Source organism: Ascaphus truei, chromosome 20 (genome assembly GCF_040206685.1).
Source record: "Ascaphus truei isolate aAscTru1 chromosome 20, aAscTru1.hap1, whole genome shotgun sequence".
NCBI classification, from domain to species: Eukaryota; Metazoa; Chordata; class Amphibia; order Anura; family Ascaphidae; genus Ascaphus; species Ascaphus truei.
The window spans coordinates 29,115,056-29,233,265 of NC_134502.1; the positions used below are offsets into that span (position 1 = coordinate 29,115,056).

A 118,210-nucleotide genomic window follows, 5' to 3' on the forward strand; every position below is an offset into this window, starting at 1 on the left:
CTAGTGATGACCAATCTAGTTCTTTGAGCATTTCGCAGTGATGTGTGTTGTAGTTGCATTGGAGAACAAAACGACAAATTGAATTGTAGAGGGTGTCAGGTTTGCTAAGGTGGGTTTGAGGAGCCAAGCCATATACTATGTCTCCATAGTCAATAATTGGCATTAGCATCTGCTGTGCAATATGCTTTCTGACCAGGAGACTTAGGGAGGATTTGTTCCTGTAAAGTACCCCTAGTTTGGCATAGGTCTTGGTTGTCAGGGTATCAATGTGCATCCCGAATGTTAAGTGGGAGTCAAACCATAAGCCCAGGTATTTAAAACTAGTGACAGGTGTTAGGGTGGTGGTAGCGTTGGTTCTAATCAGGAGCTCAGTCACTGGAAGCTTTACAAATTTAGTCTTGGTCCCAAATACCATTGTTACAGTCTTGTCAGTGTTTAAAAACAGTTTGTTTTGGGAAATCCAGTTTTCGAGTCTCAAAAAGTCAGACTGAAGTATGTGTTGAAGGTCAGAGAGGCTATGGCTGTGTGCATATAGGATTGTGTCATCTGCATACATGTGTATTGAGGCTTCCTTACAAGCTGTGGGAAGATCATTAATGAACACTGAGAAGAGTAGGGGCCCCAGAACAGAGCCTTGCGGGACACCACAGGTGATATCCAGGGGGTTGCAGTTAGAGCCTGAGATGGACACATGTTGGGATCTTCCTGATAGGTAGGACTGAAACCAGTTTAAAGCATGTTTCCCTATTCCAGAGCTCTGGAGTTTGTTAAGCAGGATAACATGATCAACTGTGTCAAAAGCCTTTGCAAAATCTAGGAATACTGCACCAGTGAGTTGTCCCCGTTCCATTCCACACTGGATTTCATTGCAAACTTTTAGCAGGGTAGTTACGGTGGAGTGTTTGGGACGAAACCCAGACTGGAATTGTCTAGGGAAATTTGTCTTGGTGTAGAAATCGCTTAATTGGGAGTGGACACATTTTTCCATAACTTTGGATAGAATTGGGAGAAGTGAGATTGGCCTGTAGTTTGAGACAGTGTTTTTGTCCCCACTTTTGAAGATTGGGACAACTCTGGCAGTTTTCCAGGTCTTAGGGATATGGCCTGCAGACAGGATAGAGTTGACTATGGAAGCAATTGGTTTGGCAATGGCTGGGGCACCAAGTCGTAGGAACCTAGATTGTAGTAAGTCGGGTCCACATTGGCTGCTTAGTTTTAGTTTGAGGAGCGCTTGTGTAATCTCCTCTTCAGATACTGGGCTAAATTGAAAATTGTGGGCAGTGTTGGGAGGGGGTGGGACTGTAGGGATACTCCCAGGATGAGATTCATGTTTGGGGTTTGTGCTGCGTTTCGCTAATAAGTTAGTGGCACACCCCACAAAGTAATCATTGAATGCATTTGCAATGTCAGTGGGGTTTGTCAGAGTAGTATCCCCCTTAGTGATATTACTTGGTTGTTGATGGTTAGGAGGCTGGAATATATTGTTGATAACCTTCCAGAAGTTAGCTGGGTTTGATGTATTTTGGTGGAGATTGTCAGAGTAATATTGTGCTTTTGCATACCTTGTTTGCCTTGTGCACACGTTCCGCAGGCATCTGTAGTGATTGAGATCCTTGGTAGTGCCAGTTACTTTGTAGCTTTTCCACAAGGCATCCCTGAACTGGTAGAGTGCTATAAGGTCAGGTGTAACCCATGGAAGGTGGGCACCCCGTACCCTTATTCTGCGTAGTGGAGCACGGGTATCGCAGAGTTTTAAGAACTCGGATTGGAAATAGTCGAGCGCAGAATCAGGGTCGGGAATTAAATCGATTCTGTGCCATGGGCAGTTGGTAAGGTCATCCAGAAACTGTTGTGGGTTAAAGTTTTTAAATGTTCTAGTGAGGAGAACTTTAGGGTTTGAATGGGGCGGTTTAATTTTCCTTACACAGTACACTATTGCATGGTCACTGAAAATATCAGGAAGGATGCCAGAGGATTGGATTCTGCTGGGGTTTGAGGAGAGAATCCAGTCTAGCAAGGAATGGTTATGCGATTTCAGGTTTATCCATGTGGGTTGGGAAATGAGTTGTGATAGGTTAAGTGACTTGAGTTGTATCTGGATTTTGTGGTTTTTAGGGTCAAGCCAATTGAAGTTGAAATCCCCTAGAACTAGCAGCTCACTCTTCTCATTCAGAGAGGAAATGGAGCCAAGAAATTGGGTGATATCAGTCAAGGATTGTAGAGGGGCTTTAGGGGGGCGGTAGATGCCAGCAAGCAAGATGGGCTTAGAAAAGGGGAGGCAGATTTTGCCAACTAGAGTTTCAAAAGAGGGTGGACTTGGTGGGCAATGTAACAGTTTAAATTGTAAGGTGTCTGCAATATAAAATAACACCCCTCCTCCTCTCTTTGACCTATCTCTCCTAAAAATGGAGTATCCCTGAATGGCGATATTTGCATCAGGGGTTTTAGAGGATAGCCATGTTTCTGTAAGAACGATGGCTTTGGGTTTATGCATAAGGCACCATGCCCTTAGTTCATCCAGTTTGGGCAGCAGGCTCCGGATGTTTATATGGGTGACAGATAGCCCTTTTTGGAATTTAAAGGTGGAATTCTCAGGGACATGGGACAGAGCTGAAATGGGAGGACCTGGGTTAGTTTCAACATCACCTGCTAGAGAGAGTAATAGTATGAGTAGAAATTTGGGTAGTTGTTTGCAAGTTGTAAATTTGTGGTGTTTCCATTTGAGTGTGCGGTGGTTGGTGTGCTGGTTTTTAGAGTTCTCCACCAACATTCAGTAGATAGTGCAAGGCTTTTGAGTAGTCCAGGGTGTATGGTGATGTTGGGTGTGGGCCAGGATGGAGGAGTTTGTAGTGGATAGAGGGAGTAACATCTCCATGAGGCCAGGAGAAAGAAAAAAGTTAGAAGACATAGCAGGTTCATGATGCCAGAGGTAGGCAGTGCTGCAAGGAGCTGTTGTGAGCAGAGTGAGTGTGTGCAGACTAAACAGCAGGGGTGGGCCTGTACCTTGTCAAGTGTTTTGCTGCATTGCAATGCTAGGGTCAATTCAGGGTTTCTGTGTTTTGTGCAGTCAGTTTTGGGAGAGGCTGCAGTGAAAGAAGATGTAAAGGGGTGGGGGGTTAAACTATGCAGGCTAACAAGCATGCAATCCCCGGCCTCAAACGATTACCGCAGACGTACTTTACCAATTCCCCCTAATTGAATGATGAGACCACATTATGCAATGTTGCGATCTGGCGTCTTTCCCTGACTGCAGACCACTTAACCAATTTAACTGGCGGCTAAGGCTTTCCTGGCTTCTCTGCGGATACACAGTGATACAGTGTTGTAATGCCGGGTGTGACCACATAACCACAGACACGCTTATTCAATTAACCCTTTAAACAGTGCTAGAGGCCCCTTATTCCTAGCGGGCTCATTTTAGACATATTCTCACATATTAATTGAACTGCAGCCAGTCCTGGGCTGCAGAACTGACACTTTACAGACACTTTACAGACACTTCATTTGACTCAGGGGAACCCAGCCGAGCAAAATGCCTTTATTTAATGGCCTGGGTACCCCTTCACCGTCACAACTCTCCACCTCAAAGTGTAGGTGCTGTCACAGCTGCCCCAGCCAGGGGGCTGTCACAGCTGCATATACATATAAAATATACCCCCATTATCATCTCATCCTGGCTTCCCATCATCATGATCTCATCTCCCCAGGCTGCCCCTCATCATCATCTTATTACCATCCCCCCAAATATCATTATCACCTTATTTCCCCCCATCATCATCTCATCTCTTCTCCTCATCATCTCATCTCACCATCATCAACCCCTCCCCCGCCCCCCACCCCATATTGTGTCCTTACCTTATTTCCTGCAGGAGTAGACATCACAGGACTTGTCTCTGGGCTGCTGGGGAGTGGACTCCGCCCTTGCTGTACTCCAATTGGCTGTCCACTCCTCCAGTCAGGACATGACTCACGAGTCCTCCAGTAATTAATGAGTTCTCACAACACAAATTATAATTAAGAGATACTATGGACATATTGAACATTTTAAACAAAACAAAGTGGGAGGAACACAACATAATGGCTAGTTGTGTTGTAGCGTCACTTTATACATCCATACAGCATACAAAGGGATGTGCTGCCATTAAGCAAGTACTACAAGGTGACAGGGATCTACCATAACTTCCGGCAGAGTTTATCACACATAGTATTGGTTTCATCTTAAGTCATAACTACTTTTGGTACGGTGAGATGACTATGTCACGGGGACGCGCTTAATAACACATTTATATTTCGTGGGTCCTGATTGAGCAGAACAGGTTGAGCAAAATAAACTGAGATTTATTCCCTTGATAGGCAAACACACGACAACTGCAGAATAACTTAATAATTACACTCACGGGTAGAGAAACAGAGGATAATGTCCAGAAAGGTGCCAAGCACCAGAAGATTGTCCTTTAAAATGTAGTCAATATGCAAATTGCCAAATAAATAGCCAGTCCAATCATTCTGTGAATGGGCAAAGTCTTTTCTGGTTCTCTGGGATTTGCTGGAATCCCCAGGGCTAACGAAATTTTGAAGCAGGGCAAGTTTCCTTGTTGCGATGTTTTTAACCCCTTGCATTCTGGAATCGTAGCCGCTGTACTTAGGTCTTATCCGCTTGAAGAAATCAGGTAACAGCAACAGCAAAAACACAGGCAACCCAGGAATGAGGGGTACAGGCCTTTTTAAGGACAAGGGCCTGTGAAGGGATACATTAGCCTCATCCCATTGGCAAGGAATTATCTTCCTCCTATCAGAACCTGCCAGGTCACAGGGGCAAAACTTACAGCCAGCTCAGGTAACTCTGAGCATGCTCAGTGAGCAGCTTGGTAGCACTGCTAAGTAAAAAGGGGCCACTCATTTCTGGGGACGCAATGTCTGGAGTTTGGTCCCAAGGTGTGAAATAGCCAGGATGAGTAACAGGACCTGCTACTCAGAAACATCCTGATTAAGTGACACTTTATGAATCTGGGGTCTTTTGATATGCAACTTCCAGAGAGACTTACAGCTGTGGGCCTAGCAGGCTAGCTTTGAAGCTTGCATAGGCAAGTAACCCAGCTCATAGGTGTAAAAACATTTGGTTCTGGTATGCAAAACAAAGGCAGGCAGAAAAAAACAGCATCCTAAATTAGCAGTCTTAAAAGGGGAACATCATATAAAATTAACCCCTTCATCCCCAATACGAAATAGGGGTAACCAGCCGAGCCCACTGCCTTTATTAATGCGCTGATTACCCCCATTTTCACCACAGACTATTTACAAAATTATGGAATGGTAATGGGGACTAGGTTTGCACCGAGCTTTGCCAATCTGTTTATGGCAGTCTGGGAAAGCGAATATATCTGGTCTGAGACATTCTGGATCCACCGATTGGGGAGCCTTACACTGCTGCAGGGAGCCTGGGGTGTATTCTGGAACGATCTTGGTCAGCGCCTCCACCTGTAACGGATCCTACTATGTGGATTTGCCCATTACAGGACCCATATACATATATAGGCATACACGATTACACAGTAACCACACTGAGTGTAACATAAAAGAACAGTTTACTAAAGCAACATACGTTGTGACTATTGGTTACAGCTACCCTCATGCCTACAACGTCCATAACCACCCACCAATGTTCCCCCACTCTTGTACACAGTCCTCACAGTACCGTATGAGGCCTTTGGGCACTCTACCACCTAAGTGTCCACAAGATATAGACCCCACCCTCTATATGTGGTTAGCGATGCCACCGTACTGTGTGTTGATGCACTTGATGAAGGTACCTGCCAGGTGCTCCATTACTTGGTGCGGCCGTCCATTACTTGGTGCGGCTGACTTATCAATTAGGATCCGTCTGATCCAACGACGTGGGCATCAGCGAGGAGTCCACCACCGCGTGGGGTGGTATCCCGCTGGAATGTCAACCTTTGTAATGTCTCTTGGCTTGGCAGGGTGATCTGGTCCCAGATCACCATTCCTCAGTTCTGCGCAGTGTTTCAGCAGAGTCCCTAATATAAACAGCGATTAGGGCAGTGTCGCTACCTAAGGGCCTGTCCCTGTAGCTGCTACAACCTTGTCAGGGGAGTCGGGGCCTAGCTGGGGCCTAGGGGGGATCTTGCCTAGTGCAGAGTGTCACGGACCCCTGCACACAAACTTCCTACCCCTATCCAGCTGCCATGGCTCTCCTAGTGCGCCAAATGTATCTCTTGTATGCCGAGATCCTCTCCTTCCTATTGGCTTTGCTTGGCCACATGTACGCTTACCCTTGTGCAGGCTGGGGGCTGTAGTCCCTGAGGAGCCTATCCCTATCAGCCCCCTCGTGCGCCTAGCGTACTGAGCATGTGCGACAGGGTAATGTCCGCTGGAGCTTGTCTTGCATTTGTGCGAACCTCCACTTGTGCGCACGCACTCCAACATGGCGGCGCCCGTCAGAGGAGCCGCAGGCGAGCCCGCCGCCACCCGCACGTCCCAGCGACCGCGGTGGTAAGGGGGGAAGAAACGGGAGACCGGGGGACTAGGGCTACATAAGCATTTAAAGTTCTCTATATTTTTATTATGCAATATACTACACACACACACCCGCGCACTATTAATAAAAATGCCATTAATGCAGTTTCATTACCATAGCGGATAGCCGTTGATGTAATTAATTATTTTTTATTGATATGTGTGTTTTGAGACTAGTGTAGTGCAGGCAGAAGGTCTCGCCACCAGGTACTCGCCATGTTTGGAAATGTTGCTCTCACAGGTATTCGGGCCTTCCTGCATACCGTGAGAGTAAACCCAACAAAAACATGGCGAGTTCAAACCCCTGCCGAAAGTGCTTTTTCACTGCTTACTGCATAGACCCCTAAGTCAGATGCCAGGTCCAAGTTCTCATAGTAAAACGTTGAGGTCGCGGTTGGGTATTCTCCCCGAAAAGAGTAGCGCAAAGCGAGGGACGAGGTCCCGGTCAGGGTAAGCCTTCCGAAGCAGGTGCCCTGCACCTATTTGAGGCTAGATTTCACCCCCAGACCCCCAGTAAGTGTGTATTCCTCCTTTATTTTGTGTATTCATTGTGTGTCTGCTGGATTTCACCAGAAATAAAACTCATTTTATTCCACTACCTTGTTTTGTCCAGTGAGGGATCCCGGTAAAGGTTAAAAAGGTGTTATAAGTGCTGGTCTCCTGTAGCGAGAACAGGGGTAATCAGGCCTAAATAAAGGTATTATACCCGGCTGATCAACCCCAACTCGCATTGGGAAGGAAGGGGTTAAAAGTATTTACACTGCACTGCTGTATTTGCCCTGTCCCAGCCTTCTTAACCCCCATTTGCAGGCTGTTCTCTGCCTGCTGTAACAGAAGTGAATGTAATGCCTGCTATATTCTATTGAGACACAAGATGGAGTAGTGAGCACCAAAGCCAGCGCTGATTGAAGAAGCGTGCCTGCGGTTAGCGATCTATTTGAAGTGGATTTCCAATAAAATGTATCCGTACCTTGTTAGCCCCGTAACTTGAAAGGCAGAAAGTCTATTGCCGTGGGAAGTGGGTGAACTTGACTCCCTACAAGCAAGCCCTTTCAATTTAGAGAGCTAACTCACGAACGGAGGCACCTAGTACCCTGGTTTTTGGTGTGCAAGCATAAATAAATAAAACACAAACATACATGTATAAATTACAGTCGTGGTACACCGGGAACATGAAGTTTTAATAAACTGTATAAAACTGTTTTTAAAATGTACAGGCTGGAACAGTTTTTTTCTGTAAGCCCGGGAAAATTCCTCTGACATGTAAATGAGCTGAGGGTATTTTCTTTCCTGTACTTCAAAGATGTCCCGCTAAGCTGGAGACCTTTAGTATAGCGAAGTGACAGGGATGAAAAGCCTCAGAGACCCAAAGTGTAAACATGGCCGGAATCCTGATAAGTGCCATGTCCCGGGTCCTTGACACCTTGGGGCCAAACACCAGACTAAGGTTTACCAAGAACAGGGTGTATACCAGGCATGCTAAGTTGCATGGGTGTCAAGCCGACACATGCGCTATGCAAACCGGAATGCCTTTTTGCCTGGTTTTGGAAACTGCGGGCAACGCATCCATTGGTGGGTGAAATATTCACACGGAGGGGATTGGGTGCACATGTTAAGGATAGCCTGCAACAGCCTATAACTGTGGCCACCAGACTATCCCCCAGTATGTTCCAGATGTGATCAATATACCATTCATGATGTAACTACGCTTCACGCAGGACTACGTTCAAGCACAGCGGTGCGGATCCCATACTCGAGGGGTTAATACCATAGAAACAAAGAATTTACCCTAAACTTTGGAATTCGTTAGCCCTGGGGACTCCCGAACGAATTCCTATGAACTACAACGACATTCTTTGATTTGGCCAAGTTATTAGATCGTCAACTTGCGAACTAGCCAACGGGACTTTTACATCAGAGACTGCATTTCTTGCGCTTTCTCACAAAGGACAATTTATTTCATTTCCCCATCCCAGTAAGTGTTGTATTAAGTGTATTCTGAGGTTGTCGTGTGTTTGTCTAGTAAGGAAATAAATCACAATGTATTCGGCTCCTTGTTGTGTTCAATTGAGTACCCAGAAATATAAAAAGTGTTAATAAGTTTGTGTGACATCTCCAGTGACAGGCACTATAAATTCACATGGTATATAATCACTCAGAACAAAAAACTAATATGACAAATGTGTGAAGGGCAGGGTGCAATGCTTAAGTTTAAAATAGGGGTTTTTAAACTATAATTTTCTAACTTCCATTTCATATTTTATTTGAATATAAATTAAAAGTTATATTTTAATATTGTTAAGTCCCTTGAGTGCAAATAGAGGATACTGGTCTATAAATATATATGCTCCTTACACTTATTCTTAACAGCGTATATACTGGACATTTAAATCTCTCACTGCAAAGCAGGACACAATATGTTGCTGCCTCTCATTGCTAGGGCTGTCACACTGACACTGCTGTCATTTGTCCCCTGTGGGAATGGTGGAGCAGGAAAATAGAGACATGAGTCTTTGGAATAAGCACTGATTCCCAGGGTGCTGTCAAATTCTTGATAAGATAATTAATGAGAGATGGTGTAATTAAAATCTGCATTCCCAGGACATCAATACAACTTATAAAAACTGGCTTAAGGAGTCCATCCCTGTCTGCATGACGCTGATAGACTAAGGGGACACTATGTGTGTGACACTGACAGACTGAGGGAGCCCCTCTCCTGTGTGTGACAGTCACAGACTAAGGGAGACCCTCTACCTATGTGTGTGACACTAACAGATTGAGGGTCCCCTCTCCCTGTGTGTGTGACACTGACAGACTGAGGGAGCCCCTCTCCCTGTGTGTGTGTGACAGTGACAGACTGAGGGAGCCCCTCTCCCTGTGTGTGTGACACTGACAGACTGAGGGTCCCCTCTCCCTGTGTGTGTGACACTGACAGACTGAGGGTCCCCTCTCCCTGTGTGTGTGACACTGACAGACTGAGGGAGCCCCTCTCCCTGTGTGTGTGACAGTGACAGACTGAGGGTCCCCTCTCCCTGTGTGTGTGACAGTGACAGACTGAGGGTCCCCTCTCCCTGTGAGTTACAGATGAATCACAGACACAGACAGAGCTGCTGTTTATACAGAATTGGAAGATTGCTCCCAGTTATAATGTGGGGGTTATACACATTAGCTGTGGAAGTGTGTATGTGCTGGGGGTCAGGGAGAGGATGCAACCTGTCTGGTGGAAATATGAATGAATATCTGAGCGGGGCTGGAGATGTTATTATAGGGGGGACTTGTCTAGTTCATGTGGGCATAAGCTACAGCGAAAACCTTTTCACAAGCAAACCTGCCGATCTTAAATGTCAGAAGTAAGTTTTAATTGAATATTACTAACTTTTATGCAATCGGAGTGAACACTCTGTGTGTGAAACTGACAGACTGGCGGAGCCCCCCTCCCTGTGTGTGTGTGACACTGACAGACTGAGGGAATCCCTCTCCCTGTGTGTGTGTGTGTGTGTGACAGACTGAGGGAGCCCCTCTCCCTGTGTGTGTGACACTGACAGACTGAGGGAGCCCCTATCCCTGTGTGTGTGTGACACTGACAGACTGAGGGAGCCTCTCTCCTGTGTGTGTGACACTGACATACTGAGGGAGCCCCTCTCCCTGTGTGTGTGATAGTGACCGACTGAGGGAGCCCCTCTCCGTGTGTGTGTGTGTGTGTGTGTGTGTGTGTGTGTGTGTGTGTGTGTGTGTGTGTGTGTGTGTGTGTGTGACACTGACAGACTGAGGGAGCCCCTCTCCTGTATGTGTGGCACTGACAGACTGAGGGAGCCCCTCTCCCTGTGTTTGTGTGACAGTGACAGACTGAGGGAGCCCCTCTCCCGTGTGTGATACTGACAGACTGAGGGAGCCCCTCTCCCTGTGTGTGTGACACTGACAGACTGAGGGAGCCCCTCTCCCTGTGTGTGTGTGTGACACTGACAGACTGAGAGTCCCCTCTCCCTGTGTGTGTGACACTGACAGACTGAGGGAGCCCCTGTCCCTGTGTGTTTGACACAGACAGACTGAGGGAGCCCCTCTCCCTGTGTGTGTGTGACCCTGACAGACTGAGGGAGCAAGTGTGTGTGTGTGTGTGTGTGTGTGTGTGTGTGTGTGTGTGTGTGTGTGTGTGTGTGTGTGTGTGTGTGTGTGTGTGTGTGTGTGTGTGTGTGTGTGTGTGTGTGTGTGTGTGTGTGTGTGTGTGATTGTGTGTGTGTGTGACACTCACAGACTGAGTGAGCCCCTCTCTCTGTTTGTGTGACACAGCCAGATACTCCACCCACAAGCTTTTATTGTATTGTATGTCTTTTTTTATATAGCGCCATAATGTACATAGCGCTTCACAGCAGTAATACATGCAGTAATCATATAAATAAAAATAGTATAAATAACACGCATTGGGAATAAGTGCTTCAGACATTAAAGTAACATTAAGGAAGAGGAGTCCCTGCCCCAAGGAGCTTACAGTCTAATTGGTAGGTAGGGAGAACGTACAGAGACAGTAGGAGGGAGTTCTGGTAAGTGCGTCTGCAGGGGGGCAAGCTTTATGTATCATGTGTCCAGTATAATCCATAGTGCTATTCATATGCTTGTTTAAGCAGGTGTGTCTTAAAGGTGGATATAGAGGGTGCTAGTCGGTTATTGAGGGTAAGGGCATTCCAGAGGTTCGGGACAGCTTCCTTTAGCACTTCCATGCTATCTTCGTTCTGTGCATTAGTGTAGGGGACAGGATGGTCTTTTTCCTATGTTAGCAGACTTGAGCTTAGTCAAGATAATTGTGTTGCCGAAGTCTTTATCTTTAGTGATTGTCCATCGTCTATTGTCTATTGCGCAATTACTGAAAGTTGCTGACGCTATATTTGTCGGCATCTTGACAATATGTTTTGGTTATCTTCTTCAAACTAACCATATTCTGCATTATAACATTATTATTACACAGTCTCTTTACTGTGATAGTCTCTTTGTTGGGTCATACAGTCCAAAGTCCACCAGTTTGTGTGTGGGACACTAACACTGTCTGTGACATTTCCACCTAACCCTCTAGGTTTGTATTCCAGTATTATCAAAACATGCAAGCGATGATATTTGCTATAGAAGAGATTAACTCAAACCCCGACCTCCTCCCCAACATCTCTCTGGGCTTCCAGATATTTGACTCCTGCATTTCCATGAGACGGGCAGCAGAGGGGACATTCTGGCTGCTGTCGGGAGGACAAGAACAAGGAAGCATCCCCAATTACCGGTGTCACAAAGGGTCACCTCTAGCAGGTGTGATTGGAGATGCAGTGTCCAGACTCTCCATCCTAATGGCCCACATGTTGGGACTGTACAGATACCCCCAGGTAAGGGAGATACGAGTGTGTTATAAATAGACTTGAAATAAGAGGGCACATGAGCATCGGTTTCAGATCCCCAGGAAGTCTCTTCTTCACGGGTACGGAGGAACCACTTAGTGGCATATTTTGATCAAAAAAATGATTCAAGGCTGTTAACCCCTTTAAGGTAAACTTCAGTTTTGCATATACCTATACTATACTCATTACGAAACATTTCTTATTGTACTATGGACTAAACTTTGTAAAATATGTGACAGTGCCCAGAGGGTTAAATGAATGAAGCATAAAGCTGCCTGTGATTTAGTGCAATTAATAACAGGCAGAATACAGTAACAAGGTTCCTTTAGCATCGTGACGGGAAACGGTGAGTGCGCAGGTTCCTAAGTGAAACCTACTAATAAAGTACACATATTTCTCTTAAAAATACCATTAAATGGCCCCTTTGTTAATAGACTTAAGTAGAAATTATACCAGTAAATTGTAGCCAGTTTGGGGGGAGCGCAGATTGTGGGTGTGTGTTTTGTATAAATGCGGGGCCAATCTTATTCCTAGCTACATACTCTATGTGGGGACAGGCTGATAGTGTTACTGCTACATTCTGATATAGGGGTAAATCTCAGCTCACCTGGTTCTGTTCCGTTACACTGCTATTTGGAGGGGCACCTTCGAGATTGCGGTATGAAAACTAAATACACAAATCCTGCTTTTATCAGGGACGTTGTGTACATTGGGTTGAGTAGCAGGTTTCAGGCCTGTGTGAAACAGGACAATGTGATCACGAGGGATATTTTTATTGGCTACATTTTGATCCTCAGTCTAATAACAAAAGGAGCCGTTTAGTTGTATTTTTGAGAGAAATGTGTGTGTTATGTTAATATGTATCACTAAGGAACCTGCGCGCTCACTGTTTCCCGTCACGATGCTACTTGTTACCTTGTTAATGACTTATGTCTGCACTAAATCACAGGTAGCATTATGCTTCATTCATTTATCTCTTTAGACACTATCACACGTTTAGCACATAGGACAATAAGAAATGCAATTTATTGATTACAGGCACCTGCTAAACTGGAGGTTACCCTGGCAGGCTTCATCATCTTTGGATCAAAAGATGCCATTAAATGGCTCTTCTCGTATGAGATTTAGGATCAAAATGTAGAAATCTCATGAATAAATTGTAGCCAATTTGGGAGGGGCGCAGGGATTGTGTATGTGTTTTCCATATATGTGGGGCCAATCTTTTTCCTACATTCATATTCCATAAAGGGAGCGTGTTTTTGTTCTTCAAGTGTACAGATCTTTCCAAACCACACAGGTCTCTTTTTCAACTGTAAACCCTGGTTAGCAATGAAAAAGACAGCGCAAAATGTTACTTTGTAGACGTTCTTTTCATTCTCATTTGTAATTTTTTTCGACAGATCAGTTATTATTCAACCAGCCCTCTCCTCAGTGACCGGAATCTGTTCCCGTCCTTCTTCCGGACCATCCCCAGTGATGAGTTTCAGTCCAAAGGTCTGCCCCAGCTGGTGTCTCACTTTGGATGGACTTGGATTGGTCTCCTTGCCACTGACAATGACTATGGTCAATTTGGGATTCAGGTGGTACAGCAGGAGATAGTCAAGGTCGGGGCTTGCGTGGCCTTTGTTGAGAACATTTTGACCGGACAACATAACAGTAATGCTCCCCACCTCGTCCGTGTCATTAGGGAGTCAACGGCCAATGTAGTTGTGGTGTTGTCTTACGATATTGCGTTTCTGCCGGTGGTGGAAGAACTGGTGAGGCATAATGTGACTGGGAAAATTTGGGTGGCCAGTGAAGCTTGGTCAACCTCTGTTCTCCTTTCCAAGAAGAAGTTCCATAGGGTCCTGGTGGGCACCATAGGTTTTGCCATCCATTCTGGTCAGATGCCAGGTATCTTTGAGTATTTCCACTCCTCCAACTCCTCCAAATCCACAAATGATATATTCATAAGGGAGTTTTGGGAAAAGACTTTCTCTTGTAAGTGGTGGGACCAGAAGAATTTAGATGACTGGATAAGTAACGCCACAATTCCACAATGTACAGGAAGAGAGAAGCTGGACAGCGACATGGCTGAAGCAGATCTGAGAATAAGTTTCAATGTGTACACATCAGTTTACGCCTTTGCATGGGCCTTACAAAGCCTGCTCCACTGTAAGCCCGGAAGAGGACCATTCCATCATGGTGCCTGTGCCAACATCTCATCGTTTCGACCTTGGCAAGTAAGGCTAAATATCTCATGAGACTTGTTCTGGCCCTCTTGCCCCTTGTAACTAAGAGGTAGGGTAAGGCAGGTTAACTCACTTCCCTTAGATGCACACTGGCAGATACAATATACATCTTAAAAAAAGATTGGGCATCTTTTCAGAAAGGAAAGGTGTACCGGGATATACCAAATGTTTCCTGGGTTTTTTTTCCCTTCCTCTTTATCAATATACTGTAAATACAAATATAAAATACGTATCTGTCATGTTCATTTAACACAGGTTGAACGTGATGGACATCTATGTCTTTTCTACCTCATCGACTATTTAATAGTTACAACAATAGTATGTCCCAAATGTAGGTGTGCTGATGAAGGTTCGATGTGACAATTTGCCTCCCAGATCTGCTCTAACCAATGAGTTCCTGATTTTGTTCACTTTTTTATGGGTTGTTTGCTCCTACATTGGACTGACCCTTTAACCCATTAAAGTCGTCGCTATCATTAGGTCACGTTGCTTCTACGTGGGACTGACAATTTAATTCACTGGTTAAATGTCTGACATCCTCTTCTTCTTCCAGCTTCTCCATTACATTAAGGGTGTAAACTTTGAGACCAAAGACAGGACCCGGATGTTTTTCGATACTAAAGGGAACCCCCCAGCCCTCTACGATATCGTGAACTGGCATCTGAGCGCCACAGGCTCCTTGGAGCAGGTGAAAGTGGGAAGTTATGACTCAAGCGCCCCCGATGGAAAGATCTTAAGAGTAGACAGTGCGGCAATTATTTGGGCCAGTGGGGACACACAGGTATGTCTGAGCAACCCTTATACTATGAACTAATACATGGAGTAGGTTGGATGAATGGCTTTTCAACCCAGGGAACCTTTTTATATCCACAAACTCAGCTTGCTGATAAAGCAGTGGGAGACAGAGAGAAAACAGAGTGACATATGGTGTTATAAACAGTTTGTGTGAGGGAGAAGGAGAGAGAGAAATATACTGTAGAAATAGATAGAGAGAGGAGATAGATAGATAGATAGATAGATAGATAGATAGATAGATAGATAGATAGATAGATAGATAGATAGATAGATAGATAGATAGATAGATAGATAGATAGATAGACTGGCGACACACTTTATTCGAGCTCGGCTAGTCCCACGAATTCGGGTATACCCGGGTGTATTGAGGTTTGTGACTGTTTTCTGCCCGAGTGCATTGGGTTATTTTCCAGGCAGGGATTGAAGCATTTTATTCCCGCTGGCTGCAATACTGCACAGTATATATATATACTGCATTACAATTCATGAATTTATGCCATCTGGTAGACACGCGAAGCAATGCAGCCTATTAAATCCTAATCATTATCATTTAACAGATCAGCCGCCCGTCAGCCAGGCATGAACCCAGGCTGGGAAGGCAAACGCAACGGGGCTTGTCAGAGGTGAGGAGCGGCGCATTCCAGGTATCTGCCAGGTACATACTGGGTATTTGCTCGAATAAAGTGTGTCGGTGCAGTAGATAGATAGATAGATAGATAGATAGGTAGGTAGATAGATAGATAGATAGATAGATAGATAGATAGATAGATAGATAGACATGTAGAATTTTAAACTTATTTTATCTATTGAATCTCCCATAGGTTCCTCTCTCGGTCTGTAGCCCAAGTTGTCCCTCGGGGTTTAGGAAGATGGCCATACCAGGAAAAGCTGCCTGTTGTTTTGAGTGCGTCCCATGTCCCCAAGGAGAGATTTCCAACCAAACAGGTAAGAAGGTCACAGATGTTTTAGGAAAACTCATACAATTCCTGACAAACGTTGACCTCAGTGTCCCCTTCCAGATGCTGTGGAGTGTCACAGATGTTCCTGGGACATGTGGCCTAGTCTTCAACATGACAGGTGCCTCCCAAAGACCATACAGTTCCTCTCTTACCAAGAACCACTTGGTATCAGCATAGCAGCCATTTCCTTCTCTTCTTCAATGATCCCAATTGGCATTCTTGGAGTTTTCATCTGCCACAGGACAACGCCCATTGTCCGTGCCAACAACTGGTTCCTCAGTTGTCTACTCCTGGTGTCCCTGTCCCTCTGCTTCCTCTGCTCTTTGGCTTTCATCGGCTACCCGCAGCCTGAGAAATGTCTTCTGCGGCAGGTGACATTTGGCATAATCTTTGCCCTCTGTGTCTCCTGCGTTTTGGCCAAAACCATTACAGTTGTCATCGCCTTCAAGGCCACCAAGCCAGGCAGCACATTAAGAAAGTGGACAAGGACAAAGGTGTCCTACTTTGTCATCGGTCCAAGCATTTTCATTCAGCTTTGCGTGTGCGTGATGTGGTTGTCCATTTCCCCTCCCTTCCAAGAACACGACATTCAAACCCAACCCGGGGTAATCATCTTTGGGTGTAACGAGGGCTCCTCCATGGCATTCTGGTGCATGCTGGGATATCTCGGCCTCTTGGCCACCATCAGCTTCATTGTTGCCTTCCTGGCCAGGCGGCTCCCTGACAGTTTCAACGAGGCCAAGTTCATCACCTTCAGCATGCTGGCCTTCCTCAGTGTCTGGGTGTCCTATATCCCAGCCTCCCTCAGTGCACGTGGCAAGTACACCGTGGCCATGGAGGTCTTTGCCATCCTGTCCTCCAGCTGGGCTCTGGTGGTCTGTATCTTTGTGCCCAAGTGCTATATTATAATTTTCAGACCCCAGGTGAACACGAAGAAGCATCTGCTAAGGACCCATGCCAGTAAAGACAAAGAGTAGACTGTTTATTCAGGAAGTCCACAATTAAATGGAGGTCGCAAATGGATAGAGAATAAGTCTTGGAGATTGTCTCTTCACTCAGTACTGACCTACAGCCTACTCTCTATTCCTGCGTACACACAGCCCTGTCACTGCAACTCCATCCTTCTCTAAGGTGCCCTCTGCTATTCATGTGTACACATATCTCTGTCACTGCACCTCCATCCTTCTCTGCAGTCTCCTCTGCTATCACTGTGTACAAACAGCTCTGTCACTGCACCTCTATCCTTCTCTGCAGCCTCCTCTGCTATTCCTGCATACACACAGCTCTGTCACTGCATCCCCATCCTTTTCTGCAGTCTCTGCTACTTTTCCTGTGTACACACAGCTCTGTCACTGCACCTCCATCCCTCTCAGCAGCCTCCAATGTTATTCCTGTTCTGACCCACAAACAGTAATTGTATCATGTTTGTATATATGACAATGTAAAACACAGACATGCTTGTGTGTGTGTGTACTGTATCTGTATGTATGTATCCTTTACACAACTCTTTAATAAATACCTCACAATAACTCTACAAAGTGTGAGAAGAGACACCTGTGTTACAACACACACAGGGAGAGAGAGGGTGTGAGGAAGAAAGTGAGAGGTTAATAAAGAGAGCGAGTTGGAAGGCAGGGCGAGAGGGGGAGAGAAAGAGGTATATAGTTACATACTCGTCACAAAGATGAGATTTAAAAAAAGATGTGTCCATCAAGTTCAACCTATGCTAAATTTAGACGACCGATACTTTATCCTATATCAATACTTACTTATTAATCCAGAGGAAGGCAAACGAAAAACCCCAGTGACTTTTCATCCAATGATATCTGTCACGGGAGACCAGTGCTTACCTTATGAAAATATACCTGGATCCTTTGATTGACAAAACGGGAGATAAAATAAATTGTATTTATTCACATGAGAAACACGCACATCATAATTTACAAGATAACACAAAATAACACTTACTGGAATGGGGTCAAACGAAATAATTGGTTTCCAGAACGAAAGTCCACGAAATGCAGTCTCTAGGTATTAATTCCCAGGAGCGGGGTTAATAAGCGAACAAGAGACGCAGAACTGTCTTTGGTTAGGGGCGCTGCTTGCAGCCCCTATTTCTCCACCGAAAGAAGTATCTTCGTTCTGCACTTGCAGAATTAGTTCCCAACTCAATCCTGGGCTGCGATGAAACGTCTTTGTACCGCACGCTGTCGTTTCCGATGACACACAGATACACGATGTAGAACACACACCCGATAGGCTTGGGAGGGTATTATAAGCCTGTGGAAGCCATCTGGGTAATACACAGCCAATCTTGGCGTGGGAATTAAATTCCCACCCAATGGCAAGATTGCCAGTAGTTCCTGTAACCGGGCAAAGGGCTTCACGGTATGCTGAGGGTCATGCGCTAACTTCACACTTAACCTGCTTAGCATACCTGACCAAGCCCCCCTGCACGGCGGCAGAAAGTCTACCTTTCCACAGGATGCCCGGACCTCTGCTAGGCAAACAGTTTACATACAGTTCCTGACGCTTAGAACTTGACCCCGGTCGGTGTCTTTTGAAGCCACAGACTTTTGCAGACACTCTGGAGCCTGCGCCACAGGGGGTCTCAGAAGTCCTGACTGACTTTATGCATGACTCATCCCTGACCACACGTTACAATGGTGACTGCTTAATGTATCCACTGTCCTGCCAGACTGAAATGCAAATGTCGTGGTTCCTATAACTTTAAAGTATTAAACTCCCAGCTATTTCCCATTTATACCTTTTAAATAAATATTACAGTTCTAATAACTATATTATATGATATGTCTACCTCCTAGCCCTCTGCACACCAAAAATTAGAAAGCTAGGATTTTCCTATCCAAAGTTAGCTGCTTAATTGGGTGAAGGGTATGATGTGGTCTGTGGTTAAAATTATCCCCGGTCTGCGGTTTGCGGTTGGGATGCAATGTTGCAATCCCCGGCCTCAATCGATTACCGCAGACGTACTTTACCAATTCCCCCTAATTGAATGACGAGACCACATTATACAATGTTGCGATCTGGCGTCTTTCCCTGACCGCAGACCACTTAACCAATTTAACTGGCGGCTAAGGCTTTCCTGGCTTCTCTGCGATTACACAGTGATACAGTGTTGTAATGCCTGGCGCGACCACATAACCACAGACACGTTTATTCAGTTAACCCTTTAAACAGCGCTAGAGGCCCCTTATTCCTAGCGGGCTCATTTTAGACATATTCTCACATATTAATAGAACTGCAGCCAGTCCTGGGCTGCAGAACTGACACTTTACAGACACTTTAAAGACACTTTATTTGACTCAGGGGAACCCAGCCGAGCAAAATGCCTTTATTTAATGGCCTGGGTACCCCTTCACCGTCACAACTCTCCACCTCAAAGTGTAGGTGCTGTCACAGCTGCCCCAGCCGGGGGGCTGTCACAGCTGCATTTACATATAAAATATACACCCATAATCATCTCATCCTGGCTTCCCATCATCATGATCTCATCTCCCCAGGCTGGCCCTCATCATCATCTTATTCCCATCCCCCCCAAATATCATTATCATCTTATTTCCCCCCATCATCATCTCATCTCCTCTCCTCGTCATCTCATCTCACCATCATCAACCCCTCCCCCGCCCCCCACCCCATATTGTGTCCTTACCTTATTTCCTGCAGGAGTAGACATCACAGGACTTGTCTCTGGGCTGCTGGGGAGTGGACTTCTTTTGGTACGGTGAGATGACTATTTACAAAATTATGGAACGGTAATGGGGACTAGGTTTGCACCGAGCTTTGCCAATCTGTTTATGGCAGTCTGGGAAAGCGAATACATCAGGTCTGGAGACGAGCTCGGTGAGGGCCTAGTCCTCTGGCATCCTTTCATTGACGATGTATTTTTAGCATGAAAGGGGACAGAGGAAGACCTTCAAAAGTTTTTGGAAAAAAATTCATGTGAACACAAGTTATCTAAAATTCACCACCCAGAGTAGTAGGGATCAGATACTTTTCCTTGACTTAACAGTTTATATACAGAACAATGAAATTAAAACTAAGACCTATTTCAAGGAGATTGATCAAAACAACTACATCCTAAGGTCCAGTTGCCATCTGCCTAGATAGATGGACAACGTTCCATTAGGACAATTCACTAGGATTAAGAGAAACTGCATGGATAGGGATCAATTTCTAACACAAGCAGATCTCATGCGTAATAGATTTTTGGGGAAGGAATATAGGAAGGAGACAATAGATAAAGCTTATATTGAAGCAGATGTACGAGAAAGGAGAGATTTATTACAGCCAAATACAAATAAAAAGAAGAATGTTGGGAAGTTTGATTTTGCATTTCTTACAGGTTATAACAAAGAGGCCAAAAAAATTATAAATATTGTTAACAAACACTGGGATATATTGAAAAATAACCCCGTTTTAGGGGCAGAAATCCCTGATAAACCGAATGTGTCATTTAGGAGAACGAGTAATCGAAAAAATAAATTGGCCCCCAGCGCATTGAGGCAAAAACAACTCAATAATTAACTGAACCATAGTAAGGGTTTTTTTGGTTGCAAGACGTGCCGGGCCTGTCAGTTCCAATCCCCTAATAGTAACAACTTCTGTTCCAATATCACGGGTGAAGTCTTTACTGTAAATACGTGTATAACTTGCAGGTCAGACCACGTAATATATATATTGGAATGTCCGTGTAAACTTCAATATGTGGGTAAAACGGTGAGACCAATTAGAACTAGAATCGTTGAACATCTGAGCAGCATGAAAAGGCAATTCATCACCCACAGTGTATCCAATCATTTTTTGGGGTTTCACAATAGGGATTCAGCTGGTTTAACTTTCATGGTGATAGAGCACGTCAACATTGGAGGGGGGGTGGAGACAGGGATCTTGAATTGCTGATGAGGGAGACATTCTGGATCCACCGATTGGGGAGCCTTGCAGGGAGCCTGGGGTGTATTCTGGAACGATCTTGGTCAGCGCCTCCACCTGTAACGGATCCTACTATGTGGATTTGCCCGTTACAGGACCCATATACATATAGGCATACACGATCACACAGTAACCACACTGAGTGTAACATAAAAGAAGAGTTTACTAAAGCAACATATGTTGTGCATATTGGTTACAGCTTCCCTCATGTCTATAGCGGCCGTAACCACCCACCAATGTACCCCCTCTCTTGTACACAGTCCCCACAGTACCGTATGAGGCCCTTGCGGACTCTACCAAATAAGTGTCCACAAGAAAAAGACCCCACCCTCTATATGTGATCAGCGATGCCACCGTACTGTGTGTGTTGGTGCACTTGATGAAGGTACATGACAGGTGCTCCATTACTTGGTGCGGCCGACTTATCAATTAGGATCCGTCTGATCCAATGACGTGGGCATCAGTGAGGAGTCCACCACCGCGTAGTGTGGTATCCCGCTGGAGTGTCCAACTTTGGAATGTCTCTTGGCTTGGCAGGGTGATCTGGTCCCAGATCACCATGCCTCAGTGCTGCGCAGTGTTTCAGCAGAGTCCCTAATATAAACAGCCAATGGGGCAGTATCCCTAACTAAGGGCCGGTCCCTGTAGCTGCCACAACCTTATCAGGGGAGTCGGGGCCTAGCTTGGGCCTAGGGGGAATCTGGCCTAGTGCATAGTGTCACGGACCCCTGCACACATACTTCCTACCCCTATCCTGTTATCCTGTCCCAGCACCAACTGCCATGGCTCTCCTAGCGCGCCAAATGTATCTCTTGCTTGCCGAGATCCTTGCCTTCCTATTGGCTTTGCTTGGCCACGTGTACGCTTACCCCTGTGCAGGCTGGAGGCTGTAGTCCCCTAGGAGCCTTTCCCTATCAGCCCCCTTGTGCGCCTAGCGTACTGTGCATGTGTGACAGGGTAATGTCCGCCGGAGCTTGTCTAGCGCTTGTGCGAACCTCCACTCGTGCGCGCGCACTCCAACATGGCGGCGCCCTGCAGAGGAGCCGCAGGCAAGCCCGCTGCCACCCGCACGTCCCCACGACTGTGGTGGTAAGGGGGGAAGAAACGGGAGACCAGGGGACCAGGGCCACATAAGCATTTCAAGTTCTCTATATTTTTATTATGCAATATACAACACACACACCTGCACACTATTAATAAAAATGCCATTAATGCAGGTTCATTACCATAGCTGATAGCCGCTATTGTAATGAATTATTTTTTATTGATATGTGTGTTTGGAGACTAGTGTAGTGCAGGCAGATGGTCTCGCCACCTGGTACTCCCCATGTTTTGAAATGTTGCTGTCGCAGGTATTCGGACCTTCCTGCATACCGTGAGAGTAAACCCACCAAAAACATGGCGAGTTCAAACCCCTGCCGAAAGTGCTTTTTCGCCGCTTACTGCATAGACCCCTAAGTCAGATGCCAGGTCCAAGTTCTCATAGTAGAACGTTGAGGTCGCAGTTGGGTATTCTCCCCGAAAAGAGGACCGCAAAGCCAAGAACGAGGTCCCAGTCAGGGTAAGCCTTCCGAAGCAGGTGCCCTGCACCTATTTGAGGCTAGATTTCGCCCCCAGACCCCCAGTAAGTGTGTATTCCTCCTTTATTTTGTATATTCATTGTGTGTCCGCGGGGTTTCACCAGAAATAAAACGCATTTTATTCCACTACCTTGTTTTGCCCAGTGAAGGATCACGGTTAAGTATAAAAAGGTGTTATAAGTGCTGGTCCCCTGTAGCGAGAGCAGGCGTAATCAGGCCTAAATAAAGGGATTATACCCCGCTGATTAACCCCAACTTGCATTTTTAAAGGAAGGGGTTAAAAGTATTTACACTGCACTGCTCTATTTGCCCTGTCCCAGCCTTCTTAACCCCCCATTTGCAGGCTGTTCTCTGCCTGCTGTAACAGAAGTGAATGTAATGCCTGCTATATTCTATTGAGACACAAGATGGAGTAGTGAGCACCAAAGCCAGCATTGATTGAAGAAGCGTGCCTGCGGTTAGTGGTCTGTTTGAAGTATGGGTATCCATTTCTATCTGTTCGACCCCGTAACCACAAGTCAATTGAATAATTGGCTTGTGGTTAGATTTGAAGTGGAATTCTCGATAAAATGTACTGTATCCGTACTTTGTTAGCCCCGTAACTTGAAAGGCAGAAAGTCTATTGCCGTGGGAAGTTGGTCAATTGCCGTGAGAAGTAGGTGAACTTGACACCCCACAAGTAAGCCCTCTTCAATTAAGGGGGCTAACTCGTGAACTGAGGCACCCAGCACCCTGGTTTTTGGTGTGCAAGCATAAATAAATAAAACACAAATATTCATGTATAAATAACAGTCGTGGTACACCGGGAGCATTAACTTTTAATAAAGTGTATAAAACTATGAATTTAAAATGTACAGGCAGGAACAGTTTTTTCTGTAAGCCCGGGAAAAATCCTCTGACATGCAAATATGCTGGAGGTGAATGAGATGAGGGTATTTTCTTTCCTGTACTTCAAAGAGGTCCCGCTAAGTCATAGAACCTCAGTCTAGCGAAGTGACAGGGATGAAAAACCTCAGAGCACCAAAGTGTAAACATGGCTGGAATCCTGATAAGTACCATGTCCCGGGTCATTGACACCTTGGGGCCAAACCCCAGACTAAGGGGCAGCAAGAAAAGGTGTATCCCAGGCGTGCTAAATTGCATGGGTGTCAAGCCGACACATGCACTTTGCAAACCGGAATGCCTTTTTTGCCCGGTTTTGTGGTCATTGGTGGGTGAAATATTCACACGGAAGGGATTGGGTGCACATGTTAAGGATAGCCTGGAACAGCCTATAACTGTGCCCGCCAGAATATCCCCCAGTGTGTTTCAGATGTGATCAATATACCATTCATGATGTAACTACGCTTCACGCAGGACTTCGTTCAAGCACAGAGGCAGCGGATCCCGTACACAAGGGGTTAAAACCATAGAAACCAATAATTTACCCTAAACGTTGGAATTCATTAGTCCTGGGGACTCCCGAACAAATCCCTATGAACAACAACGACATTCTTTGATTTGGCCAAGTTATTAGATCGTCAACTTGCGAACTAGCCAACGGGACTTTTAAATCAGAGACTGCATTTCGTGCGCTTTCTCGCAAAGGACAATTTATTTAGTTTCCCCATCCCAGTAAGTGTGGTATTAAGTGTATTCTGAGGTTGTCGTGTGATTGTCTAGTAAGGAAATAAATCGCAATGTATTCGGCTCCTTGTTGTGTTCAATTGAGTACCCAGAAATATAAAAAGTGTTGATAAGTTTGAGTCCAGCGTGACATCTCCTGTGACAGGCACAATAAATTCACATGATATATAATCACTCAGAACATATAACTAATATTACAAATGTGTGAAGGGCAGGGAGCAATGCTCAGGTTTATACTAGGGTTTTTTTAAACTATAATTTTCTAACTTCCATTTCATATTTTATTTGAATATAAATTAAAAGTTATATTGTAATATTGTTAAGTCCCTTGAGTGCAAATAGAGGATACTGGTCTATAAATATATATGCTCCCTACACTTATTCTTAACAGCGAATATACTGGACATTCAAATCTCTCACTGCAAAGCAGGACACAATATGTTGCTTACTCTCATTGCTAGGGCCGTCACACTGAGACTGCTGTCATGTGTCCCTCGTGGGAATGGTGGAGCAGGAAAATAGAGACATGAGTCTCTAGATATAGCACTGATTCCCAGGGTGCTGTCATTTCCTTGATAAGATAATTAATGAGAGATGTAATTAAAATCTGCATTCCCAGGACATCTACACAACTTATAAAAACTGGCTTAAGGTGTCCATCTCCTGTCTGTGTGACACTGATAGACTAAGGTGACACTATGTGTGTGACACTGACAGACTGAGGGAGCCCCTCTCCCTGTGTGTGTGTGACACTGATAGACTGAGGGACCCCTCTCCCTGTGTGTGTGTCAGTCACTGACTGAGAGAAACGCTCTCCCTGTGTGTGTGACACTGACAGACTGAGAGAGCCGCTTTCCCTTTATTTGTGTGTGATATTTACAGACTGAGTGAGCCCCTCTCCCTGTGTGTGTGACACTGACAGACTGAGGGAGCCCCTCTTCTTGTGTGTGTGACACTGACAGACTGAGGGAGCCCATCTTCCTGTGTGTGTGACACTGACAGACTGAGGGAGCCCTCTCCCTGTGTGTATGACAGTGACAGACTGAGGGTCCCCTCTCCCTGTGTGTGTGTGTGTGACAGACTGAGGGTCCCCTCTCCCTGTTTGTGTGTGTGTTACAGTGACAGACTGAGGGCCCCCTCTCCCTGTGAGTTAGAGATGAATCACAGACACAGACAGAGCTGCTGTTTATACAGAATTGGAAGATTGCTCCCCGTTATAATGTGGATGTTATACACATTAGCTGTGGAAGTATGTATGTGCTGGGGGTCAGGGCGAGGATGCAATCTGTCTGGTGTAAACATGAATGAATATCTGAGCGAGGCTGGAGACGTTATTATAGGGGGAGCTTTTCCAATTAACGTGGACAGAAGATTCAGCGAAAACCTTTTCACAAGCAAACCTGCAGATCTTAAATGTCAGACGTAAGTTTTAATTGAACATTACTAACTTTTTTGCAATCAGAGTGAATACTATGTGTGTGACACTGACAGACTGAGGGAACACTCTGTGTGACACTTGCAGACTGAGGGAGCCCCTCTGCCTGTGTGTGTGACACTGACAGACTGAGGGAGCCCATATCCCTGTGTGTGTAACACTGACAGACTGAGGGTCCCCTCTCCCTGTGTGTGTGACACTGACAGACTGAGGTAGCTCCTCTCCCTGTGTGTGTGTGACACTGACAGACTAAGGGAGCCCCTCTCCCTTTGTTTGTGACAGTGACAGACTGAGGGATCCCCTCTCCTGTGTGTGTGAAACTGACAGAATGAGGGAGTCCCTCTCCGTGTGTGTGTGTGTGTGTGTGTGTGTGTGTGTGTGTGTGTGTGTGTGTGTGTGTGTGTGTGTGTGTGTGTGTGTGTGTGTGTGTGTGTGTGTGTGTGTGTGTGTGTGTGTGTGTGTGTGTGTGTGTGTGTGTGTGTGTGTGTGTGTGACACTGACAGACTGAGGGAGCCCCTCTCCTGTGTGTGTGTGACACAGACAGACTGAGGGAGCCCCTCTCCTTTGTGTGTGTGACACTTACAGACTGAGGGAGCCCCTCTCCCTGTGTGTACGTGACAATGACAGACTGAGGGTCCCCTCTCCCTGTGTGTGTGACACTGACAGACTGAGGGAGACCCTCTCCCTGTGTGTGTGACACTGACAGATTGAGGGAGCCCCTCTCCCTGTGTGTGTGACAGTGACAGACTGAGGGAGCCCCTCTCCCTGTGTGTGTGATAGTGACAGACTGAGGGAGACCCTCTCCCTATGTGTGTGTGTGTGACAGTGACAGACTGATGGAGCCCCTCTCCCTGTGTATGTGACAGTGACAGACTGAGGGATCCCCTCTCCTGTGTGTGTGACACTAACAGACTGAGGGACCCCCTCTCCCTGTGTGTGTGACACTGACAGACTGAGGGAGCCCCTCTCCCTTTGTGTGTGTGTGACAGTGACAGACTGAGGGTCCCCTCTCCCTGTGTGTGTGACACTGACAGACTGAGGTAGCTCCTCTCCCTGTGTGTGTGTGTGTGTGTGACACTGACAGACTGAGGGAGCCCCTCTCCCTTTGTTTGTGACAGTGACAGACTGAGGGATCCCCTCGTGTGTGTGTGTGTGTGTGTGTGTGTGTGTGTGTGTGTGTGTGTGTGTGTGTGTGTGTGTGTGTGTGTGTGTGTGTGTGTGTGTGTGTGTGTGTGTGTGTGTGTGTGTGTGTGTGTGTGTGTGTGTGTGTGTGTGTGTGTGTGTGTGACACAGACAGAGTGAGGGAACCCCTCTCCTGTGTGTGTGTGACACTTACAGACTGAGGGAGCCCCTCTCCCTGTGTGTACGTGACAATGACAGACTGAGGGTCCCCTCTGCCTGTGTGTGTGACACTGACAGACTGAGGGAGACCCTCTCCCTGTGTGTGTGACACTGACAGATTGAGGGAGCCCCTCTCCCTGTGTGTGTGACACTGACAGTATGAGGGAACCCCTCTCCCTGTGTGTGTGACAGTGACAGACTGAGGGAGACCCTCTCCCTATGTGTGTGTGTGTGTGTGTGACAGTGACAGATTGATGGAGCCCCTCTCCCTGTGTATGTGACAGTGACAGACTGAGGGATCCCCTCTCCTGTGTGTGTGACACTGACAGATTGAGGGACCCCCTCTCCCTGTGTGTGTGACACTGACAGACTGAGGGAGCCCCTCTCCCTTTGTGTGTGTGTCACAGTGACAGACTGAGGGAACCCTCTCCCTGTGTGCGTGACAGTGTAAGACTGAGGAAGCCTCTCCCTGTGTGTGTGACAGTGACAGACAGAGGGAGCCCCGCTCGCTGTGTGTGTGACAGTAACACAGTGAGGGAGCCCCTCTCCTGTGTGTGTGATAGTGACAGACTGAGGGAGCACCTCTCCCTGTGTGTGTGACACTGACAGACTGAGGGAGTCCCTCTCCCTGTGTGTGTGACACTGACAGACTGAGGGAGCCCCTCTCCCTGTGTGTGACACTGACAGACTGAGGGAGCCCCTATCCCTGTGTGTGTGTGTGTGTGTGTGTGTGACAGTGACAGACTGAGGGTCCCCTCTCCTGAGTGTGTGACAGTGACAGACTGAGGGTCCCCTCTGTGTGTGTGTGTGTGTGTGTGTGTGTGTGTGTGTGTGTGTGTGTGTGTGTGTGTGTGTGTGTGTGTGTGTGTGTGTGTGTGTGTGTGTGTGTGTGTGTGACACTGACAGAGTGAGGGAACCCCTCTCCTGTGTGTGTGACAGTGACAGACTGAGGGTCCCCTCTCCCTGTGTGTGTGTGACACAGACAGACTGAGGGAGCCCCTCTCCTGTGTGTGTGTGACACTTACAGACTGAGGGAGCCCCTCTCCCTGTGTGTACGTGACAATGACAGACTGAGGGTCCCCTCTCCCTGTGTGTGTGACACTGACAGACTGAGGGAGACCCTCTCCCTGTGTGTGTGACACTGACAGATTGAGGGAGCCCCTCTCCCTGTGTGTGTGACACTGACAGACTGAGGGAGCCCCTCTCCCTGTGTGTGTGACAGTGACAGACTGAGGGAGACCCTCTCCCTATGTGTGTGTGTGTGTGTGTGACAGTGACAGACTGATGGAGCCCCTCTCCCTGTGTATGTGACAGTGACAGACTGAGGGATCCCCTCTCCTGTGTGTGTGACACTGACAGATTGAGGGACCCCCTCTCCCTGTGTGTGTGACACTGACAGACTGAGGGAGCCCCTCTCCCTTTGTGTGTGTGTGACAGTGACAGACTGAGGGAACCCTCTCCCTGTGTGCGTGACAGTGTAAGACTGAGGAAGCCTCTCCCTGTGTGTGTGACAGTGACAGACTGAGGGAGCCCCGCTCCCTGTGTGTGTGACAGTAACACACTGAGGGAGCCCCTCTCCTGTGTGTGTGATAGTGACAGACTGAGGGAGCACCTCTCCCTGTGTGTGTGACACTGACAGACTGAGGGTCACCTCTCCCTGTGTGTGCGACACTGACAGACTGAGGGTCCCCTCTCCCTGTGTGTGTGACAGTGACAGACTGAGGGAGCCCCTCTCCCTGTGTGTGTGACAGTGACAGGCTGAGGGAGCCCCTCTCCTGTGTGTGACAGTGACAGGCTAAGGGATTCCCCCTCCCTGTGTGTGTGACAGTGACAGACTGAGGGTCCCCTCTCCCTGTGTGTGTGACAGTGACAGGCTGAGGGTCCCCTCTCCCTGTGTGTGTGACAGTGATAGACTGAGGGAGCCTCTCTCCCTGTGTGTGTGACAGTGACAGACTGAGGGTCCCCTCTCCCTGTGAGTTAGAGATGAATCACAGACACAGACAGAGCTGCTGTTTATACAGAATTGGAAGATTGCTCCCCGTTATAATGTGGGGGTTATATACATTAGCTGTGGAAGTGTGTATGTGCTGGGGGTCAGGGAGAGGATGCAATCTGTCTGGTGTAAATATGAATGAATATCTGAGCGGGGCTGGAGACGTTATTATAGGGGGAACTTTTCCAATTCACGTGGGCAGAAGCTACAGCGAAAACCTTTTCACAAGCAAACCTGCAGATCTTATATGTCAGATGTAAGTTTTAATTGAACATTACTAACTATTTTACAATCAGAGTGAATACTATGTGTGTGACACTGACAGACTGAGGGATCCCCTCTCCCTGTGTGTGTGACAGTGACAGACTGAGGGAGCCCCTCTCCCTGTGTGTGTGACAGTGACAGACTGAGGTAGCCCCTCTCCTGTGTGTGTGACACTGACAGACTGAGGGATCCCCTCTCCCTGTGTGTGTGACAGTGACAGACTGAGGGAGCCCCTCTCCCTGTGTGTGTGTGACACTGACAGACTGAGGGAGCCCATCTCCCTGTGTGTGTGACAGTAACAGACTGAGGAAGCCACTCTCCCTGTGTGTGTGACACTGACAGACTGAGGAAGCCCCTCACCCTGTGTGTGTGTGACACAGACAGACTGAGGGAGCCCCTCTCCCTATGTGTGTGTGACACTGACAGACTGAGGGAGCTCCTCTCCCTGTGTGTGTGACACTGAAAGATGGAGGGAGCCCCTCTCCCTGTGTGTGTGTGACACTGACAGACTGGGGGACCCCCTCTCCCTGTGTGTGTGACACTGACAGACTGAGGGAGCCCCTCTCCTTTTGTGTGTGTGTGTGACAGTGACAGACTGAGGGAACCCTCTCCCTGTGTGCGTGACAGTGACAGACTGAGGAAGCCTCTCCCTGTGTGTGTGACAGTGACAGACTGAGGGAGCCCCGCTCCCTGTGTGTGTGACAGTAACACACTGAGGGAGCCGCTCTCCTGTGTGTGTGATAGTGACAGACTGAGGGAGCACCTCTCCCTGTGTGTGTGACACTAACAGACTGAGGGAGTCCCTCTCCATGTGTGTGTGACACTGACAGACTGAGGGTCCCCTCTCATTGTGTGTGTGTGTGTGTGTGTGTGTGTGTGTGTGTGTGTGTGTGTGTGTGTGTGTGTGTGTGTGTGTGTGTGTGTGTGTGTGTGTGTGTGTGTGTGTGTGTGTGTGTGTGTGTGTGTGTGTGTGTGTGTGTGTGTGTGTGTGACAATGACAGACTGAGGGAGCCCCTCTCCCTCTGTGTGTGACACTGACAGACTGAGGGTCCCCTCTCCCTGTGTGTGTGACAGTGACAGACTGAGGGAGCCCCTCTCCCTGTGAGTTAGAGATGAATCACAGACACAGACAGAGCTGCTGTTTATACAGAATTGGAAGATTGCTCCCCGTTATAATGTGGGGGTTATACACATTAGCTGTGGAAGTGTGTATGTGCTGGGGGTCAGGGAGAGGATGCAACCTGTCTGGTGGAAATATGAATGAATATCTGAGCGGGGCTGGAGACGTTATTATAGGGGGAACTTTTCCAATTCACGTGGGCAGAAGCTACAGCGAAAACCTTTTCACAAGCAAACCTGCAGATCTTATATGTCAGATGTAAGTTTTAATTGAACATTACTAACTATTTTGCAATCAGAGTGAATACTATGTGTGTGACACTGACAGACTGAGGGATCCCCTCTCCCTGTGTGTGTGACAGTGACAGACTGAAGGAGCCCCTCTCCCTGTGTGTGTGTGACACTGACAGACTGAGGGAGCCCATCTCCCTGTGTGTGTGACAGTAACAGACTGAGGAAGCCCCTCTCCCTGTGTGTGTGACACTGACAGACTGAGGAAGCCCCTCACCCTGTGTGTGTGTGTGACACAGACAGACTGAGGATCCCCCTCTCCCTGTGTGTGTGACACTGACAGACTGAGGGAGCCCCTCTCCCTGTGTGTGTGACACTGACAGACTGAGGGAGCCCCTCTCCCTATGTGTGTGTGACACTGACAGACTGAGGGAGCCCCTCTCCCTGTGTGTGTGACACTGACAGATGGAGGGAGCCCCTCTCCCTGTGTGTGTGACACTGACAGACTGAGGGTCCCCTCTCCCTGTGTGTGTGACACTGACAGACTGAAGGAGCCCCTCTCCCTGTATGTGTGTGACAGTGTCAGACTGAGGGAGCCCCTCTCCCTGTGTGTGTGACAGTGTCAGACTGAGTGTCCCCTCTCCTGTGTGTGTGACACTGACAGACTGAGGGAGCCCCTTTCCCTGTGTGTTTGACACTGACAGACTGAGGAAGCCACTCACCCTGTGTGTGTGTGACACAGACAGACTGAGGGTCCCCATCTCCCTGTGTGTGTGACACTGACAGACTGAGGGAGCACCTCTCCCTGTGTGTGTGACACTGACAGACTGAGGGAGCCCCTCTCCCTGTGTGTGTGTGACACTGACAGACTGAGGGAGCCCCTCTCCCTGTGTGTGTGACAGTGACAGACTGAGGGAGCCCCTCTCCCTGTGTGTGTGACACTGAGAGACTGAGGGAGCCCCTCTCCCTGTGTGTGTGACAGTGACAGACTGAGGGAGCCCCTCTCCCTGTGTGTGTGACACTGAGAGACTGAGGGAGCCCCTCTCCCTGTGTGTGTGACAGTGACAGACTGAGTGTCCCCTCTCCCTGTGTGTGTGACAGTGACAGACTGAGGGAGCCCCTCTCCCTGTATGTGTGACAGTGACAGACTGAGGGAGCCCCTCTCCTGTGTGTGTGACACTGACAGACTGAGGGAGCCCCTCTCCGTGTGTGTGTGTGTGTGTGTGTGTGTGTGTGTGTGTGTGTGTGTGTGTGTGTGTGTGTGTGTGTGTGTGTGTGTGTGTGTGTGTGTGTGTGTGTGTGTGTGTGTGTGTGTGTGTGTGTGTGTGTGTGACACTGACAGACTGAGGGTCCCCTCTCCCTGTGTGTGTGACACTGAGAGCCTGAGGGAGCCTGTCACCGTAGACCAGACCTAATTCACGCTGAATATATTGGACACTGATTGAACAGGACAAAATGATAAAATAAACTGAAGATGTGTTCCCTTTCGGGCAAACACAACACTTTAACACAAATAACACTTGAAAATAACACTTACGGGTAAATAACATGGTGAAGTATCCAAGTATAACTGGCTAGCAATTCTTCCTTGCTGGATCAGAGTCACGAATGCCACATTCCTTCCCGGAGTGTCTCTCTGCCTGTAGAATGCCACATTCCTTCCCGGAGTGTCTCTCTGCCTGTAGAACGCCACATTCCTTCCCGGAGTGTCTCTCTGCCTGTAGAACGCCACATTCCTTCCCGGAGTGTCTCTCTGCCTGTAGAACGCCACATTCCTTCCCGGAGTGTCTCTCTGCCTGTAGAACGCCACATTCCTTCCCGGAGTGTCTCTCTGTCTGTAGAACGCCACATTCCTTCCCGGAGTGTCTCTCTGCCTGTAGAACGCCACATTCCTTCCTGGAGTGTCTCTGCCTGTAGAATGCCACATTACTTCCCAGAGTGTCTCCCTGCCTGTAGAATGCCACATTCCTTCCCAGAGTGTCTCTCTGCCTGTAGAACGCCACATTCCTTCCCGGAGTGTCTCTCTGCCTGTAGAACGTCACATTCCTTCCCGGAGTGTCTCTCTGCCTGTAGAACGCCACATTCCTTCCCGGAGTGTCTCTCTGCCTGTAGAACGCCACATTCCTTCCCGGAGTGTCTCTCTGCCTGTAGAACGCCACATTCCTTCCCGGAGTGTCTTTCTGCCTGTAGAACGCCACATTCCTTCCCGGAGTGTCTCTGCCTGTAGAACACCACATTCCTTCCCAGAGTGTCTCTCTGCCTGTAGAACGCCACATTCCTTCCCGGAGTGTCTCTGCCTGTAGAACGCCACATTCCTTCCCGGAGTGTCTCTCTGCCTGTAGAACACCACATTCCTTCCTGGAGTGTCTCTCTGCCTGTAAAACGCCACATTCCTTCCAGGAGTGTCTCTCTGCCTGTAGAACGCCACATTCCTTCCCAGAGTGTCTCTCTGCCTGTAGAACGCCACATTCCTTCCCGGAGTGTCTCTCTGTCTGTAGAACGCCACATTCCTTCCCGGAGTGTCTCTCTGTCTGTAGAATGCCACATTCCTTCCCGGAGTGTCTCTCTGCCTGTAGAACGCCACATTCCTTCCCGGAGTGTCTCTGCCTGTAGAACACCACATTCCTTCCCGGAGTGTCTCTGCCTGTAGAACACCACATTCCTTCCCGGAGTGTCTCTCTGTCTGTAGAACACCACATTCCTTCCCGGAGTGTCTCTCTGCCTGTAGAACACCACATTCCTTCCCAGAGTGTCTCTCTGCCTGTAGAACGCCACATTCCTTCCCGGAGTGTCTCTCTGTCTGTAGAACGCCACATTCCTTCCCGGAGTGTCTCTCTGTCTGTAGAATGCCACATTCCTTCCCGGAGTGTCTCTCTGCCTGTAGAACGCCACATTCCTTCCCGGAGTGTCTCTGCCTGTAGAACACCACATTCCTTCCCGGAGTGTCTCTGCCTGTAGAACACCACATTCCTTCCCGGAGTGTCTCTCTGTCTGTAGAACACCACATTCCTTCCCGGAGTGTCTCTCTGCCTGTAGAACACCACATTCCTTCCCAGAGTGTCTCTCTGCCTGTAGAACGCCACATTCCTTCCCGGAGTGTCTCTCTGTCTGTAGAATGCCACATTCCTTCCCGGAGTGTCTCTCTGCCTGTAGAACGCCACATTCCTTCCCGGAGTGTCTCTGCCTGTAGAACACCACATTCCTTCCCGGAGTGTCTCTCTGCCTGTAGAACACCACATTCCTTCCCAGAGTGTCTCTCTGCCTGTAGAACGCCACATTCCTTCCCGGAGTGTCTCTCTGTCTGTAGAATGCCACATTCCTTCCCGGAGTGTCTCTCTGCCTGTAGAACGCCACATTCCTTCCCGGAGTGTCTCTGCCTGTAGAACACCACATTCCTTCCCGGAGTGTCTCTGCCTGTAGAACACCACATTACTTCCCGGAGTGTCTCTCTGTCTGTAGAACACCACATTCCTTCCCGGAGTGTCTCTCTGCCTGTAGAACACCACATTCCTTCCCGGAGAGTCTCTCTGCCTGTAGAACGCCACATTCCTTCCTGGAGTGTCTCTCTGCCTGTAGAACGCCACATTCCTTCCCGGAGTGTCTCTCTGCCTGTAGAACGCCACAGTCCTTCCCGGAGTGTTTCTCTGCCTGTAGAACACCACATTCCTCCCGGAGTGTCTCTCTGCCTGTTAGCATCTCTTGCTCTCAGAGGCTTCTGAAGGTAGAACTGATTCTCTGATCATTAGCACTCCTTTATATATCCCTCTGTGACTTTAATTTACATGGGAGGGGGCTGCTGGACATTGATTAAGTTTGGGCCACAACAGCCAGTGGGCATGAATAACCCATCCCTGATTAAATCAGTCTGGGCAATACAATACTGACTGGAGCGCCGGGTCACTGCATTTTTTGTAATATTGTCTGTAACTGGAGCGCCGGGTCACTGCATTTTTTGTAATATTGTCTGTAACTGGAGCGCCGGGTCACTGCATTTTTTGTAATATTGTCTGTAACTGGAGCGCCGGGTCACTGCATTTTTTTGTAATATTGTGCAATACAATGCGCTTACTCCCAGATCTGATCCGCAGCCTTTCACCTCCCCACAGGAGTCCCGACACCTCGTTGTCCATATTCTTATCAATTCTACAGAAATTTTCAACTAAGTGGCTTGCCTTCTCCATACAAATGACAGTAGGAATGGAATATCTCATTTGCTTTCTGGCAGGGCTGACACCCAAGCACATTTACAGAAGAATAGTGATTCACTAAACTGTGGGATTGTATTTACAGGTAATAACTAATACAGACTTTGAAATACATTCTTACAGATATGGAAATACATTTACACATTCCCTGTTCTTCCCCAGATGTTAAATACATTTGGCCATAATAAGCCTTACAAAGGTGGCCAAGTTACATAGATTTAGGGGTAGCTAGCTGGGCTTCATAAAAGTTTGTGATGCCAGCAACCCCTATCTTCACAGAGCCCCTCTCCTTGTGTATGTGACAGTGACAGACTGAGGGAGCCCCTCTCGTGTGTGTGTGTGTGTGTGTGTGTGTGTGTGTGTGTGTGTGTGTGTGTGTGTGTGTGTGTGTGTGTGTGTGTGTGTGTGTGTGTGTGTGTGTGTGTGTGTGTGTGTGTGTGTGTGTGTGTGTGTGTGTGTGTGTGTGACAGTGACAGACTGAGGGAGCCCCTCTCCCTGTGTGTGTGTGACAGTGACAGACTGAGTGAGCCCCTCTCCCTGTGTGTGTGACACTGACAGACTGAGGGAGCCCCTATCTCTGTTTTTGTGTGACACAGCCAGATCTACCACCCCCTAACATTTATCTTCCATTAGCACTTCTCTTCTATCTTCGTTCTGTGCATTAGTGTAGAGGACGGGATGGTCTTGTTCCTATGTTATCAGACTTGGGGTTAGTCAAGATAATTGTGTTGCCGAAGTCTTTATCTTTACTGATTGTCCATCGTCTAGTGTCCATTGCGCAGTTATTGAAAGTTTCTGACGCTATATTTGTCTGTATCTTGACCAGATGTTTTGTTTATCTTCTTCAAACTAAGCAGTACAATATGGTTCTCCAAAATCCAATGTGGTTCTGTCACATGAATATATAGTAATAAATGTCCAGATGCACATGTGGTGTCCACCAATAAATGCTGACCATTGCTGAGAGGGGTATGTGCCTAGTGATGTCCTCTTGACAACCACATAGACCCATTACCTGTTGGCTTGGTGGAACATCCACAGCATCTGTGGCATGCAGTCCGTCAGTGAGAGGAATCCAGAATTGTAGGTGTCACCTTGATGAAGTGCTTTTGCATGAAACGCGTAGGTACGTACATGTACTGTAGTCCTTGTATTGGCTGAAGCTTGCAATTAAAACGGATCTGCTAGTTTTGTAGTTTGCCCTAGGATTATTTTCTCTTTCTCCATTTAGAAAGTCATTAGCCTGTGCTCTGTTTGCTTACTACAATTCTGGATTGTTCAAACTAACCCTATTCTGCATTATAACATTAATATTACTCAGTCTCTCTACTATGGTGGTCTCGTCTGAGGGTCATACAGTCCAAAGTCCACTAGTTTGTGTGTGGGACACTAACACTGTCTGTGACATTTCCACATAACCCTCTAGGTTTGATCTCCAGCTGTATCAGGGCATGCAAGCGATGATATTTGCTACAGAAGAGATTAACTCAAACCCCGACCTCCTCCCCAACATCTCTCTGGGCTTCCAGATATTTGACTCCTGTGCTAGTATTAGACGGATAGTAAAGGGGACATTCTGGCTGCTGTCGGGAGAACAAGGAAGCATCCCCAATTACCGGTGTCACAAAGGGTCAACTCTAGCAGGTGTCATTGGAGACTCAGGATCCACACGCTCCATCCAATTGGCCCACATGTTGGGACTGTACAGATTCCCACAGGTAAGAGAGATACGAGTGTGTTAAAAATTGACGTACTTGAAATAAGAGGGAACGTGAGCATCGGTTTCAGATCCCCCGGAGATCACTTCTTCACGGGTACAGATGAGCCATTTTAGCTTTAAGTTTAACTCCAGTTTAGCAGGTACCTATAGTATACTCATTACAAAACATTTCTTATTGTACTATGGACTAACTTTGTAAAATATGTGACAGTGCCCAGAGGGTTAAATGAATGAAGCATAATGCTACCTGTGATTTAGCGCAATTAATAACAGGCAGAAGCCAGTAACAAGGTTCCCTTCGCATCGTGACGGGAAACGGTGGGCGTTGTAGTATGTATTTTTGAGAGAAATATGTGTATTGTGTTATTATGTATCATTTATTTATTTTTTTGTCCCTGAAGAAGCTCCTTTGCTAGGGAAACGCGCGTCGGACGTGCAATGTTGTCAGTCTCCTACTTGGAGCTGTTTTAATGTAGTTTTTGTAGGTTCCTGTGTCAGTCTGTTTAGATCACAGATCTAGGCTATTTCAGTCTGGTTTATGTAGGCAGCGAGTACTGTTTACATTCCCCCTACCTCTGTGTGTAGGTATTTTCACCTACTATATGCTGTATACTCACTAACACTGTGACTGTGAATGCCAGTTCTTGTATTCACAGGATTTGTATTTCACGTGACAGTTCACTATTGCAGAGTTGTTCAACTTTATGTTCATGTTATGAGGATTGGACATTCATTTATTATTTATCCGGTCTTGCTGACCTTTCAATATACTCACCATCTGGTCTAACAGCTGATACAGAGGGGTGTTCACCCTGACCTTTTGCATTCTATGCCTTCCATATCCCACCATCATTAGCTGGTTAATTGGGATATTATTACCATACACACTAGACGACATAGATGCGTCACACTTTTGATTTAATTCATTTTTATTCACGTTACTCCTATCTTTGGTAATATATGTTTTAAGTCAATTTATTAAAAGTTACTTTTTACACCCGGTGGTGTGCAGTTTAGTGAATTCTTTTAGGGGCACAATCACTTTGTGTTTCCGTTCCCCCTTTTTCTGATGTATTTTTGAGAGAAATGTGTGTGTTGTGTTATTATGTATCACTAAAAAACCTGCGCGCTCACCGTTTCCCGTCACAATGCTACTTGTTACCTTGTTGCTGACTTATGTCAGTCATTAATTGCATTAAACCACAGGTAGAATTCATTTAACCCTTTAGACACTATCACACGTTTAGCACACATTTAGGACAATAAGAAATGCAATTTGTTGATTACAGGCACCTGCAAAACTGGAATTTACCCTGGCAGGCTTGAATCATCTTTGGATCAAAATATGCCCCTAAATGGCTCTTCTCGTATGAGATTTAGGTTCAAAATGTAGAAATCTCATGAATAAATTGCAGCCAATTTGGAAGGGGCGCAGGGAGTATGTGTGTGGGTTTTCCATATATGTGGGGCCAATCTTTTTCCTAGATTCATATTCCATAAAGGGAGCGTGTTTTTGTTCTTCATGTGTACAGATCATTCCAAACCATGCAGGTCTCTCTTTCAACTGTAAGCCCTGGTTAATAATGAAATAGACAGCGCCAAATGTTACTTTGTAGAAGTTCTATTCATTCTCATTTGTAATTTTTATTCGACAGATCAGTTATTTTTCAACCCACCCTCTCCTCAGTGACCGGAATCTGTTCCCGTCCTTCTTCCGGACCATCCCCAGTGATGTGTTTCAGTCCCAAGGTCTGGCCCAGCTGGTGTCTCACTTTGGATGGACTTGGATTGGTCTCCTGGCCACTGACAATGATATTGGTCAATTTTGGATTCAGGTGGTCCAGCAGGAGATAGTCAAGGTCGGGGCTTGTGTGGCTTTTGTTGAGAATATTATGACCAGCCAATCCGACAGTAATGCTCCCCACATCGTCCGCATCATCAGGGAGTCAACAGCCAATGTAGTTGTGGTATTGTCTTCTGATGTTACATTTCTGCCAGTGGTGGAAGAGCTGGTGAGGCAGAATGTGACTGGGAAAATTTGGGTGGCCAGTGAATCTTGGTCAAATTCTGCTCTCCTTTCCAAGAAGAAGTTTAATAGGGTCCTGGTGGGCACCATAGGTTTCGCCATCCATTCTGGGCAGATGCCAGGGTTCTTTGAGTATTTCCAAACCCTCCACTCCTCCAAATCCCCAAATTATATATTCATAAGGGAGTTTTGGGAACAGACTTTCTCTTGTAAGTGGTGGGACCAGAATAATTTAGATGACTGGATAGGCAACATCACAATTCCACAATGTACAGGAAGAGAGAAGTTGGACAGCGACATGATTGAAGCAGATCTGAGAGTAAGCTTCAATGTGTACATATCAGTTTACGCCTTTGCATGGGCCTTACAAAGCCTGCTCCACTGTAAGCCCGGAAGTGGACCATTCCATCATGGTGCCTGTGCCAACATCTCATCGTTTCGACCTTGGCAAGTAAGGCTAAATATCTCATGAGACTTGTTCTGGCCCTCTAGCCCCTTGTAACTAAGATGTAGGGTCAGGCAGGTTAACTCACTTCCCATAGATGCACACTGAGTCCTTCTTTCTTTCTGTTATTTAATTGCAAAACAAACAATAACAACAGATGAGGGGAACTGTGGGGTGAGTGGCATATGTGGGGGAGAGGTACATTAAGAATGCCTGTATGGGAAAGGCAGAAAGATGTGTGTACTCACAGACTTCTGGATCCAAAAGGACATTTGCGAGTCTGAACACATAGGATATAGATGGACTACTCAAACAACCAGGGTTTCTGGGAGAAATTTACAGGGGTCTGTGCTGTAGTTGCTAGGCTACAGAAAACACAGCAAATGTATAATGCATGGTGCTAAAAACTGTATGCAGCTGTAGAAATAATGGTATAAAGATGATCATTCCTGTATAGATTCTGGAGTGTAATCTTGATTCTGGGAGGGTTCTGGGTGTGGTGTCCTAGTTGGTAGACCAGCGTGAGCGGCACTCAATATATCCAGGAACCCAAATGCTAATTTTCACCCCAAATGAATACCCTAGTCCCTTAATAGAACATATAGGCTACAGAAAAACCAGGGAGGGAAGGATACATATGTAGCAAAGTTACACTGGGCAGTGACAGGAATTACATAACAGGGAGAAATGCACAACTCCTTTTAGGGCAAGTGTGCTGGCATCCAGAGAGCAGGGAAAAACCCAATCCTGTTGCAGGACAAGACTGACCATTTAACCCATTAAAAAGGTCACTGTTATCAGGTCACATCTCTCCTACCAGGGACGTAGCATGTAACAGGTCATCGTCATTAGAAAAATAGTATGATCATCAGGGAAACTAGAACATACTGGCAACTTAAAAATTACTGTAAATGGAGATAAATTGGGGGATTCCTTGATGGAGAAGGATTTAGGAGTGCTTGTTGAAAGCAGGTTTAGGAATAGTGCCCAATGTCAGGCAGTAGCTGCAAAGGGACACAAGATGTTATCTTGCATTAAACGGGCAATGGATGGAAGGGAAGTAAACATAATTACGTGTCTCTATAAAGCATTAGTAAGACTACACTGAAGTCTTGGGCATCACTCCATAAAGAGAAATTATGGAACTATAGAAAGTCCAGAGAAGAGCCACAAAATTACAAAAGGGGGTGGACTATAGGACCTACGTTATGCTGAGAAGTTGGATTTGTTCACATTACTGTAGATAAAAGGTGTCTAAGAGGGAATTTTATAAGAATATATAAATACATTCAAGGTCAATACAAGGAGATTTCAAAAGAACTATTGGTTGGACATCTTCTTAGAAAGGAAAGATATACATGGATATACCAAATAAGTAAACATGGGAAGGATGTTTATCAAGGGAGACATCTGATTGCAATTATTGGATGTATTTTTTACCTTATTAGACACCATTTGACATGTGGGTTTTGTTTCCCTTCTTCTGGATCAATATTAGAGATTTTAGGATTATCTGCCCATATCTTTTTCCCGGATTATCTCACATTTCAATCACATTTCATCCCAAGGGCATTATGAAGGACACAGGGTCACCCCTTAAGGTTGAAGGAAAGGAGATTTCACCAGCAACACAGGGAAGGGTTCTTTACAGAAAGGACAGTTACAATGTGGGATTCATTACCCATGGAGACAGTGATGTCAGATACAATAGATATCTTCAAAAAAAGATTGGGCATCTTTTAGAAAGGAAAGGTGTACCGGGATGTACCAAATGTTTCCTGGGGTGTTATTTTTTTCCTTTCTCTTTATCAATATACTGTAAATACAAATATAAAATAAGTATCTGTCATGTTCATTTAACACAGGTCGAACGTGATGGATATCTATGTATTTTCTACCTCATCGACTACAGTATGTAACTGTTACAACAATAGTAAGCCCCAAGTTTAGGTGTGCTGTTGAAGGTTCGATGTGACAATTTGCTTCCCAGATCTGCTCTGACCAATGAGTTCTTGATTTTGTTCCCTTTTTTATGGTTTGTTTGCTCCTACATTGGACTGACCCTTTTACCCATTAAAGTCGTCACTATCATTAGGTCACATTGCTTCTACGTGGGACTGACCTTTTTAGTCACTGGTTAAATGTCTGACATCATCTACTTCTTCCAGCTTCTCCATTACATTAAGGGTGTAAACTTTGAGACCAAAGACAGGACCCAGATGTTTTTTGATGCTAAAGGGAACCCCCCAGCCCTCTACGATATCGTGAACTGGCATCTGAGCGCCACAGGCTCCTTGGAGCAGGTGAAAGTGGGAAGTTATCTCTCAAGCGCCCCCGATGGAAAGATCTTAAGAGTAGATAGTGCGGCTATTGTTTGGGCCAGTGGGGGGACACAGGTATGTCTGAGAAAACCTTATACTGTGAACTAATACATAGAGTAGGTTGGATGCATGGCTTTTCAATGCAGGACAACTGTTTAAATCCACAAACTCAGCTTGCTGATAAAGCAGTGGGAGACAGAGAGATAACAGAGTGAGAGAAGGAGTGAGAGATGGTGTTATAAACAGTTTGTGTGAGGGAGAAGGAGAGAGAGAAATATACTAGATCGATAGATGGATGGATGGATGGATGGATGGATGGATGGATGGATGGATGGATGGATGGATGGATGGATAGATAGATAGATAGATAGATAGATAGATAGATAGATAGATAGATAGATAGATAGATAGATAGATAGATAGATAGATAGATAGATAAACATGTAGAATTTTGGACTTATTTTATCTATTGAATCTCCCATAGGTTCCTCTCTCGCTCTGTAGCCCAAGTTGTACCTCGGGGTTTAGGAAGATGGCCATACCAGGAAAAGCTGCCTGTTGTTTTGAGTGTGTCCCATGTCCCCAAGGAGAGATTTCCAACCAAACAGGTAAGAAGGTCACAGATGTTTTAGGAAAACTCATACAATTCCTGACAAAAGTTGACCTCAGTGTCCCCTTCCAGATGCTGTGGAGTGTCACAGATGTTCCTGGGACATGTGGCCAAGTCTTCAACATGACAGGTGCCTCCCAAAGACCATACAGTTCCTCTCTTACCAAGAACCACTTGGTATTAGCATAGCAGCCATTTCCCTCTCCTCTTCAATGATCCCAATTGTCATTCTGGGAGTTTTCATCTGCCACAGGACAACGCCCATTGTCCGTGCCAACAACTGGTTCCTCAGTTGTCTACTCCTGGTGTCCCTGTGCCTCGGCTTTCTCTGCTCTTTGGCTTTCATCGGCTACCCACAGCCTGAGAAATGTCTTCTGAGGCAGGTGGCATTTGGCATAGTCTTTGCCCTCTGTGTCTCCTGCGTCTTGGCCAAAACAATTATAGTTGTCATCGCCTTTAAGGCCACCAAGCCAGGCAGCACATTAAGAAAGTGGACACGGACAAAGGTGTCCTACTTTGTCATCATTCCAAGTGTTTTTATTCAGCTTTGCATGTGTGTGACATGGTTATCCCTTTCCCCTCCCTTCCAAGAACCTGACATTCAATCCCAACCCGGGGTAATCATCTTTGGGTGTAACGAGGGCTCCTCCATTGCATTCTGGTGCATGCTGGGATATCTCGGCCTCCTGGCCACCATCAGCTTCATTGTTGCCTTCCTGGCACGGCGGCTCCCTGACAGTTTCAACGAGGCCAAGTTCATCACCTTCAGCATGCTGGCCTTCCTCAGTGTCTGGGTGTCCTATATCCCGGCCTCCCTCAGTGCCCGTGGCAAGTACACCGTGGCCATGGAGGTCTTCGCCATTCTGTCCTCCAGCTGGGCTCTGGTGGTCTGTATCTTTTTGCCCAAGTGCTATATCATCATTTTCAGACCCCAGGTGAACACGAAGAATCATCTGCTAAGGAACCATGCCAGTAAAGGCAAAGATTAGACTGTTTATTCAAAAGGTCCACCATTAAATCGAGGTCACAGATGGATAGAGAATAAGTTTTGGAGATTGTCTCTTCACTCAGTACTGACCTACAGCCTCCTCTGCAATTCCGGTGTACACACAACCCTGTCACTGCAACTCCATAATTCTCTGCAGTCTCCTCTACTAGTCCTGCGTACACACAGCTCTGTCACTAAACCTCCATCCTTCCCTGCAGTCTCCTCTGCTATTCCTGCGTACACAAAGCTCTGTTGCTGCACCTCTATCCTTCTCTGCATCCCCCTCTGCTATTCCTGCATACACACAGCTCTGTTACTGCACCTCTATCCTTCTCTGAGGTATTCTCTGCTATTCCTGCATACACACAGCTCTGTCACTGCACCTCTATCCTTCTCTGAGGTATTCTCTGCTATTCCTGCATACACACAGCTCTGTCACTGCACCTCCATCCTTCTCTGCAGTCTCCACTCCTATTCCTGCATACACACAGCTCTGTCACTGCACCTCGATCCTTCTCTGAGGTGTTCTCTGCTATTCCTGCATACACACAGCTCTGTCACTGCACCTCGATCCTTCTCTGAGGTGTTCTCTGGTATTCCTGTGTACACACAGCTCTGTCACTGCATCTCCATCCTTCTCTGCAGTCTCTACTGCTATTCCTACATACACACAGCTCTGTAACTGCACCTCCATCTCTCTCTGCAGCCTCCAATACTATTCCTGTACTGACCCACAAACAATAATTGTATCATGTTTGTATATATGACAATGTAAAACACAGACATGTTTGTGTGTGTGTGTACTGTATCTGTATGTATGTCCTTTACACAACTCTTTAATAAATGCCTCACAATAACACTACGACGTGTGAGAAGATACACCTGTGTTACTACACAAAAAGGGAGAGAGAGGGTGTGAGGAAGAAAGTGAGAGGTTAAGAAAGAGAGAGAGAGAGCGCGAGTTGGATGGCAGGGCGAGAGGGGGAGAGAAAGAGGTATATAGTTACATACTCGTCACATAGTAGTTTCTGGTTTCCTGTGTACTAGAAAAAAAGATACAATGAATACAAAAATCCAACGCAGCAAAATGTGTCCAAAGATGTGTGCACTCTCTTCAAAAAGCTACCAGGTTCAATTGGAGCACAAGGACAGCCCTTATTACATTGTAGATTGCACATACAAAAGGGGTATAGTGCTTGGTTACTGAATGTGAATGTTACAAAGACATACTATACTGTGTATACTGTATAGGGAGCTCTCCTATTGGTGATCTAGTATTTAGATCCCAATTGGTCATTTGATGTCAGGCAGCCTGTATTGGCTAGATTTTTACAGCTAGCAACGTGAGAGTACTTCAGACGCTGCTGTCTGACGCTACCCCTTTGAACACAGCACTACGTCATCACGTGGTGAAACGATCGAGGCCAGATCGTGCCAGGAATACTACTCAGGCTGGAAGCAGTAAGCTCGTCCCCTAAAAGGAAGGCGTTTTATACCATCGAGACGTGTACTATATGCTGTTTATCAGGAGAACCATGCAACATTTCTTCTACGGAGGAAATTCTTCTTCGTGGCAGGAATATATCCATCCTTCCCCCTTTTTAAATTATTTGTTCGCTATCGGGTTGCACTCACTTCTTTTTTCTTTTATATATATATATATATATATATATATATATATATATATATATATATATATATATATACAGTGTTCGACAAACCTATATATCTGCACGCCCCGGGCGAGTGGATTTAACATCGTGGCGAGCTCCTATTGGCCCAAGCAGCACTCGTGTGGTACTAGGTGGCGAGTAGATTTTTTTGTTCGGCGAGTAGATTTTTTGGTGATTTGTCGACCACTGTGTATATATATATATATATATTCATACAGACAGTTCATCAAATAAGATGCCGAATACAGAAAAACTAAAAGAAAGGGCAACAACAGTAAAATAATGTGATTCTTTATATTGAAAATAAACAGTTACAAAACTCAATACCTCAACGCGTTTCGCGTCATTTGACACTTCATCAGGGGTTTTGCTTCAGCAAAAGTGGCTCAATCAGTCCCGGCTTCATCACAGGTGGCTCAATTAGTCACTGTTTCAGCACAGGTGGCTCAATTAGTCCCTGTTTCAGCACAGGTGACTCTATCAGTCCCTGCTTCAGCACAGGTCTTTGACTGTGCCTCTGATTGAGCCACCTGCGCTAAAGCAGGGATATCCTGAAAATCTGAGCTGTTGGGGGGGAAGGGGTCTTGAGGACTGGGGATGAGCCCCCCTGTCCTATATGACAGGGGAAAGAAAAGGACACAACACAAAAAAAAGAGGAGAAGAGGAAGAAAAACTGTCCACCAGGCAATGTGCCAGATATAGTCCTACACCCTGTCCTGTCTGGCAATGTGCCAGATATAGTCCTACACCCTGTCCTGTCTGGCAATGTGCCAGATATAGTCCTACACCCTGTCCTGTCTGGGGAATGTGCCAGATATAGTCCTACACCCTGTCCTGTCTGGGGAATGTGCCAGATATAGTCCTACACCCTGTCCTGTCTCGGGAATGTGCCAGATATAGTCCTACACCCTGTCCTGTCTGGCAATGTGCCAGATATAGTCCTACACCCTGTCCTGTCTGGCAATGTGCCAGATATAGTCCTACACCCTGTCCTGTCTGGCAATGTAACAGATATAGTCCTACACCCTGTCCTGTCTGGCAATGTGCCAGATATAGTCCTACACCCTGTCCTGTCTGGCAATGTGCCAGATATAGTCCTACACCCTGTCCTGTCTGGCAATGTGCCAGATATAGTCCTACACCCTGTCCTGTCTGGGAATGTGCCAGATATAGTCCTACACCCTGTCCTGTCTGGGAATGTGCCAGATATAGTCCTACACCCTGTCCTGTCTGGGGAATGTACTCCACGCTGGGCTGTGAGAGCAGGGAGCATGAGGCGGCCACGCCAGCCTGAACTCCATCCTCTTCACATTGAGCCCACGGCGACAGTTAATAGCGCTACACCTGTATGTCCCCGCCCCATCTCTATTCCATGTCACGTCCGCCTGTCACTACGGATTGTAAACTCCCCGGGGATAGGATTTCCTTTCTTTTAATCAGATTTTGTCCATTGGCCTCTCTTTCCAGAGCAGCTACCGACTTTGGGACGTTAATTCCAGAGTGATTTCCCCATGCTGCTCCTGGACGTGCTGAGGGTGGCGTTCTTGCACTGGCAATATATTTGATTATTTATTATTGATAGGTCTGTTATACTTTTTCTTTTGTCAGGTGTGCGTTTTTGGCGCCCGATTAAGTTCTGAATGAACCTTCAACTTCATAATGTTATTCCTGTGTATCCCTCTCAACTCTCATCTCTCGCTCATCTCTCTCTCCCTGTCTGTTTCTGCCTCTCTCTCTGTCTCTCTGTCTTTCTGCCTCTCTGTCTCTCTTTCTCTCTGTCTCTCTGTCTCTCTGTCTCTCTGTCTCTCTGCCTCTCTGTCTCTCTGTCTCTCTGTCTCTCTGTCTCTCTGCCTGTCTTTTGCTAGCAGTCTCATACCATCCTCTTCTGTCACCTCGGTGAGTGTCTGACTGTCTCTGACGCCCCACTCACTGTCACTTGGGCTGTCTCTTTGTATGTCTCTCTCAGAAGGGCAGTTGGACTTTCTCTGTGTCCTTCATACTGACAGCCTGCTCCAACATTCCATCCAATCCCATCTCTCCTGTCATATGTTGCCAGGCAGACCAGGGACTGCGTCTCCCGTTCCCCATCGTACCATGTGATAGGTGGAGCAGACCAGCGTTGCATTGCTCACAGTATAAATGTAGGGGCTACATTTGTATTGTATTTTGTTAGCTATAAGAGCGGAGCCTGTCTGCTCTTTCCAATGTGTCCCCTGTCCCCAAGGACAGATGGCAAATCAAGCTGGTCAGTAGATCGTTAGAGAGCAAGTTACCCAATAAACGTTCTCAAGATCCTGCAGGGGATTTCCACCTGTATCCCATGAAGCCCCAGGTTGCCATTAGACCAGATCAGACCCTAATAAACCCATTGTTTTCTATTTCATTTAAATGAATCATTCAAAAAGGACATTGTAACCGGGTGGATTCCTGCTCGTAGACTGGGGCAGGGAAATCCCGTGCACACAGCCGGGTGCAGCACTGAGGAGGTTAATTCCCAAAGCGGGCTAGCTGGATTAATCTCCTCCGATGACCCGCCAGGGGCGTCAAAATCCACAGAGACCAACTACTGAGATCTCTCCGGCCAGGAAGGTTCTGGACCCTGAACCCTGGACCTTGGACCCTGAAACTTGGACCCTGAAACTTGGACCCTGAAACATGGACCTTGAAACTTGGACCCTGGACCCTGAACCTTGGACCCTGAACTCTGGACTCTGGACCCTTAAACCTGGACTCTGGACCCTGAACCCTGTATCTAGGACTCTGGACCCTGGACTGTGAACCCTGAACCTTGGACCCTGAACCCTAGACCCTGGACTCTGGACCCATGGAGCACTGTGGAGTGAAACCCTGCACACAGACACAGGACCCTACTGCAGCCAAAGGTAACTGTCCTCGACATACTGTATGAACCGTTTTTGTGAAGGGGCCTAGCCCTCCAGCCCATAGATAGGCAGTAGGGGTTGGCCTGGTCAGTGCTCCCTATGGGAGATAGGCCTGTTTTGTTTGTCTCCCATTAACCCTGTTTTTGCTGAAAGATAAGCTGTGTCTTTCTGGTTTAAACCCTCCGGCTAATAAAAGCCTAATTTTGATGTTTTGCCCTACAGTACCCGCTGGAGATGTTGTTGTGTGTTTTTTTACACGGGACATGCACAACTCCAGTCCCTGAGGGCCGCAAACAGGCACGGTTTTCAATGTTGCCCTGAAAACCTGCCCTGTTTGCTGCCCTCTAGGACTGAACTGGTGCAGGTCTGACTGACAGTGTTGCGCACCATCCCACTGTACTGTATACAGTACTGGGTTTCTTTAATAAAGGAGATGTTACTTAAAATGCTTCAACATTGTACAGTATTTGTAAATAAATGTTTTTGTACTGACTCCACCAATAAAAGAACATGTTGAATTGCCTCACATTGTTTCCATTTGCTCCTTTGCCAGTGTAACAAATGTAGATGCTTGCTGCACTGTTTTTTAACTGCCTGGTCGCGCAATTGGCGTAGGAACTACGGCAATTGGCGTGGGAACTACTGTAGGTCAATTGGCGTGGGAACTTCTGTTCTAGGGCACCTAGAAATAAAATTTTGCCCCTAGATGTTAGGAACCCCCTCACTTGACCCCAACAGGGTCCGAGCAGTAATGGCGGCGAGAAAGGGTCACGCCGGAGAGGAGGGTCCTACCATTGAGCGCAATGGCGGAGAAAGCTTTGAACCGGCTAAGTCAGAATGAGCAGAAACCTGGAACCCACAACTCCGGTTCTGTTAGACCTAGAGGGCTCAGATTCGGTGACCATGTAGTCCTAGTTGCGGCAGGATTGCATGGCAAATTGAGACCCTCTCGTGGCAACAGAACGGAGTCAGGGTGATGTTAAAGTTCAGGTTTCTGCCATTGACTTGCATGGCAGAAAAAAAGCCACTTTGGTAATGTGCTTTTAAACTGTCTTTTGGTACCGTTCGGTTCCGGGGGTCGTGCAAGGCTGATAATTTGCCATTATGGCAAGGGTCCTCCCGCATGAGGACCAGGTAAATTTCAACCCGCTCAGACTCACAGAACGGGTTATTTTACATTAAATTTGCGCAATTGGCGTGAGAACTACTTAGGGCCGCGGTCAAGTTCACGGGCAATTGGCATGGGAACTTCTGTTCTAGGGCACCTAGGAATAAAATTCTTTTTGCCCATAGATGTTAGGCACTGTATACCACTGTACAGTATACTGTGGAAGACACATAATGAAACGATACTGAATATGTAGAATAAATGCATAGTTTTATTTATTCGGGTTTATTACACAGTATACTGTACGGCTGGAAAACATCAGCATACAGTACAATATTATCCATCGAAATCCCCCCATTAGCCGTTTTCTTTTCTGAAGAAAAAAAAAGAAAAGTTTTAATGTACAGTAATGGTCAGCCCCCTAAAGAAGTACCCAGCCAGCCCCACCAAAATCATACAGCAACAAGACAGTACTCACCATTGAATTTCCCGTTCAGCTTGCGCCGGCGCCGGTCCACTGCCAGTCCAGCTTTCTTCATCATCCACGTCGATAGTTGGCAGCGGGACTAGTCCACCTGTAGTCAGCAGGTGAGGCTGGAAATCGCTTAGATACATGCAAGCTTCATCAAAACCTTTTCCTTACTGCACGCTTCCACGTATGAGGAGTTGGCGAAAATTTGTAAAAGTCATAGTTTTCGATAAAATACTGATAAATTTGAGCAACTGTTGCCATCTTATCCTCTGTTGCATTAATCGCGGCCCATATCAAATACGCGTAACTTCTGTCAGGTTTTAGGAAAGCGGGCTGCTCTTGAACACTCATGGCGGGTGGGTCTCTGGAGAATAGTGTAACACAAACTGAAACTGGTCTTTGTCTTTCTTTAATATGAAAAGCCTAAATTGATACATTTTGGCAACTCTTCCTTCAGTCTCAAGGCCAAGTTACAATGGCACACTGTGGTACAGTATCTTTTTTAAACGAAACACCTGCAAGCCGACACATTACTGATTCGGCGCATTACAATTCATGAATTTCTGCCATCTGGCGGACACGCGAAGCATTGCAGCCTATTTAAATCCGAACCATTATCAATAAACCCATCAACTGCGCGTCAGCCGGGCATGACCCTGGCTGGGACAGCAAAAGGAGCACGACATGCTCCAGGTGACCAGCGTGGCGTTCCAGGAACAAGCTAGGTAAAAGCCGGTGATTTGTAAGAATAAAAGCTGCCGCAGCAGTATCTTAGGCTTCCAGCTTGAAGCCTTTTCCCTAGCTACACAGTAGCTTCATAGTTTTATTTTAACTCATTTTTTGCGTCGTCTTTAGGGACCCTTTTTTATATATTGTTTACTCTTGAAGATTTGAGTACCATTTCTTGGATGTATTTATCCCTACATATATCCAGTATGTGAGTTTTGAGACACTGTGCACTTACCACTCACTATCTAACCAGCGAGTACTCTCTTAGAGTTACAATTTATTCAGTTGTAGGTATACTTATATGTGTCTGTCCGGTACATCTTTGACAGACACTATACTAGCTCCAACATTTACACCACACTGAGGCATAAGCTAAAAATCCATTCTGCATATGCCAGCTATTATAGGGTTCCCTAGATTTATATGGCAACCAGTCTGGTACACAGGACTGGGAGATAGCTATTTAATTCTGGTTTTAAAGTGTTGTGTGTTTCCCTTTAAACCCCATATATTATTAAAGGTTCATTTTATCTATTTTCATTTATCACTATACGAGTGCTTGTTCTAAAGGGGTCCTTTTTTCTTGCCAAGGCAAGTACAGTCCATGTTACTAGTTCCCTTACCCTTGGCACCGTTCCTTAGACAGTAGCTTGAGCTTATTCCCTCACTTCCCTTTCCCCTACCTATTGTTCAATTGAGTACCCAGAAATATAAAAAGTGTTGATACGTTTGAGTCCAGTGTGACATCTCCCGTGAGAGGCACTATAAATTCACATGATATATAATCACTCAGAACATATAACTAAAATTACAAATGTGTGAAGAGGAGCGTGCAATGCTCAAGTTTATATTAGGGTTTTTTTAAACTATAATTTTCTAACTTCCATTTCATATTTTATTTGAATATAAATTAAAAGTTATATTTTAAGATTGTTAAGTCCCTTGAGTGCAAATAGAGGATACTGGCCTATAAATATATATGCTCCCTACACTTATTCTAAACAGCGTATATACTGGACAAATCTCTCACTGCCAAAGCAAGACACAATATGTTGCTTACTATCATTGCTAGGGCCGTCACACTGACACTGCTGTTATGTGTCCCTCGTGGGAATGGTGGAGCAGGAAAATAGAGACATGATTCTCTGGAATTAGCACGGATTCCCAGGGTGTTGTCAAATTCTTGATAAGATAATTAATGAGAGATGGTGTAATTAAAATCTGCATTCCCAGGACATCTACACAACTTATAAAAACTGGCTTAAGGAGTCCATCTCCTGTCTGTGTGACACTGATAGACTAAGGGGACACTATGTGTGTGACACTGACAGACTGAGGGAGCCCCTTTCCTGTGTGTGTGACACTGACAGACTAAAGGAGCCCCTCTCCTGTGTGTGTGACACTCACAGACTGAGAGAGACCCACTCCCTGTGTGTGACACAGACAGACTGAGGGAGCCCCTCTCACTGTGTGTGTGTGTGTGTGTGTGTGTGTGTGTGTGTGTGTGTGTGTGTGTGTGTGTGTGTGTGTGTGTGTGTGTGTGTGTGTGTGTGTGTGTGTGTGTGTGTGTGTGTGTGTGTGTGTGTGTGTGTGTGTGTGTGTGTGTGTCACTAATAGACTGAGGGAGCCCCTCTCCCTGTGTGTGTGTGATACTGACAGACTGAGGGTACCCTCTCCCTGTGTGTGTGTGATTGTGACAGACTGAGGGAGCCCCTCCCCTGTGGGTGGGTGTGACACTGACAGACTGAGGGTCCCCTCTCCCTGTGTCTGTGACACTGACAGACTGAGGGGCCCCTCTCCATGTGTGTGTGACACTGACAGACTGAGGGGCCCCTCTCCATGTGTGTGTGACACTGACAGACTGAGGGAGCACCTCTCCCTGTGTCTGTGACACTGACAGACTGAGGGTCCCCTCTCCCTGTGTCTGTGACACTGACAGACTGAGGGTCCCCTCTCCATGTGTGTGTGACTCTGACAGACTGAGGGAGCCTCTCTCCCTGTGTGTGTGACACTGACAGACTGAGGGAGCCCCTCTTCTGTGTGTGTGACAGTGACAGACTGAGGGAGCCCCTCTCCTGTGTGTGTGACAGTGACAGACTGAGGGTCCCCTCTCCCTGTGTGTGTGACACTGACAGACTGAGGGTCCCCTCTCCCTGTGAGTTAGAGATGAATCACAGACACAGACAGAGCTGCTGTTTATACAGAATTGGAAGATTGCTCCCCGTTATAATGTGGATGTTATACACATTAGATGTGGAAGTGTGTATGTGCTGGGGGTCAGGGCGAGGATGCAATCTGTCTGGTGGAAATATGAATGAATATCTGAGCGAGGCTGGAGACATTATTATTGGGGGAGTTTTTCCAATTAACATGGACAGAAGCATCAGCGAAAACCTTTTCACAAGCAAACCTGCAGATCATATATGTAAAACGTGAGTTTTAATTGAACATTACTAACTTTTTTGCAATCGGATTGAATACTATGTGTGTGAAACTGACAGACTGAGGGAGCCCCTCTCCCTGTGTGTGTGACACTGACAGACTGAGGGATACCCTTTCCCTTTGTGTGTGACACTGACAGACTGAGGGAGCCCCTCTCCCTGTGTGTGTGACACTGACAGACTGAGGGACCCCCCTCCCTGTGTGTGTGAAACTGACAGACTGAGGGAGCCCCTCTCCCATTGGGTCTGTGACAGTGACAGACTGAGGATCCCCTCTCCCTGTGTGTGTGACACTGACAGACTGAGGGAGCCCCTCTCCTCAGTGTGTGACACTGACAGACTGAGGGAACCCTCTCCCTGTGTGTGTGACACTGACAGACTGAGGGAGCCCTTCTTCCTGTGTGTGTGACAGTGACAGACTGAGGGAGCCCCTCTCCTGTGTGTGTGCGACACTGACAGACTGAGGGAGCCCCTCTCCCTGTGTGTGTGACACTGACAGACTGAGGGAGCCCCTCTCGCTGTGTGTGTGACACTGACAGGCTGAGGGAGCCCCTCTCCCTGTGTGTGTGTGACACTGACAGACTGAGGGTCCCCTCTCCCTGTGTGTGTGACACTGACAGACTGAGGGAGCCCCTCTCCTGTGTGTGTGACACGGACAGACTGAGGGAGCCCCTCTCCTGTGTGTGTGACAGTGACAGACTGAGGGAGCCCCTCTCCCTGTGTGTGTGTGACAGTGACAGACTGAGGTAGCCCCTCGCCCTGTGTGTGTGACACTGACAGACTGAGGGAGCAACTCTTGTGTGTGTGTGTGTGTGTGTGTGTGTGTGTGTGTGTGTGTGTGTGTGTGTGTGTGTGTGTGTGTGTGTGTGTGTGTGTGTGTGTGTGTGTGTGTGTGTGTGTTTGTGTGTGACACTGACAGACGGAGGGATCAACTCTCCCTGTGTGTGTGACAGTGACAGACTGAGGGAGCCCCTCTCCCTGTGTGTGTGACAGTGACAGACTGAGGGAGCCTCTCTCCCTGTGTGTGTGACACTGACAGACTGAGGGAGCATCTCTCCCTGTGTGTGTGACACTGACAGACTGAGGGAGACCCTCTCCCTGTGTGTGTGACACTGACAGACTGAGGGAGCATCTCTCCCTGTATGTGTGACACAGACAGACTGAGGGAGACCCTCTCCCTGTGTGTGTGACACTGACAGACTGAGGGATACCCTTTCCCTTTGTGTGTGACACTGACAGACTGAGATGTGTGACACTGACAGACTGAGAGAGCCCTTCTCGTGTGTGTGTGTGTGTGTGTGTGTGTGTGTGTGTGTGTGTGTGTGTGTGTGTGTGTGTGTGTGTGTGTGTGTGTGTGTGTGTGTGTGTGTGTGTGTGTGTGTGTGTGTGTGTGTGTGTGTGTGTGTGTGTGTTCGTGTGTGTGTGTGTGTGTGTCACGGACAGAAGGAGGGAGCCCCTCTACCTGTGTGTGTGACACTGAAAGCCTGAGAGAGCCTCTCTCCCTGTGTGTGTGACACTGACAGACTGAGGGATACCTGTGTGTGTGTGTGTGTGTGTGTGTGTGTGTGTGTGTGTGTGTGTGTGTGTGTGTGTGTGTGTGTGTGTGTGTGTGTGTGTGTGTGTGTGTGTGTGTGTGTGTGTGTGTGTGTGTGTGTGTGTGTGTGTGTGTGTGTGTGTGACACACTGACAGACTGAGGGAGCCCCTCTCCCTGTGTGTGTGACAGTGACATACTGAGGAGCCCCTCTCCCTGTGTGTGTGACACTGACAGACTGAGGGAGCCCCTCTCCCTGTGTGTGACACTGACAGACTGAGGGAGCCCCTCTCCCTGTGTGTGTGACAGTGACATACTGAGGAGCCCCTCTCCCTGTGTGTGTGACACTGACAGACTGAGGGAGCCCCTCTCCCTGTGTGTGTGACAGTGACAGACTAAGAGAGCCGCTCTCCTGTATGTGTGACAGTGACAGACTGAGGGAGCCCCTCTCCCTGTGTGTGTGTGTGACAGTGACAAACTGAGGGAGTCCCTCTCCCTGTGTGTTACAGTGACAGATTGAGGGAGCCCCTCTCCCTGTGTGTGTGACAGTGACAGACAGAGGGAGCCCCTCTCCCTGTGTGTGTGACAGTGACAGACTGAGGGAGCCCCTATTTCTGTGTGTGACACAGCCAGATATCCCACCCCCTAAAATGTATCTTCCATTAGCACTTCTCTGCTATCTTCGTTCTCTGTATTAGTGTAGGGGACGGGATGGTCTTGTTCCTATGTTATCAGACTTGGGGTTAGTCAAGATAATTGTGTTGCCAAAGTCTTTATCTTTACTGATTGTCCATTGTCTAGTGTCCATTGCGCAATTACTGAAAGTTGCTGACGCTATATTTGTCTGTATCTTGACCAGATGTTTTGTTTATCTTCTTCAAACTAAGCAGTACAATTTGGTTCTCCAAAATCCAATGTGGTTCTGTCACATGAATATATAGTAATAAATGTCCAGATGCACATGTGGTGTCCACCAATAAATGCCGACCATTGCTGAGAGGGCTATGTGCCTAGTGATGTCCTCTTGACAACCACATAGACCCATTACCTGTTGGCTTGGTGGAACATCCACAGCATCCGTGGCGTGCAGTCCGTCAGTGGGATGAATCCAGAATTATAGGTGGCACCTTGACGAAGTGCTTTTGCATGAAACGCGTAGGTACGTACATGTAGTCCTTGCATTGGCTGAAGCTTGCAATTAAAACGGATCTGCTAGTTTTGGAGTTTGCCTTGGGATTTTTTTTCTCTTTCTCCATTTAGAAAGTCATTAGCCTGTGCTCTTTTTGCCTACTACAATTCTGGATTGTTCAAACTAACCCTATTCTGCATTATAACATTAATATTACTCAGTCTCTCTACTATGGTGGTCTCGTCTGTGGGTCATACAGTCCAAAGTCCACCAGTTTGTGTGTGGGACACTAACACTGTCTGTGACATTTCCACATAACCCTCCAGGTTTGATCTCCAGATCTATCAGGGCATGCAAGCGATGATATTTGCTTCAGAAGAGATTAACTCAAACCCCGACCTCCTCCCCAACATCTCTCTGGGCTTCCAGATATTTGACTCCTGTGCTAGTATTAGACGGATAGTAGCGGGGACATTCTGGCTGCTGTCGGGAGGACAAGGAAGCATCCCCAATTACCGGTGTCACAAAGAGTCACCTCTAGCAGGTGTCATTGGAGATTCTGGGTCCACACGCTCCATCCAATTGGCCCACATGTTGGGACTGTACAGATTCCCACAGGTAAGAGAGATACGAGTGTGTTATACATTGACGGGCTTGAAATAAGAGGGAACATGAGCATCGTTTTCAGATCCTCCGGAGGTCACTTCTTCACGGGTACAGATGGGCCATTTTAGCTTTAAGGTTAACTCCAGTTTAGCAGGTACCTATAGTATACTCATTACAAAACATTTCTTATTGTACTATGGACTAAACTTTGTAAAATATGTGACAGTTCCCATAGGGTTAAATGAATGAAGCATAATTCATAACTGTGATTTAGTGCAATTAATAACAGGCAGAATCCAGTAACAAGGTTCCCTTAGCATCGTGACGGGAAACGGTGGGCGTTGTAGTATGTATTTTTGAGAGAAATATGTGTATTGTGTAATATGTATCACTAAGGAACCTGCGCGCTCACCGTTTCCCATCACAATGCTACTTGTTACCTTGTTAATGACTTATGTCGGTAATTAATTGCATTAAACCACAGGTAGCATTCATTTAACCCTTTAGACACTATCACACGTTTAGCACATAGGACAATAAGAAATGCAATTGATTGAGTACAGGCACCTGCTAAACTGGAGTTTACCTTTTGCAGGCTTGAATCATCTTTGGATCAAAATATGCCCCTAAATGGCTTCTCGTATGAGATTTAGGTTAAAAATGTAGAAATCTCATGAATAAATTGCAGCCAATTTGGGAGGGGCGCAGGGAGTGTGTGTGTTTTCCATATATGTGGGGACAATCTTTTTCCTAGATTCATATTCCATAAAGGGAGCGTGTTTTTGTTCTTCATGTGTACAGATCTTTCCAAACCACACAGGTCTCTTTTTCAACTGTAAACCCTGGTTAATAATAAAACAGACAGCGCCAAATGTTACTTTGTATATGTTCTCTTCATTCTCATTTGTAATTTTTTTCTCCATCCTAATGGCGTCAATTGTTTCATAGTAGAAGTTATTTTCGTTCTTATTTGTAATGTTTCGACAGATCAGTTATTTTTCAACCAGCCCTCTCCTCAGTGACCGGAATCTGTTCCCATCCTTCTTCCGGACCATCCCCAGTGATGTGTTTCAGTCCCAAGGTCTGGCCCAGCTGGTGTCTCACTTTGGATGGACTTGGATTGGTCTGCTGGCCACTGACAATGACTATGGTCAATTTGGAATTCAGGTGGTCCAGCAGGAAATAGTCAAGGTCGGGGCTTGCGTGGCCTTTGTTGAGAATATTATGACCAGCCAACCCAACAGTAATGCTCCCCACCTCGTCCGTGTCATCAGGGAGTCTACAGCCAAGGCAATTGTGGTGTTGTCTTATGGTTCTGCATTTCTGCCGGTGGTGGAAGAGCTGGTGAGGCAGAACGTGACAGGGAAAATTTTGGTGGCCAGTGAATCTTGGTCAACCTCCGCTCTCCTTTCCAATAAAAAGTTTAATAGGGTCCTGGCGGGCACCATAGGTTTTGCCATCCATTCTGGGCAGATGCCAGGGTTCTTTGAATACTTACATGCCCTCCACCCTTCCAAATCCCCAAATGATACATTGATACAGGAGTTCTGGAAGCAGACTTTCTCTTGTAAGTGGTGGGACCAGAAGAATGTCGATGACTGGACAGATAATACCACAATTCCACAATGTACAGGAAGAGAGAAGTTTGGCAGCTCCATGGCTGAAGCACGTCAGAGAAGCAGTCTCAATGTCTACACATCAGTTTACGCCTTTGCATGGGCCTTACAAAGCCTGCTCCACTGTAAGCCCGGAAGCGGACCATTCCATCATGGTGCCTGTGCCAACATCTCATCAATTCGACCTTGGCAAGTAAGGCTAAATATCTCATGAGACTTGTTCTGGCCCTCTAGCCACTTCTAACTAAGAGCTAGGGTCAGGTTAACTCACTTCCCTTAGATGCACAATGAGTCCTTCTTTCTTTCCGTTATTTAATTGCAAAACAAACAATAACAACAGATGAGGGGAACTGTGGGGTGAGTGGCATATGTGGGGGAGAGGTACATTAAGAATGCCTGTATGGGAAAGGCAGAAAGATGTGTGTACTCACAGAAAGGAAGTTTGAACACATGGGATATAGATGGACTACACAAACAACCAGGGTTTCTCTGAGCAATTTACAGGGGTCTGTGCTGTAGTTGCTAGGCAACAAAAAACCCAGCAAATGTATAATGCATGGTGCTAAAAACTGTATGCAGCTGTAGAAATAATGGTATAAAGATGATAATACCTGTATGAAGTCTGCAGTGTAATCTTAATTCTGGGAGGGTTCTGGGTGTGGTGTCCTAGTTGGTAGACCAGCGTGAGCGGCACTCAATATATCCAGGAATCCAAATGCTAATTTTCACCCCAAATGAATACCCTAGTCCCTTAATAGAACATATAGGCTACAGAAAACCCAGGGAGGGAAGGATACATATGTAGCAAAGTTACACTGGGCAGTGGCAGGAATTACATAACAGGGAGAATTGCACAACTCCTTTTAGGGCAAGTGTGCTGGCATCCAGAGAGCAGGGAAAAACCCAATCCTGTTGCAGGACAAGACTGACCCTTTAACCGATTAAAAAGGTCACTGTTATTAGGTCACTTCTCTCCTACCAGGGACGCAGCATGTAAAAGGTCACCGTCATTAGAAAAATAGTATGATCATCAGGGAAACTAGAACATACTGGCAACTTACAAATTACTGTAAATGGAGATAAATTGGGGGATTCCTTGATGGAGAAGGATTTAGGAGTGCTTGTTGAAAGCAGGCTTAGGAATAGTGCCCAATGTCAGGCAGTAGCTGCAAAGGGACACAAGATGTTGTCTTGCATTAAACGGGCAATGGATGGAAGGGAAGTAAACATAATTATGTCTCTCTATAAAGCATTAGTAAGACTACACTGAAGTCTTGGGCATCACTCCATAAAAGAGAAATTATGGAACTATAGAAAGTCCAGAGAAGAGCCACAAAATTACAAAAGGGGGTGGACTATAGGACCTACGTTATGCTGAGAAGTTGGATTTGTTCACATTAGATAAAAGGTGTCTAAGAGGGAATTATATAAGAATATATAAATACATTCAAGGTCAATACAAGGAGATTTCAAAAGAACTATTGGTTGGACATCTTCTTAGAAAGGAAAGATATACATGGATATACCAAATAAGTAAACATGGGAAGGATGTTTATCAAGGGAGACATCTGATTGCAATTATTGGATGTATTTTTTCCCTTATTAGACATCATTTGACATGTGGGTTTTGTTTGCCTTCTTCTGGATCAATATTAGAGATTTTAGGATTATCTGCCCATATCTTTTTCCCGGATTATCTCACATTTCAATCACATTTCATCCCAAGGGCATTATGAAGGACACAGGGTCACCCCTTAAGGTTGAAGGAAAGGAGATTTCACCAGCAACACAGGGAAGGGTTCTTTACAGAAAGGGCAGTTACAATGTGGGATTCATTACCCATGGAGACAGTGATGGCAGATACAATAGATATCTTTAAAATAAGATTGGGCATCATTTAGAAAGGAAAGGTGTACCGGGATATACCAAATGTTTCCTGGGGTGTTATTTTTTTCCTTTCTCTTTATCAATATACTGTAAATACAAATATAAAATAAGTATCTGTCATGTTCATTTAACACAGGTCGAACGTGATGGATATCTATGTATTTTCTACCTCATCGACTACAGTATGTAACTGTTACAAGAATAGTCAGCCCCAAATGTAGCTCCCAGATCTGCTCTGACCAATGAGTTCTTGATTTTGTTCACTTTTTAATTTGTTGTTTGCTCCTACATTGGACTGACCCTTTAACCCATTAAAGTCGTCACTATCATTAGGTCACATTGCTTCTACGTGGGACTGACCTTTTTAGTCACTGGTTAAATGATTCACATCGTCTTCTTCTTCCAGCTTCTCCATTACATTAAGGGTGTAAACTTTGAGACCAAAGACAGGACCCAGATGTTTTTTGATGCTAAAGGGAACCCCCCAGCCCTCTACGATATCGTGAACTGGCATCTGAGCGCCACAGGCTCCTTGGAGCAGGTGAAAGTGGGAAGTTATGACTCAAGCGCCTCCGATGGAAAGATCTTAAGACTAGACAGTGTGGCTATTATTTGGGCCACTGGGGATACACAGGTATGTCTGAGCAAACCTTATACTATGAACTAATACATGGAGTAGGTTGGATGAATGGCTTTTCAATGCAGGCCCCCTTTTTATATCCACAAACTCAGCTTGCTGATAAAGCAGTGGGAGACAGAGAGATAACAGAGTGAGAGAAGGAGTGAGAGATGGTGTTATAAACAGTTTGTGTGAGGGAGAAGGAGAGAGAGAAATATACTGTATAAATAGATAGAGAGGAGATAGATGGATGGATGGATGGATGGATGGATGGATGTATGGATGGATAGATAGATAGATAGATAGATAGATAGATAGATAGATAGATAGACATGTAGAATTTTGGACTTATTTTATCTATTGAATCTCCCATAGGTCCCTCTCTCGCTCTGTAGCCCAAGTTGTACCTCGGGGTTTAGGAAGATGGCCATACCAGGAAAAGCTGCCTGTTGTTTTGAGTGTGTCCCATGTCCCCAAGGAGAGATTTCCAACCAAACAGGTAAGAAGGTCACAGATGTTTTAGGAAAACTCATACAATTCCTGACAAAAGTTGACCTCAGTGTCCCCTTCCAGATGCTGTGGAGTGTCACAGATGTTCCTGGGACATGTGGCCAAGTCTTCAACATGACAGGTGCCTCCCAAAGACCATACAGTTCCTCTCTTACCAAGAACCACTTGGTATCAGCATAGCAGCCATTTCCCTCTCCTCTTCAATGATCCCAATTGTCATTCTGGGAGTTTTCATCTGCCACAGGACAACGCCCATTGTCCGTGCCAACAACTGGTTCCTCAGTTGTCTACTCCTGGTGTCCCTGTGCCTCGGCTTTCTCTGCTCTTTGGCTTTCATCGGCTACCCGCAGCCTGAGAAATGTCTTCTGAGGCAGGTGGCATTTGGCATAGTCTTTGCCCTCTGTGTCTCCTGCGTCTTGGCCAAAACCATTATAGTTGTCATCGCCTTCAAGGCCACCAAGCCAGGCAGCACATTAAGAAAGTGGACAGGGACAAAGGTGTCCTACTTTGTCATCATTCCAAGTGTTTTTATTCAGCTTTGCATGTGTGTGACATGGTTATCCCTTTCCCCTCCCTTCCAAGAACCCGACATTCAATCCCAACCCGGGGTAATCATCTTTGGGTGTAACGAGGGCTCCTCCATTGCATTCTGGTGCATGCTGGGATATCTCGGCCTCCTGGCCACCATCAGCTTCATTGTTGCCTTCCTGGCCCGGCGGCTCCCTGACAATTTCAACGAGGCCAAGTTCATCACCTTCAGCATGCTGGCCTTCCTCAGTGTCTGGGTGTCCTATATCCCGGCCTCCCTCAGTGCCCGTGGCAAGTACACCGTGGCCATGGAGGTCTTCGCCATTCTGTCCTCCAGCTGGGCTCTGGTGGTCTGTATCTTTTTGCCCAAGTGCTATATCATCATTTTCAGACCCCAGGTGAACACGAAGAATCATCTGCTAAGGAACCATGCCAGTAAAGGCAAAGATTAGACTGTTTATTCAAAAGGTCCACCATTAAATCGAGGTCACAGATGGATAGAGAATAAGTTTTGGAGATTGTCTCTTCACTCAGTACTGACCTACAGCCTCCTCTGCAATTCCGGTGTACACACAACCCTGTCACTGCAACTCCATAATTCTCTGCAGTCTCCTCTACTAGTCCTGCGTACACACAGCTCTGTCACTAAACCTCCATCCTTCTCTGCAGTTTCCTCTGCTATTCCTGCTTACACAAAACTCTGTTGCTGCACCTCTATCCTTCTCTGCATCCCCCTCTGCTATTCCTGCATACACACAGCTCTGTTACTGCACCTCTATCCTTCTCTGAGGTATTCTCTGCTATACCTGCATACACACAGCTCTGTCACTGCACCTCTATCCTTCTCTGAGGTATTCTCTGCTATTCCTGCATACACACAGCTCTGTCACTGCACCTCCATCCTTCTCTACAGTCTCCACTGCTATTCCTGCATACACACAGCTCTGTCACTGCACCTCGATCCTTCTCTGAGGTGTTCTCTGCTATTCCTGCATACACACAGCCCTGTCACTGCACTTTCATCCTTCTCTGCAGTCTCCACTGCTATTCCTGCATACACACAGCTCTGTCACTGCACCTCGATCCTTCTCTGAGGTGTTCTCTGGTATTCCTGTGTACACACAGCTTTGTCACTGCATCTCCATCCTTCTCTGCTGACTCCTCTGCTTTTCCTGTGTACACACAGCTCTGTAACTGCACCTCCATCCCTCTCTGCAGCCTCCAATACTATTCCTGTACTGACCCACAAACAATAATTGTATCATGTTTGTATATATGACAATGTAAAACACAGACATGTTTGTGTGTGTGTGTACTGTATCTGTATGTATGTCCTTTACACAACTCTTTAATAAATGCCTCACGATAACACTACGACGTGTGAGAAGATACACCTGTGTTACTACACAAAAAGGGAGAGAGAGGGTGTGAGGAAGAAAGTGAGAGGTTAAGAAAGAGAGAGAGAGAGAGAGACAGAGAGAGAGAGAGAGAGCGCGAGTTGGATGGCAGGGCGAGAGAGGGAGAGAAAGAGGTATATAGTTACATACTCGTCACATAGTAGTTTCTGGTTTCCTGTGTACTAGAAAAAAAGATACAATGAATACAAAAATCCAACGCAGCAAAATGGTGTCCAAAGATGTGGACACTCTCTTCAAAAAGCTACCAGGTTCAATTGGAGCACAAGGACAGCCCTTATTACAATGTAGATTGCATATTCAAAAGGGGTATAGTGCTTGGTTACAGAATGTGAATGTTACAAAGACATATGGGGAGATCTCCTATTGGTGATCTAGTATTTAGATCCCAATTGGTCATTTGATGTCAGGCAGCCTGTATTGGCTGGATTTTTACAGCTAGCAACGTGAGAGTACTTCAGACGCTGCTGTCCGACGCTACCAACAAACCTCTGATGTAGTCGCCGTGAACGGCGAAACGCGTAAGGACCCCTATGAATACGGCACTACTTCATCACGTGGGGACACGAGCGAGGCCGGATCGCGCCGGGAATACTACTCAGGCTGGAAGCAGTAAGCTCGTCCCATAACAGGAAGGCGTTTTATACCATCGAGACGTGTACTATATGCTGTTTATCAGGAGAGCCATGCAACATTTCTTCTACTGAGGACTTTCTTCTTCGTGGCAGGAATATATCCATCCTTCCCCCTTATTAAATTATTTGTTTGCTATCGGGTTGCACTCACTTCTTTTTTCTTTTATATATATATATATATATATATATATATATATATATATATATATTCATACAGACAGTTCATCAAATAAGATGCCGAATACAGAAAAACTAAAAGAAAGGGCACGGAAGGACAACAACAGTAAAATAATGTGATTCTTTATATAGAAAAGAAACAGTTACCAAACTCAATACCTCAACGCGTTTCGCGTCATTTGACACTTCAACAGGGGTTTTGCTTCAGCAAAAGTGGCTCAATCAGTCCCGGCTTCATCACAGGTGGCTCAATTAGTCACTGTTTCAGCAATGGTGGCTCAATCAGTCCCTGCTTCAGTACAGGTGGCTCAATCAGTTCCTGCTTCAGCACCGGTGGCTCAATTAGTCCCTGTTTCAGCACAGGTGACTCTATCAGTCCCTGCTTCAGCACAGGTCTTTGACTGTGCCTCTGATTGAGCCACCTGCGCTGAAGCAGGGATATCCTGAAAATCTGAGCTGTTGGGGGGGAAGGGGTCTTGAGGACTGGGGCTGAGCCCCCCTGTCCTATATGAGAGGGGAAAGAAAAGGACACACCACAAAAAAAAGAGAAGAGGAAGAAAAACTGTCCACCAGGCAATGTGCCAGATAGAGTCCTACACCCTGTCCTGTCTGGCAATGTGCCAGATATAGTCCTACACCCTGTCCTGTCTGGCAATGTGCCAGAGATAGTCCTACACCCTGTCCTGTCTGGCAATGTGCCAGATATAGTCCTACACCCTGTCCTGTCTGGCAATGTGCCAGAGATAGTCCTACACCCTGTCCTGTCTGGGGAATGTGCCAGATATAGTCCTACACCCTGTCCTGTCTGGCAATGTGCCAGATATAGTCCTACACCCTGTCCTGTCTGGCAATGTGTCAGATATATTCCTACACCCTGTCCTGTCTGGGGAATGTGCCAGATATAGTCCTTCACCCTGTCCTGTCTGGCAATGTGCCAGATATAGTCCTACACCCTGTCCTGTCTGGCAATGTGTCAGATATAGTCCTACACCCTGTCCTGTCTGGCAATGTAACAGATATAGTCCTACACCCTGTCCTGTCTGGGCAATGTGCCAGATATAGTCCTTCACCCTGTCCTGTCTGGCAATGTGCCAGATATAGTCCTACACCCTGTCCTGTCTGGGGCAATGTGCCAGATATAGTCCTTCACCCTGTCCTGTCTGGGCAATGTGCCAGATACAGTCCTTCACCCTGTCCTGTCTGGCAATGTGCCAGATATAGTCCTACACCCTGTCCTGTCTGGCAATGTGCCAGATATAGTCCTACACCCTGTCCTGTCTGGGGAATGTGCCAGATATAGTCCTACACCCTGTCCTGTCTGGCAATGTGCCAGATATAGTCCTACACCCTGTCCTGTCTGGGCAATGTGCCAGATATAGTCCTTCACCCTGTCCTGTCTGGCAATGTGCCAGATATAGTCCTACACCCTGTCCTGTCTGGGGAATGTGCCAGATATAGTCCTACACCCTGTCCTGTCTGGCAATGTGCCAGATATAGTCCTTCACCCTGTCATGTCTGGCAATGTGCCAGATATAGTCCTACACCCTGTCCTGTCTGGGGAATGTGCCAGATATAGTCCTTCACCCTGTCCTGTCTGGCAATGTGCCAGATATAGTCCTACACCCTGTCCTGTCTGGGGAATGTGCCAGATATAGTCCTACACCCTGTCCTGTCTGGCAATGTGCCAGATATAGTCCTTCACCCTGTCATGTCTGGCAATGTGCCAGATATAGTCCTACACCCTGTCCTGTCTGGGGAATGTGCCAGATATAGTCCTACACCCTGTCCTGTCTGGGGAATGTGCCAGATATAGTCCTACACCCTGTCCTGTCTGGCAATGTGCCAGATATAGTCCTTCACCCTGTCATGTCTGGCAATGTGCCAGATATAGTCCTACACCCTGTCCTGTCTGGGGAATGTGCCAGATATAGTCCTACACCCTGTCCTGTCTGGGGAATGTGCCAGATATAGTCCTACACCCTGTCCTGTCTGGGGAATGTGCCAGATATAGTCCTACACCCTGTCCTGTCTGGCAATGTGCCAGATATAGTCCTACACCCTGTCCTGTCTGGCAATGTGCCAGATAGAGTCCTACACCCTGTCCTGTCTGGAGAATGTGCCAGATATAGTCCTACACCCTGTCCTGTCTGGAGAATGTGCCAGATATAGGGCCTCATGCAGTAAGCGTCGATTAAGTGAAATCGGCAAGTTTACCGATTAGTCATGTTAATGGCGATTTTTCCTCTCCGTATGCAGTAAGTGCCGAATACATTCAAAATCAACCCGAAAACAAATCCGCCCACTCTCACGATGATTATCCGATCACACACAGGTGTATCGGCGTGCGTGGCGGGGTGCTGATAGGTTGCCCAATCACAAATCTTGCTGAATCAGGCGAAACAAGCATGTATTGGATTGCGCGCCATATTTAAAGGCAACGTGTACTGCTAATCATTCTCTGTGTTGTTGGGAGTGAGAGAGAGAGAGAGACGCACAGAGCTGGCTGATTGAACATTTGCATATTGACGGAGAGACTTGTTGTGTATTGGGTGAGCTTTGTCCATTGTTGTTTTGTTTACATCTTTGTCTTGTTTTATATGTGGAAGTGTTTCGTGTGATTGGCTGTACATTAGTTGTCTGTTTTTTGTGAGTGCTGTAAGTATGCCCGCAAAGCGTGGGAAGAGTGATGCTGGTGGGAGTGGGAGTGCTACTCGTGCGAGTACGCGTCGGAGTGAACGTACTGTTCAGGGGAGTGATGTTGCTGGTGCACCGAGTGGTGTTGCTGGGAGTGGGAGTGCTGGTGCTGGGAGTGGGAGTGCTGTTGCTGGGAGTGGGAGTGCTGTTGCTGGGAGTGCTGTTGCTGTGAGTGGGAGTGCTGTTGCTGTGAGTGGGAGTGTTGTTGCTGGGAGTGGGAGTGCTGTTGCTGGGAGTGGGAGTGCTGTTGCTAGGAGTGGGAGTGCTGGTGCTAGGAGTGGGAGTGCTGGTGCTAGGAGTGGGAGTGCTGGTGCTGTGAGTGCTGCTGGTGGCGCAGTTGCTGATGGGGTGGATGGTGGTGGCGTGCTTGCTGGTGGGCAGCTTTTGGAGGCTCTTCCATTGGAAGAAGGAGAGTCCAGTCAGCACCAGCCAAGCTCTGACCCTAAACCTGCTCGGAAGAAACGTGTGGAGAAGCCACGTAATCCTCGCTTCAATGACCAGGAAAATACAGCTCTTGTCACTGGCATTCTGGAGCACTATGACAGTATATATGGACATTTACTAGGTAAGTGTACCTTTACATTTATTATTCAAATACATGTGATCCTAGGTCATCTGAGTTTTGTTCATATGCAAATATGGGTTCAGAATATCTTTCTATGTTAATTAGTCTGGAAACACAGCTTTTTATCATGCCTTACAAGGACAACTAAACACAGGCGGTCAATTTGCCATAACTGCATACAATATGAATGCAACCTTGCTTACATGTATAGGTTTAGTAGTGAATGCTCATGTGCTTCACATATTACACATAAAACAGCATGTTTGCTATCTCTTGGAACAGCTAGCAGTGTAGGAAACTGGTGCTTCTATTATTAATCATTTACCTCATATATTTTATATGTTTTTCAAGGGCGGACAAGTTCAGCAAGCAGAAAAGAAATGTGGGACACAATAGTCATTGGTGTCAATGCGTGTGGGAATCATGTGAGGGACAAGCGGAATTGTCACAAGAGATTTGATGATATTAGGTCCAAATTGAAAAAGAAAATACAACACCAACGCGTGCATGCTACTGGCACTGGAGGTGGGCCGACACCACAACGTCTCATATTAAGTCCATTGGAGGAGCTGCTTCGGGCAAAATTACTTCCCGTCGTCGTGGAAGGCTTACCTGGTGACCGTGATATAGGAATTTACCCCTCACAATTTCCACCAGGTGAGAAATATTACTGGACTAGGCGTGTCGTTGCTTACAGTTATTTTGCATAGTTACACTGCTTTTTATACTGTCTTCACAATATAAGCATACCTGCATCTATATATGTATATGTCTGATTCTGTATATATATATATCTCAAAATAGACATATATGTTGTAGTCCTACTAAAAGCAGTAACTAATATAGCACGTGCCATTGCGTGCTCATTTACATGTGAATTCCCAAAATGCATTGCTGCAGTGGAAGCAATTGATGGTGGGCGAAGATGAGGAACAACAGGGTAGTACACATGTGTAACACATGTTAATGAGAAATTATTACTAGCTACAGGTACAGAACAGAAATATGTATAATATTATTGTGTATTTTATTTATTTTACTCCGACAAACATGACATTACTGCCTATTTTAAGCATGCATCAAATATATTGCATGCAACGGCCTACAAACATCACTTGCAGTAACACATCTATAGTTGTTTATGAAAAGGTCCATTTTTGCTTTAAGTCATATACAGACAGCATAATGAGGCACACGTATCATATGTTATGTCATTGTTTTCATAACTTAAAAACTGCACACGACTATTTAGCTCATCTACCATTGTGTTAAAGCAGCTGCAATTAATATCTCATCACAGCATACACTTCAACAGAGGGGGTGGGGTTCAGCACACACACTAATTACAGCCTCATTTTAGGGTCAACTTAGTTCACACCATTTTCACCTGTTTCAAGTAATTGAAAGGTGTGGCTGATTAGGCTTTTTGGGGAAGGGAATACCGTTATTACAACCTGACTAGCACAACTGAAGTTAATCACACTCATTTGAAAGCTTCACTTTAGCTACTAAATGCCCCAACAACTCATTACTTATCAAACCGTACGTCACACATTAGTTCACTCATATCTATAGTTGAACTACTACTATCAACGACACATTATCACACACTGCATGTGTTGTCTTGTTTAGTCACAGCCACATTCATGTGTGCCACATCTTATATTAATGTACCACACATATCCTCTACAAAAAACAACACTTTTTGCAATATGACCACCTTCATGATAACCATTGTGAATGGTCATCTCATGATAGTTATGTACATTATGATACTGATATCACTACACAACATATGATTTTTATGTACAAATTTTATGTATTTATCCTCACGCATTACTGCAGGAACATAGTATGTTTTATGTTAGGGAACTCAAAAGTTCTAAGTACACAGGCATGTACATTGTTATTACAACTATTTATGTTCACTTTCACACACACATTTTGGGTTAAGGAAATGATGCTGTTAGGTACTCATAAATACAGAACATACAATAACTGTTTGTTCAATATTTACACATGTAAATGTAAAACTTATGTTATTGTTATATATAGTTGCCCCTGAAGGACATGTGTCACCTGAGACTGAACAAGTGTCTTCACCTGGGTCAGCCAGCTCAACACACCTGGAAGGTGAGTGTATCAGTTGGTGGCCATATAATATGTGCTCTTCTATATGTTATGTTGTCATGTTCATTATTTGTTTTGCACATCTTCTTTAAATAGGATTACTTAGTGTCAGTGAAAATGAAGTGTAAGGCAACTTGTATTGTGTTAGTGATGTTAACTATCATGTAGGAGTTGTGAGTTTACAGCAAGTTTTCATTCACTCATATTTCATACTGAGTCCAAACATTATTCTTAAGTCAAGGTAGTTTTTAATGTGAGGTTATAAAACGTATGGAAACATGTTAGTTGTTACTTATGACACAGTACAATTACATAGTAACACAGCAGAGATTAACATGCCATTTAATAATGTGTACATTTATTTGTAGAACATGATGAAGAGGATTTTGATGATGATGATGATGATGATGATGATGATGATGATGATGATGCCGCCGCCGCCGCCATAGACACACAAATACAAGCAAGTGACCATGAAGAGGTTCCAATTGAAACTGTTTTACCGCCAAAACGTCCAGCAAATACCACATATGATGCAATTGTAGCTTCTGAGGGAAAAATTGTGGAAGCAGAAAATCGTCGCCATTCTGACCTGATGACAGTGCTGGAAAGGATGATTGCACTGCAGGAAGAAACAGTTTCACAATTGGCACATCTCCACAGAGTCTTCATTGAAGTGCCTAAACAGTTGCAAAAAATCAACACCTCATTCGAAGCATTAGTTGTTCAGCAAACACAAGCTAATTACTGGAGAATGACTAATGTACCACAATTCAACACCTCACAGGCAGGATCTGTTCATGCAGGTCAGTTTTCACCACATTCATCTGATATTCATTCACCAGGCCCAAATGTTACCGGTCAAGTAGCAGACATTGCTGTGCAGGTTCCTGATGACATCCTACCGCTGCCATCTGTACAAATTCAGCAGCAGACACCTACAAAGGAGGCGACAAAAACAAAACAAGACACACATGAAACAGACCAACCATCACTTGTGCAGTGTCTACCAACTTGCTCACATGTGTCAGTGGGCACAAGCCCTGTCCGTGAACAGTCACTACCCAAAAGCCCTGTAGGTGAGTCACTGCCCAAAAGCCCTGTAGGTGAATCGCTGCCCAAAAGCCCTGTAGGTGAATCGCTGCCCAAAAGCCCTGTAGGTGAATCACTGCCCAAAAGCCCTGTAGGTGAGTCACTGGCCACAAGCCCTGTAGGTGAGTCACTGGCCACAAGCCCCGTAGGTGAACAGTCACTACCCAAAAGCCCTGTAGGTGAGTCACTGCCCAAAAGCCCTGTAGGTGAGTCACTGGCCACAAGCCCTGCCCGTGAAGTGCCAGAGGCCACTCAAAGTGGCTCTGTTGTACCTAAAGTTGGTGGCAAAAGAAAAAGGAAAATTCAAGAGACAACAAGCAGGCCTGTTACTCGCTCGCAAAAGGAACAAAAAAAATAAATTTTAAAATTCACAAAATATGTCTTTGGCCTTGTTTTGTTGACTTCAGATTATCTAATTACTATTGTATGTATGCTGAAGACTGTGTTGTTTCCAAACTCTCAAGTATGCTCTTGTACACGTGAAGTTTTGGAAATGTTAACACTCCTAATTAATGAATAGTGTTATAAATATTGATGTATTAATCGTCTGTTCAGTAATGGTCCACCAGGAGCCAGTTGCTAAGTTTAGAGAAGCTGCCATTGACTTTGCAGCAAAACATTGCATTTGGGTGTGTTAATTGATGTAATCATTGCATGTGCATATTATTTTCATGCAATTATAAAAGCACCTATTTAACTGCAAACATCTTTCTTGTACGTGTACAGCAGGATTTTGTGTTAAATATTACTTACCTTTGGTGGCCATTGTAATGTTGTCCTTTAATCATTTATGTGTTCTTGTTTCAAGAACATCTCTGAATTTATACTAAAATATATGTAGTATGTATTGATATATGCACACACACAGACACACACTGTGTGTGTGTGTGTGTGTGTGTGTGTGTGTGTGTGTGTGTGTGTGTGTGTGTGTGTGTGTGTATATATATAGTACTATCTAAACTGGTATAGATGTATTTACAAAAAACATACACTTCATGCTTCCTTGTGAAAACACACTATTTTAATAATACAGGCCTAATGTTTGACAACTATACTAAGTGTGAGCCTCTAACATTATTGGGTGCAAACAAATGTTTATGACTTAATTCACTCATTTTTATCACCATTTAAATAGGTTTCATACAATGCCTACTTACTGCCATCAATATGTTGTGTGTACTCCTGCAATATAAAAAAAAAAAAAAAAGATACATTATATATATATATATATATATATATATATATATATATATATATATATATAGAAACCCTGTCTTCCCATAAGAAAAGGCACAAAAGCAGCAACACTCAGATAAAGCAAAAAGACATGTATTAGCAGTTACAAAACAGCACACTATAAACCCAACGTTTCGGTCCTAGGCAGGACCTTCCTCAGGGGGGTGCTGCGGAAGGTCCTGCCTAGGACCGAAACGTTGGGTTTATAGTGTGCTGTTTTGTAACTGCTAATACATGTCTTTTTGCTTTATCTGAGTGTTGCTGCTTTTGTGCCTTTTCTTATGGGAAGACAGGGTTTCTATATTGATTTCTATGGAGCATGCACCTTGACTTTACATTTGTTGCTTGGAGTGCTGGCTGCTGCTTTTTGTTATATATATATATATATATATATATATATATATATACACACACACACACACTATACATATAGTACAATATACACTTTATATATATATATATATATATTTTTATGAGAGAGATATATTTATATATATATAGATACACACGTATTTAAACTCATGCAGACAGGTAGTTAACCAGAATTTCAAATACACACAGAAATGTATGTGGGAAAAAAACATTTCATTTTGCAGGTGTGTGTATATACTGATATGGCTGTCTAAGCACTATTTTCACACAGTGCTCTTTGTTATTTTTCTAGAAAACTCAATGTTACTGAAATAAGTGTAGGAATGTTTTCACAAACGAGATAAAAAAATGATACATGTTTTTCCCACATTCGCCTATCACTAACCACAAAACTTAAACCAATTAAAAGGACACATCCAATTCGCGTTTGAAATAAGGAGTAAAAGTAGTTACTTTTGTTGACCTTGAAAACGAAACACAGGAATTTGTTAGCCATTGAGCAGAATCATTTTGATGAGCAAAGAAGACAGAACTGCACACATCTTTTGTGCTACTCTGACATGGCTGATGAATTCGTTAACCATATGAATCCCCTCTTAGGTTATAAGTACATGGTTTCAGAAGCAATTTTAAACAGTCGCGGACACAAAGCAAGCACACGCCAAATCTATGATTTGATTCGAGCTAAATATCCTTATTACCAAGACCGTAGGCATGCGCGGAATTTTAATTCCTCAATAAGATTCACTTTATCAACTAATGACTTTTTTGAACGTGTGCAGGATAAGCTAGAACACACCTATGGTTTCTGGAAGATTGCAAAGGAAAAGCATTTTACCCTGAAAGAGGGCACATATATTGTTGTGAAAGGCATATTTATTCCTAATGCCAATAGCAATGGATCCGCTACTACTGTTCCGTGTGAATCGATACCTGCTGCAATATCTGCACCCTCCATTCCTGAAACCCACATTGTACAACAACAAAAGTACTATGATTATGTACCAAGCCTTTCAGCTGAAAATGCATTGGAATGGGAACCAGAAGAAATGAACCTACCTCCCGACCAATTGTTTGAAGAAAGCAGTGGCGATTCCTATGAGCGCTTCATGGAAGAGATGTGTGTCATACTGGATTCAGCGGGTGGGTCAAGCGTGGATGAAAATGCCTTGCATTTCTGGAGCGACCAGTTGCAGCCAGACGAACAGTTAATTCTAGAAGAATGGTAAATATAACAACCGTTATGCGTTGACTGTGCGTTTAAATGTTTTTTTTTTTTTTTTTTTTTTAACCACCATTTTCCCTTTCAATGCGTGGATAAAGCGTAACATTGCAGACTGCATAACATGTAGCGATCACAAAGAAATTGTTGCCGAATACAATATAGTATAACCTGAAAGAGTAGTACACATTGCTGACGGAATAAATATACGTACTTTCCTATCCCTTTAACCATATTAGCAACATTTTAACATAACTCTAACACATACCTGTTTTGTTATCATGCAACATTTAAAAGCGGGTCCACCACGTATGACGTGGGACCCTTGTCATGGCCCAAGGCGTCCTTAAAAAGGATTACGGATGTAAGTCCCGCCCCCAAGCGACGTGCGCGCCTCAAAGCCTATTGGCTGTCATGTTTTGTTATAGTAACGGTAACTGCAGTGTGTCATGTGTGCGGCTCAGTGTTTGTAGGCGTCAACTGGGCGTTAGCTGAATGTTAATTGAGTGGGAGGAGTGTTAGCGTGCGTTTCACGCTGGTTTAACATGACGTCACACGTATTGCATTTGCGCATTGTGTTATCGGCCGTCCTTTCTGTCCAAACACGTCTGTTTAAAAAGAATACAGATGTACTCGTTTAGAACGAATGTAGTTTCGTATTCATTGTATTTGAAATAAAGATTTTATGTTTAATGGTATTTTCAAGATGTATTGAACGCACAACGTACGCTTTGTTTTGCGCATGCGCTAACAGTTAGTGCAGCCAAGCGTGAAGTGCGTGCGCACACTAAGATGTGCGCGCACATTTTTCAGTATACAGGCAACGTTCACATCATATACATAGTTATGCCTGCTACAAATTTAAAGAAACATTACATACTGATGTACACTTGTACTTCTAACATATAAGTGAGTGACGTGTGTATGTACACAATCATATAGAGCTGTGTAATGCGTTGTCACGGATACATATATAGTAAGGTGCCATATTTGACCATCATGTGTTTGCTGTATTTCAGAGATGTCGGGGAAGATACAATCGGATCAATGTATGATTTCAGAAGAGTCTACCTTTATATGAGATGATTGTGAGGAGGAGCCACCGACTACTATACTACATATGGAACTAATTTTATATTGCTTGCAGCGCTTATTAACAAACAATTAAAAATGTGATACCCTTATGCCTATATTGCATAAGCACTTAATTAACATAATGATGTTGCAAAATAGTGCCTCATGAATTTTTATTGAGTGTTCTTTAATGACTACTATCATTTTATGGCATGGTGTGTTTTATATATAACAACCATTCCCACTCTGCTAACACATTTGTGAATTCTATTGTGTAATGGAACGTATGACTGTCGAAACTATGTAACAATAATAATAATAATTATAATATGAGCATGTTCATGTATAGCGCTGCTAGTTGTACACAGCGCTTTACAGACACATTTTTCAGGCTGAGGTCCCTGGCCCGTGGAACTTACAATTTATTTTTTGCCGCCTGAGGCACAGGGAGATAAAGTGACTTGCCCAAGGTCACAAGGAGCCGACACCGGGAATTGAACCAGACTCCCCTGCTTCAAAATCTCAGTGCCAGTGTGTGTCTTTACTCACTGAGCCACTCCTTCTCCCAATGTAAAGGACACTTACAACCAACTAGCCATTTATTGTTAAAAATCTCTTGTTACATGGGTATGTTGATAAAATGGTTTGGGACTGTAGCAAATAATGTTATTGGCCAGATGTTGTGGTCCCCTACAATGCATGATGTTCTGATTATGACATCAACATCATGTAATGAAGTACGTTTCTGTGTATATTTCATTAACCTAACTAACTATAGTTTACTGTGTTTATTAAACGTTCTAAAAATACATAGTATAGTCAATATGATGATATAAGCTACCATAATAAAGCTGGTGTTATCATTTGTCGGTGTTATACATGGATCCTACACAAATTGATACAGACACAAACAGTTGTCTTACAAAGTGTGTCTATGCTAATGTGCACGTGATTGACGTTACAATTGTGAGAATACTTGATAATTATCATCATGATAATGATGAAGTGACGTGATTTATATTGCAAAAATATTACCAACATTGTCATATTGGTAAATTATAAATGCTAAATGACAGTAACATTAGTGACAAATTTGTCTTCTCTGTTAACAGTTTAACACTTGGTACATGTAGGACACATCCACACACGTGTGACTTATACATACACATGTCACAAATTTAAATTAATGTTGACTATTAATTCCTAGCATTACAAAACACCAACATTGCTAAATATAAGATGTAGTACGCATTGTTGTGATTGCAGGCATTCATGCATGGAGTTTTATGATCAGTCAATTTCATCCGTGATGAATGATCTCCCGTAAGTAAAGAAATAACTACAGTTATCCCCTTGTCTCCAAACACCTCTATATTACATTAATGGAATTTATAAGGAAACATACATAAAATGTGATGAAATGGGAGTAATCATTTTCTAATACAATGCACATGAAAGCTCAAGAGTAGCTAAATGCATATACATGATACAGAAAGTACATATATGTAACATTTGTGTTTAAACCAATATGTTGGGTTTTGACTTCAAATAATTATAGGAAGATTGATGTAGGCACATCTTATGAGAGATGTCAGCAAATATACATACCATGATCAGTCATACTGGAGATATACCTATAATGCAAAGGAACAATATATAAATTGCAAACATTGACATGCCATCTTCAGTACCGTAAACAACACAGCAAAGTGTGTATTTGGTGTTAAATGTGCAACACCATGTATATTTCATGACATTCAAAATGTAAATCAGGCTGGTGTACACATCATATGGATGTACATGTTACACTGCACCAATAACATTGTATGTAAGCATACTAGAAGCATGAATGAGTATGGGCATAATATGTGTATTGTGTTAGCATAAGGAACAACACAATGCTAAAATATTAGTGCTTTGTTACCCCAGTTGTATTCACATACACACAACTAAAGTACAATTGAAGAGGGATTATATAACCTGTGCAACAATAACATACCAGTGCCACATCCCTTTGTGCACACAGCAGAGAGAAGAAAGGTGTGCAACCCATATTCATCTGTGTCCTACCAGAAGGGTATATAAAAAAACATTATTGTTAAGATAACATAATGTAAGTATAAAAGTAGAACTTGGCACATATATGTTTTTACTTACAAGAAAAAAATGAATTGATGAGATTCTGGCGTGTCTGGCCACCACTGGCTGTTTGTTCATTTTCAGCAGCTACATGGGTGGGATGCTCGTCTACCACAGGCTCAGCTAGGTCTGACTGTACATTGTGCCTCAGTGCAACATTGTGCAAAATGCAACAAGCAAGGATAATATCAGACACTTTTTGAGGCTTGTATAGAAGAGCCCCACCAGTTCTGTCCAGACACCTAAATCTGGTCTTGAGTAGGCCAAATGTCCTCTCTATAACAGATCTTGTAGATATATGGGCTGCATTGTACCTGTCCTCTGCTTCAGTTTGAGGGTTTAGCACCGGAGTCAAGAGCCACGGCCTAATTCCGTATCCTGAGTCACCTATAATGAATGGAGCACACATAAGCTGACATTAGTGATCAAATTGTACAATGCCAACATTCCTAAATAAAAATGTGTTTTTTGTTATAACATGTAAATGTGTACTCACCCAGCAGCCAACCATGTTCAAAATGTCCCTCTTCGAACGCATGGAAGACTGAAGAGTTCCTCAGGATGGAGGAATCGTGACTGGAACCAGGGAATTTGGGTACCACATGCATTATCCTCATCGTCGCATCACATACCACCTGTACATTGAGTGAATGGTAGTGCTTACGATTGGTCTTAAAGGCACAGTGTCCCCAGAAAAGCAAAGAAGTACAAAAACACAAAAAAAACACCGTGACCTTAGTTAAGGTGCTACTGAACCATAACAGTATAGCAAGTAACATCCAAAAGCATAAGCACTTAAAAACAGTTATACGGGAGGCGCATGCGCGACGATGGGCTGCTTGGACGTGTGAGCCGTTAGCTCCGTACACAGCCGACAACATATAAATAAATAAAAGCACTCAAACTCAACCGATCACCCCCAGATATATACCCCCAGATAGCGGATAACACCAGGATGTCGAAGGGGACGAGATCCAAGCGCCCCTCCACAGTCTTAACAGATTATTTCGCGAAGGGAGACTCGGCGCGCGCCAAAGGCCGCGGGGGGCCCACACAGAGCGGTACCGACTCAGAGGAGGAAGACGACAATGACAGGGGCAATCAAATCATGAGGCGACGTGACATGAAGGAGTCTTGCCTGGACATTAAAAAATGCCTCCAATCGGAATTAGCTACCCTAAGGGCGGACATTGGCAGCATAGGCCTCCGGACAGACTCCCTGGAGAAGAAACTGGATTCTACAATTAAAGCCCTCCATAAAACGGATAAACAGCTAGCCCAAGTAAAAGAAACGGTGCGCGACCTCACGGATAAGCGAGAGGACTCCGAAAATCGTGAACGCCGAAATAATGTGAGGATAAGGGGGGTGTCAGAGGAAGAGCTGGATCCAGAGGACTTTCTAGGAAGATGGCTGACACAGCTAATGCCCGATAAAGCTGAGCACGATATCCATCTGGACCGGTGCCACAGGGCCCTGCGATCACGGCCGCAGCAAGGAGATCCCCCCCCCCCCCCCGTGACATAATTGCGTGCTTTCACTTTTTCAAAATTAAAGAGTCCTTCTGCCAGATGACCCGTACTGATCCCACGTTTGAGGGCCACAAAATCCAGGGTTTCCCGGACATTTCCCCCACTACCCTGCTCAAACGAAGGCAGCTTACCCCCATCACGAAAATACTCCGTGACGAAGGGGTCAGATACCGATGGATATATCCATTCGGCCTCCTGGTCACCAGGAACGGGGCATCCAACACATTAAGACGCCTGGAGGAGGGGGGGAAGCTTCCTTACAAAACTGGGCCTGCAAGAGAAAATTCCAGAGGAAGTAACCGGGGGGGCAGAACAGCTCCAGACCCAACCTGGAGAGAGGCGGGCAAAGCAGACAAAAACAGGCAACCCCGGAGCCCCAGATGAAGAGGGATCGAAGGGACGCCACCAAAAGTTTTAAAGTTAACATTAACCTTACCTTCACCATTGGATCCACCTGTTGTGGTCCCTGATGCTGACACCCCACAGCCCGGCGCCCTGGAAGAGACCCGAGGTGTCCAGCTGAAAATACAATTTGCCCCATGCAAACCTGGAAGCCCAGCGGCGGACCCCCGAGACTGGCGGCCATCTTGGAGTGGCTCCGGTGATAGACTGGAAGCGAGGCAGAGCCAGGTGACGTAGGAGGGGCGGAGCCACTGCCTCACGCGAGATGTCCCTGCGGACGAGACCCGGGCCCCTCCAGGATGGCGGCGAGTAGTCCCGGAAAGGGGCGGGGACTGCGGAACAAGGCGGAAGTGCCACAGGACAGCGGGGCCGCCGGAGAAGCCGATTAATGCCGAAGAAAGAAGGGGGAGTTAAGGGAAAGGGAAAGAAGGAGGAAATTAAGGGAAAGAAGGGAGAAAGGAGGAGGAGGGGGGATGGGGAGGGGAGAAGGTAGAAGGACGATCGGAGGAGGAGGGAGGGGGGAGAAGGAAGAAAGGAGGAGGGGGGAGGAGGAGGGGGGAGGAGGAGGGGGGGGAGAAGGACGAAAGGAGGAGGGGAGGGGGAGAAGGAAGAAAGAAGGTGGGGGGGAAGCATAAAGGGCCATAGGGGGAGCAGGGAAAGTAGCAGGCACGAGCGGAGGGAAGGGGATAATAGACAGAAAGAAAGAAGACAGACAAAGAGGGGAAATAGTAAGGAGGGGTCAAGGCAGGACAAAAGGGGGGAAGAGTTAAAGCAAAGGGCTGGAAATAAGAAGACATTGGCAAAATAGACAGGAAACATAGGGGAAGACAGACATCTAGCTGGACGGGCTCCAGGCAGGGTAAAGGCAGTACAAATACCAGGATATAGCGGAGCGATATAATACACAATGGCCCGCAGCGACACACAGCTTCAGCAAAAGGTCATAGGAGCACAAGGCACAGTTTTAAGCCCCAAAGGGACGCAAAGAGCGTAGGGGTAAATGGGGAGGGGAGAATGTCGGCTCATATTAGTTGTTTGGGGGATACAGACCTACTAGGAGGTAGTGTTGGTAATGCTATCTGCACGCGAGTGGAGTTAGTGCTTTAAAAGTTTAAAGGTTTTTAAATAGGATTAGAACATTGAACATTTGTGATATGGATAACGAGTTGTCGGCTGGGACTGAGGTCTCGTCGTCGTCGTCATGTGTCTGCAATCTCCGGCTAGGGCGGCTGCCCTAGGCCCCCCGAGCAAGGCCTTGGGAAAAGGTGGAACGGAGCAGCCCTGGCGAGGAGAAAGAGGATGGAGGGAGCTCTAAGGATTTCCACCAACCCAAAGGCGAGGGGGGGGGGAGTGGTCTCAGACCACAGATACCCCTCCCACCCTGTTTTTTGTGTCTTTTTCCCCTTATGAGTCCCATGTTCCTTACGTTTCCAACCCATCCCGCACCGTCTCCTACACAGGTGGTTTCCCACTGAAGTTGAGCAAAAAGCTATGCACTGCAGAGGACCAGAGGCTCCCCAAAACAGGTCTGACCCCCCAGTTAGAAATACTACGGACGAGAGGTAAGGTTACACAGCCGTCATGCCTCTAAACTTTATCTCACACAATGCCAAAGGGCTGAACTGTCCCCGCAAACGCAAGACAGCACTCACTGACTATAAAAGAAGGAGGGCGGATTTCGTGTTAATTCAAGAAACACATTTTGGCGCCACCAGCTTCCCCAAATTTTTTGGATAAACAATTTAAACAGGTGTATTTATCTTCTGCATCGGGAAAAGAAACGCGGAGTGGCGATATTGATCCATAACAGGGTGGGACTGGTGGTGGATAAAGTGAAAACAGATAAGGAGGGCAGGTTTCTCATGATTACGGGGGTCCATTAACCCACAGCCAATAACGGTTGCCACAATATACGCCCCAAACGGACACGACCCAGACTTCTTTACAAAAACGTTTGATACCCTATGGAAATTCGGTAAAGGCGCTATGATTGTAGGCGGGGATTTCAACATCGTGCTAAATACATCATTAGACAGATCAAGCCCCCCCCCCCAGACACAGAGAAATAACACGGCCCTTGGCCCTGGAACAAGGATTAAAAGATCTACAATTAATCGATGTCTGGAGAGAGATGCGCCCATTGGAGAGAAACTATACTTTCTACTCCCACCCCCATGACCCATTCAGCAGAATCGATTACTTCTTTGTCTCTAGTAGACTGGTCCCCGCGATCGCCCATACCGGGATCCATGATATTTCATGGTCAGATCACGCACCCATTGAGCTACGGTGCACACGGATAGGGCTGGAAAGGCCCGGAGCAAATTGAAAACTATACGGATCCCTCTTAAAAATCCCTGATTTGCAAGGAAAAATCGGAGAGGCGATTAAAAATTTATTTAAAGAAAATGAAGGTAGCGTTCGCTCTCACATAACCCTCTGGGAGGCACATAAAGCAACATTGAGGGGGGGTTTGATTAGCCTTGCGGCCAAAAAGAAAAGAGAAAGCAACGCAAAAATTATAAAAGAACAATCAGAATTAAAGCATTTATAGGAACAACACATGCGCTCCCCGAAAGTAACCACCCTCCAACAAATTAAGGACACCCAGATTTAACTGAATCTACTCCTTACCTCCCATGCCGATAAATCGCTAAGCTGGTCAAAGAGAAGATTTTTCGAGAAAACAAACAAACCAGATACCATGCTGGCTAACATGATTAATTCTAAAACAAATAACTATAATATACAAGCCCTGCGCCTGGAATCAGGAGGGGTCACGGCCAATCCCAAAAATATAGTAGGGAAATTCAAATCCTTCTACGAAAAATTATATGATGGTGGAAAAAGTATCCCGATCTGCCGGAACGACCAGGGCCCTACAGGAGTTCCTGAAAAGCTCGAATCTGCCGGGCCTACGCCAGTCAGATAGAGAGGTAATAGGTAGTGATTTCACAAATGAGGAACTATCAGAGGTTATTAAAAACCTAAAACCCTCTAAAGCCTCGGGTCCCGACGGATATTCGAATCTTTACTATAAGAAATATAGGAAACAATTGGCCTCATACCTTCTCCATATGTTTAATCAAGTGCTAGGAGGTACCCCCTTAACCCCAACATATGCTCCAAGCGTCCATCTCGGTAACACACAAACAAGGGAAAGACCCCCAGGACTGTAAGAGCTAAAGACCAATACCCCTGATTAATACGGACATAAAAATCTACGCTAAATTACTGGCCAACAGATTAAGTCTTATCCTACCCAGACTGGTGCACCCAGATAAAGTCGGGTTTATCCAGGGTCGACAGGCATCAGATAACACCCGACGAATTATTGATCTGATAGAATTCGCTAATTCAAAATCAATACCAATTATGGCGCTCAGTCTGGATGCGGAAAAAGCGTTTGATAGGATAGACTGGCCATACCTAGAAGCCACACTTGGAGCATTTGGCATGGGAGATAAATTGATAAAAGCTATATTTGCTCTCTATTCGGCACCGTCGGCTAGGGTTACCCACTAGGGATTTGCTTCAGATCCCTTCCAAATTAAGAGTGGAACAAGACAGGGATGCCCGCTCTCTCCCCTCCTCTTTGCGATGTGTATGGAGCCATTAGCGGCCCAGATACGAGACAGCAAAGACATCACGGGTATTGACATCGGAAGCCAGTCGCATAAAGTGGCACTACAGTGGCGACACGTTTAATTCTTACTTGGCTAGTTCCGCAAGCCAGGAGATTTCCCGGCTTGCTAGCCAAATCCCCTCGGCGTGCCACGCGTCACCGATGCCCAGGGCTCCCCGAGGGAGCCCTGGTGTCCCGCGATGTGGGGGACGGCGGTGGGGGGTTCCGGGGGACCCGGAGGACCCGGAGAGGGGAGGGGGAAGCCCCGATCGGAGGACCGCTCCTCCGAGGCTTCGGCGCGCGCACAGGACACCCCGGCGCGCGCCCAGTTACTGTCGCGGCCGAGACCGGGCAAAGGTAAGAATAAACTCGGCCGCGACAGTACATGCGGATGATGTTTTCCTGACATTATCCAGACCCCTTACCTCTCTATCAAACCTGTTCGATTTGCTGGGACGATTCAACGGGGTCTCCGGGTTCAAAATAAATCAGACCAAATCTGACGCCCTAAACATAAATCTCCCCAAACATTTGGAAAAACTGATCGCCATAAATTTTAATTTCAAATGGCAACAGCACCAAATGAAATACCTGGGCATCAACGTCACTAAGGCATATAGCACAATATACCAAGCAAACTACCCCAGCTTGATGCAAACCATGAGAGGGGACATTAAGAGATGGTCCACACATAAAATCTCCTGGATTGGTAAAATCCACTGCGTTAAAATGAATTTGCTACCGCGCCTTCTCTATCTGTACCAAACCCTTCCGGTGCCATTAGGATTGAAGGATACCCTCTCACTCCAATCCGAGATAGATAAATTTATCTGGGGAGAGAAGAAGGCGAGAGAGGGCAAACAAATCATGCGCAAACAAACCGGGGCAGGAGGGCTCGCGGTACCTTGTTTGTTCTCCTATTACAAAGCGGCACAATTATGCAATGGCACTCCAACCTAGACTCCAAAAGATGGGTCGCTCTAGAAAGAGAGCTCTGCTCCCCAGTGGAGTTGGAACACTTGATTTGGTACCCCAAAAAGGTGCGATTAGGCACCAAAAATGCCGCTATCCTCAATGACCAATTTGCTCTCGGTTTGGGAGGCTACTAGGCTCAAATGTACTGTACACTGACCCACAAGTCATCGGGCATGACTCCACTGTGGGACAACCCACTTTTTGCTCCGGGACAGTCCAGTGCAGAATTCACTATCTGGAAACAAAAAAAACATTAAGAGATTGATAGACCTGGAAGGTAGACGAGGCATACAAACATTTGATCTACTTAAATCTGACAAAAATATCCCCAATGCCGAGTTCTTTAGATACCTCCAGATCAGGGCGTTCTATGAGACTGTCCAGCCGCATACCCCCATGACATTTTTAGAAAAGCTCTGTCGATCAGGGATATCCACAACTGGACTCACATTGCAGATGTACAAAGAAGTGACTGGGTCTAGCGCGACAGTGACGAACAAAACGGGATACATGACTAATTGGGAAAAAGACATAGGAGAGGAACTGGAACTAGAGGAGTGGACAAAGATTGTGACAGCGACATCTAAAAGTTCCATGTGCACGACCTTAAGGGAGAACGCATATAAGGTTATGATGCGCTGGTACCATACCCCCACAAAACTAGCTAAGTTTCTGCCCAGTTACTCCCCATTGTGTCCTAGACAATGTGGACAGCAGGCAGACCTGTTACACATGCTGTGGTCTTGCCCCAAGATCGCCCCAGTCTGCTATTCAATTAAAGACTGGCTGAACAAGATTACAGGCAAACCCGTACCATTTGACTCATGGCTGTTTCTTTTGAACAGGCCAGATAAAGGGTTTACCAGAGGTGAGAACAAACTAATAGCTCACTTTGCTATGGCGGTTCGAGGGGAGATCGCAGCAAGCTGGAAACAAAATGAAATCCCATCAATTGCTAAGATTCAGAATCGAATTTGGTCAGTTTGCCAGATGGAGAAGTTGACAAGTTTGGTCAACGACACTGGTGCAAATTTCCTAAAAGTTTGGCTAGCATGGTTATCCCAAACAGACATCCCGGGAGTTGGAAAGGGCCACAATCTGGCACTAATAGAGGCAAATGCGTGCTCCCTTGAATGATGGCCTAAGAGAACATGACAGTTCAAACAGTACCCCCCTGAACACCTAGATAGCGGCAGACAGAGACCGGAAGGTAAATCAGGACTGAAATAAGGGGAGCACCCTGCCTCCCCAGACGCAAAGAGCCAGATGGAGCATAACAGAGGCGGAGCCACAGTAGGAGAAGTCCACACACCCTCACCCCCCTCAACACCCCTCCCACCCCCCCTATCCCGGGGACTGTATGTATGTCTGCTTGTCTGCCCGGTTTGTCTGTAGTCGTAGGCCCTTACACACGATGGAGTTACATACATGTACAATGAACCTGTATTATGAAATAAGTTGGAAATCTGTTTATGTACAAAATATAAGTCATGCCACAGCCGTTGCATTTTTACTTAGAAATAATACATGAGTTGGTGCTCACAATACATTTTTAAGGGTTTCCATTGGGGTCCACATTTATGTGTGAAGGGTCAAAGTTGAAAACAACCAAGAAGTTGGAAAATCCCCCCAAAATGTCATCTTTCTTTCAGATTCCAGTGACTGCTCCAAGTGTCCATGGCAAAAGTGTCCCAACATCTGTCTCCCCAAGGCCATTGAGTACCTCTCCTACGAAGAGCCATTGGGTGCCACGATAACTGCTACCAGTGTCTTTTCCACCGTGATCTCCATTTCAACCATGGGGCTTTACTTCTGTTATAAGACTATTCCCATTGTCAGAACCAACAACGACTCTCTAAGTTGCCTTCTCCTTGTGTCTGTTCTTCTGCTTCCTGGGATGTTAGGCGGCTTTCAGCATGGTCCATGCCCTCTGCGTCTCCTGCATCTTGACCATATAAAGGTTTCCTCAAATTGCTCACTGCAGATCATAACTGAAAGTATTGCTTCCTCTCATTGCTAGGGCCGTCACACTGAGACTGCTGACATTTGTCCCTCGTGGGATGAGCATAAAAATAGAGAGATGTGTATTTGGGATTAGCACTGATTCCCAGGGTGCTGTCATTTCCCTGATAAGATAATTAATGAGAGATGGTGTAATTAATATCTGCATTCCCAGGACATCTACATAACTTATAAAAACTGACTGAGAGAGCCCATCTCCTGTCTGTGTGACATTGATAAACTGTGGGGACACTGTGTGTGTGACTGAGGGAGCCACTCTCCCTTTGTGTGTGAAAGTGACAGACTGAGGGAGCCACTCTCCCTTTGTGTGTGACAGTGACAGACTGAGGGAGCCCCTCTCTCTGTGTGTGTGACACTAACAGACTGAGGGAGTCCCTCTCCATGTGTGTGTGACACTGACAGACTGAGGGAGCCCCTCTCCCTGTGTGTGTGACAGTGACAGACTGAGGGAGCCCCTCTCTCTGTGTGTGTGACACTAACAGACTGAGGGAGCCCCTCTCCTGTGTGTGTGACAGTGACAGACTGAGGGAGCCTCTCTCCCTGTGTGTGTGACAGTGACGGACTGAGGGTCCCCTCTCACTGTGTGTGTGACAGTGACAGACTGAGGGAGCCCCTCTCCCTGTGTGTGTGACAGTGACAGACTGAGGGTCCCCTCTCCCTGTGTGTGTGACAGTGACAGACTGAGGGACCCCTCTCCCTGTGTGTGTGACAGTGACAGACTGAGGGAGCCCCTCTCCCTGTGTGTGTGACAGTGACAGACTGAGGGTCCCCTCTCCCTGTGAGTTAGATATGAATCACAGACACAGACAGAGCTGCTGTTTATACAGAATTGGAAGATTGCTCCCCGTTATAATGTGGGGGTTATACACATTAGCTGTGGAAGTGTGTATGTGCTGGGGGTCAGGGAGAGGATGCAATCTGTCTGGTGTAAACAATAATGAATATCTGAGCGAGGATGGAGACGTTATTATAGGGGGAACTTTTGCAATTCATGTGGGCAGAAGCTACAGCGAAAACCTTTTCACAAGCAAACCTGCAGATCTTATATGTCAGACGTAAGTTTTAATTGAATGTTATTATCTTTGTTGCTATTAGAGGGGACATTGTGTGTGTGTGTGTGGTGTGTGTGTGCGTGCGTGCGTGCGTGTGTGCGTGCGTGTGTGTGTGTGTGTGTGTGTGTGTGTGTGTATGTGTGACACTGACAGACTGAAGGAGCCTCTCTCCTGTGTGTGTGACACTGGCAGACTGAGAGAGCCCCTCGCCCTATGGGTGTGAAACTATCAGACTGAGGGAGCCTCTCTCCCTGTGTGTGTGTGACACTGACATACTGAGGGACCCCCTCTCCTGTGTGTGCATGACAGTGACAGACTGAGGGAGCCCCTCTCCCTGTGTGTGACACTGACAGACTGAGGGAGCCCCTCTCCTGTGTGTGTGAGAGTGACCGACTGAGGGTCCCCTCTCCCTGTGTGTATGACAGTGACAGACTGAGGGAGCCTCTCTCCCTGTGTGTGTGTGAGAGTGACAGACTGAGGGTCCCCTTTCCTGTGTGTGCATGACAGTGACAGACTGAGGGAGCCCCTCTCCCTGTGTGTGTGACACTGACAGACTGAGGGAGCCCCTCTCCTGTGTGTGTGACACTGACAGACTGAGGGTCCCCTCTCCCTGTGTGTATGAAAGTGACAGACTGAGGGAGCCTCTCTCCCTGTGTGTGTGTGACACTGACAGACTGAGGGAGCCCCTCTCCCTGTGTGTGACAGTGACAGACTGAGGGAGCCCCTCTCCTGAGTGTGTGACAGTGACAGACTGAGGGAGCCCCTCTCCCTGTGTGTGTGACACTGACAGACTGAGGGAGTCCCTCTCCCTGTGTGTGTGACAGTGACAGACTGAGGGAGCCCCTCTCCTTGAAAGCGTGACACTGACAGACTGAGGGTCCCCTCTCCCTGTGTGTGTGACAGTGACAGACTGAGGGTCCCCTCTCCCTGTTTGTGTGTGTGTGACAGTGACAGACTGAGGGTCCCCTCTCCCTGTGAGTGTGACAGTGACAGACTGAGGGTCCCCTCTCCCTGTGTGTGTGACAGTGACAGACTGAGGGTCCCCTCTCCCTGTGAGTTAGAGATGAATCACAGACACAGACAGAGCTGCTGTTTATACAGAATTGGAAGATTGCTCCCCGTTATAATGTGGGGGTTATACACATTAGCTGTGGAAGTGTGTACAGTATGTGCTGGGGGTCAGGGCGAGGATGCAATCTGTCTGGTGTAAACATGAATGAATATCTGAGCGGGGCTGGAGACATTATTATAGGGGGAACTTTTCCAATACACGTCGGCATAAGCTACAGCGAAAACCTTTTCACAAGCAAACCTGCAGATCTTATATGTCAGACGTAAGTTTTATTTGAATGTTATTATCTTTGTTGCTATTAGAGGGGACATTGTGTGTGTGTGGCGTGCGTGTGTGCGTGTGTGTGCGTGCGTGTGTGTGACACTGACAGACTGAAGGAGCCCCTCTCGCGTGTGTGTGTGTGTGTGTGTGTGTGTGTGTGTGTGTGTGTGTGTGTGTGTGTGTGTGTGTGTGTGTGTGTGTGTGTGTGTGTGTGTGTGTGTGTGTGTGTGTGTGTGTGTGTGTGTGTGTCCATCGTCTAGAGTCCATTGCGCAATTACTGAAAGTTGCTGACGCTATATTTGTCTGTATCTTGACCAAATGTTTTGTTTATCTTCTTCAAACTAACCCTATTCTGCATTATAACATTATTATTACTCAGTCTCTTTGCTGTGATGGTCTCTTCTTTGGGTCTTATAGTCCAAAGTCCACCAGTTTGTGTGTGGGACACTAACACTGTTTGTGACATTTCCACCTAACCCTCTAGGTTTGAATCCCAGAGATATCAGAGCATGCGAGCGATGATATTTGCTATAGAAGAGATTAACTCAAACCCCGACCTCCTCCCCAACATCTCCCTGGGCTTCCAGATATTTGACTCCTGCATTTCCCTGAGACGGGCAGTAGAGGGGACATTCTGGATGCTGTCGGGTGGACATGGAAGCATCCCCAATTACCGGTGTCAAAAAGGGCCACCTCTAGCAGGTGTCATTGGAGACTCAGCGTCAACACGCTCCATCCTAATGGGCCACATGTTGGGGCTGTACAGATACCCACAGGTAAGAGAGCTACGAGTGTGTTATAAATAGATGGATTTGAAATAAGAGGACACATGAGCATCGGCTTCAGGTACCCAGGAGGTCACTTATTTGTGGGTACAGAGGAGCCACTTAGTGTCATCTTTTGATCAAAAAAATGATTCAAGGCGGTTTACCCCTTCAAGATAAACTCCAGTATAGCAGGTACCTATAGTATACTAATTACGAAACATTTCTTATTGTACTATGGACTAAACTTTGTAAAATATGTGACAGTGCCCAGAGGGTTAAATGAATGAAGCATAAAGCTGCCTGTGATTTAGTGCAATTAATAACAGGCAGAATCCAGTAACAAGGTTCCCTTAGCATCGTGACGGGAAACGGTGAGTGCGCAGGTTCCCAACTGTAAAATTCTAACACAGATTCATATTCCATAAAGGGAGTGTGTTTTTGTTTTTCATGTTTACAGATCTTCCCAAACCACACAGGTCTCTTTTTCAACTGAAAACCCTGGTTAGTAAGGAAACGGACGGCGCCAAACGTTACTTTGTAGAAGTTCTTTTCATTCTCATTTGTAATTTTTTTTGACAGATCAGTTATTTATCAACCAGCTCTCTCCTCAGTGACCGGAATCTGTTCCCGTCCTTTTTCCGGACCATCCCCAGTGATGAGTTTCAATCCCAAGGTCTGGCCCAGCTGGTGTCTTACTTTGGATGGACTTGGATTGGTCTCCTGGCCACTGACAATGACTATGGTCAAATTGGGATTCAGGTGGTCCAGCAGGAGATAATCGAGGTCGGGGCTTGCGTGGCCTTTGTTGAGAACATTATGACCGGACAACACAACAGTAATGCTCCCCACCTTGTCCACGTCATCAGGGAGTCAACGGCCAAAGCAGTTGTGGTGTTGTCCTCTGATTCTGCATTTCTGCCAGTGGTGGAAGAGCTGGTGAGGCAGAACGTGACTGGGAAAATATGGGTGGCAAGTGAATCTTGGTCAACCTCTGCTCTTCTTTCCAAGAAGAAGTTCCAGAGGGTCCTTGTGGGCACCATAGGTTTTGCCATCCATTCTGGGCAGATGCCAGGGTTCTTTGACTATTTCCAAACCCTCCACTCCTCCAAATCCCAAAATGATGTTTTCAGAAGGGAGTTTTGGGAACAGACTTTCTCTTGTAAGTGGTGGGACCAGAATAATTTAGATGACTGGATAAGTAACGCCACAATTCCACAATGTACAGGAAGAGAGAAGATGGACAGCAACATGGCTGAAGCAGATCTGAGAATAAGTTTCAATGTGTACATATCAGTTTATGCCTTTGCATGGGCCTTACAAAGCTTGCTCCACTGTAAGGCTAGAAGTGGACCATTCCATCATGGTGCCTGTACCAACATCTCATCGTTTCGACCATGGCAAGTAAGGCTAAGTATTTCATGAGACTTGTTCTGGCCCTCTAGCCACTTGTAACTAAGAGGCATGGTCAGGCAGGTTAACTCACTCCCTTTAGATGCACAATGAGTCCTTCTTTCTTTCTGTTATTTAATTCAAAACAAACAATAACAACAGATGAGGGGAAATGTGGGGTGAGTGGCATACAGTATGTGGGGGAGAAGTAAATTAAGAATGCCTGTATGGGATAGGCAGTAAGATGTGTGTACTCACAGACTGATGGATCCAAAAGGAAGTGGGCGAGTCTGAACATACAGGATATAGATGGACTACACAAACAACTAGGGGTTCTGGGAGAAATTTACAGGGGTCTGTGTTGTAGTTGCTAGGAAACAGAAAAACCAGGGAGGGAAGGATACATATGTAGCGGTGTTACACTGAACTGTGGCAGGAATTACATAACAGGGAGAAATGCACAACTCATTTATAGGGCAAGTGTGCTGGCATCCAGAGAGCAGGGAAAAACACAATCCTGTTGCAGGACAAGACTGACCCTTTAACCCATTAAAAAGGTCACTGTTATCAGGTCACTTCTCTCCTACCAGGGTTGCTGCACGTAACAGTTCACCGTCATTAGAATAATAGTATGATCATCAGGGTAACTAGAACATACTGGCAACTTACAAATTAAATGGAGATATATTGGGGGAATCCTTGATGGAGAAGGATTTAGGAGTGCTTGTTGACAACAGGCTTAGCATTAGTGCTATGCAAAAAAATATAAATATATATAGTGCAGATGGTAATTCACTGCTACAAAAATTATAAAAAACGTAAGAAATGAACTCACAAAAATCCTCCTTGCAAATAAAGAAAACCACAAATAGTGCATATAGTATGAACTATACATATGTATTAAACACAGATATAAAGGAAACTCACATTTTCCATAATTAAGATGGGTAGTGGAGAGAACCGCCGATAGAAGGTTGGTGAAAAGTAAGCTGCTGCTCGGTGCTTCCCTTTCCCCTCACAGTGTAGTTCCGTATCAGTCAGTGCCGTCGCGTCACTTCCGGTTTCGCGTCACGGGTGAGGGCGGGAGGCCAGAATGGGAGCAATCTCAGCAGTAGTTTGCCAGTCCTTCCGGCGCAGGATCTCTCCAAACTAACTCTACGCGTTTCGCAACAGCTTCGTCAGGAGTACAATTGTATGGGTGTGCTCTAGTATAATATATAGGCCCATCAATTAATGTAGAAAAAATCGTGATTTCATTAAAAATTTAAAATTAACCCCCTCAGCGCTCACACATAGCGCGAGGTCCAAAGCCCCTATGGTGAATGAATACATAAATACATGACTAAGTAATCTTTATTAAACTATTAAAAAATAAGGTATTTTAATTCAGAACATATTTGTGTAAGTAAAAATGTTTACAAAATAATATATACACACTAAAATGTTCCTATATACTGTTTCCTAAAAATACACTAGCTGTGTATGGAAGTAGAGAGGTAAATGGAGGAAGGAGAAAGAGGATAGACATAATTAGTAATCATGGTACAAGATTAAATAACTTGATATCATAAAAGGACCTGAATGTCATATACAAAAAATCATGTGAAGGAAAAAAGGACACATCCTTAGTAAAATGTACCCATAGATTGCATAAGTTTCCATTTATATTTAAAGGACAGTTTAGATGATTGATAAAAAATATATTATAAAATACATTATGAAATACATTAGGTATATAATATAAAATATAAGATTACATCCCGGCCTGCCGCTGGCAAAAGTTAGAATAAAATGTGTCGCAGCAGTACCAAATGTTTCCTTGGGGAGTTGGGACGGGGGTTCCCTTCCTCTTTATCAATATACTGTAAATACACATATAAAATAAGTATCTGCCATGTTCATTTAACACAGGTTGAACATGATGGACATCTATGTCTTTTCTCCTCATCGACTATGTAACAGTTACAACAATGGTATGTCCCAAATGTAGGTGTGTTGAAGGTTCGATGTGACAATTTGGCTCCCAGATCTGCTCTGACCAATGAGTTCTTGATTTTGTTCACTTTTTTTATGGGTTGTTTGCTCCTACATTGGACTGACCCTTTAACCCATGAAAGTCGCCACTATCATTAGGTCACATTGCTTCTACGTGGGACTGACTCTTTTAGTCACTGGTTAAATGTCTCACATCGTCTTCTTCTTCTAGCTTCTCCATTACATTAAGAGTGTAAACTTTGAGACCAAAGACAGGACCCAGATGTTTTTCGATGCTAAAGGGAACCCCCCAGCCCTCTACGATATCGTGAACTGGCATCTGAGCGCCACAGGCTCCTTGGAGCAGGTGAAAGTGGGAAGTTATGACTCAAGCGCCTCCGATGGAAAGATCTTACGAGTAGACAGTGCGGCTATTATTTGGGCCAGTGGGGACACACAGGTATGTCTGAGCAAACCTTATACTATGAACTAATAAATAGAGTAGGTTGGATGAATGGCTTTTCAACCCAGGCCACCTTTTTATATCCACAAACTCAGCTTGCTGATAAAGCAGTGGGAGACAGAGATAAAACAGAGTGTGAGAAGGAGTGAGAGATGGTGTTATAAACAGTTTGTGTGAGGGAGAAGGAGAGAGATAAATATACTGTATAAATAGATAGACAGGAGATAGATAGATAGATAGATAGATAGATAGATAGATAGATAGATAGATAGATAGATAGATAGATAGATAGATAGATAGATAGATAGATAGATAGATAGATAGATCGATAGATAAACATGTAGAATTTTGGACTTATTTTATCTATTGAATCTCCCATAGGTTCCTCTCTCGCTCTGTAGCCCGAGTTGTCCCTCGGGGTTTAGGAAGATGGCCATACCAGGAAAAGCTGCCTGTTGTTTTGAGTGTGTCCCATGTCCCCAAGGAGAGATTTCCAACCAAACAGGTAAGAAGGTCACAGATGTTATGGGTAAACTCATATAATTCCTGGCAAAAGTTGACATTAGTGTCCCTTCCAGATGCCGTGGAGTGTCACAGATGTTCCTGGGACATGTGGCCAAGTCTTCAACATGACAGGTGCCTCCCAAAGACCATACAGTTCCTCTCTTACCAAGAACCACTTGGTATCAACATAGCAGCCATTTCCCTCTCCTCTTCAATGATCCCAATTGTCATTTTGGGAGTTTTCATCTGCCACAGGACAACGCCCATTGTCCGTGCCAACAACTGGTTCCTCAGTTGTCTACTCCTGGTGTCCCTGTGCCTCTGCTTCCTCTGCTCTTTGGCTTTCATCGGCTACCCGCAGCCTGAGAAATGTCTTCTGCGGCAAGTGGCATTTGGCATAGTCTTTGCCCTCTGTGTCTCCTGCGTCTTGGCCAAAACAATTACAGTTGTCATCGCCTTCAAGGCCACCAAGCCAGGCAGCACATTAAAAAAATGGACAGGGACAAAAGTGTCCTACTTTGTCATCATACCAAGTGTTTTTATTCAGCTTTGCGTGTGCGTGATGTGGTTGTACCTTTTCCCTCCCTTCCAAGAACAAGACTTCCAAACCCAACCCGGGGTAATCATCTTTGGGTGTAACGAGGGCTCCTCCATTGCATTCTGGTGCATGCTGGGATATCTTGGCCTCCTGGCCACCATCAGCTTCATTGTTGCCTTCCTGGCCAGACAGCTCCCTGACAGCTTCAACGAGGCCAAGTTCATCACCTTCAGCATGCTGGCCTTCCTCAGTGTCTGGATGTCCTATATCCCGGCCTCCCTCAGCGCACGTGGCAAATACACCGTGGCCATGGAGGTCTTCGCCATCCTGTCCTCCAGCTGGGCTCTGGTGGTCTGTATCTTTGTGCCCAAGTGCTATATCATAATTTTCAGACCCCAGGTGAACACGAAGAAGCATCTGCTAAGGACCCATGTCAGTAAAGGCAGAGAGTAGACTGTTTATTCAGGAGGTCCACCATTAAATGGAGGTCACAGATGGATAGAGAATAAGTTTTGGAGATTGTCTCTTTACTCAGTACTGACCTACAGCCTCCTCTACTATTCCTGCGTACACACAGCCCTGTCACTAAAACCTTCATCCGTCTCTGCAGCCTCCTCTGATTTTCCTGTGTACACACAGCTCTGTCACTGCACCTCCATCCCTCTCTGTAGCCTCCAATGCTATTCCTGTGCTAACCCACAAACAATAATTGTATAATTTTTGTATATATGACAAGGTAAAACACAGACGTGTGTGTGTGTGTGTGTGTGTGTGTGTGTGTGTGTGTGTGTACTGCATATGTATGTATGTCCTTTACACAACTCTTTAATAAATGCCTCACAATAACACTACAAAGTGTGAGAAGAGACACTTGTGTTACTACACACAAAGGGAGAGAGAGGGTGTGAGGAAGAAAGTGAAAGGTTAAGAAAGACAGAGAGAGAGAGAGAGAGAGAGAGAGAGAGAGAGAGAGAGAGAGAGAGAGAGAGAGAGAGAGAGAGAGAGAGAGTTGGAAGGCAGGGCGAGAGGGGGAGAGAAAGAGGTATATAGTTACATACTCGTCACATTGTAGATTAGGTTTAAAAAAAGATGTGTCCATCAAGTTCAACCTATGCTAAATTTAGACAACAGATACTTTATCCTATATCCATACTTACTTATTGATCCAGGGGAAGGCAAACAAAAAACCCCAGTGATACATCATCCAATGATATCTCATAAGGGGAAAAATAAATTCCTTCCTAACTCCAAGAATTGACAATCAGATTACTCTCTGGATCAACATCCTTCCCATGTTTACTTGTTTGGTATATCCCTGTACACCTTTCCTTTCTAAAAAGATGTCCAACATATTTTTTGAACAAATCTATTGTATCTGCCATCACAGTCTCCATGGGTAATGAATCCCACTTTGTAACTGCCCTTACTTTAAAGAACCCTTTCCTTTGTTGCTGGAGAAATCTCAACGGTTTGGTACATTCGGAGAAAAAAAGAACACACTGTTGAGCTCGGCAACACAAAAAGGCCTGAACGTCCATGGAAGACAACAGTGGTGGTTCATCGTAGGATCCTTTCCATGGTAAAGAAAAACCCCTTCACAAAATCCATCCAAGTAAAGAACACTCTCTAAGAGGTAGGCATATCATTATCCAAGTCTACCATAAAGAGAAGACTTCACGGGAGCAAATACAGAGGGTTCACCATAAGGTGCAAACCACTCATAAGCCTCAAGAATAGAAAGGCCAGATTAGACTTTGCCAAACAATATCTAAAAAGCCAGCCCAGTTCTGGAACAGCATTCTTTGGACAGATGAAACTAAGATCAACCTGTACCAGAATGTTGGGAAGAAAAAAGTATGGAGAAGGCTTGGAACGGCTCATGATACGAAGCATACCACATCATCTTTAAAACACGGTGGAGGCAGTGTGATGGCATGGGCATGCATGGCTTACAATGGCACTGGGTCACTAGTGTTTATTGATGATGTGACAGAAGACAGAAGCATCCGGATGAATTCTGAAGTGTATAGGGATATATTGTCTGCTCAGATTCAGCCAAATTCAGCGAAGTTGATTGGACGGCGATTCACTTTACAGATGGACAATGACCCAAAACATACTGCGAAAGCAACCCAGGAGTTTTTTAAGGCAAAGAAGTGGAATATTCTGCAATAGCCGAGTCAATCACCTGATCTCAACCCGATGAAGCATGCATTTCACTTGCTGAAGACAAAACTTAAGGCAGAAAGACCCACGAACAAACAACAACTGAAGACCGCTGCAGTAAATGCCTGGCAAAGCATCACAAGGGAGGAAACCCAGCGTTTGGTGATGTCCATGCGTTCCAGACTTCAAGCTGTCATTGCCTGCAAAGGATTCTCGACAAAGTATTAAAAATGAACATTTTATTTATGATTGTGTTAATTTGTCCAATTACATTTGAGCCCCTGAAATAAGGGGACTGTGTATGAAAATGGTTGCAATTCCTAAACATTTCATACAATATTTTTGTTCAACCCCTTGAATTAAAGCTGAAAGTCTGCACTTCTATTGCATCTCGGTTGTTTCATTTCAAATCCATTGTGGTGGCGTACAGAGCCAAAATCATGAAAATTGTGTCAGTGTCCAATTATTTCCGGACCTAACTGTATCTATTGTATCTGCCATCACAGTCTTTTCCCTTACTGTAAAGAACCCTTTCCTTTGTTGCTGGTTCAATCTCCTTTCCTCCAACCTTAAGGGATGACCTCGTGTCCTTTGTACTGCCCTTGAGATGAATAGTTCTTTTGAAAGCTCCATGTATTGTCCCCGAATATATGTGTACATAGTTCTAAAGAGATGAGCCCATGTCATTTATTAAATTGGTGGTTCTTCTTTGCACTTTTTCTAGTTCCATAATGTATTGTTTATGGAGTGGTGCCTAAAACTGTACTCCATATTTAAGGTGTGGTCGTACTAATTCTTTATACAGTGGCATAATGATGCTTTTGTCCTTTCCATCTATTCCCCATTTAATGAAAGATAAGATCTTATTTGACCTTTCCAGCTACTGCCTGAAATTGGGCACTATTGCTAAGCCTGCTGTCTATAAGCACTCCTAAATCCTTCTCCATGAAGCATTGACTTCATGTTGCCTCATTTTATTTATACTGTAAATAGCTTGTTTATTCTTGGTTCCCAAATACATTAGGGAAATAACCCCAATACATTAACCCCAATAATCCCAATAAACCTCATCTGCCATTCACCTGCCCGAATTTTCCGTCTAACCAAGACCTTATGGAGATAAACTACATCCTGCTCTAATTTTACCACCTAACGCAATTTAGTGTCATCAGCAAAGAAGTAGACTTTTGAAAGAAGAGGAGATAGTGAGAGGGAGAGAGGGAGGTGGTAAGAGAGAAGGGGAGAGAAAAAGATAGGGAGTAAGAGCAAGGTTGCCATTAGACCAGATCAAACCCTAATAAACCCATTGTTTTCTATTTAATTTAAATGAATCATTCAAAAAGCGACATTGTAACCTGGTGGATTCCTGCTCGCAGAGTGGGGCAGGGAAATCCCGTGCGCACAGCCTGATGCAGCACTGAGGAGGTTAATCCCAAAGCGGGCTAGCTGGATTAATCTCCTCCGATGACCCGCCAAGGGCGTCAAAACCCACAGAGAGCAACTACTGAGATCTCTCCGTCCAGGTAGGTTCTGGACCCTGAACCTTGGACACTGGACCCTGAAACTTGGACCCTGAACCCTGAACCCTGGACCCTGGACCCTGGACCCTGGATTCTGGATCCTGGACCCTGAATCTTGGACACTGCACCCTGGACCATGGACCTTGGACTGCTGTGGAGAGAAACCCTGCACACAGACACAGAACACTACCACAGCCAAAGGTAACTCACCTCCACCTGTGATCTGTTTTTGGGAAGGGGCCTAGCCCTCCAGCCCATAGATAGGCAGTAGGGGTTGGCCAGGTCAGTGCTCCCTATGGGGGATAGGCCTGTCTTGTTTTTTTCCCATTAACCCTGTTTTTGCTAAAACATAAGCTGTGTCTTTCTTGTTTAAACCCACCAGCTAATAAAAGACTATTTTTGATTTCCCCTTAAAAATGTCTCCTTTTCTAAAAAAAAAAACACCTCGGCACACATCTCCTGAGACCGGAGACACACATCTCCTAAGACCGGAGACACACATCTCCTGAGACTGGAGACACACATCTCCTGAGACCGGAGACACACATCTCCTGAGACCGGAGACACACATCTCCTGAGAGCGGAGACACACATCTCCTGAGACCGGAGACACACATCTCCTGAGACCGGAGACACACATCTCCAGAGACCGGAGAAACACATCTCCTGAGACCGGAGAAACACATCTCCTGAGACCGGAGAAACACATCTCCTGAGACCGGAGAAACACATCTCCTGAGACCGGAGAAACACATCTCCTGAGACCGGAGACACACATCTCCTGAGACCGGAAAAACACATCTCCTGAGACCGGAGACACACATCTCCTGAGACCGGAGACACACATCTCCTGAGACCGGAGACACACATCTCCTGAGACCGGAGACACACATCTCCTGAGACCGGAGAAACACATCTCCTGAGACCGGAGAAACACATCTCCTGAGACCGGAGAAACACATCTCCTCAGACCGGAGAAACACATCTCCTGAGACCGGAGAAACACATCTCCTGAGACCGGAGACACACATCTCCTGAGACCGGAGACACACATCTCCTGAGACCGGAGACACACATCTCCTGAGACCGGAGACACACATCTCCTCAGACCGGAGACACACATCTCCTGAGACCGGAAACACACTTCTCCTCAGACCGGAGACCCACATCTCCTGAGACCGGAGACACACATCTCCTGAGACCAGAGACACACATCTCCTGAGACCGAAGACACACATCTCCTGAGACAGAAGACACACATCTCCTGAGACCAGAGACACACATCTCCTGAGACCAGAGACACACATCTCCTGAGACCAGAGACACACATCTCCTGAGATCGTAGACACACATCTCCTGAGATCGTAGACACACATCTCCTGAGATCGTAGACACACATCTCCTGAGACCGTAGACACACATCTCCTGAAACTGGAGACACACATCTCCTGAGACCGGAGACACACATCTCCTGAGACCAGAGACACACATCTCCTGAGACCAGACGTCTTCACACAAATCAGTTTCCCGGGTTTGATCGCACCTACCCCCCCCCCTCCCCCTCCCCCTCCCCCTCCCCAAATTCATTTTGTGATGTAAAATCCACAAACTGATTTGATCCGGTTTTAATCTGCGCGGATTCATCTATATCCGCCATTGGATACAACCCGTGGATGAATTTGTAGGATGAAGAGAAGGGAAGCAGGCACACGGACTTATGCAAAAAGATATTTAATGTGCCACAAAGAAATCCAACGTTTCGGCAGAATATCACTGCCTTTATCAAGGAGAGGGCCCTCTCCTTAAATGTCTTTTTGCATAAGTCCGAGTGCCTGCTTCCCTTATCTTCACTGAATTCCCCTGGGATGTTTGGACCTCAATGGACCCAGTGGACCTCATCCCCTCCAACCTTAAGGGATGACCTCGTGTCCTTTGTACTGCCCTTGAGATGAATAGTTCTTTTGAAAGCTCCTTGTATTGTCCCCGAATATATGTGTACATAGTTCTAAAGAGATGAGCCCATGTCATTTATTAAATTGGTGGTTCTTCTTTGCACTTTTTCTAGTTCCATAATGTATTGTTTATGGAGTGGTGCCTAAAACTGTACTCCATATTTAAGGTGTGGTCGTACTAATTCTTTATACAGTGGCATAATGATGCTTTTGTCCTTTCCATCTATTCCCCATTTAATGAAAGATAAGATCTTATTTGACCTTTCCAGCTACTGCCTGACATTGGGCACTATTGCTAAGCCTGCTGTCTATAAGCACTCCTAAATCCTTCTCCATGAAGCATTGACTTCATGTTGCCTCATTTTATTTATACTGTAAATAGCTTGTTTATTCTTGGTTCCCAAATACATTAGGGAAATAACCCCAATACATTAACCCAAATAACCCCAATAAACCTCATCTGCCATTCACCTGCCCGAATTTTCCATCTAACCAAGACCTTATGGAGATAAACTACACCCTGCTCTAATTTTACCACCTAACACAATTTAGTGTCATCAGCAAAGAAGTAGACTTTTGAAAGAAGAGGAGATAGTGAGAGGGATAGAGGGAGGTGGAAAGAGAGAAGGGGAGAGAAAAAGATAGGGAGTAAGAGCAAGGTTGCCATTAGACCAGATCAGACCCTAATAAACCCATCGTTTTCTATTTCATTTAAATGAATCATTCAAAAAGCGAAATTGTATCCCGGTGGATTCCTGCTCGCAGACTGGGGCAGGGAAATCCCGTGCGCACAGCCTGATGCAGCACTGAGGAGGTTAATCCCAAAGCGGGCTAGCTGGATTAATCTCCTCCGATGACCCGCCAAGGGCGTCAAAACCCACAGAGACCAACTACTGAGATCTCTCCGGCCAGGTAGGTTCTGGACCCTGAACCTTGGACACTGGACCCTGAAATTTGGACCCTGAACCCTGGACTCTGGACCCTGGACTCTGGATCCTGGACCCTGAACCTTGGACCCTGCACCCTGGACCTTGGACTGCTGTGGAGAGAAACCCTGCACACAGACACAGAACACTACCACAGCCAAACGTAACTCACCTCCACCTGTGAACTGTTTTTGGGAAGGGACCTAGCCCTCCAGCCCATAGAAAGGCAGTAGGGGTTGGCCAGGTCAGTGCTCCCTATGGGAGATAGGCCTGTCTTGTTTGTTTTCCGTTAACCCTGTGTTTGCTAAAACATAAGCTGTGTCTTTCTTGTTTAAACCCGCCGGCTAATAAAAGACTATTTTTGATTTCCCCTTAAAAATGTCTCCTGTGCTAACAATAAACACCTCGGCGCACATCTCCTGAGACCAGAGACACACATCTCCTGAGACCAGAGACACACATCTCCAGAGACCGGAGACACACATCTCCTGAGACCAGAGACCTCTGCTGAGCCCGGAGACACATATCTCCTGAGACCGGAGACACACATTTCCTGAGACCGGAGACACACATCTCCTGAGACCGGAGACACACATCTCTTGAAATCGGAGACACACATCTCCTGAGACTGGAGACACACATCTCCTGAGACCAGAGACACACATCTCCTGAGACCGGAGACACACATCTCCTGAGACCAGAGACACACATCTCCAGAGACTGGAGAAACACATCTCCTGAGACTGGAGACACACATCTCCTGAGACTGGAGACACACATCTCCTGAGACCGGAGACACACATCTCCTGAGACCGGAGACACACATCTCCTGAGACTGGAGACACACATCTCCTGAGACCAGAGACACACATCTCCAGAGACCGGAGACACACATCTCCTGAGACCAGAGACACACATCTCCTTAGACCAGAGACACACATCTCCTGAGACCGGAGACACACATCTCCTGAGACTGGAGACACACATCTCCTGAGACCAGAGACACACATCTCCTGAGACCAGAGACACACATCCCCTGAGACTAGAGACACACATCTCCTGAGACCGGAGACACACATTTCCTGAGACCAGAGACACACATCTCCTGAGACCGGAGACACACATCTCCTGAGACCGGAGACACACATCTCCTGAGACCGGAGACACACATCTCCTGAGACCAGACGTTTCCATCCAAATCTGTTTCCCGGGTTTGATCGCACCTTATCCTTCCCCCCCCCCCCACCACCCCTCCCCCTTCCCAAATCCATTTTGTGATGTAAAATCCGCAAACTGATTTGATCCGGTTTTAATCTGCGCGGATTCATCAATATCGTCATTGTATACAACCCGTGGATGTATTTGTAGGATGAAGAGAAGGGAAGGAGGCACTCGGACTTATGCAAAAAGATATTTAATGTGCCACAAAGAAATCCAACGTTTCGGCAGAATATCACTGCCTTTATCAAGGAGAGGGCCCTCAGTGAGATTCTGCCAAAACGTTGGATTTCTTTGTGGCACATTAAATATTTTCTTGCATAAGTCTGTGTGCCTTCTTCCCTTCTCTACACTGAATTCCCTGGGATGTCTGCACCTCCCTGGACCCAGTGCTAAATAACTAAAACAGCAGCAAAACGCGACTCGCCCCTTTTGAGATTGATCCGCTGAAATCCACGGATTAAAGAAACCGTCCGATCAGCCCCAAAAATGTGCCCATCTCTACTGGACATTTCATACTACAATATTCTATATGATGATGTAGAAATCTGTTTATTAACAAAATATAAGCCATGCCACAGCCGTTGTATTTTTACTTAGAAATAATACATGAGTTGGTGCTCACAATAAATTATTAAGGGTTTCCATGGGGGTCCACATTTATTTGTGAAGGGTCAAAGTTGAAAACAACCGGGAAGTTGGAAAATCCCCAAAAATGTCAGCTGTCTTTCAGATTCCATTGACTGCTCCCAAGTGTCCATGCGAAAAGTGTCCCAACATCTGTCTCCCCAAGGCCATTGAGTACCACTCCTACGAAGAGCCATTGGGTGCCACGATAACTGCTACAGTACCAGAGTCTTTTCCACCGTGATCTCCATTTCAACCATGGGGCTTTACTTCTGTTATAAGACTATTCCCATTGTCAGGACCAACAACGACTCTCTAAGTTGCCTTCTCCTTGTGTCTGTTCTTCTGCTTCCTGGGATGTTAGGCGGCTTTCAGCATGGTCCATGCCCTCTGCATCTCCTGCATCTTCGTCATATAATGGTTTCCTCAAATTGCTCACTGCAGACCATAACTGAAAGTATTGCTTCCTCTCATTCCTAGGGCCGTCACACTGAGACTGCTGACATTTGTCCCTCGTGGGATGAGCATGAAAATAGAGAGATGTGTATTTGGGATTAGCACTTATTCCCAGGATGCTGTCATTTCCTTGATAAGATAATTAATGAGAGATGTAATTAATATCTGCATTCCCAGGACATTTACACAACTTATAAAAACTGACTGAGAGAGTCCATCTCCTGTCTGAAACTGATAAACTGTGGGGACACTGTGTGTGTGACTGAGGGAGCCACTCTCCCTTTGTGTGTGACAGTAACAGACTGAGGGAGCCCATATCCTGTGTGTGTGTGACAGTGAAAGACTGAGGGAGCCCCTCTCCCTGTGTGTGTGACACTGACAGACTGAGGGAACCCCTCTTCTGTGTGTGTGACACTGACAGACTAAGGGAGTGCCTCTCCCTGTGTGTGTGACACTGACAGACTGAGGGAGCCCCTCTCCCTGTGTGTGTGACAGTGACAGACTGAGGGTCCCCTCTCCCTGTGTGTGTGACAGTGACAGACTGAGGGACCCCTCTCCCTGTGAGTTAGAGATGAATCACAGACACAGACAGAGCTGCTGTTTATACAGAATTGGAAGATTGCTCCCCGTTATAATGTGGATGTTATACACATTAGCTGTGGAAGTGTGTATGTGCTGGGGGTCAGGGAGAGGATGCAATCTGTCTGGTGGAAATATGAATGAATATCTGAGCGAGGCTGGAGACGTTATTATAGGGGGGACTTTTGCGATTCACGTGGGCAGAAGCTACATCGAAAACCTTTTCACAAGCAAACCTGCAGATCTTATATGTCAGACGTAAGTTTTAATTGAATGTTACTATATGTGTTGCTATCAGAGGGGACACTGTGTGTGTGACACTGACAGGTAAGCCATTGTCTCCTCTGTGTGTGTGTGACAGTGAAAGACTGAGGGAGCCCCCCTCCCATTGAGTGTGACATTGAGTCTGTGTGTGTGACACCCCCTCCCTGTGTATGTGACAGTGACAGACTGAGGGAGTCCCTCTCCCTGTGTGTGTGACACTGACAGACTGAGGGAGTCCCTCTCCGTGTGTTTGTGACACTGACAGACTGAGTGAGGCCCTCTCCTGTGTGTGTGACACTGACAGACTGAGGGAGCCCCTCTCCTTTGTGTGTGACACTGACAGACTGAGGGAGCCCCTCTCCTTGTGTGTGTGACACTGACAGACTGAGAGAGACCCTCTCCCTGTGTGTGTGACACTGACAGACTGAGGGATCCCCTCTCCCTGTGTGTGTGACACTGACAGACTGAGGGATCCCCTCTCCCTGTGTGTGACACTCACAGACTGAGTGAGCCCCTCTACCTGTGTGTGTGACACTGACAGACTGAGGGAGCCACTCTCCCAGTATGTGTGACACTGACAGACTGAGGGAGCCCCTCTCCCTGTGTGTGTGTGACACTGACAGACTGAGGGAGCCCCTCTCCCTGTGTGTGTGTGTGACACTGACAGACTGAGGGAGCCACTCTCCCTGTGTGTGTGTGACACTGAAAGACTGAGAGAGCCCCTCTCCCTGTGTGTGTGACACTGACAGACTGAGGGAGCCCCTCTCCGTGTGTGTGTGTGTGTGTGTGTGTGTGTGTGTGTGTGTGTGTGTGTGTGTGTGTGTGTGTGTGTGTGTGTGTGTGTGCGTGTGCGTGTGCGTGTGTGTGTGTGTGTGTGTGTGTCACACTGACTGTGGTTACTGTGTGAGCATGCGAGTGATATGATAGTCTGAGGGATTGTGCTTGTGTATGAAGCACTCACAGACGGACCCTGGGTGGGTGGGTGTTTCTGCGTGCGTGTGTGTGTGTGTGTGACTCTAACCCACTTTCTATGACATTTCCTCACCCAATAGGTTTGATTTCCAGAATTATCGGGACATGCGAGCGATGACATTTGCTATAGAAGAGATTAACTCAAACCCCGACCTCCTCCCCAACATTTCCCTGGGCTTCCAGATATTTGACACCTGTGTTGCCCTGAGACGGGCAGTAGAGGGGACATTCTGGCTGCTGTCGGGAGGACAAGGACAAGGAAGCATCCCCAATTACCAGTGTCACAAAGGGTCACCTCTAGCAGGTGTGATTGGAGACTCAGGATCCACAAGCTCCATCCTGATGGCCCATATGTTGGGACTGTACAGATACTCACAGGTAAGAGAGCTACGACTGTGTTATAAATAGACTGACATTGTGTTTAGTATAGGTACCTATTAAACTGGTTTAAAAAATTTATTAATCAAAAGATGCCACTAAATTACTCCCTTGTTATTAGACTGAGGATCAAAATGTAGAAATGTCACTAACATATTGCAGAGAATTTGGGAGGAACGCAGGGATTGTGAATTTGTTTCCCATACATGTGAGGCCAATTATTCCTACTGCCTCATTCTCTGTATAGGGAGAATTGCAGGTTCTATGTATTTGTTTTTTATGCATACAGAGCTTCCCAAACCTCACAGGTCTCTTCTTCACATGTACAGAGCTTTCCCAAACCTCACAGGTCTCTTCTTTACATGTACAGAGCTTTCCCAAACCTCACAGGTCTCATCTTCTAACATGTAGAGCTTTTCAAACCTCATTGGGGTCTTGTTTTTTTGTTATTTTTTTTAACTTTTTTATTAGGCAGATATAAAATGTACATACAAGGAACGATATGCATAGCCTAATACAGAACATTTTTGAATTTTTGGGGGGGAAAGGATGGCAAAACCTCTTTCCCGAGGCGGGTGGCCTACCGATAACGGAGAGGCCAAGAAAGAGGGGGGGGTGAGAAAGAGAGAGAAAAGAGTGGGGGTGTGGGGGGAGTGTCTACCCTGGTCGCTGGTGTCCCTTTTGGACGAACTACGTAGAGGTACTGATTATCAAACGCTTCCTTATCCGTATTGCCTTATCTCCTTGTTTCTTCCTTGGTGAGCTTGACTCGTTCTATCTGATTGTCCATGGTTCCCAGATTTTATAGAAAGCTATCGTTTTTAGCTTAAGGTGCGCGGTTAGCTTCTCCATGAGCATTACTTCATTTATCCTGTATTTTAGTTTAGTCATGGAGGGTGGGGACACTTTCTTCCAGGAGGCCGCAACCTCACATCTCGCCGCTGTGAGGATGAAGGAGACCAACTTCCTCACTGGACGGTCAATTTTTTCCATTGGCCTGGCCAATAGGTAGGTCGAGGCTAGTCACCTCTTTTAATAGAATTTGGACCATTTCCCAATACTTCTTAATTTCCGGACATGTCCACCAGATGTGGGCCATGTCACCCTTTTGTCCACAGCCTCTCCAACATAGGTCGGAAGCCAGAGGGTAGATTTGTTTTAGTCTCACTGGAGTGAGGTACCAGTAGAACATTATTTTGTAAATGTTTTCTTTGGTTGTGGTGCATATGGAAGTTCCTGAGGCTACTTCCCAAATGTCTTCCCAGTCCTCTCTGTTGATATCTATATTCAGGTCCGCGGCCCATTTTTGCATGTAGTCATGAGTCGGAGGGTCCGCTGATGTTTCCAATTCTGTATAAATCTTTGATATTAGCCCTTTTTGTTGAGAGCTCTCTCTACATAGTCTCTCGAATTTAGTGAGAGGGGGAAATTCTGGATTCGGGGATATCTTCTGGGCAAAGTGTCTAATTTGGAGATATTTGAATGTGTCCAATTGTGGTATATCATTTTTAGTACGTAAATTTTGGTAGCTCAAGAGTTTCCACAGGCTCAGAATGTCTCCGATCACCCTGATCCCCTTCGATTTAAATTGGTCGTATAATTTGGAAGCGCATCCGGGGGGGAATTTGGGGTTATTAAAAATTGGTGTGAGTTGTGAGCTGGGGGACGTAAGTCTGTACTTAGTCTTGGCTTTAAGCCAGACTTCCCAGGTAGGGCTCATCACTCCCAGTTTGAATTTGTTGAGATGCATATCTCCTCTATCCAGGCTCCATAGGCACGCTTGCAGAGAAGGCATTTTGGCATAGTGTGACTCTATTTTGTGCCAGCATCGTTGTTCAGGGTCAGCGTTCCATACGGCCGCTTGTTTAAGTTGGGCTGCCTGGTAATATTTGGAGATGTCTGGGACACCCATACCTCCCCTCGCTCTAGATGCCAACAGTACCGACCTGGCTACCCTGGGTCTTTTGCCCTGCCAAATGAAATTGAAGAATCTGTTTTGGATGTTCTTTAATTCAGAACCAGGAACGTGGACCGGGAGAGTTTGAAAAAAATATAATAGTCTAGGGAGTATGTTCATCTTTATCGAAATCATTCTTCCGATCCAAGAATTCTGGTAACCTTCCCATTTATCATGGTCTCTCTTGATTTTGCCAAACAGAGCCGGGTAGTTATACTGATATAAGGATTGGTAGTTCTTTGATACATTCACTCCCAAATATTTAATGTATGAAGAACTCCATCTATAACTAAAGTTCAATTTGAGCAATTTCACTTCTGATTCTGAAAGACTCAGGTTAAGGGCATCAGACTTGTCACTATTTATCTTGTATCCAGATATTTTGCCGAAATCTCCTAGTTCCCTTTGAAGGTTAGGAAGGGAAGTTTGGGGTCTGGATAATGACAAGATAATATCGTCCGCAAAAAGCGAGATCTTGTAATTTGTTTTTCCTATTTCTATGCCTTGGATATTTATATTGTTTCATATTTTTGATGGCAGAGGCTCGATAGTGAGTGCAAAGAGGAGGAGGGATAGTGGGCATCCCTGTCTCGTACCATTTTTGATTTGGAATCTTTCGGTGTTCCCACCTGGCAATCTTACGAGGGCCGATGGATTTTGGTATAGGGCGCGGACCCCTGTTAAATAGGATTCGTTAAAGCCAACTTTTTCCATTGTGGTATTGAGAAATAGCCAATCAATTCTATCAAATGCCTTCTCTGCATCTAAGCTCAGAAGCATTGCCTTGGTGCCTGTAAGGTGTACATGATCAATTATATTGATTATTTTGCGGGTATTGTCTGAGGCTTGACGCCCCGAGACAAACCCCACTTGGTCCAGATTTATTAACCTAGGTAGTATTGGATTTAGCCTATTAGCCAGGATCTTGCTATAAAGTTAAAGATCGTTATTCAGGAGGGAAATTGGTCTATAACTCCCACATTGCATAGGGTCTTTCCCTTCCTTATGTATAATAGCAATGTTTGCCAGTGACATTGACGAGGGAATTGGGTTTTTCTCCATGAATGAGTTAAACATATTCAGTAGGTGTGTAGACAGTATGGGTAAAAACTTCTTATAATAGGCATTAGTGAACCCGTCTGGGCCGGGGGCTTTGGAGGTTTTCAGTGTTTTCACCACTGCTGTCAATTCTGCTTTTGAGATTTTGGAGTTAAGGGCGGAGTTTTCTTCGTCTGTTAGCATAGGGCTCTTGTTTACATGTACAGCTCTTTCCAAACCTCACAGGTCTCTTCTTCACATGTACAGAGCTTTCCAAACCTCACAGGTCTCTTCTTCACATGTACAGAGCTTTCCAACCCTCACAGGTCTCTTCTTCTAACATGTAGAGATTTTCAAACCTCACAGGGCTCTTGTTTACATGTATAGAGCTTTCCAAACCTCACAGGTCTCTTCTTCACATGTACAGAGCTTTCCCAACCTCACAGGTCTCTACTTCTAACATATAGAGATTTTCAAACCTCACAGGGCTCTTCTTCCAACATATAGAGCATTCCAATCCTCACAGGTCTCTTCTTCAGGGGTTCAGAACTTTCGAGCTGTCACACCTCTCTCCTTCACATGTACAAACCTTTTCAGAATGCCCGTCTATTCTTCACATGTACAGAGCTTTACAAACCTCACAGGTCTTCTTTAATTGTATCCCCTGGTCAATGATGGAATTGAATGTGTCAAATGTTACTTTGTAGAAGATTTCTTCATTCTCACTTGTAATTTTTCGACAGATCAGTTATTTTTCAACCAGCCCTCTCCTCAGTGACCGGAATATGTTCCCCTCATTCTTCCGGACCATCCCCAGTGATGAGTTTCAGTACAAAGGTCTGGCCCAGCTGGTGTCTCACTTTGGATGGACTTGGGTTGGTCTACTGGCAACAGACAATGACTACGGACAATTTGGGGTCCAGGTGGTCCAGAAGGAAATAATTAAAGTTGGGGCATGCGTGGCTTTTATTGAGAACATCCTGACCCGCCAACCAAACAGAAACGCTCCCCACCTTGCCCGTGTCATCAGGGAATCAACAGCCAAGGCAGTGCTTGTATTGTCTACTTATTCTGACCTTGTGCCAGTGGTGGAAGAGATGGTGAGGCAGAACGTCACAGGGAAAATTTGGGTGGCCAGTGAATCTTGGTCAACCTCCATTCTCCTCTCCAAGGAGAAGTTCCAAAGTGTCTTGGTGGGCACCATCGGTTTTGCCATACATTCTGGGCAAATGCCAGCATTCTCAGAGTACCTAAATGCCCTGCACCCCTCCAAATCCCCAAATGATACATTCATAAGGGAGTTCTGGGAGCAGACTTTCTCTTGTAAGTGGTGGGACCAGAAGAATGTCGATGACTGGACAGGTAACACCAGAATCCCACAATGTACAGGAAGAGAGAAGTTGGGCAGCTCCATGGCTGAAACACATCAGAGAAGCAGTCTCAATGTCTACTCATCAGTTTATGCCTTTGCATGGGCTTTACAAAGCCTGATCCAGTGTAAATCTGGAAGTGGACCATTCCATCATGGTGTCTGTGCCAACATCTCATCGTTTCATCCTTGGCAAGTAAGCCTAAGTATTTCACTTTGTTCCTACATGGGACAAACCCTTTAACACATTAAACATGTCACTGTGATTAGGAAAGATAGTATGGTCCCCGGAACTAAAAAAAACCACAAAATTGTTATTGCTTATGTTAGATCTTATTACAAATAGATTAGTATATCAAACATGTTACAATTTCTCTGTAGAATAACAACTGCATACCATCAACATCTATGCGCAGAACGCACACCAGGTACGAACTTGGAGTCACACCATTCAGTATGAACAATGAAGATCTGGATCCTTGTTTAGGCCATGGGGCATCATGGTATCTACTGTAATCTCCTTAACCAATTAGTTTATTTTTGCAAAAAATGCTCTGACTATCACCTCCGCTAGGAAATTGTTGAACCCCATCGATGACCTGGCTTACATTGTGCCCGGCCTGTGGGAAGTGGTGTATTACCGGAGCTTCTGTATCCTTCCTTCGTATAGCTGGTTTGTGCTGTGGAGTCCGATCTTTGACATGTTGGCTGGTCTCTCCCACATACCTCAGTCCACAGGGGCCCTTAATGAGATATACTACAAATCATGACCTGCGTGTATAGCACTGTTCAATACAGTATTACATTTCTTCCCAGTTTTGAGATGGATAAATTGGTTCCCATCCTGTACATTAGCTACTGCGAAGTTACTACAATGATATGTCCCACATTTAGGAGTGTTGTTGAAGGTTTGATGTGATGATTTTCCTCCCAGTTTTGGTCTGACTAATGAGTCTCTGGTGTTCTCCCCTTTTTTTGTGGTCACTTTGCGTGTGACTGACCTTTAACCCATTAAACACGTCCCGGTCATTAGGTCACTTTGCCCCTACGTTGGACTGACCCTTTAACCCAGCATTTCCCAAATGGTGGGTCGCGACCCGGCACCGGGCCACGGCACCAAAATTGCCGGGTCGCAGCGAGGCTGGCCGCGCGGTGTCTCCCGTCCCCCCAGCTCAAGTTTAAAAAAATGCAGGCGATTCCCCCCGCGGTCCCACGCGCTTGCGCAGGGCAAGCAGGGCCCGCTCCCTTCCTCCCCCCCGCTCCCTTCCTCCCCCCCGCTCCCTTCCTCACCCCCGCTCCCTTCCTCCCCCCCCCGCTTCCTTCCTGGACCCCCACCCACCCACCCAAGTGACCCTGGCCCCCCACCCACCCACCCAAGTGACCCTGGCCCCCACCCACCCACCCAAGTGACCCTGGCCCCCCACCCACACACCCAAGTGTCCCTGGCCCCCCACCCACCCACCTGTCCCTGGCCACCCACCCACCTAAGTGTCCCTGGCCCACACCCCACCCACCAAAGTGTCCCTGGCCCACACCCCACCCAAGTGTCCCTGGCCCACACAAGTGTCCCTGGCCGACACAAGTGTCGGCCACCTCCCACACACCCACCCACCCAAGTGTCCCTGGCCCCCTCCCACACATAAGTGTCCCTGGCCCCCTCCCACACAAACCCAAGTGTCCCTGGCCCCCTCCCACACAAACGCAAGTGTCCCTGGCCCCCAAGTGTCCCTGGCCCCCTCCCACACAAAAGTGTCCCTGGCCCCCTCCCACACAAAGTAGTGTCCCTGGCCCCTTCCCACACACCCACCCACCCACCCTCCCACACTGGCTGTGTGTGTGTGTGTCAGTGGCTGAGTGTGTCAGTGGCTGCGTGTGTGTGTGTGTATCAGTGGCTGTGTGTGTGTGTATCAGAGGCTGTGTGTGTGTGTATCAGTGGCTGTGTGTGTGTATCAGTGGCTGTGTGTGTGTATCAGTGTGTGTGTCAGTGGCTGTGTGTGTATCAGTGGCTTTGTATGTGTGTGTATCAGTGGCTGTGTGTGTGTGTCAGTGGCTGCGTGTGTCAGTGGCTGCGTGTCTGTCAGTGGCTGCGTGTGTGTGTGTGTGTGTATCAGTGGCTCTGTGTGTGTGTATCAGTGGCTGTGTGTGGCTGTGTGTGTGTGTATCAGTGGCTGCGTGTGTGTGTGTGTGTGTGTGTGTGTATCAGTGGCTGTGTGTGTGTATCAGTGGCTGTGTGTGTGTATCAGTGGCTGTGTGTGTGTATCAGTGGCTGTGTGTGTGTGTTTGTGTGTGTGTATCAGTGGCTGCGTGTCTGTCAGTGGCTGCGTGTGTGTGTGTGTGTGTGTGTGTGTGTATCAGTGGCTGTGTGTGTGTGTATCAGTGGCTCTGTGTGTGTGTATCAGTGGCTGTGTGTGTCTGTGCAGGCCCTATAGGCCAGTATAGGCGATAACATTTTTAGTGGGTCACGAAAAAGAAGTTCAAAAATAACCGGGTCACGGAAAAAAAAGTTTGGGAAACCCTGCTTTAACCCATTAAACATGGCCATGTCAATAGGTCACTTTGCCCCTACGTGGGACTGACTCTTTTAGTCACTGGTTAAATGTCTCACATCTTCTTCCAGCTTCTCCATTACATTAAGAGTGTAAACTTTGAGACCAAAGACAAAATCCGGATGTTTTTCGATGCTAAAGGGAACCCCCCAGCCCTCTACGATATAGTGAACTGGCATCTGAGTGCCACAGGCACCTTGGAGCAGGTGAAAGTGGGAAGTTATGACTCAAGCGCCCCCGATGGAAAGATTTTGACAGTAGACAGTGCGGCTATTATTTGGGTCACTGGGGATTCACAGGTATGTCTGAGCAACCCTTATACTATGAACTAATACATGGAGTAGGTTGGATAAATGGCTTTTGAACCCAGGCCACCTTTTTATATCCTCTTACCCAGCTTGCTGATAAAGTAGTGGGAGACAGAGAGATTTATTAAAACCAGAGACATAACATAAAACACAGACAAAGCTCAGTTTTTAGCACATCTAGTGAGACTCATACACGGTACAGTGCCTAAATATATATGTATAAATATCTAATAAGTAAAATGGTCTTTTAGTTTGACATTTTTGGCCAAAATTGTTGTAAGCCCCTGAGCCAACGGCACGGCAGACCACATATCAGGGGTCCCTAACGCTAATATAAATTCTTAATAACCTGTTTAATAACAGGAAGAATGATTTATAGTAAATCTGTCAATATTAGCTGCAAAGTTCTGTCTGACTGAAGCTTTTATTAACCTGTACATTACCAGGAAAAGCACTCTGTATTAGAGATGTCACAGCCAACTAAATGGTCTTTTAGTTTGACATTTTTGGCCAAAATTGTTGTAAGCCCCTGAGCCTAGGCACTGTACCGTGTATGAGTCTCACTAGATGTGCTAAAAACTGAGCTTTGTCTGTGTTTTATGTTATGTCTCTGGTTTTAATGCATATTGCCATGCTCAGTAGCACTCCTCTGACACTCATATGCTTATATATATGTTGTGGGTATTTTGGGGGTTTAATAGGAGCTTGTTATGGAGACAGAGAGATAACAGAGGGAGAGAAACGAGGGAAACAGTGTGAGAGAGAGGTAGAGTGGAGAGAGAGAGAGAAAGAGAGAGGTAGAGTGGAGAGAGAGAGGAAGAGTGGAGAGAGAGGTAGAGTGGAGAGAGAGAGAGAGAGAGAGAGAGAGGTAGAGTGGAGAGAGAGAGGTAGAGTGGAGAGAGAGAGGTAGAGTGGAGAGAGAGTGAGAGAGAGAGAGAGAGAGAGAGAGAGAGAGAGAGAGAGAGAGAAATATAGAACTAAAGTTAGAAAGTGTTTATGTGAGGGGGGAGAGAGAAGAGAAAAAGAAAGAGAGAGGGAGGGAGAAAGTGGTGAGCTCAAAAGAAAGAGAGAGAGATTGTGTGAGTGGGCGTGTGAGAGAATTAATTAGCCCCAAATCCACGCAGCTAACTCAGTGCTGATAACGAAACTTTATTCATATCATTATGGGGTCTCAGGTGGGGTGTTTGTGCGCAGAGGTCTCTCCGCGTGTTGTATAATGTGTGTTCGGGAAGGCATACAAATAAATTGGGATTTAAGCACATTGGTAGATTTTAATTGTTAAATTCTTAACAGAGGCGGTCACATCTATTTAACCGTGTGCCCCAAAGATTCTGCAGCTGAAATGCAGAAGGACCATGGCAAGATCGCAGCTTCACCGCGGCCAAAACTCAGCAGATTAATTGTCCATAAGGATTAATATAGCGGGGGGTCCCTGCTTATTATTTGGGGAACCCCTGCTGTGGTAAATCTTATGGGAAATAACTAAACCCCAACCCCCCCCCCCCCCCCAGCCCCCCCAAAGGGCTGCACTTGAGCTGCGGTCCATCTGCAGCAAGTTCAGGAGGCAGGGTGGAGATTCATCTGACATCTGTAGGTTGAAAGTCAATGATAACTCATGAAATCCGTGATCAGATTTTTTATTATTGAATATGTGTTATTGTGCCCCACCCTAAACCAGATTTACAGACCTTTGAACTTATTCAATATCCAGAGCAGATCACCAAAACTCCATTGAATCTCCCATAGGTTCCTCTCTCGGTCTGTAGCCCAAGCTGTCCCTCTGGGTTTAGAAAGATGGCCATACCAGGACAAGCTGCCTGTTGTTTTGAGTGCGTCCCATGTCCCCAAGGAGAGATTTCCAACCAAACAGGTAAGAAGGTCACATGTGTTTTGGGAAAAGTCCTCTAATTAATGACAAAAGTTGACATCAGTGTCCCCTTCCAGATGCTGTGGAGTGTCATAGATGTTCTTGGGACATGTGGCCCAGTCTTCAACATGACAGGTGCCTCCCAAAGGCCATACAGTTCCTCTCCTACAAAGAACCGCTCGGTATCAACATAGCAGTGGTTTCCTTTTCCTCTTCCATGATCCCAATTGGAATTCTGGGAGTTTTCATCTACCACAAGAAAACGCCCATTGTCCGGGCCAACAACTGGTTCCTCAGTTGTCTACTCCTGGTGTCCCTGTCCCTCTGCTTTCTCTGCTCTTTGGCTTTCATCGGCTATCCGCATCCTAAGAAGTGTCTTCTGCGACAGGTGGCATTCGGCATCGTCTTTGCCCTCTGTATCTCCTGTGTCTTGGCCAAAACCATTACAGTTGTAATCGCCTTCAAGGCCACCAAGCTAGGCAGCGGATTAAGAAAATGGACAGGGACAAAGGTGTCCTATTTTGTCATCGGACTGAGCGTTCTCATTCAGCTGTGTGTGTGTGTGACATGGTTGTCCCTTTCCCCTCCCTTCCAAGAATACGATATCCAAACCCAACCCGGGGTAATCATCTTTGGTTGTAACAAGGGCTCTCCCACTGCCTTCTGGTGCATGCTGGGATATCTTGGCTTCCTTGCCAGTGTCAGCTTCATCGTTGCTTTCCTGGTCAGGCGGCTCCCTGACAGCTTCAACGAAGCCAAATTCATCACCTTCAGCATGCTGGCCTTCCTCAGTGTCTGGGTGTCCTATATCCCGGCCTCCCTCAGCGCACACGGCAAGCACACCGTGGCCATGGAGATCTTTGCCATCCTGTCTTCCAGTTGGGCCATAGTGGTCTGCATCTTCGTGCCCAAATGCTTCATCATCCTCTTCAGACCCCAGCTGAACACAAAGAAGCATCTGCTAAGCAGCCATGCCAGTGGTGGCAAGGAATAGGCTTTTTATCCATGGTTATTCCTGGGGTCCAACATTAAATGGAGGTAGCAGATGGAGAGAGAATAAGGCTTAGAGGATGCCTCTTCACTCAGTTCTGAACTACAGCCACATCTCCTATTCCTGTGTATACACAGCTGTCACTGCACCTCCATCCTTCTCTGCAGCCTCCTCTGCTATTCCTGTGTACACACAGCTCTGTCACTGCACCTCCATCCTTCTCTGCAGCCATCCTCGCCTATTCCTGCATACACACAGCTCTGTTACTGCACCTCCATGCTTCTCTGCAGCCTCCTCTGCTATTCCTGTGTACACACAGCTCTGTCACTGCACCTCCATCCTTCTCTGCAGCCATCCTCGACTATTCCTGTGTACACACAGCTCTGTCACTGCACCTCCAAACTTCTCTGCAGCTTCCTCTGCTATTCTTGTATACACACAGTTCTGCCACTACACCTCCATCCTTCTCTGCAGTCTCTACTGCTATTCCTGTACTGACCTATACAAACAATTGTAAGAATTGTATCATGTTTGTATACATGACAATATAAAAGACATAGGGGTTTGTGTGTACGTGTGTGTGTGTGTGTGTGTGTGTGTGTGTGTGCGTGCATGCGTGCGTGCGTGCGTTCGTGCGTGCGTGTGTGTGTGTGTGTGTGCGTGTGGTGTGCTCAAAAATACAATGTGAAGTGTTAAAAAGTGTTTGGAAGTGTACAAACCACTTGAAACAAAATAAATAAAAAGTGTCAACAAAACCACATGGTTTTGTGAGAATGAATTCCAGGAACTTCCCCTGAATGGGAGAGAGTTGCAGCGAATTCCAGGAACTTCCCCTGTATGGGAGAAAGTTGCAGTGAATTCCAGGAACTTCCCCTGAATGGGAGAGAGTTGCTGTGAATTCCAGGATCTTCCCCTGTATGGTTGAGAGTTGCAGCGAATTCCAGGAACTCCCCCTGTATGGGAGAGAGTTGCAGCGAATTCCAGGAACTTCCCCTGTATGGGAGAGAGTTGCAGCGAATTCCAGGAACTCCCCCTGTATGGGAGAGAGTTTTGCTGCTGATCAAGTTTATGACTCAAACGTCAGAAACTAGGAAATGGAAAGAAAGAGAAAAGCTCAAACTCTCATAGTGCAGTATCAAAATAATAATAATAATAATAATAATAATAGCATGTTTTTGTGTAGCGCAGCTAGTCAAAAACAATGTAGTGTTTCAGAAAGAGGTAATCTATGGCCTGGCATGTACAACATGAACATTCAACAATATAGGCAAAATGATATGAAGACCGTCAGGGATCTCCAGTGTAACCAGACCTTCGCATGGACAACCAGTTGGGCTGGTTGGTATACGTAGTCGACAGCACAGACGCTGCAGCAGTATGGACATCCACTCCGGAAGGAATAGCCTCCTATCCTGGTCCAAGGAGCACACGCCCACACGCTCCACTCGACCAGGTGAGTGTGGATAGAGAACCACCTGGACCGGAACGGGACACTGCCTGGAGTGCTGGCGGGTGACGTCACCCCCCAGATACAGCCAAGACACACGGGAAATCTCAAGAAAGGTTGGATTAGTAAATCCGGTAGTGAGCCTTCAACCCCATGCAGGAGGTGTATAGTATCAGCCATGGAGCAACCCATATGCTTCGTTACGGAGGTGTGTTTTAAGAAAGGTTATAAAGGTGGAGAGAGAGGTTGCCAGTCGGATATTGAAGGGAATGACATTCCGGAAGTGTGGGGCAGTGAGTGGGAAAGATTTTAGATGGGAAGAAGGCGTTAGATACAAAAAGGGTAGAGAGAAGACAACCCTGAGCAGAACGCAAGAGTCGGGATGGTGCATAGCGAGAAATAAGGGCTGAGATATAAGGAGGGGTAGAACAGTGTATAGTGAGATGTAAGGAGGGGCAGAAGAGTGTAAAACCTTTAAAAAGAAGAGGAGAATTTTGTAAATAATACAGAATTTGATAGGAAGCCAGGAGAGGGATTTCAGCATGACAGACACTGAGATAGATTTAGGAAAGAGTAAAGAGATTCAAGCAGTAGTGTTTAGGATAGATTGTACACAAGGATATCAGCTAAATGACGAAATAAGAATATGTGGTTAATAGTAATGAGAGTTGAGATTACTAAGGGCTTTACATGTGTATCATTAATAAGAATCATTATTATAAAGCCTTGTTTATGCTTCCTAATTCTTACTTTAGTATATTGTCCTTTTGGCATAACCAAAATGCTGAGAGTGATCAGAAGGACTGGCCAAACTTAGAAAAAACAAAGGCAGGGGTGTGGGAATAAGTTCCAGGGGTGTGTGAATAAGTTCCAGGGGGGTGGGAATAAGTTCCTATAATAATCACTCTTCTGTAGTTATACCTAGTACCCTTACTACAGGATACAAAGGCAGGGGGTGTAATTCTGTGTGAGAATAAGTTCCTATAATAATCATTCTTCTGTAGTTATACCTAGTACTCTCACTAGAGGGTACAAAGGCAGGGGGTGTAATTCTGTGTGAGAATAAGTTCCTATAATAATCATTCTTCTGTAGTTATACCTAGTACTCTCACTACAGGATACAAAGGCAGTGGGTGTAATTCTGTGTGAGAATAAATTCCTATAATAATCAGCCTTCTGTAGTTATACCTAGTACCCTCACTACAGGATACAAAGGCAGGGGGTGTAATTCTGTGTGAGAATAAGTTCCTATAATAATCATTCTTCTGTAGTTATACCTAGTACTCTCACTACAGGATACAAAGGCAGGGGGTGTAATTCTGTGTGAGAATAAGTTCCTATAATAATCAGCCTTCTGTGGTTATACCTAGTACCCTCACTACAGGATACAAAGGCAGGGGGTGTAATTCTGTGTGAGAATAAGTTCCTATAATAATCATTCTTCTGTAGTTATACCTAGTACCCTCACTACAGGATACAAAGGCAGGGGGTGTAATTCTGTGTGAGAATAAGTTCCTATAATAATCAGCCTTCTGTGGTTATACCCAGTTACACATTACAGGATACTAAAGCAAAATTACCTGTGAAAGGTTGGAATAATTTTAGCATACACATTTCTAAGTTAACCCAAGGGTTTTAATACTCACAACGATAATGTGTAATATAACGTAATTAAATAAAGTTTGAACTCAACCTCTCAGTATAACAGGTTCTGTTTAATCAGAAAATGAAATAAATGTTTCCATTACTAGCACAGTTCTAATATAACTGAACAGGCTTTAAGTAATAATAATAGTCACAGAAATTAGCAGAGCAGCCGGTAGGACATATGTACCGGATCTAGTAGCTTCCCAGGAGCACTACAGAGTAGGGCCCCAAGGCTGGGCAAATCCAAGATGGATGTCGCCTCCAATACTTCAGGGACTGGGAGGTTATCCTGGAAATAGGGCATAGGTACAGGATTTAATGGCTTCCCAGGTGCACTAAAGGTCCAGACCACAGGGCCGGGCAAATTGACATCTGAGCCAACATCCATCTTGAATTTGCCTTGCCCTGTGGTCCTGAGATTTAGTGCACCTTGGAAGCCACTAGATCTGTGGATCTGTCTGAATATCCAGGAAGTGACATCATCTTGTCCTAAGCTAGCACGGCCATCCTGCTTCCTGGAAAATCCTGCCCTTACTCCCCTGACAGGAAATCAGCCTCTATTTGGCTCTCATTGCTAGCAGCTGCCTCTGGCCTTAAATAGCAGGCAGTTGTTCCTAGTCTTTGCTCATGCAAAGTACTGGATACCCTGTCCTGTCTGAGCTCTCTCTTGCCTTTGTTTTGCCTGTCTGTCTTGACCATGGAACTGACGCTTACCACCCTTTGCCTGCCGCCCGCCTCGACCTCGGAACCAGACCTGATTACCCCTGCATCCCAGTACTCTGATCCCAGGCCAAGGTCGGTGTATTACTCCCTACCTCTGCCCTGCGGGTCCGTATCCTGTTTTGCAGTTTGCAACGTTACACCGTGTGAGGATTTTCTGGCTCTGATATTGTTCTGAAAAGAAAATTACTTGTCCAAGAGATTGATTCGGGTTGTCGATTTCTGCCACAAGTGCGCACATGAATAATACCAACACCACTTTGGTATAAGTTAATGCAATTTATTGGTTACTTAGCTTCGAGTATAAATCAGTATTTTATGGCACTCAGGATATAGCTCACGATGTCAACCCCCCATGGGACCCCCCCCCCACCATGGGACCCCCCCCCCCCCACCATCGGTTAAGATTTAATGCCTGGTAAATATATTCCTGTGATCACACACGCAGCTGAGTACACCTCCAGCCTCAACCACAATCGAAGGTTTGGCACATTTCTGTGCTGGACAAACCTATCAGGGAAACACAGTCAAGCAGCCAGCCAACAGCCAGCAAGAGAGGCGAGGGGCAGTCCAGATAAAACTAGCACTTCTTATAACCAGCATATTGCATGTTACAGTGCAAAAGCAACTTCATTTAAGCATATCTGTAAGAGACCAAAGTCAACCCATCATGCACCAAGGCCATCAGAAACATAACAACCCCCCATTCTCAATACAGATATTATTGGTTGGGGTGTCTCTTGAACAGTATCTTGCTATTCGCCTTCTGGCTACCAAACTGGGGAGCAGACTGAGGACGTGGACCAGCCCTAAGGTGTCCTACATGTTCATTGTCTCTGCTCCCTATTACAATTCCTCTGGTGCATCTCATGGCTAAGATTCTCCACTCCCTTCCAAGAAAACAACATCAAAACCCAAGCTGGGTTAATAATTGTTGAGTGTAATGAGGGTTCTGCCACCGCCTTCTGATGCATGCTGGGTTCTCTCAGCCTCTAGGCCACCATCAGCTTCATCTTGGCCTTCCTGGCCAGGCAGCTCACATGCCAAGTTCATCACCTTCAGCATGCTGGCCTTCCTCAGTGTCTGGGTATCCTTTATCCCGGCCTCCCTCAGTGCCCGGGGCAAGTACACCGTGGCCATGGAGGTCTTCGCCATCCTGTCCTCCAGCTGTGCTCCTGGTGGTCTGCATGTTTGCGCCCAAATGTTTCATCATATTGTTCCGACCCGACATGAACTCAAGAGAACGTCTCATGGGAAAAGACGTACGTCGTAACTAAGTCGGAGTTAGAAAATACAAACCACGTTCATTAATAAATATTTACTGGTCAGGTTTGGTTTAATGTATATTTATTGATTTCATGGTTTTTACTAAGAAAATAATATGTTAAAAAGTAACATTTTGATTAAGTGGTTGCAGAAAAAATGTTTTTTTTTTGTGGAGCAAACTTGTTACA

The 118,210-nt window shown here is 45.9% G+C and overlaps 5 protein-coding genes across 5 annotated transcripts; all 5 read left to right on the top strand.

The window, feature by feature from the left end:
* Positions 1–6,442: 6,442 nt before the first annotated feature.
* On the top strand, positions 6,443–16,871 carry LOC142471096 (extracellular calcium-sensing receptor-like). The gene is made up of 6 exons (XM_075577891.1): positions 6,443–6,510; positions 11,600–11,897; positions 13,310–14,131; positions 14,694–14,921; positions 15,757–15,880; positions 15,955–16,871. Exons 1-6 carry the CDS (start codon positions 6,443–6,445, stop codon positions 16,869–16,871), a joined length of 2,457 nt encoding a protein of 818 aa, XP_075434006.1.
* Positions 16,872–36,101: 19,230 nt separating this feature from the next.
* On the top strand, positions 36,102–42,851 carry LOC142471097 (extracellular calcium-sensing receptor-like). The gene is made up of 5 exons (XM_075577892.1): positions 36,102–36,359; positions 38,017–38,706; positions 41,001–41,228; positions 41,638–41,778; positions 41,847–42,851. The coding sequence occupies exons 1-5, from the start codon at positions 36,102–36,104 to the stop codon at positions 42,750–42,752; spliced, it is 2,223 nt and encodes a 740-aa protein (XP_075434007.1). The 3' UTR covers positions 42,753–42,851.
* A 6,719-nt stretch (positions 42,852–49,570) lies between these two features.
* On the top strand, positions 49,571–61,337 carry LOC142471098 (vomeronasal type-2 receptor 26-like). The gene is made up of 5 exons (XM_075577893.1): positions 49,571–49,611; positions 55,044–55,335; positions 56,311–56,667; positions 59,821–59,944; positions 60,019–61,337. Exons 1-5 carry the CDS (start codon positions 49,571–49,573, stop codon positions 60,933–60,935), a joined length of 1,731 nt encoding a protein of 576 aa, XP_075434008.1. The 3' UTR covers positions 60,936–61,337.
* A 15,466-nt stretch (positions 61,338–76,803) lies between these two features.
* On the top strand, positions 76,804–92,261 carry LOC142471099 (vomeronasal type-2 receptor 26-like). The gene is made up of 11 exons (XM_075577895.1): positions 76,804–76,926; positions 77,251–77,394; positions 78,578–78,728; positions 82,176–82,407; positions 82,612–82,634; positions 83,419–83,665; positions 86,658–86,949; positions 87,520–88,341; positions 90,536–90,763; positions 91,148–91,271; positions 91,345–92,261. Exons 1-11 carry the CDS (start codon positions 76,804–76,806, stop codon positions 92,259–92,261), a joined length of 3,303 nt encoding a protein of 1,100 aa, XP_075434010.1.
* Positions 92,262–101,388: 9,127 nt separating this feature from the next.
* Positions 101,389–113,170, top strand: LOC142471100 (extracellular calcium-sensing receptor-like). The gene is made up of 7 exons (XM_075577896.1): positions 101,389–101,510; positions 102,569–102,866; positions 106,369–106,518; positions 106,605–107,426; positions 109,848–110,075; positions 111,831–111,954; positions 112,029–113,170. Exons 1-7 carry the CDS (start codon positions 101,389–101,391, stop codon positions 112,943–112,945), a joined length of 2,661 nt encoding a protein of 886 aa, XP_075434011.1. The 3' UTR covers positions 112,946–113,170.
* The last annotated feature ends 5,040 nt before the right edge of the window (positions 113,171–118,210 follow it).

Coding starts and splice junctions, on each gene's coding strand:
- LOC142471096 (XM_075577891.1), top strand. CDS start 6,443: ATGGCGGCGCCCGTCAGAGGAGCCGCAGGCGAGCCCGCCGCCACCCGC. Junction 11,898..13,309: donor GACTGTACAGATACCCCCAG/GTAAGGGAGATA, acceptor TTTTTTCGACAG/ATCAGTTATTATTCAACCAG. Junction 15,881..15,954: donor AGAGATTTCCAACCAAACAG/GTAAGAAGGTCA, acceptor GTCCCCTTCCAG/ATGCTGTGGAGTGTCACAGA.
- LOC142471097 (XM_075577892.1), top strand. CDS start 36,102: ATGATATTTGCTACAGAAGAGATTAACTCAAACCCCGACCTCCTCCCC. Junction 41,229..41,637: donor GGGCCAGTGGGGGGACACAG/GTATGTCTGAGA, acceptor AATCTCCCATAG/GTTCCTCTCTCGCTCTGTAG. Junction 41,779..41,846: donor CAGGTAAGAAGGTCACAGAT/GTTTTAGGAAAA, acceptor GATGCTGTGGAG/TGTCACAGATGTTCCTGGGA.
- LOC142471098 (XM_075577893.1), top strand. CDS start 49,571: ATGCTCCAGGTGACCAGCGTGGCGTTCCAGGAACAAGCTAG. Junction 49,612..55,043: donor GCGTTCCAGGAACAAGCTAG/GTAAAAGCCGGT, acceptor ATAACCCTCCAG/GTTTGATCTCCAGATCTATC. Junction 56,668..59,820: donor TGCCGGTGGTGGAAGAGCTG/GTGAGGCAGAAC, acceptor AATCTCCCATAG/GTCCCTCTCTCGCTCTGTAG.
- LOC142471099 (XM_075577895.1), top strand. CDS start 76,804: ATGACCCGTACTGATCCCACGTTTGAGGGCCACAAAATCCAGGGTTTC. Junction 90,764..91,147: donor GGGCCAGTGGGGACACACAG/GTATGTCTGAGC, acceptor AATCTCCCATAG/GTTCCTCTCTCGCTCTGTAG. Junction 91,272..91,344: donor AGAGATTTCCAACCAAACAG/GTAAGAAGGTCA, acceptor TGTCCCTTCCAG/ATGCCGTGGAGTGTCACAGA.
- LOC142471100 (XM_075577896.1), top strand. CDS start 101,389: ATGAATGAATATCTGAGCGAGGCTGGAGACGTTATTATAGGGGGGACT. Junction 101,511..102,568: donor GCAGATCTTATATGTCAGAC/GTAAGTTTTAAT, acceptor CTCACCCAATAG/GTTTGATTTCCAGAATTATC. Junction 106,519..106,604: donor CTCACAGGTCTTCTTTAATT/GTATCCCCTGGT, acceptor ATTTTTCGACAG/ATCAGTTATTTTTCAACCAG.